Genomic DNA, 121,573 nt, shown 5'->3' on the forward strand with positions numbered 1-121,573 from the left:
GGGATTTAAGTGACTAGCAGGATTTTCACACACAACCATCTCTAGGGTTTACAGAGAAAATATCCAGTGAGCAGCAGTTGTGGGGACAAAAATGTCTTGTTGATGTGAGAGGTCAGAGGAGAATGAGCAGACTGGTTGGAGATGATAGAAAGACAACAGTAACTCAAATAACCACTCGTTACATCCAAGGAATGCAGAATACCATCTCTGAACACACAACATGTTGAACCTTGAAGAAGATGGGCTACAGCAGCAGAAGACCACACCGGGTGTCACTCATGTCAGCTAAGAACAGGAAACTGAAACTACAAAATTGGACAATAGAAGACTGGAAAAACATCGCCTGGTCTGACGATTTTTGATTTCTGGCAAAAGGGGGTCCAACCTTTTACTAGTTAGGTGTACCTAATAAAGTGGTTGGTGAGTGTATATATTTTGTGTAATGTGTTTGGACTGAACATTGGCCATTGGCAATCTTTGTCAGGGTTCAAGTTCTCAAGTGTAATGGTGACATTTACTAAGTTTATCTAGTAAGGTGGGCAACTTATTTAAGAAAACACACAAATAACATAATAAGTTTTATCATTTCTAAAACATATAGGGATCAGTATGAGTTTTTTTTGTACACTGAGGACAATACTTAATAAGTATTGTATTTACTATTAATCCTTATTAATTATTTTATTGCAAGTAGACAATAACTTTGTCCATGTGTCTTCCTTATCCCATTCCTCATCCATTTTACCACAACAGACAATGTTGAGGTGCCTACACGAGAAGGTAAAAGAAAATAAATCCTTTCTCGTCATTTATAAATTGCACATGAGTTTCTTCATTATGCGTTTTGCCAAGTGTTGTGGCTGTTGGTAACTGTTGCTATGCATATAGGCCCGGTGCCCGGTGATGTATCAAAGACGCTTGGCAAAAAAGTTGATCACTGCAGCGTCCGGCGCTCAGGGAGCAGAACACTGTAGAGAACAGAGCGGCATCCAGATGGTCGACAGACTTGGACTACCCAGAGTGCTTTGAGAGATTGATTTGCCCTGCGCGGTATCAGTGAGCGCAGCCCAACAGGCGAGGGGGCTACGGCAAGGGATGACATAAATACAGACACAGAACGTATACTCCCTGTCCCGAGGTGCTGGCACGGAATATAAGTCTTGCCGAGGTTCAGTAATTAGAGCGAGGATGTGCTTTCTCCTCCTCGTGACCCCTGAGCATGAGTGAGTGTGTAAGTGTGTGAGAAACGGAGACAGAGGATCCCTATCTCTCTCTACAGGACAGGAGATCAAACAGACTGTGTGAAATATAGAGCAGCAATAATTAGCAGCTGTTACAGCATCAAACCTCTCTATCGCTACCTCTCCCTCTTCAACACACACATACGCTACTGATCTGTTCTTTTCCCAGAGTTTAATTTAGAGATACTCAAATGTGCTGCAACTTCTCAGTCCTCCAATACTGATAATCAGCGAGATGATACAGAATCAGCCCACTCCAGTTTTTTCCTGCATCTCCTCTCCAGTTCATAAAAATTCAAATCACTCCCACAGAGAGAAGGGAGACTGCATCGAAATAGCCTCTCGCTCGCACATAAAAACAAAAAGGCAGTTTGAAATCTGAACAATACACATTATTTTAAACAAATGCTATATACGCACGAGAAGGGCCGGCCTCCGTTTTATCGCGGCGCGCCATTAAAATCTCCCTCGCACGCGGTTATCTACACAGGGGTCACGTGGAAATTAGTAATCACAATATCACTGTACTTTCTGTCAGTGACTGATTAAACCATTACCTAAGCCCTGAGATTCGCCTCGCCCCCCCCCCCCCCGGTGTGCTCATGTTTTGCCGCCGCGTGCAACGCACACGCCGGAGCGCGGGTTGATTTATGATCGAGAGGAAGCAGTTTCCTCAGTCAATCGCTCCTGAGAATTAATGAGGAATAAAAACTAAAGCTGGCACTCAGTCAAATACACCAGCAGTCACAGGGAGCTCACTGCTGGTGCAGGATCGCTTCCATTGGCACCACATTAGATTGCGAGATTGTGGGCAGGCTGCAGATTGCAATGAGCAGAAAAAAAAAGAAAAAAAAAACTACTGAAGCGATCCATCGACCCGAACTGCGATGTTGTATAAATGAGACACTTCCACTTCTTATGTTCTCTTTCTTTCCTTTTTTGTGGTGGTGGTGGTGGTTGGGGGGGGGGTTCGCCTTCTACCCTTCCCTTTGATTCAACCAGGTCAGTGGGGCTGCGTTCAGCTCCCCTGGCTCTTCCCTGACAGATGAAAAAGCAGCATTACACTTTGTCCTCTCAGCTCCTCTCCTTCAGAGTCCACATCTTTTACATGTTTGAACGCCGCTGCACTGCGCAGACCTTCACCGCACAATGTGCTTTGCGGCGTTATCGTCGCTCGGAGAGAGCCCATCCCATACCTTTGCTCGCACGGTGACATTCATTAAAAGTTTCCCTGAGTGGTGGGAGAGTCTGACATGCAGTACCACACTGTTCCACTCCAATTTACCTCTTTCTACTGGATCTCCGTTGGTGTAGGTGTTACACTAACGGCACAGATAATATCCCATTCAGCCACCGTGTGACATCCAGAAGTTACAAGTAGGAATAAAAGTTAAAAAAAAATAATTGAGGTGCTCAAGATTTGAACGCACCAAAAAAAGAATAGAAGCTACCGAGCTTTCCAATGTATTCTGTTTTTTATCGTGAATTTGATGCATAACCTTGTTAACTTTTGTGAGCTTTTTAGCTCCCGTACAGACACAGTTCAAAGAGTAATCTGTCACCCGTGATGCGTCAGGAGACACTGCTCTTGCTGCAGGCTGTTTGGAGGTTTCACATCAAAACGATATATCACTGTGTATAATTCGAAAACTAAAAAAAGAAGCACCTTTATGCACCGCCAGTCTCTCTTATTTATTTTTTAAATTTTATTCTGCTCGCATACCGATTGCTCGGCTCTCTTGTTGGGGTAAGACTTATTTGTGTAGGACTTGCATTATGTAGAAATAACTATGTGAATTCTGGTTTACAATGGATTTGGGGGATTAGAGGAGGTAGTGGGCTCGGTGATACTCTTAAACTTGGCACAGTCCCCCAAGGACATGACGGTGTCAGCACATTGCTTACACTCGTCGGCACGCACACACACAGACACATATAGGAGGTGTAATAGGGTATAATTTAGGGGGCTGCAACAGTGAGACGTGATGCTCGGCCGTAAGACAGCGTGGCTAATTCCCCGGTTATGTTATCTCTAAGAGACAGATGTTCCCACCAAAGATTACTAAGCGCGCGCGCACACACAAAGACAAAAAAAAAACAAAAAAACAAAAACAAAAAAACAGTGCACACAAACTGTGAGCATGCAGAGATGCATGAAGACATTCAATCTTCAGACAACTGAAGCAGCGGGGTGGTTTAAAATAGCCTTATTGACCAAAAACACAGATCAATGGCGAAGACGACTTTTATGGGAGTTAATTATGAGATGTAATGGGTTTCGGCCCAATGCGCTAAAGAGGAAAAACAAGTTTTCACAAAAAAAAGTTTCCCTCAACTGCAACAAAAACAACAACAAAAAAATCTTTTTCAAACAACCAAATGAATCCATTAATGGACGTTGACCTTTTGCCACAACGATCAGAAGAAAAACATTTTCCAGTAGTGCCCACTCAAGACAAATCATATTATCTTTTAATGATGATACTGAGCATCCTAAACTCTTATTATTAGTCAGTATTAACCCTTTCCAGAGCTCCTATCCAGGTCAGAGCCAATGCATCCTTTAGAAATCCATTCAATGCAGGGAACGGTTTCACAGCAGGAGATAAAGGTCTCTCGGTGTCACGGCTTCTCACAGCAGCTGTCGTTAAAGCCCCCGGGTCAGACAGCCATCGCTCCCCCGATATCGTTAATTCACGCTTTGAATGCGCAGCCACAGCCTAAAGAACCCGACACAGATGAGTGACGCACGGATCCCGCCAATCCTCAAGCCGGGGGGACTCGATTTTGTTTGTCGATGTTCTTTGTCACGCTCGCCTAAATTTCTGACACCTTTCTAGGCTCCCGGAATACCCGTAAAACCCTCTCCCGTGCCCAAACAGGGCGTCCGTGACTCAACCCCCCCCCCTCCAAAAAAACAGTCTCTTTGTGGGGTTGAACAAATTGCTTTTACACCTCAAAGCAAATTTGAGTGCTTAGGCGTGACTTCAAGGAGACAATTTACACAAATGAACATGCGAATGCGCGTACAAACAGTGGGGCAGCCACTCAAACTCCTTTCTCCTCTGAGCGCTGATCTCCCTCCTCCTGTTTCCGTTTAACTGGTTTCAGCTTTAAGTCTCCAGATTCTGATAATTTCCCCCTTAATCCCTTCAGAGGAGCACCACGCTTAACTCTCTAATTAAGTCAATGATACACACATGCACCAACAAAAAGGATAAACACGCGCACACACATCTCGGCAGAAATCTGCCGCCCTCTCTCTGACTGGTGCACGGACAACTGGTGGTTGCTGTGTAGAGGTAAGTGTGTGTGTGTGTGTGTGTGTGCGTGCGCCTACCGAGTGTCTGCGTGAGTGTATTTCAATGATTAAGTCCCAATCAGGAGGTTGTTATGACAACACATGCATTTTTAAGCTGTTAATCCAGGATTATTCTACCCTCCGCTCATCTCATTACTGTCGATTATTAAAAAACATACAGGCACGCATGCACGCACGCGCTCACAAATACTAATTACAGTCTGGTTTCCCTGGAGACTGAACACACGCTGCTAGGGCCTCCAAAGATAGCTTGAGATAGATGCAGGTAAAAAAGACACATTTGAGTAATGTATGACTCCTCCCCAGGCAGTAACTATGCATGTAAAATGATTGTCGCTATGTTTATGTTATTTATACACACAAATGCGAAAGATCGTGCCCCGAGGATCCCGAGCATGGGCGATACATTAGTACCACTGCGATTATTGCTGTATTTTTAGCCTCTTGCCATTGTGGCCTTTCGGAGAGCGGCTCCCAAGGGAATGCGAGCAAACGGCGAGTGTCCTTTACCGGTGATTGAATGTGTGTCCTTGTGTAGAAACCGCACTCCCCTCTCACACCCGGTGGAAATACTCCCGCGGTGCCGAGGCTGATGCACAGGTGAGAGAATGGCCAAGGATTTTGAGATCACCCGAGGCTTTGTGTCCACTCTGGCCCGCTCACGCTGGGTCAGCTCAGAATAACCAGAAAAGGGCTGACCGCCAGTGTTCACTCACCCCTGGAGTCATTAATCACACAGCACTGCAGATGGGCCGCACGGACACACAGGCGTAACACGCAGAAGCATCAAAAAACACGCACGCACACTCCGGTCCTTTTTAATTACAAAAGGCAAATGCTAGATGACAGAATCGCTCCAGGTTATATTTCCTGAAGGCCTGTACTGGTACATTAGCATGCGCGAAACATCACCGACGTGAATTTCTGGGCAAAGCCCAGTCCACAAATAACAACGCATCATATCACATTAAACTATGATAATCTACTGCACACACACACTCACAAAGTATCATATCTGTAACTTCCCTCCTGAGCTGTATTTTATGCTCCTTAAACACAAACAGGCACAATCAGATCACGGTATCTGAACCCCTGTATTCCCAAACAGGCCTCTCAGCTTGCAGCTAGGTCGCTATCAGGACCAGGATCTCAGATAATATTCCCATTTACCGGTTATGAAATTCTTCAAAGGGGCCGCGCAGCAGCGGCTGCCTGTGGTGTGTTGTGTTTGTTAACAGGCATGGCGCATGGAGAAATCCTCCGCGGTGGCTATGTGTTACGGAACGTGCGTCGCACGCGGCGCTCCCCGTATAAAACGCACCTGGGGAGAGATATTAAAAAAAAAAATGCACCGAAATATGTCAGCGTTTCAGAAAATGATTTCGTTATTTGTATTTAAAATGACGCCATTTAAGCCTCTACAATATCCATGTTTATTTGGGTGATTTTGAGAAGTGCGGAGCGGCCGACAGCTCAGATGTATTAACTCTCTCTTCACCTGCACTCAATGGTAAAACGCATATAGAAGAGAAGCGTGAAAAGCATCTATCCGTTCTTGTGCCGACGCCGTCGCACAAACCGGCGCCATTACGCTACAAAAACCCCATCTGAGCATTTTAAAAGGGTGCAATTGGAAACTGGGTTTAAAAAGTCAGTTGCCCGTTCCCTCCTCTCTGAAAGGCTTTACGCGAGTCACTTCAGAAAAGTGCAGCGGAGAGAGAAATGCATTCTGCGAAAGTTAATGTCAGATTCTTGCTATTGTGTCCTGTCATATTGAATAAAATGGAGATATGAAAAAGGGTGGGGAATAAACGGAATAGCAAAGAAAAACTTAAACTCTGAATATGAGCATTACATGAGCGGATAGATATTAAGAGAGGAAAACACTACTTGTGCCACTGCTGCTGTACAGAGTAATAGATAAAATAATTAACGTCCTTCCTTTGTACCTTTTTGCTTGTGTGTGCATGTTTCATGTATATTTGCTTGTGGAAACCAGGCGTGGGCGTGCGCAGGAGGTAAAAGCACTCAAAGGTGTTTTGCTTTCACTGCTGGTGGGAAGCAAAGCTCTAAACCTAATTTCTTTCATTCATCAACATCTGTCGGGGAGATTAAGGCAAACATTACTATGCACTTATGTCACCAAAAGCATTAAACAACTGAGTGTAAGAGACGGAGTTGACGGCAGCTTTTAATGCCACTCTTTTTTTTTTTTGTTTTTTTTTTGCACATCACAGAAATTCAAAAGGCAGTTGTCGACAAGCAGGTGTGAAAGGAGAACCTTTAAAAAAAGGCACTTTAGAGAGTGCACAATAACTACAGAGAGGTGCGATGAGAGGAAGCGAAATCAGAGTACAAACAAGGCGGTGTGGTCAGTGTTCCATGGGTGCCTCCGCATCACCCCCCTCCTCCTCCTCCTCGTCACTACAGGGTTCATAGTCTTCATCCAGGGCCGGCTCTCCCTCCTCCGCCTCCATCTCTCCTCCCAGCTCGCCCAACAGCTGCTCCACGTGCTCCAACATCGGCTGGTCATCGCATCGCAGCTTACCGTACAGCTGGGTAGGACGAAAAAGAGGGAAAAAAAAAAAAAAAAGGTGTATGACACAAGTGCGTAAATTGGCTAGTTGCGAGATTTCAAATATAAAGTAGGTTACAGAAGGGAAACGCTGAGAGCGAATGTGGAGTGCAAAATTACACTGCAGAGGCAATTCAAGAAATAAGATATGGTGAGTGCAAAGCTCTCGACGGAGGCTCTCCTCTTTGCGTCGCTGGAGTTAACAGCGCATCACCACAGCGTCCACAAGCAACCGCTGGGAGCCGAGCGGCCCCGAGGTTTCGCGTCTCTAAGTGCTGCTTAGGCCGACTGAAATATCCAGCAGCATCTGCATTGTGTCAGCGAGGCAGTCGCGCCCCGTAAAACGCTGGTAAACAGCTTTTTGTCTCTCATTTGGCAAATCAGCACATTTAATACGCGGTCCGGGCCGAGCGGCAGACAAAAAGATCATTTATCTTCCTCTTGCCGTCGCGACGTGCAACGCGGGGAGATGAAACGCGTGCACGTTGCAACGCGGTTTGCACGTAATCACGAGTTATCTCAGCGAGATACGCCGTGAAAGAGCGTGTTAAGAAAAGTCCTGCTCCGGAAGCAGCCAGCGTATTTATCTTTGTAACATACTCTTGCTTGTGTGCAATTACCCAACTCAAAGTGTTGCTGGGTGATAAAACTGCGCGTGCTACCGCGGAGGACGGCAAACACAACGCTGCGTCTCTCAGTGGGAATCCAGTGTGCGGAGATTTATGTTAATGCTTTGCATTTGTTAGAAGAAGAAGAAAAAAAAGCTTTATCATTGAAGGATATTATTATAGTTAGCACACACAGAGTCGCTTAAGCTCACGGACACCAAGCGATCGAATGCCATCATTCTTACTAAAAGTGTAACAAGGCCACAAGAGTGAAGTAGAGTGTGTGCGACTGCTTTGCCCCAGGACCAGTCTCTAAGCAACAGCAGGTCCTGACAGGAGACATGCAGTCCTATGGGAACTCATTTGGAGCGTTAGAATGTGTAGTGTGCGTGCATGCGCGTGTGTGTGTGTGTGTGTGCGTGTATATATTTAAGTGGCTGCTGTCTCTGCAGGTTGGAGCTCCAGGGAGGTGGAGCGTGACCCAAGTCCAGGCACAAGGGTCTGATATGGGGTGAGTGTTGACCCTCTCAGTCTCCTAGGAAAACCACTGACGCACTCACACTCACACTCACACTCACACACACACACACACACACACACACACACAAACATGAGGCTGATTTTCATTCTACCTGTGTCACTCTGAAATGCCCGGAGATGTTTATCCACATCAAACGCTCAGAATAACAGTTGGCTTTGCTTTACAATAGGCTCGGCTCAATAACGAAAATAGCTGCACATTACAGCCTTGGGTAAAAGGTAGAAGGTGCATTTATAAGAGAAATAACGTAACTGATACCCTGAACGTGTGCAGCCGCACTCTGTGTTCTCCAATACTGTGCACTATTTGGAAATTATATTCGTAGGTGGAGATATTTACTACGAATCAATAGCCCATTGTGTCTGCCGGGCAGGGTGTGATTATTCATTGTGATACTTTCAGCCAGGTAAACAAACACAACCTATTCTTTCCAAATTCTGCAATAAGCGCTGCTGAGATCAGCACTGCCTTTGCAAAAAAAAAAAGAAAAGTAAGTTAAAGTAAAAAGAAATAAAAAAGAACACAGGTATTTCTCATTTACAACAGCATATGGCCTCTCTTCTCATTTTCACGGACCAGGGAGCCGCCTGGAGAGAGAGCGGGAGTGTGTTTTGTGATCGTATAACTTTTTCATGGTCCACTTTTCTCTACTTTCGAGCACTAAGTCACAGCCCAAAGCACATTTGACCACCACCGTAGCAACTCGCGTGCACAACTTATTATGCACTTGCACGCGAACACGGAGGTGCATCATGGACACGTCTTCTCAAAGTCTCCTCATCATTTTTTTTTTGTTTGTTTCTAAACCCATGCTCGTGACTGAAATATTTCAACATCACATATTTGCATTCAGGATCTTCTACACTCATCCAAGACCCGGACATTTGTGGTTCTGGATGTATCTCGACAGCTATTAATTGATTTGAAAGTTAATACAGACGTCCAGCGTCTCTAGAGATTGCATTCTATCGATATATGATCTTCTGGCAACCACAGGTCGGGTTAATTTACTCAGTGACATATCACGACTCAGATTCTCCATACGTGGTCACCAGAAGATGATTTATAATGACTTGGTGGTCTCTGACAATCCATCAGCTTCATCTCATTAGTATGTCACTGACATCACTGTCATTTACTTCCAAACACATAAACACACACATACACATGAACATCCATTACAATGAAGCGCTTCCAAACTAATTCCCAGACCGCTGATGGTCAGGGCCAAGTCTGTGTATTCTGCAGTTTTGCAGCAGAATTTTAAATCTGGTATCTGTTGTGACATTCCTGTGCTGGCACACCAGAAATGATGTTTTTTTTTCTGTATTAACCAGCAATGATTGTTTGCCAGAGCTGAAGAGGAAATGTTTACGTCCATCCCCAATTACGGTGGCTCCCGCTGCCAGGAATACCTACAATCACAGAAAAAAAAACCCCGAACCCGGATGTCAAATATGTGGGAAATCATTTAAACAGACCCAGTATGGGTTAAAAAAGAAAAAGAAAAAGACAGCCCACCACTGTGGCATAGCTGCTATGTTTCAGTATTTGAACTATTATGGTTTGTTTTTGGTGTTTGTTTCTTCGTGGCCATAACTACAAAACAACATAGATTTCCACTGGGTTTAAGAGAGCTTTTTGATGAACAGTATCATAAGCTGGAATGGCTTTATAGCAATTATAAATGTATAAATCATATAAAAATATCATGACTCTATCGGTTCATTAAAGTATATATGGGTTATTTCCTGTTCATTATTTAGGGCTCAACCAAAAGATTCATGCTGCCTGGAAAATAATCATTCAAAGAAATAATCTATAGAATCACTTGTTGCCATCCTTGACTGAGAGACCAGTACATACAGGCATATATCCTACGCATGTGTCGACACAGGCTGTGTTATTAGTGAAGGGGGAAGACAAACATGCTGGTATATGAAAGAAAAAGTATCACTGAGCTGCAATGTTCTGAACATTTAATGGAATTAAATGGCGCAAATCATCATCTCACTCAAAGAGAAGAAACTCGACTTCATGGCGCTGACAGCAACAGCCCCGACCCTCACTAATAGAATCGAACGCCCAAAGGAACTTAATACAAAAGAGAATCATGTCCACTTCAGGTTCATAATGGTGCTTCTGTAGCTGAATGAGGCCTCACACCACTCATGGTCGTTGCATTGCAACCTTGCAGAGACTTTCTTAATGTTTTGAAGTTCTGCAGATATATATATATAGATATATATATATATCACTAAAAAAGCAGAAAGAAAAGAAATTGTACCAGTTGTCACCAGAACTGCCATACGCTTCTGACGCTTCTTCAGAAAGAATAGATGATCTGCACTGTAAATGAATTATTGTCAAGACAAAAGTGTAATAAGAGGCACTAATGTACCCTTTATGCAAGCAAGCTTTTTTCCCTTCATTTTATGTTAGGAACCACTTTGTACAACTCAAATGGCGAAAAAAAAAAGACTGAATGCTGATTATGCCGCTAAAGCCTAATCATTCCATCATTGTTCACCTTCTGTTCCGCACCTATGCTTAACTGCTGCTTCACCCCTTTCATTTCATAATACCGTCATTCTTCTAGCTTGTCTCCTGACCGTTTTCCCCCTGCGCACTTTCCTTTTCTTTCCATCTTGCACGACGACCTTCTCATCAACGAGACAGATGCATCTTTTCGCTCTCGTCCACGCTTTGTGCTCGCACGCATGCGCGCCCGCCACCTCCGTCCCGTTCCGGGGCCGACCGCGGCCGCGACTCTTCGTTCGGTCGGAGAGGAATAATTAAATTTGGATCAACAACTGTCATAGCAGCGTAAACACGCTCGCTCGCGAGGGTGCGACAGTGGCTGAGATAAGAGCTTCCTGAGCGTGGACAGGATATGTCGCTGGGAGTCTCAGGAGGACTGACCGCAAATGCAGACACACACACACACACACACACACACACACACATATATATACACACAACTTAACACCTCTAGCCACATCCTTGTAGGGAAAGGCATTAAAATTACATGACAATCACACCTCGGACCAACCCTCCCCACAACCCGTCCTCACAGGATACCTTTTCAGCCACTTCAAATTGTAAAGCTTTTGACCTCCGTTTGCCCTAGCTGTCTTGCTGCTTCTGCACACACACACACACACACACACACACACATATATACAACGTTGTCCTCTGTGCATACACTGCAGATCCTTCCTCAGTCGCAACCTATCTGGCTGAGACTCAAATTCCATTTCACGTCCGGTTTACTATTGATTTTACCCTCGCCACTATTCACCAGCTACACCCCCCTGCACCCACACACACCTCGCATCCAATCTGTTCCCCTCCCAGCCTCCCCTTTCATTCTCCCACTCCCGCTCACCCTCCTGCTCCTCTCCTACACGCCTCCCGTGAGCTCTCGACCCATCCATTCTTCCCCATCATTCGCTTTTAGAGCAGCTCGGCCCGGCTCGGCTGGGCTCGGCGCGGCGCGCGCCACCGTGCATGGGAATTGACCAGAGAGGGGATGAATAATGAAGACGTTCCCTGGCAAATAATTAGACGTGCGAGTTGGCAGCGCGCGCGTGCGACTATAATTAAATATGTGCATCCGCAAAGGTAAACCGTCTTACGCCACAGGCTCGTGCGCGCGCACACTTTTAGCAAAGTCATAAAGTATGCAGAGAAGTGGACTGGTGCCAAATCAAGCCGCTGGGCTCCAAGGCCTCATTTCCATGTTGGAGCCCATTTTAACAAGAAGACTGACTCGTCGTTAATAATTAACGCTCAGAAACAAAGCTCCGATATAAACAAGGGAAAACCTCAACCACATCATGTATAGATGCATGTGCATGTGGAAAAGCCACGCTGGGAAATTAAACACACCACAAGGGGGTCTGTTTTGTTTTTTTATTCCCCCCCCCCTCCACATTCCACCTCACCTTTTCAAGGTCTTTGTGTATTTACTTTACACATTAGTCTGCGCCTGTTGCTTCCCGTACTCTACAAAGAAACTGCTACGCTGTTTACTTGTCACGCTCTGACAGCTCGCCCACTTCTTTTACCAGTCTTTCACCTTTTTAGTCCTTTGCATTCTTTCTTTCTTCTTTCCCATGCATAAACGGCTAAGTACTTAATTCACCCCATTTGTTTCCTTTGTTTTTGTCACCACAACGCTGGCAGCTCATTTCTATATGCACACGGCTCCCTTATTTTCCCCCTCACAGTTTCTCCTATTTTCCTATTTTCCAGCAGGCTCCACCGCGCTCATGTCTCAAAAGTGGACGTCCCCAGTGGATGCTACCTAGACGGGCCCGTCTCTGCACTGACGGCCAGAGAGACAGACATCAATATATTATACTGCCACTAAGCAGCCTTTACTCATCTCCAAAAGAACACAATGGTGTCAGAGAAAAGGAGAGATGGTGTGCGAGAATGTGCGAAGGAGAGGAAAGTAAAGGGAAGAAAGAAAATCGGAGGTGCTGCCTCTTCGGTCCTGTCTGATTTACAAGCCTATTGGATTTTAGACTTACATGAATCACTGCTCCATAGAAGCACTGCTCCCTGACAGGATGACAGAATGAATGAGACGCTTCACTCCGAGTGTACGTGTGTGTGTGTGTACTCGAAGGGAAAATGGAAAGAGTGTTTAAATATTATTACACAGACATTTCTGTGGCAACAAAGAAGTTTAGTAAAGATCATGTCATATTCAGAGTACAGTATGTACATCTTCCCTGAAAAATAAAATGTTCTGAGGAGAAAAAACAAGTTTAATGCCTGCGCGGCAATTATAATGACATTCAAAGAAAAGAAAATATACTCAAAGTATTAAAACTAAAAGTTATTTGAACCCAGTAAGTATCAAACCATTTTATATTGTATTACTAGAACATAAATAGATTATTTATCATTCCTAAATACATAAATTCTCAGTATTTAACCTTTACTAGTCAAGGAGGCCTGAAACTAATAATATTTTACTATGGAGCAATCTACCAAATATTTTCTCCATTAATGTTTTTATTTAATGGAGTTTCAAGTGGTATCACAGAATGTCGATCAGACTGATCAATGAGAAACTGCAGAAAAGATCATGTAGATGCTTGTTGTCATGACGTTCCGGAAAAAAAAAAGCCTCCATCTTCTTCAGGTGGCGTCCGCAGGTGTGCGGATCTTTTCTACAGTTTCTCATTGTCATATCTTTCATGATTGAGAACACTGTGCATAACTCTTTTTGGATATACGCGTCTTTCCACACTTCTGAACAGACTAATCAACTAACTGGAAAAGGTAAAGACATGAAATGTTCAAAATGTTGGTATATATAAAAAAAAGATTAGAAAAAAAAATAAATAAATAAGTGACTTAATGTGAACTATGAAATAACTTGGAACCATAGTTACTAGAACCGTCGACCTAAATTACCTTCTTGGCGTTAGTCAGGTACGATCTGGCCGCCTCCTTCAGTGCATTCCACTCCTCCTTCTCCTCTTCCGTCACTTCTCTGCCCTCTCTTTCTTGCTGCTCCTTTGCTTTTTCCCACTGGAGGTAACACACCCAGCCGGAGAGATACCACACCTGGGAGCCGCCCGGAAAAAGGATTGCAGGTTTAGGTGCAAAGGTACAGACGGAGAGAAACAAATTTGTGAAGAACATCTGCATGAAATCCCACATTTGTCTCAACATTTGTCTGTCAACATTGATTGAATGGGAAAAGGTCACGTGCACACAGAGCAGCCTCACAATAACACCAGACATGTGACTTGTGAGTTGAACATCTTATTTTAATATTAACTATATTAATCTATAATATAATAAAATGAAAATCAACTCCCTCAGGCAAATATTTTCTTTGCATTTCAAATCATACAGTCCTCAAAGTTTGTGTTGTGGATAATATTAACCACACACACAGACACAGACAAAGAGCCCTAACAGTGCAGACTGAAAGTAATGCAGCATGTACTGCATTCTCATAACGCTTTTTACACCTTCCAACTTAAACACTCCAAAACTGTGGCGTCTTCTTTGCAGCTGCAGAGGCAGCTTCAGAAGACACATATGCACACTCCCTCAAATTTGTGCAATATTCATTCACTGAGTCGGGCTTTTGATTATTTAAACACACAGCTTAAGATCCATCAACGTGGCAAAAGACTGGCAATTTGCTCAAAAATACTGCCTCATTTATAAAACACATCACAACAGCTGGCGAGGGCTGAGCCGACAGAGAATATGCAGCTCAGTCGGGGAGAACAATATAATTCCTTGAATAATATAAAACCATTATCTTATGTCATTCCAGTAGATTGGCCGTCTCCCGTTATGACAAAGTCAAACAATGTGATTTAATTTGTCGTGCAAAGCGGCCTTCCTTCTAGTTGCGCTGCATTCATCTTCCTCTTTTGCAAATATACGATTCTTAGCGGGATTCTGAAGCCTGATGTACGAGAATCACTCGATACAAGAGAGCATCACGCAAGGTTAAGTGTGAAGAGCCTCTTAACTGACAGGTTGATTTAACTTGATGTCTTATGAAGAGTATGTTCAAATGAAAAGAAAAAAAAAGAAAAAGAAAGATAACCCTGCGCCGTACTTTGGAATAATCCCACTGCTCCACAGAGTTCAAACAGAGCAGGTGTGTTTATTTTTAACCGGTATTTACTGCGCTGGAACACGCCACAATCGGCTCGTTACATTTCTTTTCCGGAATCACACAACCCCCACACCCCCCTTCGCACATTCGCACGTATCGAGCTGTACTTCGTCCTCCACCTCGCAACACAATCAAGTTCATCTACGGGTGAACTCGGAGGTGTGTGCGCGCCCCTCATCCGAGGCCAAAGATCGCCCACCCGCCGTTCTTCGCAACCAAGAAACGAATATCAGCTTTATTCATTATTCAGCGAGGGCAGAGGCAGCACGGACCTGCACCTCTGCCAAATCAACCATTTAGCTAACAAACACATCAAGGCATGCCACACTGAATTCGGAATTGCCGCTCAGCATGCTGAGTGGGAGGCTACCCCCTGCAGCCATACTTATCAGAACAACGGCAGCGCTGGGTGAATGTAGTAATGTTGCAGAACCCGCAGTACGGCGTTCCTTATCACTGAAACATTTTCCCTGAAAACACGACGCGTTCTTCTCTCTATACATGTGTACGTTCAAGAACAAAAAAGGGAAAAATGGGTCAGTGAAATTCGACGGTTTCACCCCGTGAAATGACAACCATTGTGTGACGTTGAGGCAGCTAGCACGAGGGTAGAAAAACCTCCACAGATGGCTCGCTGTGAAATACGTGTGTATGTGGTGAGGGCTGTTCCAGCGTCAAAATTAAAACATGAGAAAGTTCGCTAATTAAGAACTTCAGAGAATCCACTTTAGCCTTCTACCACCCCAGACAGAAGCACACATAATAAAATAAACGCTGCGTCTGTCAATCAAAATCACTGGGACTATTGTAATTTCAAAGTGAAGGCGCATCTTAGTTCCCATATGGCGCCGCTGAAGGAAGAACAAAAGCATCATGAATCAATGGAAGAGCTTTGAAACAAGATTTGCAAGGAACTAGCTCGGCTGTTTGTGCAGTCTCCGCGTTATATAAGTTCGCTTCCAACTTCCGAGATACGCAAGAACAAGCAGACGGAGGCGAGAGCCAACCACTTATCTGCTGCACTTAGGCGAGGAAATAAGAGAGAATGTAAGACAAAGACGGCGGGGCAAGGGAGGGAGCGAGGGAGAGACCGGCTGAATGTGTCCATCAGAAATTTCTGACATCATAAACATGACTCATGGAATGTAGCCGCGATGTGATCGGGCAAAACTCTTCCTGACCGCTGGAGCCGGTGACTGCATGCATATGTGACTGGCTGGAGGCTCACTCAAATTGAGTGTCACAGCTGTGCGTCTCTGAAGTGAGTTTAAAAGTTCAGCCCCCCGATGACTGCTCTCAATCTGTCAGCTAAGGGGGGGGGTGGGTGTGTTTGTGTGTGTGTGTGTGGGAGGCTGAGCCTGAGGGGGAGTGGGGCAGAGGAAAAGAGAGGTACACCGCCGCGCTCTTCTATCTGACATCCAGTGTCACACCTTCACTTTCTATGGTACTGACAGTGGGGAAGTGGAACACGCTGACACTGCATAGCTCCCGCTAAAGAACAGAAAACACATGCCATTTACACCGCCACCCGATCCACGCACGAGCGTCTGAGCGTCGAGAGAAAGCAGAGCAAATGCATGGCTATGCAAACAGAAGGAGCTAAGAGCACAGGTTCTCCTTCCCATTGGGGTGATGAGAGATTCGCCTACAAGCTGGTCTGATCCGGCACTGGCTACTGTATCATAATAAGACCGCCTGCAAGGGGACTCATAAGCAGACATCACTTAATCCTGTGGCAACACCCGGATACACAATTCTCCTAGATTCTTCCCAGAACAACATTTTTTAAGAACCGGGATGGACCCGCCCGATGATCGGATTGAACAGCTGTTTTTAGCTTCGCTTCATTCAGCCTGACACCGTGTTCGCGGTTCAAATTTTTGATGAAAGTATTTGGTTTTTCCGCGACGAAGCTGCAGCCCGCCAAGAGCTGTGAATCTCTCACGATGCGTAATACGTCGATTTAGGAGTTGTTATCTCTGTAAGCTGACTCACAGCTACATCAGTCTCATCCGCGCACCATTTTTCTGTGTATCATTTTCACGGATGCGCGCGATTAGCAACAAGAAGTCAATCATCCGTTTCTCCGATCGGTTGATGGTTCCTGCTGCCGACGACACCCGCAAACACACGGTAACAGATGAATTTGCAAAACATTTTGGCGCTTGGCAACGGTGCCGAGAATGAAATACAAAAGCAGCTGGTCAACAACTTCATTAGCCTGGAACCCACGAAAAGAATTGTGGAGGAAAGTTTGTCTGGAGTCCCCGGCTAATATCTGCAATCAAATCGCAGTGATGAACATCGCCTGAGGTGAATTTATTTATAACACGCCAACTCTGGTTGTAGGACTATGCAGTTGTGTGTAGGCGTATATTCTTTTCCACTGTATTGGTTGAAACTATATGCACTATAATGAAATAGAAACTGCCTGTTAGGGTTAGGGCCACTAAAAAAAAGGAAAGTATTCTTATATTTGATCAAATTGTCTTGTATTAAGAAAAAAAAATCTGGCAATGGGCTAAGCTTAAAATAAGCACAAAGTTCTTGTTTCTGAAGAAAATAGAAGACTTCTTGATTTCATCTTGAAATTCCTTTTTGTTGCGGTGCACAACTTTATTTGCTTACCTGGACAACTTCATCGTCCTCTTCCAGAAGACCCTCCAAGACATCTACTGCCATCTAAGAAGGTGATATGAAAAAGAACGCAAAAGAACTTTGAAACCATTTTATAACACAGTAATCCATGATTCATCAGCACACATTCACAATCTCTCCTCAGCTCTGCCGAGAGACAAACAAACACGCACGGACGAACATCTTGTTGCTGCTCGGCGTTGCGTATCTTCCAGGAAACTCAATCAATCAGAGTGATCAGAGGGTCTGATAAGCATCGGAGAGGTCAGCATTCCCCGCGCCACATCGTCGATACAAACAAGGCGACGGACGCGGCCCGTCGATAGACACACTCACCAGTGCTTATCGCACAGTCAATAGTCACCGTAGCAGTCGTCCGCGACGGACCTTTTAATCCATCTACTGACATTAACAGTCGATATATTTTTTGTGTCATTGCTCCACTCCATAGGAAGCATTATAAAGCTAAAGATCAGCATGGCCCAGTGTCTATTTCCCCCTACCTCACGAGCATTTGTCTGATTTCCACCCTGCAGTGTGCTGGAGAGGCGTCTCGAGGTCTCAAAGGAGTTTAATGTTAGGTGACCTTTGTCACAGTGCGGTCTGGGTCAGTTTCTGTGGGAAGTTTCCATTACAGAAATCAGACCTTGACTAAAGTAGGCTGTGTGTTTGTTTTCCTCCATCCCTCTCCTTATGGAACCTGTGGTGTGTGTGTGTGTGTGTGTGTGTGTATGTGTGAGTGTGAGGCCCCAGGTGATGATATATTGATTTTTGTCAACTTCAGGTTGGAGGCGACTGTTAGCCAATCACCCGTGGTGAAGGGCAAAAATAAAAGACCCTCGCACGGCCGTGCACACACGCACACACCGCCGTACCGTCTCGCAGTACGACAAAGCTACACACCAAAGTGAGCACAACAAGCAGGACTTGTTTCTTGTTAAGGCAGTCTTATTAGCTGGAGAGCATCCTAATTTTTTTTTTTTCCTCCCCCCCACCCCTCCCGCTCTTTTGAGGTTCTCTCCTCTTTTCATTAAGCCCACGTGGTTCCGGTGGCAATAAAGAGGTCCGCCGCCTTCACAGAACGGAGGAGAGGCGGGTTAATTGAGAGTATCTCGTTAAGACTGTGCAAATGTGCGTGTCAGGGAGGCAGCTGATTGATTGCTGGAGCAATTATCAGCTGAAAAACCTATTGTCTTTAATTAATTAATGACTGATTAAAAATACACAAACAAAAACACCTAATCCCAACTGATGATGAATGGATTCATGCCCAGCGTCTGAATTATCTACTTGACTTTCATTGCATCACACCCGTGTGACAAGACACACACACACGCGCGCAAACACACAAAGTCATTTGAGCCAAGCATGAGATATAAATGATAAGAGTAAAAATCTGTCTGGGTATTAAACAACTGATAGGACAGGCAGTTTGGGGCAACAGAAATAGAACAAGAGATATCTGGGAGCAAGGATAAGTGAGCAATGATAACCATTATATCATCCCCAACTGCACTCCTTCCTAACTACACTGGTCAGCCCAGGGGCGAGTGATTAAAGATTCAGAGATTCTTAACCGGCTCCACGCTCTAAACAACAACAAGATTAATATTTCCATGGAGATAAGGGGGGAAGAGGGGACACTACGAAGGAGGAAGTGAGAAAACTGGAAGGAGGTTATTAAAAAAAAAAAGAATATCTTATTAAATGCAGCAAATGTGGTCCTTGAACAACCACCGCGCACCGCAAAGACACGCGCACATCTACACACGACAAAGACCCGACATACACATTGTCCTCTTTACTTCAAGACCTGTTAAAGGGGGGGGAAAGGAAGAAAGAAAGAAAGAAAGAAAGAAAGCGGCACTCTCGGGAGGAACTCATTTATAATATCTATTGTGTGCGTGTGCGCTTTGTGTCGGTGTGCGCGTGCAGTCGTCAGGCAATTTTGTTTAACAGAATCATTTTACTGGAGCACACGGCTGAGACAGGAGAGAGACAAATCACTTTACAAGCGAGGGCAAGCCGTATCTCTCGCACACATACGCGCACAAACGGGGCCGGCTACACTTAAGTAAATAAATCCCGGGGTTGTCACTGCTAACTGTACTCGCAAGTAATATTGAGAAGTACAAGCTGCGCATCGTGAGCTAAATTTAAGAACAGAAACGTTTAATAAATAACACGGAGGCAAACGGGAGTGGCAGTGACAAGGTGCGTAACTGTCCATTAGCTGCAGTCAGTCCGTCTGCCTTTCTGTCTGTCTGTCTGTCTTCTGTGCAGCAAGTGAATCAGTGATGATGTTAATGCGCGTGTGAAGGATGTGTTTGTGCGATACTGAGAAACTGTGATCTGTGAAGACTGCACTGTTACTACAAGACACGTGTATTTTTATCACGTCAGTATAAACAATAAAGAACCCAACACAAGAAGAACCTTCTTTACTAAATAATCCTGTATTTTCTTTATTCGACACACTGAAAGACTTACAAACTCAAGATGATCCTTTAGTCAGGATATTCTATTAGTTGTTATATGAAAAAAAGAAGAAGAAACAAGGAGCAAACCTTCACATGGGATCAGAAAGAACCATTGAGGAGTGTGTTTGATAAACGACTTTATCATCCGATCAATTAATCATCCCAGAACTCGTTTAGTCTATGAAATACCAGGGGAAAATAAAGCTAAACCTTCCATCGCAACATGCCTACGGCAATCAAATTGTCTCGAGAAAATATCCGATTTACAAATACTTGCGCACACAAAAAGAGGACAACAGGGGGAACCAATTAATGTTGATTGATGAAGGGCTAAAAAAAATTAATCAGTTATGTAAACTCTTGCCAATTTATTTTCTGTCCATTACGGCAACTAAACTATTAATTAAGCCGCCGTTTCAGCACCACGGAGAGTGTCTCAAAAATAATTAAAATATCGCGCTACTGGACAATGACAGCTTCGCAGTTATCTCACTTATGGCGCTTTCACGCACCCCTCATGTGCTCTTACACCATTTCCATTTAGGAAATGACAGCCAAAAAGAGTTTTGTTTAAATGGCTCGCAGAGTCTCGCAGAAACAGGAAAATGAAGAGAGGAGCAGCAGTCGAATTTTTATTTTTTTTTTAAAACCACAGAGTAAAATCACATAATGTAACATCAGCTCTGGGTTGCGGTTTCCATGTTTCCACTTCCAGCTGGAAGATTTTCTCCAAAAACCTTTTTTAAAGTCATGGATTGGACACATGCTGAATTGTAACCACCATATACTTGAATTATTTACAACATGCACACCTTGCTGCTTTGGTTTTATCACGAGTGCTGCACAGGACGCCCACCGGCACCGTTTTTGATGACCGCTCCTATTACCGTCAAAAGGAACTGATTCGCTTTAATGAAAAATAACCTTAAAAACCTCCGAGGATAAAGGGCAGAGGTGTTATTTTCACAGAACAAAGGTCATATAATGTGAGAAGTTCTGACTGCTCGTGTGCCTCTGGGGAGAGCATCTCATTTTTGTTTTTGTGATGGGATTTGTCACCGTCGCATTCGATGCGGTCACGTTATTTTACTACAGCGATATTTTGGCAAAAGTGTCCTGTCGCTTCACTTCAATTTAAACTCTAACCACAGAAATGACAGGACGAACAAGGCTGGGCTGCACTAATTAGATAAAGAGCCCGAGACAGAAAACTGCTCTTTGGCAGAGAAGATGGTCGTAGCCCCAGCGCCCCTGTGATATTCTAAAAATTATTTACCAGAAATACATGTATACTCTGTCCAGCTACAGAAAAAAAAATAAAATAAAATTGCTTTAATATTTTTCCTTGGCAAATATATTGATCTGAATTTCCTAGCCTTCGCGCAGACCAAACAAAATATTCAACAGGGAGAGCTCAGATAAATGGTTACATTCTTGAAACCTGCTCTGAAGGTAGCCTTTAATCTGATTCACACTACAGATTGGAAGCACACAACTTTACACAGAGTTTAGAGCTCTGAATAGATCTTTAGCCCCCAGGGAGAAATAGTAAGTGCAGAAGTGTGTGTGTGTGTGTGTGTGTATGTGTGGTGGAGGAATTAAAGAGAGGAGAAGATGTTCCTATCAAATCTAAATCCAGTCCCAGTGTGGTAGAGACATACAGATAATCGTTGCTCCTACTCTACTTCCACCCTTAAACTCAATTGCCATCAGAAACTTTCAGGTGGCTAAAAGCAAATATGACCAAACTGTGTGAGTGTGTGTAGGTGTGTGTGTGTGTGCACACGCGCATACTTGCACACATAGCAAAATATCGTTGTTATAAAGCACCGAGAACGGGGTGCAGTGTTTGCTTCGGGCTCGATGACACCTACAGGAGGATGAAGACAAACGACACGTCAAAAACTGTGGACCGAGACGTTGTCATTTTACGGATACACCTGACAGCCCATCTCCCGCACACAAGCACCCAAAGATATAACTGCAGCTGAGCCATTTGGGTGTGAGAGAGGAGGAGGGGGGGAAAAAAAAAAAAAAAAAAAAAAAAAAAAAGGACACCGTTCTCATTTCCTGTCGGTAATAACTATAAACCACTCAACGAGAGTGACTAAAAATTAATCTTTGGATCACAACAGAGAAAAGCTGGACTGCTGTTGGTGTGGCAGTAATCACAGAAAATGATTGGAGAGTTGATGGCTGTTAGGGGGTTTTAGCATCTGAAGGCACTAAGCCACTGAAATCAAGGCCATCAATGCTGGGAACTGATGAGTGATTTAGTAGACAAGTGCGTGGTTTCAAAGACGTGACTGCAATTCAGCGGAAACACAGCATCCTTTCTGTCTTTATTTAATAATTTCTTCTCTCCACGCCTCCTCCCCCGTGTGCCCCCTTTACCCCTATCCCTCTCAGTAAATACCACTCTTCAATTATTGACACTAAACTCTGGAGGGGATAAAGACCAGGCATGGCCTTACCACCCTCGGTGCTATTCACTAGAAAGCAAAGCACACAAACACACGTGTGTGTGCACGCACACGCACACACACACACACACACACACACACACACACACACACACACACACACACACATATACAAATGTCAGGCGGGCCTCCCGCCATGAAACATACACAGACTGACAACAACAGAATGTGCGACCACAACACACGACAAACACTTTACCTCGTATTCCTCCGACTCGATGAGCAGCTTGGCTGTGGTGATGCGAGACTCATATGGGGGGATGTCATTCTGGGGAGGAAAAAAAAAAAAGTGTGAGGGGGGGGGGGACACACCTCTGCAGCGAGTGTTTACATAAGCATCCACAAACATAGTTCATCTTTTGTCTGATAATAACACGATCCAATTTCAAGGTACAAAACGTTCGCCGGCTGTGCGGCTGTTAATCACAGTTTCACACTGAGCTCAGATCAACCTGCTCCTGGAGATAAGAGTCATAGCAGCGGTGTCGCTGCTCTTTGTGTATCAAATATTACACTGACCCGTGTACAAAATCCTTTTTCGGTATTTGAATGTAAACTCCGGCACATTTAAATGATATTTATTAAGCCTTCACATTACAGCCAGTTTCTGTTTCTTTGTCAAAACCTTCATAGTAATTATCCCTGGTGCTGCCTTTCATATGTGCTCTCTCCTTCTCGCACAAAAGCATTTATGTTCGTGAGGCATTTGTTCTATCTTTTATTTTATTTTATTTTTCTTATTGGTGTCCTTATGTTGCTGCGCAGTGCAAAGCACACTGTGAAAATCCTGTTAGTTGAAAGGGCTTTATAAATAAACTGGAATCTTATTGGCAGTAGTTCCAGTGAGAAAAATGCCAACCACAGCTCACACTCACCTGCACGTCTTCGTCTGTGGCGGGAGAAGCAGCGCTCTGTTTCTGTGTCGGCAGCCACATTCCTACGCTTTTCAACAGGTACTCTTTCCCTTCCTGCGGACAGAAAAATTCACATGCGTTCGAAGAGGCGAAATCTGTCATTATTATCTACGCAAACAGAAACTATAGGAAAATTAAGTCCCATGTAAATCAATCCCTGCAGATTGATGCTGTTGTTTATTGTTACAGATTGTTTTTCTGACCTTTGGATTGATTTGAGAAGAATTTCATTATTGCTGTGTTTGAAATTATTACCTGGAGTATCAAAAGCTAAAAACAATATGGGAAGATGTGAAGTGTGACTGGAGCCAGGCTGACCCCTACAGCTCACAGCTGGTATTACAGGTCAAATGAAGCTTCACATTTTCTTCTAGTCTTTAATCAGTTTGGTGATGTGAGCGCACAAAGAGTCACTTTTACAGATAGTTGTACGCCTATTTGATCAAGTTTCAAGATATGCACTGCTTAATCTTTTATATGTACTATATACTGAAGGTGAACTGAATGCCATTGTGGTGTTGACAGCAAAAGCAAAAACCAACAATGCACCGACTACTGTGGATAATCCACAGACATCAGTGAGCAGTTCTAACCATATTATATTTTTAAGCATAGAAAAATTATAAACATAGTTAAAAACTGTGCAAATAAGGCCTTTCTGTGAATGTCGCCTGCTATTAAAACTACATTAGTAAAGAACTACCTCCCAAATGTACAAAATGTAAAAAAAAAAATATACATGTATATATATTATTTAAAAGTTCTTCTAAACTCATTGCAAAATGCTACGTACTGCATAATTCCTCTGATATATTTTCCAAGTTGAGTCCAATATGCTAATCCCTCGTTTTATCAGATGTATATTTGACCTCAATGATCTGGCCTGTAATTAACATTCCTATCAGCCTGACCTGTCTCTGTGTGTGTGTGCGTGTTAATGTAAGTGTCCATCTGCTGATTAATGACATACAATTCAATTTGCTCAGAATAATTAACTCAGCAGATTCCTGCTTTAATGTGGTGATAACTCATCCTCTGTGTGTGTGTGTGTGTGTGTGTGTGTGTGTGTGTGTGTGTGTGTGTGGGTGTGTGTGTGTGTGTGTGCGTGTGTGTGCGTGCTGACCTGGTTTCTCTCGGTACTGAAAAGGTAACTGGCCATAAGCTGTAGAGCCTCCGGGTTGTCATGGTGATACTGTAATGCTTTTTCGATGAACTCTCTGCACTTGTCTGCGGCTCCCTCCTCCATGCTACATGCGCACAGAGAAACGACAAGTCTCAGCTCATTACCAAAGATGCGACATGTAGTGGGGTTATAAATGTCAAGAGTTTAGCTGTTGGTGGTCTCATACCAGAGGTCTGTTAAGTAAATCTCAGCGATGGAGCAGTAGGCTACACTAACATCCTTCGTGGTGGGCTGGACAGCGTCCTCATCTGGTAGGGCGGCAGCTCCGGCCTGAGCCTGCATGAGGAGAACAGGGTCGTTTTCTCAAGTCCATATTTAAACTAGCATAAATCTAAACTTTAAGATTGGGTAAGAATGGCACTAGTGGAAAATCAAAGAGGCAGGTGATCAAATTTACGATGGCATTAATTCAATATATTTGATTGAGCTGCTGGTATTTTACACGGTGACTCACTGTAATACTGTCATGACATACTGAGAGACTTAAATAGAGCATTGCTAGTGCCATTAGTGACATGTGCTCTTCCTGCTATGATAGAATACCTGCTGTGAAAAAGACCTGAACATATTCTGTCAATTATGCAGAAGAGCCAACACATTTCCTTCTTAATATACATTTGTGATAAGAACAATAAACAGGTCGCCAAATTAAATGTTTGTTCTACTTCTTATTGACACTAAAAGCCATAATGTAAAAGAAAAAAAAAATCCAAACCTAAACATGTGAAACTTTAACAACCTATCGTGATGGCATTTCTTCTTTGCCTTAGTATTTACTTAATGCTTGTACACCATACAGCGATATCAATTGTGGTTTGTTTTTAATATTACAGTTTTATTGCATGTGTACAACACTATTATTCCCCCATATGCAAAACATAACAGATAGATAGATAGATAGATAGATAGTCATAAATTATCCAATAGCACCCTCTTGTGAAGATAAACGACATTCACTAGCATTAAGACTTAGTTTTGAGCATAGTCTATGTGTTTACTCACCGCTGTTGTGTCTTGTTTCTCCAATGTGGAAAGTAGGATTTGTGTTCCTTTAGTGTAGTAGTCTACAGCCTCCTGGCCTGTGTGGATTTGTCCCAGGTACATGTACTTACTGTGGCCTACATCTGGGCTCAGTTCCACTGCACGCAGAAAAGCTTAGAGAGACTTAGTCAAGGATGTCAACAACAAAAAAAAAATACTCCACTGCTGCAGAACACAATCAGTGTATCACAACAGTGTGTTCACTCAAATGACTGAAATACTGGCACGCACTCAACGAGAAAGAAAAATGCAGAAAGGATATTCCTTTAGCTTTCTGTAGGTCTCCCAGTTCAGAGCAGATGTGTCCCAGCATGTCAAGAGCTTGCAGGTTGGTGGGCTCCACGTCCAGGGCTCGTTGACAGAAAAGGCCAGCCATGTCAAAGTCAAAGCTGTCCATGCATTCTTCTGTCTGTACAACAAATCACCACACAATATAAGACAACTTTAGAAGAATCCCACATAGTATTTAAAAAAAAAATCTGAGGACATGACATATCCAGATCGTGGCTATGTTATCAATTTGTCACCTTCGCCAGGAGTTGTAGTACTGAGTACTTCTCAGCCGACTTCTTCTTGGCTTTTTCGTGCATTCTTACTTTCATCCTTTCTTGAGGTGACAGGCAAACAAATCCTCCATCACCTAAGATGACACGACAAGTACACAGGTAACATAAGTTTCTGTCACCATCAAAACCAAAACAGGATAAGTTAAGTTTAAGTATTTCTTGTCCAAGAAACCGAAGTTTAATACTGTACAGAAGTAGCTAAATGTCATCTACTGAACAACTTGCCATTGCCTGGACGGTTGTCTTTCCTCTTCGGTTTGTTTTTCTTTTTGCCTTTAGCCTGGCCTCCCATGGTGATGAAAAACACGTGTTATTTTTCCACAATGTAGGGCTTTAAAACGGGCTTTTTATAAAGCATGCATCTAAGACACGCGTGGAAAGCAAGTTTGTAAGCTAAAGCATAACGTGCGCATGTGCACGCGGTGACAACACGGCTGCTACGGAGAGAGCGAGTGGACATAATACCCACGCTTCAAATCAACGGTTCATTTGAATTCATAATATATGGGGTGGGTTCAGGTCCTTTTAATTATGTCGTTAACAATAGAGAAATCATAAATATACAGAATTAAATGTGTACATATCCTAGACAAAGGTTACTGATGAGGGCTTGTGTTGAATTCAACGGGTGCTCTGTGTGATTGACAGATCTGTCGACCAATGAGATTACGAGTTGGAGCCGTTGCTCTTGGCGCATCCGGATTTGAACCAATGAGGAGAGACGTCAAATCTACGCACGGTTTTTACAATTCTGTTGTAAATAAACGAATGACAGACGCGACTGACGGTGAAATTGCCACCAAAATATAATCAATACGGAATTCTGTTACTCGACTGTGTGATAAGGTAATTGAAGTTTATCGATATCAGCGTACGGGAAGACTACAAATTCATACAAGAATCACAGGCGCCGTTGTAGTGTGCCGATAATTGAATGACAAAGCAATGAAAGAGTAGCTGCTAGTAGTAATGCTAATGCTAACTGCTGATATTGCTAAGTCAACTTAGATCTTAAAATGTACAACCAGCACAGTGATTTCTTGAGAGTTTGACAAGGTAACAACGCCACCTCCAAAACAGCCAATTGTTAACTTGTTGCCATTGATTTTGTTGCTAGCCCTTCGCTGTAATTGTGTTATGTTAGCACAGCTGTTAGCCTTTTAGCTTGCTGGAGAACGAGAAACATTACTGAATTAATAGCACTTGACTGGTGAAGTTAAGTTAAAACTAGATGATTTTGAGTCGCGTTACAGTCACGTTAGAAACGCGGTGAAGTTAAGTGAAGAAGTTTGTAAATGTTTATTAATAAGTGTTTTTCTCATATATAGACATTGACTTCAGCGTGTGCTTCTGCACCATCTCTTTAGGCTGGTGTGGGTTGATGTCCTTCCTACCCGCCTGTTTGCTTTTAGCCACCAGAGTAGGACTGTGTCGTGCCACACAGGTAGCTTGTGGCCAATGCCACAGGCTCCACCCGCCGAGAGAAGTGGACTGTCTAGATCAAGAAGAACCAGCAAGTTGGCCTCAACAGACCTGTCGTGTCCCCACGTGGCTGTTGGACTGAAGAGGGAGTGCCTGTGGATTTGCCAACATTGGAGCTAACATGTCGGAGCTGAATAAGGAGGTGGTGGATTTGGTTTGGGGGAGACCTTCTGGTGGAGGAGTGTCTGCCTCCATCTTCCGCAGATGGACCCAAGGTATGATGCTTTCATGCACCATGCTGATAGTTGCTTTACCGGGTGTTAATTCAAACATTTTCATGAGTTAAATCCTCCTTTATAGTTGCATGTGAGAGAAACGGCAAACCTGAATACAGTTTGTTTCTCCCTCTTCAAGTGGGACCTAAATTTAGTCTTTGCCGATTGTTATGAACGCGCATGGAATTTTTAAATGTGTCCAAGGTGGAAGAATCCAAAACATTGTGATTTCTGTTAATGTGAACTGATTTAAGATCGCCTGCTGATGACAGCTTTTTTGTTTTCCGTGTTCATCATAGGATTTGTATTTAGTGAGAACGAGCACACAGCGTTGGAGCAGTTTGAAGGAGGGCCATGTGCCGTAATTGCACCTGTCCAGGTATGGTGTTGTCCCATCGTCTTCGCAATGTTATAACGACATGCACTATTTTCTCTGTTGCCTAAATAATGGTTGATGATAAAATATGTGAAGGCTTTATCCAAGTCTGTGATGGCTATCTCTGTTAGCATGTTGCACCATTGGGTTTATTTATATTTTGCTTTTTTTTTTTTTAATCTTTGCAGGCTTTCCTCTTAAAGAACATTATCTTTAATAGAGAAAGTCCAGACTGGAGGCAGTTGTCAGGTAGGTTATCCAGAGAAACATTGCTTTAGTTGTTACAAAAAAGTCTAGTTGTATCTTTTGTTATATTATGCATGTGTTGTGTTTGCATTTTTTTAGAGGAGGAGCAGAAAACAGCCCTGTGTTCAACACTAAGTGAGATCCTTGAGTCTGCCTGCTCCAGCCCCTCTACAGGGTTTTGTCTGGTGACCTGGGCCAAGGGACAGACCCCAAACACTAGCACACATGCTAACACACAAACACAGTCACAGTCCCAAACACAGGACATGCCAGAGCCGGAGAGTAGCCAGCCACAACAGGAACAGCAACCCAGTGAGTTCTGCATTGCTTATATTCCCACCTATGGTGCATGTTTTTGATAACGGTGCATAGACAGTAATGCTTACTCATTCACTGAAGCTTTAATCTGAAAGATATGAATTTTAGTCACTAACTATTTGATAGTGTGAAGTTTTGCTGTGTCGTGATAACCCGATATTTATGCGTTTTCTTGTACCTAGCTGCTTTGGCTGCTGAGGACCTTGGCTTTGGGCGATTTCATAGTGTTCTTCAGTAAGTGACATTAAAAAAAGTAACACCATGCGTAGTTCATGTTATCCTCACCTCATATAATCTTGGGTTTAACTTAAGTAATGCTCTTGGTGTCCTGGAGGGATTAAGACCTCGTAAATCCTGGTTTTACAATAGCCAGCATGCAGTATTGGAACAGAGAAGTACATATATCTCAGACGATAGCATCATCAGAGGAGGGAGGAGGTGAGCTGTTTGATTCATCTCGTCTGCGTTTACTGGCTTTCGCATCGAATTAGCTATTCCAGTCTTCTCACAATTTGCTTAGTCAGCACTTTCACGATTGCCTATTAAAAAAATCTACCTCTCACTACGTCTCTTACACACAGTGTCTGTCACACACACAAACTAAATGAATGCAGGGCTGCGTTCGCCAGAGCAATATTGAAATTTCCTCACAGTGCACTGGCAGCTGAGACCACAGTCAGCAAAACGCGCTGCTGACTCACGGTGAAGAAGTGCATCTCAAGTATGATAGACGGCTCCACTTTCAAGCTTTCCAAGTTAGAGCATAAGAAGGAACTGGTTCCAAATGGAGAAGATCAGATTTTTCTTTGTCCTCTCATGCATTTAATTGATTTCTTCCCCATATTGGAAAGGCATCTGGGCATGACGAACACAGCTAAAGCATTAGTCATCTTGACTGTGACCCTCTAAAAACCCAGGAATCCGTCTTTTGAGTGCTTCATAAATCATTCTGATGTTTGTTTCCCTCCTGCAGTAAGCGAACTGTCATGTCAGTGTCTGATCTCAGAGAGGAGGTGCTGTCTCTCTACCACACCTGGAGGGGGTGCTGTGGAGTTTTGCTTTTCCTTTATTCTGTCATCCTAACCAAGGTAAAGAAAACAAAGATGGATAGAAATATTAAAGTTATCTAAGGTTATTACGCAGTTTCAATGACGTAACTATCAACAAATTATAGTTTCTGTTATAAAGATTTAATCAAAGTTTATTATTATTTAAGTGTTTTTTTTCTGGGTGTTGCAATTATGTTTAAACAGGAAATAAATATTGCCTTCTGGTCGTCTCTGTACAGGGCATAGAGAACATAAGGAATGAAATCCAGGACACGATGGAGCCTCTCATAGATCCTGTTCATGGCCACGGAAGGTATAAACAGGAATCTTTACAGGTTAAATTCATGCACATAGCGCTTTACTAGCTTGGTGATACTCAAGTTGCTTGCGAGCAGTGGCAGACCCTGACCCGCCGAACCTGCAGCCACCTACCGCCAAGCCACAACAACTCATATGTCCCCGAACTCCCATCACTTTAACGAAAGGAAATATAAATTATTGCAAGAATTTATTTGTGTTGTAAAATGTAAAGAAGTCCTTTGTATTCTTAATGTCACAGTGTCTGTGTTTTGCAGTCAGAGCCTGGTGAACCTCCTCGTCACTGGCCACGCTGTCTCAAATGTTTGGGATGGAGACAGGGAGTGCTCTGGCATGAGTAAGACTTTATGAAATTATGGCATGCACATGCTGAAATTCACACAACAGACACTTGCAGACATATCAGGCGTGCAGAAATCATTTGTGGTCCCATCTTTAAACCATATTCACCAGAGGGTCATAACTCTCAAATACCACAGCGTTGCACAAAAACTTAATTAAAAAAAAATGAATGCCAGTTTGAGATCAATGACATTCTGATTTTGTCGCTCCTTTTGTCCTTGTCTCGTAGAACTGCATGGAATCCATAAACAGGCGTCCGTCGGCTTCCTCACGCTTATGGAGTCCCTGCGCTACTGCAAGGTACGGACACATATAAATTCCCAGAACGTAACTGGAAGGTATAAACAAATTTCTCACTTGTTGATGATGCTAAGCCGTTTGAGAATTGTTATGTTTTGACTATAAATAGAGATGGACAAATGTATAAACTGTGAGCACTGGTGATACAAATAAACATGCAAGTGACCACTGTTGGCCCTGAGATGTGGGACATTTCCAATTTGTGAAACACGAACGAGTGCTCCCGTGTGAAAATATGTGTTTGGAAGGAACAGTCTGAACGGATTAACTTCAAGCCCCCGTGTCTCTCTCTGACTATTATTTTTGATTTTCTGTCACACGCACACTGAAAGACATTTGTTAAAAATAGATCAACACACATATTTAAAAATGCGACACGTTTCAGTCTGCCTGAAAAACAGGAAACCTGCTTATTTGTTTACCATTGCCAACACAAGCAAGCCTCTAAAAAGTTCATGTTCAGATATAAACTTTGAAAATAGACAAAGTAAGTCGCTGTAATCAGTTAATAGCACGTAGACGGTTATCAAAATAACTAGAGGACTCTTGTGAGTGAGTTAAGAGAACATTTGTTTGCTGCTTATGTGATCAGCATGAGAACATCTCAGTGAAAAACAGTTTTAAGTTGACACTGATAATATACAGTGTATTTCATTGCATGTTTTATTTGTTGAAGGTTGAAAGAAGCGATTGGCTGCTTCTGTTTAAATGCCAACATGCTCCGAGGGAAAGACAGATGTTGAACCTAAAACAATTACAGATTTGTGGGGGAAATGACTGAAAATAGACACTCATTTGTTATGTATTTCTTTCCTCTGTGTGTGTGTGTGTGTGTGTGTGTGTGTGTGTGTGTGTGTGTGTGTGTGTGTGTGTGTGTGTGTGTGTTTGTGTCAGGTTGGGACATTCCTCAAGTCTCCAAAGTTCCCTATTTGGATTCTTGGCAGTGAGACTCACCTCTCTGTATTTTTCACCAAGGCAAGTTCAATACACACATCCCTAATACAGCCAACACATATTTCACACATGGAGTGTAACACAAGCCAGTCTCCTCGGCATGTTAGAAAAACCAAAATATGGAACGCGCTTAACAGATTTAATATAGTCCAGGTCCGATATCAATGTGGGGGAAAAAAGAGATGAGGGGAGGGAAAATGAGAGCAGAGATAGTCATATATGGTTAGTGCTCTTTCTTGGCTTTTCACCTATCCAGCAGAAGGAGTGGGGGGGGGCTCTCAAAGGAACTTAGCAAATGCATGCAAAAACAGTGCTCTCTGTTCCCATACACACACACACAAACAACTATTTTACTTTCTCATCCCATCTGCAATCAACTAAAGAATGTGTAGTTCATGAGGAATGGCCGTGATGTAAACTGCTGAATCTGAACTCCAGAGAGATCTTCTGTCTTCTGGCTAACGTCACTCTAGGGTTAATTTTAACAATATGGATCGCAAACTAACCTGGACTAAAAGTTCATAATGCTGTGTGAAGTTGTTCCAAACTCTAATAAGACACAGAAACAACTCTAATGAAGCTCACAGTTCATCGGAATCGGAGTTTCCAGACAAATTAGATTGATAACAGACTTAATAGGAACAAATCGGTATGAGAGTTATTGAACAAGGTGGTGGCGAAGAGTTAAAAGGAAGAATCTAGAAAAAAAAAAAACAGAAAAACACAAGTCCGATTTATGTGCCCTTCAACAACGAGATCCAGGGTACAGTCCCAGTATTCCTAGAACAGGAACTTACTCACACACACATGCACAGTGTGAAGCCACAAGGTATAGGATGCATGTTCTAACTGAGGTCAAACCTGCTGCGTGAACTGTGGGGAATTATGACTCGTCAGATAACCGTGTCATTATGTGTGTGTGTGTGTGTGCGTGCACCTGTGTACACACTAACGCGGACTGCTCTCGGTCGGACGTGTTTATCATTTTTATCAGCGAACATGTAACATGATAAGCCGCTGAAGCTTCTCTGGTAAAGCTGCCAGCACAGTTGTAGCAAATCGATTTGCCCTGCTGTTGTGAAAATGGTAACGGAGAGGGAGAAAAAGTCCCCGGCAATCACCACGCCCTTTACATAGCATTGATTAAAAGCTCGCTTACATGAATAAAGCCCGAGCCTGCTGGGCGAGTGGATCGTATGTTGGCTCAGTGATGACCCAGAGTCGTCATGCGTGCGCTGATGACTTACCGATTTTGTACAACTCCCCCAGCGCTTGTGACATGTTCACATATACACACGTACTCACAGTCTGATTCTGACACACGTTCGAGAACACACGAAACCTAATCCTGATTAGCATGTGCTGTGTTGTGTGTGTGTGCGTGCGTGTGTGTCTTCACGTGGATGTCTTCCTGTAGGGAAAGTGGTTCCAAAGTTCTCATCTGGATGCATTTTTTCCAATTGGAGATGGGGAACGCACTTGAACATGCACTTGCATGCACACGCACCTATCAGCCACAACATTAAAACTACCGACCTGCGAAGTAAATAACATTGATGATCTTATAACGATGTGTTGCCAGGATCCAGGTTTTTTTTGTTTGTGTGGATGTTGCTTTGATACGTACGACCACCTGAACATTTTTTGTAAAATAACCGGAACTTCATGTCAAAGGCAATTGATGCCATATGTTCTCCAGATCCGGGCGTCCGGCCATCGAAGTTTGGCCCTTTTCTAACACGTCAACTTTAAGAACAAAATGTTTACTTGCTGCCTAATACATCCCACCCGCTGATAACACAACAATCAGAGTTACTCACTTGACCAGTGATTATGACCTGTCAGTCATAATGTTATGGTTCATTGGTGTATACCGACGTACATGACACATGCTACACTGTGCCAGAAGCGTTGGTTCAATCATTTTTGAGTGAAGCTAAAAAGGGCAGAATGGGGCACGGGTCCCTTCCTGGTAGACCTCACTCATTGTGTCCTTGTCCAACCTAAAATGGAATCAGTGTTCAGAGGTAATCTGAAGCACACGTTTTGGGCTTTGTGATACAAAAATACACGCTGCCTGGTTATGTAGCTTTTAGCTCCAATATAGAACTATTCCCACAACAGCAGAAAACCTGATCCCTCCCTCTGATGTGTCGGTGGCTCCTTCTTTCTGCCACTGGGGACGGGTGTGTTTTCCCCCGAGTGGCTGTCAGTGTGTGACTATGGCTTTCAGACCATCAGCTTAATAGCATTAGTGTTTTTATCTAATCTACCTGCACAAAGGCCATCCTGCCATTTTTGATCCCTGCCCACAATACCCCCCACAGTCGGCCCTCTGTTGTATTAATGTGTGTGCGCATGTGAGAAACGGGCAGAGTGCGTATAATGGCATGTAATGGGATCTGTTTTTGGACAAGAGTTTCTGAGACGCCAGAAGAAAGAGAGAAAGGAAGACAGACAGACAGAGACAGAAGAGGGACGGGTGATGGATGAGACATATCATCCAATATGTTAAATAATAAAAAAAAAGGATTCTTCCTTCCTTCCTTCCTCTTCTTTGAAGTATCCACTGTACTGTACTGAACCGAAGGATTCCCAGCGCACCTCAGCCAAACTCTTCAGGTTATTGGTCCCTCATGGGAAGCAAAGAGGAGGAAAGGAAGTAAAGAGGAAGGATGCACTCTTAAGAGCAGTGGTCACTCAGGAAAGGAGGTTGGGGGGGGGGAGGGTGGTCCTCCGTGACATTTCACATCATTCTTTACGCCGGCCTCACTGAGTGATGGGGTTCACAGGCTGTGTCTGAGCTTCTCCAGGGAGTTACATATGTGTGTGTGTGTGTGTGTGTGTGTGTGTGTGTGTACAGTAGTCGTGCTCCGGGTCAGTGATTTACTGGCAGAAAGAGCAGCCGCTGTGGCGCTCTGTGTCCCTTTAGACTCCCATCTTCTGTCTGCACACACAGTCTTTCGTGGACTGGTACAGATCATAATATCAGAAAGTGTGGTAAGATATTCAAAGCTCAACGTATCCTGAGCCCCAGTTAATTAACATATTATGCACATATGTGAATACTCCGCTGTGACGCATTAGATGCAATACAAAACAAATAAAACCTCCTAAGAGCAAACTCCCCTCGGCAGAATGTCTAATTTGATTATATCGTCTTATCGACGCGCTGCTGAGACAATAAACGGGAAACCCGAGAGATGGTGAATATTTAAAAACGGCAACCAAAACTTAGGAATTTGTTCCGAGAAACAGGATTTATTTCTGTGTTTTTCACAAGATCAGTGTTCGGAGGCCACACACAAGCACAAAATAACAAAGCGGTGTACATTAACAGTCATTAATAATCTGTGACAGGTCAGACCAAAGGGCATTGTCACAGGATAAAAGGCTGTCTTTTTTCAGTGCGTGTGTGTGTGTGCGCGCGCGCGCACATTAGTCTTCCGGTTCCCCCGGGTGTTGCTCTCTGTTATGAGACCCGTCATTGTGCCATATAACATTTCGCTGGTGTCGCCTCTCTTTTCTATTGAGACGCACTTTTGCTCATCCAAGACAGCTCCATAAATCACCACTTTGTCCTCTCTGTCACGGCCGGAACACATACGCACAACGTACAGTAAGAAGCCGTGCTCGCTCATTATCCGGCGAGAGAGATTGGTTTTCCATTGTCTCCCGTACGTGTGATCGCTTGGGATTTACGCTAGTTACGGCGAACAAAAGCAAACACATTCGTTCTGCGTGCCACCCCCCTCGCGCACAGACTCTCTCCTCCGCCTGTCATGTAGCGAGGCGGCCGGTACCTGCTAGCAACAAGGCAGGAGACGCTGTCCGAGACCTCCGCTTTGTTCTTTTGAAACCGATCCCTCCAGACGCACTCTGCGGCCACTCAAAGCCTCTCAGCAAACACAATAGCCACTGGGTGGACTGGAAGGAAGAAAAAAAAAAGAGTAACTCTAGTAAAGTGCTGTGCCTACCTGTCTTACCTGAAGTAGCTGCCTACGTGTAGAGATAAAGGCTGAAAGGCGAAAGGAGGAATCCAACAAAAGGTTAACATCGGAGGGGAGGAAATACTCCAGAGCTGGAGTACCTGCTAAGTACAGGAAAAGGTCGGTAAATGCGGGTAAATTGGGTGAAAGGAAGAATGAAAGGGGGGAAAAAGGCAAAAGAATCGCAGAGAATAAAGGGGAAGGTTAGCGCAGCGGTGGGTAGACCTTCCTGGCAGTGATGAAGAGGTTTACATGAGTATCAGCCAAGCTTTGTACTTTATCTATCATAGCACTGGTGTAGTCTGATGATAAGAGAGAGTAGTAGACCAGTGTACGTGGTATTTTGTAGCACCAGTCATGATCTGTTGCGTTGTTGGACAGACGCACACTCTCCTGTTTGCTCATTCATTCACAAGCCCTCTCGGCCATTTGAAAAAGTCTGGCAGAGACGCGTTTCATTTCAACGCATTCTGACTTTGTCCAGAGCAAATGTTCCACGTCTCGTTGTGTGTTCAATCCCTCGGGATGGCGTGTGTTGTTCTTGCTTTGTTCCTGTAGGAGAGCTTGTTGTTGCTCCGTTTCTAAGGTCAAGGGTTTGTACAACGAGGTCAGGCCGCAGGGTCGGAATGCGTTCCTTGATTTAATAAGCGCGCTTACACAGATCTCGCACCGGTGGGGCCGATAACCGTCTCTCACACGGACGGACACGCATACGCACACACGCCGTACGGCACCGTGTTTGCGTAAGGAACCATGAGGCGCACAGACACACACTTCCCTGCAGAGTGCGTTAGCTCTGTGACATGTTTTCCAACTCAGCAGCATCTTCCCCAGGCCTCTAATAAAACACAGATCAAAGACGACGGAGCAGACCTGTAATCACACACACACACACAGTGATGTAATTTCTGCTGTTTGCATGTGTGTCTCCATGCATGTTCACCGTCTTACGTTCTCTTCTATTCTTTGCCTGGTGAATAGCCATGATAATGTGTTGTGTTTACTCTGCTGATGACCCAATTCCTAGTGTTTGTCTGCTGGTAAAGTGTTGACACACGGCTCCTCTGACATTGGGGTCACCTGGTGATTTACTGGGAATGTGCCCATCTGCCCTGTAAGATGATAAACTATTTTAACTTTGCTTTGGAGTTTATGAGGCTTATCGGACTTCTATCTGCAGCCTAAGATGAATTGAGTCTCTCATCACTCGGGAAAGTGACTCATATTTTCTTAGTTAAGGTATAAGGCATAATTACCGTCTATCAAAACAGTTCACGTTTCATGACACTGACTTGCAGTCAACCACCGGAGAACTTTTTTAGCACTTTATTCCTCCGAGATCTCTGGTCCGGCCTCATAAGTGAAACGCAGACACATCCAGCTAATGACAAATCTGCTGTCAGATTTATGGAGCCCGTAATGTTAACACATCAGGCCTCTGCGTCGTCGGAGCCGTGTGCGATCGCGCGGTCGCTGCCGCGCGACTGTTTTTCTTTGCATCTGAAGAGCCTGCAGCTGGGAGTCATCTCCTCTTGATGTGTCCCCCCCCCCACCCTCTGAGTAAGCCCCGAGTACAGTAATAAGTGGGCCGTGAAACCCAAGCAGCCCGTGTGGATCTGAGGCTCAAGCTTTAATAAAGGGCAGCTAAAGGAGATGAGCAGGGTTCATTTGCTCTCCGAAAACATTATGTGTTTGTCCAGCGATTCGCTGTCATAAATACACACTCCCTTTCTCACTCTTCTGGAAGACCAGTGCAAACCCCCTGACTCCTACTCGTGTTTGTGTGTTTTAACGAGAAGCTGATTTCATCTTGCCTTACTTTTGGAGAATATTCCTTCTTTCTCCGAGTTTTGTGCCTGTTCTCAAACTTTTTTTTAGATGGCAGCTTTGACACTCGCCCTTGCGCTCTCCATTGTTGATTTCTTTCAGTGTTGGCTCTTCTGCTGTTATACTTACTATAAGCTCTGGACAAGTTATGTTTAGAGATACTGAATGATGTTTAAGAACACTTTAAGAAAAGACGGGGCTTGAGAAGACATTCCTGTCCAATGAGATCCGTCATCGGAGTCTGGGTTTAAGGATATTAAAGTAAGTCCAGTATTCTTAAAACAAACTTGTCATCCAACCCCGCCTGAAGGTAAAACGGTTTGTTCTTGTTCCAGACTGGCTGATTTCTCTCTGGCTTTTCACTGCCTGCATTAGGCGAGCTATTCACCTATTTTATTTTTGGAAAGTTACAAACGGTGCGAGTCCCACGCCCGAGATCCACAGTGTGAGGAAATGGTTCAGTTTCTGATGATCTGACTAACGTTTAGTCTGAAGCGTGTTCAGGCCCTCGTTGTGGAGAGAGTAATCGTTTTATCCGCTCGCTGAGGGCCCGTCATAACAGGCTTCGCCTACTTGTACATTGATATACACACCTCCTCGTCTCATTTCTGCTCTCCCTGCCAGCGCCGCTCTCCCTCTCTCGACTTCACCGGCAAACAAACACTGTAGAGCTCGTCGTAAATCACCGGCTTTACATGTAAAACTTGATTTCCTGATTGTGCGTTTGGAGTGAAAACAAGCCGTCTAACTTTATCACCACATCAGTTAATAACCTGAACGCGCTCTGGTGATTGCACAACCCCCTTAGATTACACGCAGTCACACACAAATACAATGTATATGATCAGTGCATTACACACTCACGCCGTTATGTGGCACTGTATATATTGCTTTAGTGTAGTTTGTTGGTGAGTAGATGATGATCTGGTATCGTTGCTCTCAGCTGTTCCAGTATTTCAGCATCGATGAAGCTACATTCTCCACTAATGAGTTTTCTTCCATCTTGTAGCAAATCTCTATGTGATCACTTTGTATGAAACCTCTTGACTTGACTTTTGTCTCCTCCCTGTGCCTTTTTTAATGCTTTCTGTGTTTCTCCTTTCTGTCCGTCTCTCTACAGGAGATGTCAGTGGTAGGTCCAGAGTCTCCATCAGAACAGGCAAGAAGGGTCTTCCAGTCGTTTGATCCCGAAGGTAATGAACACCAAATGTTTGCGTTACAGTCACCGTGCACGCGGTGTCTTCCGGTCGTCGCTTCGCTGTACATGTGGTTCTGTCACGCATTCATTTGCTTTATTTGCTCATTAACGGCTTTATGAAAATCCCGGTGCACGGATGCAATTTAATTAATCCAGACTTAACCACTCCATCACAGCTACACATACAAACGGATGAAACAGTATCCCGGCCCCGCTGTCTTTCTTTTATCCCTTCTTCCGCGCCGCAGATGCATTTATAACCTCCACTGCCCTCCTCGCCTCTTCTTTGTTGTTCTCGTCTACGTTATTTTCTTCTGCCGGGGGTACCGAGGGTCTGCCTCTCTCCTCTCATCTCCACTGTTGTTGTTTAGGTTAGTGAGATCAGCTCCTCTAACAGCTGAGTCAACCGTCCTGCTTCTTCCCTCTCTCTCTCTCTCTCTCTTCCACATTCTCCTTAAGCTCCTTTCTTGCCGCTTCCAATTTATTGAGGTAAAAGGTGGCGGGAAGGACACAAAGAGATTAAGGAATGAAATTCTGGCGTCTGCAGTTTTCGTTTGTGCAGCCCTGGGATTACAGTGCGAGATGTTTGTGTGTTCGTAAAGAAAGAAAGAGCCCTCAAATTAAACATTTAGTCTTAACATCTGCTCTGTAATGGTTTCTCCTCCTCCCTTTGTGTGAGAGAGCACGAAGGAAACGATGTCAGGAGTCAGTCTCGAGACGTTGTGCAACAGCGTTCAGCCGGGGACCCGAGGAAATCGCCAGTTGTAACGCTTCACATGTATTTGTTTTTACTGTAAAGCTAAGTGTGCTGTTGTCTACCGCCATGAACGGCATCAGTCACTGTACGGCCCCGCGCTGATTTGTTTGGGATTCTTTTTTGTGTGTGTGGCGAAACGTGACGTTACGTCGAGATAAATCTTACCAGCTGAGAGCGGTCTCGTTCGCTCCGACAATTTTGACAAACAAATATGTAAACACAGCAGTCGTCTGTTTTTATCCTTGATCTTTATTTGTCTCTTCCTGTTGAACAGAATACCCCTCTGCTTGTTGTCATATCCATCTGCCAGGACACTCTGCATACCATATGTTGCTTTCTCACACACACACGCACCACGAGCGCGTTCTGTTGCTAACAGTAGGTGCACCCACGCACTTGAAAGGACAATATACTGTACACGACACACATCCATGCAGAGCGCGGTGGAGTGCCGCATGAAAGAGCCATAAATCCGTCTGTCACATGAAGAGTCAGCACAGCTTCCTGTGTTGTGGAACAAGGGCGCCAGACGCGTTCGCATGCACTGTAGTGACTCACATCGCACACACACACACACACTCGGAAACCCTCTGCCTCAGCGTGTTCTTTAAGCATTCGTTTGCGATCCTCGCTCTGTTGCGTTTGTGTGAGGGTGCCCTCGCTGCTCACTGTCACACTATCAGTTGTCACTCTGAGAGAATAACATCTGGCTTTGAATAGATGAAATTGAGTTGCTTGTTCGCTCTCAAGCGCAGTGCTTGTCAGTTAATCTTCCTCACAACCCACTGGGGGTTTATGTGTGTATCAAAACAAGAGACCACACAGGCTCGCGTGCTTAAATGACAAACCAGAAAATGCCCCACCAGACACAACGAGGCAAAAACACATGTTAGTGTTTAAAGGTTCTCCTCTCAGGTAAAGCAATCATCACGACCCTGGAATGTAGGTCAGAGAGAAACGACAAGGTGTGTGTGTGTTTAAGTTGTGTCAGATGCGTTCAGCGCCCAGGGACTGAGATTTAAATAGTTCTTGTGCTGTGTGTGTGTGTGGGTGTAGGTGAAGGCTGCCCCTGCTTTTTCAATTAAAGTCTGTATTTTATGTTTTGTCTAGGGTCAGTCTTCCTTTATGTCTTTCTTTCTCTTTCTCTCTCTCTCTAGATAATGGCTTCATTCCAGAATCTCTGCTGGAGGATGTGATGAAAGCCCTTGACCTTGTCTCAGAGCCTGAGTAGTAAGTGCTTGCATGCTCAAGGGTTTGTGTTTGTGTGTGTGCAAGCTTATGTGTGTATATGTGTGTGTGTGGTGGCACCTGTAGGGCTTCTAAAGTTCTAACTCCCAAAGTCACGGCCAGGCCAGGTCAGCAGCCTTCTGCTCATGTTTCACTACCAGGCGACTATAAAGTAAGAGCAGAGAGAGCTCACTATAAAAGCTGGGGAAGAATGAAGGAGGGAAAGAAACAGAGGCTTAGAGGGAGATCATTAACGGCAGGAAGAAAGACTGAGAAATCGAGGAAACGCTTTAAGGTGCCGCTTCAAACAGAAGCACGTCCTCCCCTGCCCTAATTCTGCAGCCGTGGGCCTCGCCAAGTAACTGGACCACTGATCTGGTCCACAGGCCCACAGATGGCCAATACATCACAAAATAAAACCCACTGCAAACCGAGGAGGAGGCTCCTAGTGCTGACAGGATTCCTTTGTTGGGATTTTAAAGAAGTAACTAAATGATTGAATGGTAGCATCCAGAAATACTGGGCTCTGAGTGAGAACTGTCTTTAAGGTGTCTGTAGTGCACTTCTGTATATCCTAAGACCTTTGACAGTCGACCAATCTTGTGGACACCGCTCTCAGACAAAATGGAAGGTTTTCCAGTATTTCTAAAACGGATATAATCAAGTGAACAGCACAGGCTACAATATTTTTTATAACGTGAATTAAGAGCCTAGGGTGTCACAGCGTTACTTTCCAATTCAAGATATTCAGTCTAATGTCAGTCAGAGACTCTTTCACTCAGAGACAGATTTCCAATAAAAACTAAACATAAAAATGAACAAGAAATATTTACAGATCTCTTAATACCAAGCCAGCTAATCATCATTCAGTGTGTTTACATGCACAGCTTAATCGAGCTATGTAGTCCTTGTCCCAGTTTACATGCAGCGGAGAAAATCAAATAACAGACGGGAACATGTTCTCCTTCTCCACACTAGGTGGCGATATGTGTCTTTTCAGCAGATTAATATCATGTTAATACAGCCGCTTTCCCGTTGACCTATTACATCATATAATAAACAAGAGTCGTTCATGCAGCAGACTGGCTTTTCAAACAATAATAAATTTTTTTAAATCTCGTACGTAATGTGCACGCTACTGCTGGTGCAGATAAGATGCGCGCTATCACTCAGACGGTTCTTCTACCAGCTCCATTTACTTTCTTCTTCTTCTGCTGCGACCGGCTTTCTTGGATGTTTTAATCTGGGGCCACACGCCAGCGCAGCAGTTATGGAGCATACGCACGTGCATTATCCTGTTAGTTGTCCAATTAAAGCATATACATGGTGGAGAAAACCGAATTCCGATCGCATTATCTAGGTGTCTTAATCGGATAAAGAGAACTCAGATTTTAGTCAGAGTAACGTGTTTACATGCACTTAAGTTGTCCAGTTATAGTCCGATTAAGGCAGTAATCTGTTTTTTTCACGCGCATGTAAACATACTTATTGTCTGATTCTTCTGGATGTGGATGAGTGTGGACAATGAAGGAGGATGATGTGTTAGTAACGATACATGTGCAACAGCAAAGTGTCCAGACAAACATCAGCGTTTAAACCCAAACAGCCAGATGAACTGTACGACTAGAGCATGCTGAGGGCAGGCAGTCCACATGCTCTGTAATCTCATGTCTTCTCTATTCTTAAATGATGTGGTCATGCAGTATGTTCAGAACAAGCCCACCACAAACGACTTAGCTCCCCTGATTGCCATTAACACACAAGGCACGAACCCTTGTTACTAATAACGAGGTATTTTATTGATTCCTGTGGTGAGTGTTGCTCGGTGACGCAGGGTCAGTGTCCACTATTTGCAAAAATGAGCGGATGATGAAATAATCGCTCTCTCTGTGTCTGAGTATAACCCTCGCTTCTCTCCTCTCTGCCTTAAAAGGGCAATCGGACCAGATTGTTTTTTTGTTTTTTTTATCATGGTGGAATAATAATAACTCTGATCTAACACGTAGGAATGTCTGGAAAGAGGTATATTTAGTTGTACCACAGTATTCCTGAAAACATGCGCACACACTCTAAAAAACGCCTCATACGTCTACTCCAAAAGCTGAGGTGTTGGTGAATTTGCCTCTGTTTTGTTGTTTTGTGTTGTGTCGTTTGTTCCTTTTTTAACTTTTTTTTTTTTTTTTAATCTGTTTTGTTTTGATGACCTTCTATCACTGTCTCTGCGTCTCCTCAGTGTCAGTCTGGTGAAGAGTAAACTGGATCCAGAGAGCCTGGGTATAATTCTTCTGGGTCCGTTCCTGTTGGAGTTTTTCCCTGATCAGGTGTGTGCACAGAGGTCACGTTACACTTCAAAGGTGAACCAGAGTTACATGGACCAGATTTTTTTTTTTTTAACCTAATTAAATTCATTCTGATTACAAAGTCCAGCATAAATTCGCACACAGACACTAAATAAATAGACAAAAGATGTTGTGTTTACATGACCCCAAAAAATCTGAATATTTTCACATGAGAAAAAATAGTTTGCCTGCTGTGGAACATAAAATATGTTGGAAATATAACAGAATACTTTCTTCCACTCTTTACTGACAACATGGCCTGACGTAGTCAGACTCGGTGCTTATAGGTCCGCTAACGGGAGGATTGAGATTTCCTTATGTGGCCTGGTTCACACATATGTAGACAGAAATATCACTACATGTAGCTGAATAGACCTAGAACCAATCAGAGGCATTTTATTCTAAACAAATTCAGCTATTACGATATCACTGTCCATCGCCACATTAAGCCCGCCCACACTATTTGATTGGTCCGTCAGATCTGATCGCTGGGACATAGTTGACCCTTTGGAGGCGCTGCCCATATCGATTCGGTTGTTGTTTTGCTACCGACATCATCGTGTCTCCTGATGTTTACCCCACGTGAGGCAAACTTGCGCAGAAGGAATGTATTTATTCCAACTAGAGAGGCTCTAAGGCGTCGGTGTGTTCATATTAGATGTGAATTCCTTCCGACTGGGCCAGTATCTTCCAGTTGATGTGGTTACATCAGATTGGGCTCTTAAATATTAGTGGGAAACCGGCGTCCATGTAAAAAAAAAACTGTAACTGTATGACAAACGCCTTCCACCCGAAATGTAAAAGGAGCGAAACACACGGGTCGCAGTACTGTCTATTTCCCTAGTGTGTATTCAGTGTTGTTAAAGCAAATCAAAGGTTTTTTATGCCAGAAACATTCCTGCGGTGTCTCATGCGAAATGTATGAGCGCGCGTGTTTACCATCACCGTGACGTGCTACGGTAGCGAGCGGTACGACGAGCAGTAGGACGCCTTCGTGAGGCAGGGCGAGCGAGGCAAGAGAGATGGAGAGGAACTGTGTTAAAGTGATCAGGGCTTTAGGGACTCACCGGAGGAATGGCTTTGAGCCGCAAAGAAATTATACTACCATTAGCCAACTGGACACACACACTCAGACACACGTGGGACTGGGGGTAAGGGTTAGGGTTTCATATATAGGCATATAAACGCGAGGAGCTGGACACGCTCACAGACAGCACACGCTATTAGCTTTCAGCACCTTCAAGCCAAAGTCATGGGAAGTGTTTCGTCTCACTGTCATTAGTCGAACATTTTTGTAGTGTCGGCTGTTTTGCAGTTGTTGTTGTCTGGCTTCACACATAGCAACGCTCCTGAGTTAAACACGTACGATTTAACATGTGGCTTTGTTAGGAAGCAGAGATGTGACTTACTTTAAAGGTTCACAAATGCTCTGCCTCTGGGTCATCCCCTCCATTTCTGCAAGCGCAGTTTGCACAGAGACTCTTCAGCAGCACAGCATGTGTTTCACTCTGGTCCGTGCCTGTGTTTCAGGATTCAGGAATCCCAGACTCATTTCCCGTCTACCACTACAATGGTCTGAAGCAGTCCAACCACAAAGAGAGGGTAAGACACTCTTTTACGTTGAGCTTTTTCATCATAACTAATGGCAGTGGTTCATTTTTATATTCTCTGTCTCTCTCTCAATTACCTCTTCTTTTCCTGTCATCAGTCATACGCACTCAAATGCACACGCACACACGCACACAGCTGGAAGCAGCCGGCCACTCCAGGATAAACAGTAGCTATTGAGAGCCTAATAGCCTGTCCATCCATCCGAAAAGCCTGGCTTAGCCTCCTGTTTCTCCGAGTCATTTCGATACGGAGGCCACTGTCAGCAGCCTCGCTGTGATAAATGGTCAAAGGCGGGCCTATTAACCAGGCTTACTTTGATTAATGATTGTCAGCGGCTGTCAATGGTGGCTCTGCACAAAACTGGTACTCAGGAATATCAAATTTGTCATCCGTCGACTCTGTAGTCGCGTCTGGAAAACAGTTTGTTTCCATGCCGCTACCTGAAATTGTAGGAATGGCACCACATGTGTGCCCACACAAAGCGCACGTCTACACACGCACACACACACATGTGCATGTGGCAGCAAGACGCCTATAAGGTTATGATGGCAATTCCATTCCCACAGCTCCAGATGGACATAACAGCTGGTCCGTGTGCGTGTGCTTGTCGGAATCGGCTGTATTCTTGCATCCGTTCCCCTGCATCTCGCCCGTGACCCCTTCAGGGGGAAGCGTCTGAAATATATTACGTGTTTTTGTATCGACTGCTTAGTCACGTTTGTGTGTGTGTGTGTGTGTGTTTGTGTTCTCAGGTAGAGTATGTGGAAGGGACGGCTCTGGTGCTAGGATTCGAGGACCCCATGGTCCGGACTGACGACACTCCGGTGAAGCGCTGCCTACAGACCAAGTGGCCCTACATCGAGCTGTTGTGGACCACGGATCGCTCTCCGTCGTTGAACTAGCACTGACGCAGCCCGTGTGGGTCTGTGTACGTGGGTGGACCACTGCTGCCCCACCTCACGCCCCTCTTCAGCCTCCCTTGCACTCCTCAGCAAGGCCGCAAAGACTGAGACACACACGCAACGCAAACACATGAGAACAAAAAAAATATGTATACAGGAAGTGCGCATGTTCGTGGACTAAACATTCAGGCCTGAGATCCATTCTTTCGTCGTCACTCACACATTCCACACAAATGCAAAACTCACCTCTAAATTCATGCTAATGTCTGTTCACCGTGGCTTGTAAATGACACGCGGGATGTTTATGATGTGATTATTTAAAGAGACAAAAATGAGTGACTGTTGATGTAAACAGCTCTGTTGCGGCCTGACACCTCTGCTACAGTTGTGTAGCAGACAGTTAGGAGGTGTTTAGAGAGCTAACTAGTTTGGTTCAACAAGAGTCTGTCATCAAATAACTGAACCACATGTAGAGCCAGTTAACTGTGAGACACAACTGTTAATCCAGCTACAGGACTGTTCGAGGGAAAAAACCTACCAAAGCCTTCCACATGTGACTGCACATACACACAACGCAAACACCCACACACACACACACACACACACACAAACACACACACTGTCACTCCCACTGTTAAGAGTTTACAACGTAAAGGGACCAATCCAGGCACAGGGATCTGGAGATCTGAGGATATGAGCAGGATGTTTTCAGGGTTTTAAGATGAAGCTGGTTTAGGTGCTCTGTGTGTGCGCGCTTCGTGCGCCACGCTAGGATGTTGGCCAAGTTCTCATGTATTTATTCACCCTCAAAGGTTCTGGAATAAACACTTTTTGTTCAGACGCTGTGTGGTGGTTTGGTCACTATGAAACCCGCCTCCTCTTTTGTCATAATTATCAGGTCTTGACCCAACGTGAACCAGCCTCAGGTTTCAGACGGCCGCGGTCTGTCTGCGGACTCCCCATTAAATCACATGCAAACTTATGCTTCGCGTCCCAGGAGAGAATCTAAATCAGTGATATATTAAATCATCAAGACGCTGATGGTGACATAAGTACCGCTCTGTAAACAGAAAGTGATGCCTGAAACCGTCTGCACTTCCACCTCCTGTCAGCATTTTTATAAGGCAGCGAACAACACAGTGGCACCTTTTACAGCTCAGTGTGTTGCAATGTGAACAATAATACGTTCAGGTAATTAGTTCTGACTTATCAGGACAAATGCTGGTGTTCTTATTTCTGTGCGTGCAAGCTCAGATAATGCTTGTTCCTGTACACAACTGTGTGGTAATGGCTGTGTGTCTAACGGATTTGTCTAATGGAGAAAGGATATGGACGTAATTCGGCAACAACGCTCCGCTTAACAGTCTCAATGTGAGTTTGTTAAGAGGGAGGGGAAAGTGGGACGCAGTGGTTAAGATGCACACTGCCACTGTTCTCATGCAGTAATCAATCCAGAATGAGCTGCTGTAAATCTCTGATCAGAACACATCGGGCAGGCTGACAGGGCGTAACCTGAACAGCGTGCGAACGAACGTCTGTATTCCTGGAAACGGGACATCGGTGAGGATTTTATTGGATGTAGGATGGGGGAGAAAATGGTTGCAGATGAAAGTCTGCAAACTCTGAAACCGAGCTGCATTAAAACACCTGGCGCGCAGCATTGTAACACAGTCACCTTAACAGTGAAACAAATGAAGTACAGGGGATAAGTTTGGTGCCTCCTCACTCCATCATCCTCACCATCTTTCTTGCTTTCAGACAACTGAAAGGAAAACATCTGTGTCTGCTCCTGTGTACTCGTACTCTGTAGGCGTTTTGTTTCTTCTCTGTCTCTGCGTTCATGTTAGATTTAGGCTGAAACAGATGAGACAGAACAGACCCTCTCCACCGCCGCACAAAAATGTGCGCCTTTGCAAATAACATAGGACAACAAATGAGGATGTACGAGATGAAACTGGAGAGAGGGAAGGTAAAGTTTGTGAACCCGAGAAACGTCTCCACCCGGAAGGTCATGGTAGGATATTTTTTTCCTCTTCTTCCCCATGCACTCTTTACCAAACTTTCTCAGCTGCTTTTCATCTGCTCTCTTGACGCCACAAACTGCTCCACTGCACTTTTACTGCGCCGTTTCCCTCCGTACAGAGTCTAATTCATCACTGAGGTGCCCATAAAGCTTGATTTAATTAAAACAAACTCCCCACGCGATAAACAGCAGATTGGGACTTGCTCAAGTAGGTGCAATAACCATCCCTCTCTCTTTTCTCTTTTCTCTTTTCTTTTTATTCCAATGGCGCGCACAAAACCATGTAAGGTGTGGGGAAAGTTCAGAAGACAGAGAAAAAAAAAGCAGACTGGTCTGGACCTGTCACCTCTTTAGAAAGGCTTTTCGATTCAGGATATTATTTTCAGCAGGAGGGTTTAAAAGGAAATCGCTTGGTGTTGACTGAAATGTCGAGCGGACTAACCTACCCAAAGTTTGCACAGGAGCTTAAGAGATTTCTGCTGTAAGCCGACATAATAATTACTGACATAATTGCAAGTGATTATTCTCAACGGAAGGGAACGCGGCCCTGTTTAAGAGGACGGCTGGCCCTGTAAAAAAAAAAAAAAAAAAAAAAAAAGGTGTTTTCATATGCTACCAACGCTTGCATTTGTAAACTCCTGGTGCGCCTGATCCGACCCGGTGATCAAAGACGCGCGCTTCACTTCAATGTTGTTTGTTGTTTGGCATTGCCACCGGGGAAATTGCCCTGTGCCTTAAAAAGGAGCGGTGACGCACCAGCCTCGAATACGCGCGCTCTGATGTGGTTTGTGCCTCCTAATGTGTGAGTGTGTGCGCAGGGGGTAAAGTTTTGTGCAGAGGGCGGGGGCGCGGCTGTGCAGTCTTGTAGCCGAAGCTCTGGGCAGACCTGGTGGTTTCAGGGTGTTGGACTCAGGAGGCAGTTCTGGGGGAGCGCAGCGGAACGCACGCAGGGATAGAGGCGCAGGCAGTTGGCGGGACAAACGCAAGCGTGCCTCACCTGCACAGAGGGAACTCTCTCGGCATCTCTCACATATACTCTCTCAAAGACCTTCTCTCCCCCGCATTTTTTGTTATTTTTTTTTTTAGTTTAGGAATAGTGCGCTGCTTGCTGCTCTTTATAATGGAGCGCGCATGGAACTGTGTCTCCTCTGCTGGGATGTTCATTCTGGGGGTGCTGTCTGTGCTATGGCCGGCGCTGCACGGAGTTGGGAGTTTTAACCTTTACGCAGAGCATCCTACGGTTTACAGAGGACCCGATGGAAGTTATTTCGGTTATTCTCTGGACTTTTACCAAGCTACGACCGACAGCAACACGTGAGTACCAACTTCATGTCTAAAGCTGTCGCACCAGGTTCCAGCAGAAGTTCTGATCTAAGAGATCATTTTTTTCTAGCATAGAATAGAATAGAATAGAATAGAATAGAATAGAGGGGCAAAATACTGCACAAATTACAAATGGCTCAGATTGGTTTTGCACAGGTCAAAATAAGAAACTCTAAAGCAGAAAAAAAAAAAAATGATCCAAGCTACAAAGTTTGCATTGTACACTACCCTGGATGCCTTGCATGTGCCTTTGTTTTTCCTTTTGCCCATCAGGATCAGTGTGTTGGTGGGGGCACCCAAAGCGAACACCTCCCAGCCCGGCATCATGGAGGCTGGAGCCGTCTATTACTGCCCCTGGCCTGGACACTTTGACAGCTGCAGACAGATACCATTTGACAACTCCAGTGAGTTACCTAAATGCCCTCTTAAAAAAAAAAAAAAAAAAAAAAAAAAAAAAAAGAGAGAAAGAAAAAGCTTTCTCATACCCCCCGCCCAAAAAAATGTGATAGACCTTCTGGGGGCCCCACTGAGTGTAATTACGTTCCTGAGACTACTGCAAAGGATTGTTTCAAGACGTTGAAATGATGAGCGGTTTCAGAGAGACACATTTTCATTGTGTAGTGGGTTGTTCTGTGGCGGAAAAGCACAAATGTAACGAGCGTTATTTCACTGAGATGAATTAGTTTGAAGCCTAAGGTGTCTCCAGATGCTACTGAAGTTGGGACCAGGTTTCGTAACCGGCTTGTCTGGTATGTGCGTCCGTATGAGTTGGCACATGTGTTTGTTGCATGAAAACGAGAGATAAGGCATATGGGCCTCATCAGCTCCATCGCACCAAAAAAAAAAAAAGGTGGCTGGCGGGCTTCGCTGGTGCATGCCTACGTCATGTTGGTTGTGGTTTTCAATATATTATCATCAGTGGTAACTGTCCAATCAGGCTTTGTTTGTGCATCTAATGTCTTGATGCACTGATGCACACTTTCCTATGTGGGCAGTGTGTGCGCGAGAGGTGGAGCAAGAGAGAACAAGTGAGAAAATGAGAGAGAAGGAGAAAGAGAGAGAGAGAGGGAAAGGGAGGAGGGGGGTAAACTGTATGCACATGGGAATTTTGTTCCCTTTCGGAAGAAAGGGGGATTGGGTTAGGTCTGCTTTTTATTAGATCTTGAAAATGTATCCCTGTCTCCTTTTCCCTCCCCTTGTCTCACACTAGGTCTCCATCAGTCTGTCCCTCCCTCCCTCTCTCTATCCCTCTCTCTCTCTCTCTCTTTTCACGATTACCTTTAACCTTAGTGAGGACCCCAGACAGAGAGCTAATGAAGGGACTGACCTGTTACTTTGATGGTTCCTGCTGCTAGAGAGCTCTGTTGTTTCTCTGTCTGAGAAAATTGTAAAAGCTTCAACAAATCTGTGATGCCGGCACCAATAGTCATATTGGAAATGAATGAATATGACTGGTTGTTTTCAGTCAGCTGCCTTCTGATTAACAGTGAGCGGCGTATTTGTAAATGAAACAGCTGAGAGCTACTTCGGCGTTCGCTCTGAGCTAAAGCACGGCTCCACAGAGATAAGGCTGCAGGGAGTTCTTTAAGTTAGTTACAGTTCTTTTTCACAGAGGTTTTAGTTTTAGTGTGAAGTGCCTGGGGGTTCATTTCAGGTTTGAGGTCAAGAGGAATAAACACAGTGGAACAAATGTGTGTGAAGTCATGCGCACGTCTGCGTCCATTCACTACGAGGAGTCCACATCCACGAGGCTGATTGATGACGGTGGCCACGGTGGATGTTTCTAAAGTTACAGCAGATCCATTTTCACAGGTAGAAACCAGACACACGCTCAGGCGCACTGTACAAAATATCAGCCCGAGCGGTGAACATCTGTGTGTGCTGCACTGGCTAATGTCCACGCATCGGTTTCACATGTGCCTGATTATGTGTTTGTACCTGCGAGCGCACGCGCGTGTGTGTGTGTGTGTGCACACCCCTTCAGTGACAATACGCAGATGTGTCACATCATGCCAGCAGGGCGAGGGGGATGGGAGAGGGATTGATACTTTATCACAGATTAGTGATAGATGGCCGGTCTGTGTGGTGGGTGGAGAAATCTGACAAGAAAAGCGGAATACACTTCTTTAGTGTCTGATCTTTGCTACTGATGCATTTATATGTATAAATATATATATATAAATAAAAGTTCTATAGAACAGCACAAATAGACATCTGGAAGCCACACAGGAAACCTCAGGAAATGTCACTTGGTTTCATTGTATGTTTTAAATTATTTTTCATTCTCTGCACTCATGAACTATTTCCCAGTCTGCAGTGGTATTAAATAAACTGCCTTTCTGCAACAATCCTTATTTGTTACACTTAGAGAGTCTTAATTAAGTATCAGCGTTTCTTTGTATAAAAGTGCACATATGTTCAAACAGAAATTCAATCTTTCATCCTTGTAAATAAATTGTTGAAAGAAGTAATCTGATCACAAATAGGTGAAAAATATGAATCCGTAATCTCCTTGAACTCCCTCGGAGAACATGAAAGGGACTAATAAATGCAAAAAATACAATAAAAACATTAATAGACACGACGTTTAGTGTACACCTGCTTCATCCACTGTATTCCTGTAATTTTATGCGAGCCTCTGTGTGTGTGCATGTGCTAAAGGAAGGTGTTTAATGAGGTGGGGTCGGCGCGGCTCTAAAGAGACCCAGCTGGTCTTTAATAACGCTGGAAAATATCAACAACAGAGCAAAGACAAACACATACACAGGCTTGCACCAAATCCAAAATGTTATTGTGATTCGACTGGGAAATACTAATGAAGTGCGTTTACGAGCTTGTCCGTGTATCTGCGCAGGCTCACTTGGAGTCGAGCGAGTCTCTTAAGTGTTGTTGCTTTTTATGGGAAAGACTTTGACTGGAGAAAAAGGCCTCCACATCCCGACAAATGTCTTTTTATTTCTGGGGGGCAAATGGTGCTTTTTAAGTGTGTTATAAGCCTGTTAAAGACGTTTTTACTTGCTTATCAAGGGCAAATGCTTTCCCCGTTCACAGGCAGAGCAACAGGCCTTGGATCTACATCCCTGAGGCCCATATCAGCTTTTACTGCCACCAGCATAAAATGTCTCTTCAACTGTTTTCTTTGCGTCTTTTCCACTTCCTGTCTCCTTCTTTCTCTATCTCTAAAGATAACAGAATGATTAAGGTAAATGGCACCAGAGAGCCTCTGGAGTTTAAATCTCATCAGTGGTTTGGCGCATCGGTTAGGACGCACAAAGGAAAAGTAGTGGTGAGTGATGTCAAGCAACATGCGCGCTGCACAGATTCTGTCCCCATTACCGTAGGTGTACCGTGAAGTCTAGTTTCTAAAAAAGAGTTTTATTCGTTGTGCAGGCATGTGCTCCTCTGTACCACTGGCGGACAGTGAAGATAAGTGGAGAGAAGGACCCCGTGGGGACCTGTTATGTGGCCGTCCAGAACTTCAGCGCCTACGCAGAGTACTCACCCTGCAGGACGAGTGAGTCACTCTGCAATGTCTCCGTGGCCCCGTGCTGCCTTCCACCCTCTCTTTGTCTGTCTGCTGTCAGCATGAACAAATCTGTTTTTTTTTTGTTTTGTTTTTTTGTGTGTGTCTTAATGCAACTTTCACCGTGTGATATATTATGACATAGATTAAATAATGTGCTTTTATATATATATACACCGATCAGCCACAACATTATGACCACGGGAGAAGTGAATAACATCGACCGTCTGCTGGGAAGCTTTTGGTCCTGATATTCGTATGGATGTTACATAGACGTCCCCCACCCTAAAGCAATGACACAGGCACACGCACTAAAGGTTTTAGGAACAACTCAAAAACCATGTAAAACAGCACAAGATGTTGACCTGGCCTCCAAATTCACCAGTACCAGAACTGATCAAGTATCTGTGGGATGCGCTTGAACAAGCCTGATCCAAAGGCCCCCCCCCCCCCCCCCCCCCCCAACCCATAGGACCCAGAGGCCCCCCACTAATACCGAAGGACACCCTCCGAACGCCCCAGTCCATTCTCTTTTGAGTCAGAATTGTTTTGGAGGCGAAAGGAAGACCTACATAATATTAGGAAAAGTGGTCATAATGTTTTCTCATCACTAGTAACATCTTAACAGATTCGGTTCTATTATCCAGGCTTTGACTTAAATGTCTAACACTTGCAATGAAATTCACAAAGAAATCACAGTTTCTCGTCTTGGTAGTGATGTAGAGGCAGAGATCTCAAAGACAGACATTTAAAAACTTGGACAACCAAAACAAAAGCTGTCTGCCCAGCGTCGATTGGGAATTGCGCTTCCTCAGTACCTCTTCTTGCCTGATGTTTCACAGGTTGCCACAGCAACCTGAAAAATAATCAGTCTCCCTGACAGTTTATCAGTCCCGTTCTCCAGTCCTCTTCTTTCTGTCATCACTTCTGTAAATGGAATTTATGGGACTCCCCCTCCGCTCCCCTGTACGTCTCCAGCCTTTTTCCTTCTCTCCCACCTTCTTCCTGCGACCTATCTCACCCTGCACGGCGAGAGGTGTTTGTTTACAAGGCACCAGTAGAATATGATAAGGAGAAATGAAAGCTATCGGGTGGCACATCATAAACAGCAGGATAAAAGACTGGCCTCTGTACTTACGTTCCCTCTAGTCGCTGGCTGAACACAGTTACAGATCTGCGTTTTGTTTATGTCAGCGACTAATCAAGGCAAGAATAATCACGCTGTGAAGTTCGACCGCTCTCAAGAGGGAAATAATTCTGCATAGTTCTCAGGGCAGGGGAAGTATTTCTACGTCATGTGCTCGAGTCGGATTCTTCTGCCTCCAGCAGCTTTTTCGCTTCATCTTGACGTGAATCCTGTAACTCCAACTAAGAACGCCCGCGTTGTTTGTGTGTGCACTTGCGTAGCTATGCATCGTTAAGTTTCACCTCGGGGTGCCACCGGAACGCAGAACGATTTATGATGTGCAAATACGTTTTGTGCACAGTCAGATGAGGCAGTTTAAACAAAAAATGTCTCCCTTGTCCAAATTTATGTCAGCTGTTGGTGCTTTTCCAGTTCAGTGGTTTCATCTTATAGAAGTAATACAACTTTCCAGACTGTTAGACGTTCAGATGAATGCGCTGCATGTGTCATTTAAGGCAAATCACCCTTTTTTTTTTTTTATTCCACATAAACATGCCTGCAACTCGACACACAATGCAGTCCTGGTTCTTGAAACTAATATGAGGAGCAGGCTACAGAGGTCTCACTAGATCCGCTTTGATTTCTACAATCAAAGGCTTTATATAAAGGCTTGATATAGTGATGCGGTCTCAAAATGGGAACAAACGCGGAAGTGGCAACAGCATTTATGCTCGTCAGATTCTGGCTCCAGAAAAATCTCTGGCTTCTGTAGAAATCAGTTCAACAACTGTCAACTTCTCTCATGAAATACTAAGACTATATGTTTTCCCACGATTCAGTAGCTAAATTCACCTCCTCCGATCAGTGGTCCTTTTAACCCTCACGCGGTATTTCAATTACCGTGACTCACAATGGTTTGCACTATTTACAAAATTCAAAGAGTCGTTGGACACGGGGAAGTTATGCTTTTGTCTGGAATACCCTCGTAACATCTCAAGGGTATAGCTAACTTTCTCCAAACAACTCTCCTTTCCTGGGGTGGGGCGTTTTCCTGGTGTTCAGCCACACTTTAAATTTTGTCCAATGGTTAGTTACGGTAATTCGAACAGCGCAAGTTTCTTTTAATGTGGATGTTTAGATCTTAAAGGGTCAGTAATAATAATCCCATATTTAAGCCGATTTTAGGCCACAAAAAGAGGCACGTGTGGGGATGTGCCTTGATTGACATGGACATTGGCCTGGAATGGTTTGTCAAGATGCCCTCAGGTTCTCATTCAGAAGCTCCTAAACATGGTGAAATGATCCATTCACATTCACATCACTTCTGGTTTCCCAAAGCAACACGATGGTGACGGCCAGATGCCAAACTTGTGGCTTCACAACAATGATCCACAAACCAATGAAGGACGTCACAATAGCAATGTCAGTCTTTTACACACAGTCTGTGCCTAAAACCCACCAACTTCTTCACCCCCATGTGACTCAGGTTACATAATTTGAGAAAGTTTATCAGATTTCCTGTCGTTCCTCCTAGAGCCCACAAGGCAGGTTCCAGTGTCTAAAAGACATGCTTCAGTCTTTTTTATGCGTTGCTTTCAGATGATCCAGACCCAGAGGGACAGGGATTCTGCCAGGCTGGTTTCAGTGTGGATTTCACCAAGGTAAAGAGTTCAGCAGCACTCAAGTGTTTATTCCAGGTCGGCCTCCTGCACGCAGTTTGTCCCTTCTCAAAATGCACCAAGAGAGGCTTCAAGCGCACGACTGCCAGCGAAGGTTTATGGACGCTGGGAAGATGAGACAGCATTCGTCCCTGGAGTAGCCTCCACTCATCGCTCCTTAACACAAAAGACCGAGCGCACGCACATTCTTTCTTCGTATAGTCAATATGAACCTTGACCTCTGTCTGATGGTCCAACTTTACCCTCCTGTACAGGAAGCTGTCATTCTCTGCGGGACGTCGACAGGCGTGACAGCAGGAATCATGTGTGCACATCCATACAGCTCCGCTCATTATATGCCCCTTTAGTCACACAAACATTTCCTGACGAATGTCCACCACATGACTAACCCCAGTCAACTCTGTTTATTCCAGGAAGGACGGCTGGTAGTAGGAGGACCTGGAAGCTTTTACTGGCAAGGTAAACCGAAGCGGCCGTGTGTTAACCTGTGCTTGGTGTCTCTCTTTGCAGTGATTTCATAACTGGGAAGGCGTTCAAGTGAGGGAAAAGGACGCAGATGAGTTTAGCAGTCAGGACCGCCCACGTGCACACATGTGCACAATGACACAATTCAGAGGGTCTTACCTAGGAGAGGATGGAAAGAAATAAGCCGCTTTCTCTGCCTCTTTCATTCTCCCTTTTTCCCTCCCTCCCTCGCTACTTAAGGCCTCTCGCTGCATGTAGCAGTGGAACAGGAAGTGGGTGTTTGGGCTCTGTAATGAGCTGATCGGGGGGGTAATGGAGTGTGGAAGAGCTGCCCCTCTGCTCTGCGACAAAGCTCAGAGGGGCTTGGAAAAACTCCGAGAAGAGGGGAAGAACCTCGGGGGCAGACAAGCATGGTTGAGGAGGACGAAGGCATGCGCCGATAGAGACGGAAAGCAGGGAGGACAGCGGGAGTGATAGCGAATTGCCGCGGAGACGACAGAAACATGTTGCACATGGGGGGGGAAGAAAGATGAGAAGTGAGGGAGCGTGATGGATCTCCCGCTTGATAAAAGCAGGGCTGAGGTCAGCGGGCGCCCTGGATATTCAGGGTTAAGCAGAGGGATGAAGTGTCTTAATAGGTGCGGACGCAGCCAGAGCGAAGCCGCTGAAGTGTAGCGCTACTCCCACAAGCTCCAGGTGTGCGCCAGTGTTCTCCACATCTGGATAGGTTGCGCAGCTGTGCGCGAGGAGACACGCACTCGGCCCCTCTTTCCTTTCTCTCCGTTTGTTTGTTGCGGCAGGAGACCGCGCGCTTTAACGAGAGTTTAAAAAGAAATCAGAGGAAGGATGCGATGCAAGTTTTCAAGTGATGAACGCTGAATGTTGGCTGCCACTGATTGTAACATATGGTTAAATAATGAATGTTGCCTGCATACAAGACCACACTAGACATTGCAGACAGCCTAATGGACTGCTCCCTCTCCCGTGCCCTCAGCCTGGCAAGTCAGGCTGCCTCCAGTTAAAACACTTCCTCCAAATGTTTATAAAAGCACTCAGCCTGTATTTTATGGCCTCTAATATGCAACAATTATCCTCAGCCTTCAGTCCGATGCTTCATAAGAAAAAAAAAACGTTTCTATATACAGTCTTGTTATCACTCAGTGTAAAGAGCGCTTCAAATCAGCAGAAGTGACTTATAAATCCGTGTTAACAGTTTGCGATACGGCGTCTCATTTATCAGACAGGGGCTTCATAATGAGCTGATACAGTGATATGAGATAAACCCAGCGGTGCAGGGAGAGAGAGAGAGCGGGAGATTGAGGAGGGTGGGAGAGGAGCTGCAGGGAGGGTTAAGAGGGCACGTTTTCCTCCCCGTCAGTACACACACATACGCACACACGCACATTAAGGAGGAGGATTTATGGCGGGCTGAGGGCGGCCGCAGATAAAATCATTTGTTTGCTTGACCTCTTGTTCAACGGCAGAGGCAGAGTGTTGTTTGTGTACGCGCACCCGTAATTCAGAATCCTCCCGGTGGATTTGACATGGTTTTATTGAGCCTTTTCATAGGGACGTTGGAGTGTTTGTTCAGCTATTCCTCGGGCCAATTATGCGTTTTAGCATCCCCTGTTAGCGCCGCAAATCCGCCCCGTGGAGAAGACGGTGCAGCTCCAGCAGATATCTACAGCAAGGGGGGGGTCCAGATGTGCTCCCAGCTTAAACAGCCTCAATGAACAGATGTGACTCTCGCACTCGGATTGTTTGTTTTTTTCTCCATGCATTTATCTGTGTGTGTGAAGGTCAGGTGATGACAGCGGGGATAGCGGAGATACTAAATGGCTACTCCTTAAAGGCGGTGCTGAGACAAATTCCAGGAGAGAAGCACACGAGAGCTGCTGAAGACAAGCACGATGACAGCTACCTCGGTAACGCGCATTCACACGCACGCGCACCCGCGCACACGCTATAAGCTAAATAACGTTCTGATTATCTAATTAAATCATCACGTGACTCTTGCAGCATATGCGAACCTCTGAGTTAACTCCAACCACATGTCATCATGTGCGACTGATTTCTCCTTAGGTTACTCTGTGGCGGTGGGAGAGTTTACAGGAGACTCCGAACAAGGTGAGAAAGCCAACAGTTCATTACAAACCAGCCACGTGCAGCACCAGAGGAATCCCCTCGCTAACTACATCGAGGTCGCTGTCTTGCCTGTTCGGATGCTGGGAACGCCGTGAGCGAACAGGGGGCGAGCAGCTGTGGTGAGAGTGCTGGGGTCTGAACTCAGGAGCAATAACGAGAACTGTCTCCGTCCGTCTGGGTCACGACCCCGAGGGGGACAGGCCTTCAGGAACCCCTGATAAAGGGGATTTCCTGCCCTCTGTTTTGACTGATTACAATGATTGCTGGCAGACTCTTCAAACCTCTTCAGGTCTCCAGACTGAAGTCCAGAGTATCATCTGGACGTGAAATATTAGGTGTGTAGAGACGCAGGCACGCACGCACCATTGTTTAATAAAAGACGTGCAGGTGGAGACGAGGGCTTTTGAGTTCATCTTTGGTGAGCCCCTCAAGTATGTAATATTTAGGCCAAAGCAAATTCTTAAAAGTTGGGATTACTACATGTGTAGGAATCTGCCCCACAAATCAATCTTAACATCGCTTTGTCCGCAGTTCAAAGAAAACACACGAGCAATCTCAGAAAAAAAGAGCATTTTTTTTGTCTTTATTAAAGAACAGAGAAACACAATGTGTTCAACCACAGTCTTACCACATTATTTTGTTGACCAGTTTTTAGGCTTCCTCTTCAAACCGTTCACCACACAGTCTGTCATAGTCTTCTCCCCAATGTCACTTCACTAGTTACCACTTAGTGGCATCTTTACGGGACAGCGTTTACACACAGCCATACCAACCCTGCAAGGGCCCTGAACCCCCTCAGGCACAACACATGTCAGAGGGTCTTAAAGTCAGCCTAAAGAGGCTACACATGTCTGCTGATGTGCTGTGTTGTGGTGCAAAGCTTGTTGTGGTCTTGTTTCCTAAACGCTCCTCAGACTGGAGAACTGGTCGTAACTGAGAGTTCTGAGTAAAGATGGAGGGGAATTACTGGTTTATAAGCTTGTGGTTGAGCCTGATGGGTAGAGTCAGAGGGCAGGAAGCGGGTACTGTGTCTTCTCTCTCTGGGTGGGACCCTCAGATCGTCCCCATGAGTTCACAGCACCGCACTCATCAATCAATACGCGTGCAGATCCCGAGCACCCAATCACTCACTGCGTTCTCAGCAACACTTAGCTGTGGGCTTGGCTGGAGGGGAGGGGGGAGGTTTGGGCCTCTTCTGTGCATCTTTCTCACACTAATTTGAGTCTTTCTTTGTTTTCGTGTTTTCTAGAGCTGATAGCTGGAGTCCCAAGAGGAGCGCAGAACTTTGGATATGTGAGTATGAACACACATTAAACAGAGGACAAATTGAAATGAAATGAGAGAAACATGTGGAGAAGCATATAAAATGACGTTTCACAGTGCATGACTGGCGTACGCTTAAAAAACTGCAATGAGAAGGAGGGGATCACCAGACCTCAAACCAAATGAAAACCTATGGGGAATTTTGGAGGGACATGTCAGACACTATGCACCACCGTCAGCGAACGTCATCAGTGATGTTCATTAGTTTGAATAGTTTGCATCCAGGTGTTTTGGACACTAGTGGCAGTACCTTAGTGCCTTGTTTAGACTTAGACTTGGACTTCAAAGATCCATAAGGAAAATTAATTGGTCAAAGTGGCTTAATTGTCACAAAAAGATGAGCTGTTCTACAGCTGGATGGTGTAAAAGCAGTTCTGTAGTGTTCACTCTGGCAGCAGAGCTGAGTCAGTCTGCCGGGGAATGAGCTCCTCTGACCCTCTAATGTTTGGTGTAGTGGGTGGGATTGATTGTCCATGATGAAGAGCAGTTTATCCAGTGTCCTCCTGTCCCTCACTGAGACAAGCGATATTATATGTTTTTTTAATTTAATTTGTCTCCTACCCTGGCATCCTTTGCCAAGTTGCACCTTTGCATGTTCACCTATCATTAATGGTTTGCTCAGACCACCAGTGAACTGGCTACATCTTCAGTGGAAACCGGTGATATCGAATTAAAGTTTAGTTTGCCTCAGCGTTTTATCTGAGGCCATTGTAGCTGGCCACGCTCGACCGTTTTATAAGTTTGAACATTGTAAAAGAAGCACAGGGGGATCTTTAACTTTATCGCATGCACACTATAAATCTAGATATTACTTCTTTCAATGTGTCATGTAGGAATACGGCTTTTACTGTACGCATAAATGTGTGCGTCTGAGAGGCCACAGCGTTACTGCGTGTGCGTCAGCGACGCCATCATCTATGTGCGAACTTTCATGAAGTTCGTGTCCCCAGGGCTGACTGTGTCAATCCGCCCTAATGACACGCAGCTTCCGCAGCATGTGGAGGGCGGTGACCCCACCTAACCCCACTAACCTTTCTCCACACACACACGACCCCTGTCTCTAACCTGTTGTGTAACCGCAGGAGTCACGCACACAGATATATGTACAGCGGCACTATGTTTTATGTCTGGACGTAGTAGCTGGTACATGAGTGCTCCTTCCTGTACAGACAGTGCGCCGTGAGAGGCTCAGAGGAGCGGCTGTCGCTCACAGTAGGTGGAGCGTTACGAGGGACGCAGATAAACCGTAACAGAGGCCTGATGCTGGAGTACTTGTCTGGCCTGATCAAGTTTTGTCTGTGACCAATATGACAACTCTCAAGCTATTGGTTCAATATTTATGCGTCCCTCATCTGTCGTAAGTCTACCCCCCTTTAATATGTCTTGGAGACATCTTTGATTGGGTCAACTCGTATCCTCCTGCACATGTGTGTGCGTATGTCCATGTGTGTGTGAGTGTGTGTGTGTAGCCCCCGGCTGCCTCCATGTGGTTGTTATTTTAGGTCTTATGAAGGAATTCTCGACCTCCCCCCTCCGCCTCTCCATGCATCCAGGGTTAGAACGGGGGGGGGATGAGGGGAAAATGGTAAAGGCACAAAGAGGATGGTTGGTGGGGGACTTCAGGGGAAAAGAAAGGGGTTTGAGTTGAATAAAAGCTTCTGTTTTTTATGCGGTTTTCGGACTTTTTTCCCCTGCATTCTTCTTGTGCCTGTTTGACAGACCGCTTGGCCATGTTTACTCCTGGTGTGATTCAAGGACAAAGCCTAGTGCGTTATTAGTTATGTGGTATCGTGTCTCATAGTCTGTTTGCTTGGTTTAGGTGGCGATGATTAACTCCACCAATCTGACCTTCATCCAGAACTTCACAGGGGAACAGGTAGGAGGATCAACACATCCCAGTTACATTCGGTCTCATTGCACGGATGCAGCAGCTGAGATGGATTTTGTGATTACATGAAACTCATGTTTTTTTTTTTGTTTTTTTAAATGCTACGGTCTTTGCTGTAATATCCTGCCCTGTCCGTCCTTCAGATGGCCTCCTATTTTGGCTACTCAGTGGCTGTCACCGACTTGAATGGAGATGGGTAAGTAGAAAACTTCCGCGCCACTTCCGACACTTCCTCCATCTTATTCTGTCACTATTATTATTATTAAAACCACGCCGTATCTACCCAGGACGGACGACGTGCTGGTTGGAGCGCCCCTCTACATGGAGAGAGAGATGGAGAGCAAACCCAGGGAGGTGGGAAGGGTGTACCTGTACCTGCAGACGGCTCCCCTCGCATTTTCCAAACCCGTCGCCCTCACTGGCACTCACACCTTTGGACGCTTCGGCACAGCGATAGCGCCGCTGGGAGACGTCAACCAGGACGGATACAATGGTATGCCGAGACAGACACAGTGAACTTTAAAAAATAAATAAAATAAAATAAAATAAATAATAATAATAATAATAATAATAAATTAAAGAAAGATGCATATATTCAAGCTACAAATATTCAACGAATGGAAATATGTTTAGAGGTTTCGAAACATGTGTTCCTAAAAGTAATATATTCTGTTCCCAAGCATCTGTACCTCCTTTATCCACGGACATGTCTTCCCATATGGTGTTGATGTATTCAGGGGAACCTGATAACAGACAAATCCTTTTCTGTTTTTGGACTGTTATGTCTCTGCCTGAGGAAATCCTACCAGAGGCTCCTTGCTCAAGGAAACTCAAAGCTCTTCAGCCAATCAGGAAGTGCGACGATGAAAGGTTGTCCGTGTGAACTTGTTCCTTCCTGTGATGATCGCGTTAAAGCCGTGTGTGTGTGTGTGTGTATGAGTGTGTGTGTGTATGTGTGTGTGTGTGTGTGTGTGAGTATTGGGAGTTATTTTTACCTCACCAGATGTGCCCTGAGATAAAATCATCTGGGAGTTTCTGTGCTGCAGCCCGGAGTTCATTCCTCTTCGATGTGTTTGTTTTATCCTCACATTGATTGGACAAAGGCGCACACACATGAAAGCATGCAGTCTGGAGGCCAAATGCTGCACCAATCCAAGACCTTTTGACTGATGCCTTAAAAATGAATGAAAGGATGCCCATCTGGGTCTTGTATAACATCAGTCCCGCTGATTTATCTTTTATTTATTCATGGATACTGCGTGTTAATGTGTGTAACACCCCTTTAAGCCCATTAACCATTAGATCAATAACCATTGGATCAATACTGAAGCTCTCTCTGCCTGGAAAGATGAATCACATCTGCTGTCAGTCAGCGCGTGACGGTCTCAGAGGTACAGTGATGGAGATGGAGCCTCTCTGCCTGGCGGTGGTGACACGGAGACGAAATGCTTCCTGAGAGCTCATCCAATGAGTGCACGTCCATGTCTGTGCGCGATTTCATTATTCAGGATTATAGGACAGAGTAAGCATGAGAGCGCTGTGATCAGGGCTTTCAGCAATTTTTCTTCACTTATGTCAAACTGCCGGGTTTGAGTATACCTATGACCTTGTAATCAGTGACAGATCCCTTTTTCTTCTGTGTGATGACATCGAGCCTCTTCCTCCTCCTCCCGCAGCAGAAACCTCACCACTCCACGTCAAAAAATTCCTCTTAAAAACCCAACCGTACCCATTCCCTCTCATTATTATGCCTGTGTTGAGTTTCAGCTGTCAGAACCTTGCAGTTTGGCTAATTAAATTTGCCATGTTGCTCTCTTTGTGTTTAATTAGGCCACCAATTCTCACAGAGTGTCAGTCTGTTTGTGTCTGTGAGTAGCAGTCTCCTATAGCTTTGTTCCCAGTGATCACAGTGGGTGTTCCGCCGGCGTGTTTGTGGATGTCTGCATTGTGTGGGACGCTGTTGAGCAATGCCCATGACTGACTTTCACATTATTTTTTTCTGCATTCTTTTTTTTTTTTTTTTTACGCAGCTATTCGGTATATATACCCCATATAGACATACAGACTCGCAGACACATGTGCGCAAACACAGGCTCACATATATACACTTATATACACACACACATGGTTGCATTTATCCTCTCTACCCCACAATCTGCTTCATGTGGAACTAGTTGTTTAGGCTGAGAGAGAAGGGGTCCAGAGACAAACAGGATGTCTAGAGGTGTTTGGACAGTTACAGTACTGATAGGTACGTTTAATGCAGGGAAGTAGAATACAAAGACACTAAGGGTTACAGCTATACATTCCTAAATCTGTGACGAAATGGCAAAATTCCGACTTTTCATACCAGGACAGGTGCAGAGAATTTGTTTTCTTACATGTTCTGCTGCATTTCACAAAGGAACAAAGGTACGCTTATTGGCTTAAGTTTAAATAAGATGATCGATGCTACCAACCAGCAGCTACCTTATGTAAGCACGGAGAAGGGAAATGAAGGAAAACAACAAGCATGTCTCCACCCAAAAGAGCTGTCACTAAAGATCATTAATTGACTAATTGCCAGGTCTCTAACTTGTTTATATTGTATCCAAGAAATCGTTCTGCACGTAACCCCTGCAATGTGTTGTTTTTACACCGAATTGATACATATTTTGTTAAAATAAAACCTGCTTTCCTTTATTTCTGTTCCCTACTCTTGTCATTTCCAATTTGGCCATTGTTGCACATCCAGAGCACACCAAGTAACCGAATGTTAGGGTAATTGCCTGAACAGTACACGGGCAGAACAGGAAATATAGAGCTGAGACAAGATTTGAAAATAAGTAAATCAAATTTGAAGAAAGTAAGTAAATGGCCATCTTGTCCTGGTCCCTCGGTTTGTAAAGGTCAAGCTCTTTTCCTTCTCTCTTCACTCTTCTTTGTACCTGTATGTTTTCCTCTGCCTCTGCCTCAGAGGGGCCTTAACCCTGCTGATGTCTAAACCATGCGTGGGCCTGTCGTCCTTTAGACGTGGCGGTGGGCTGTCCGTTCGGAGGCGAGGAGCGCGGAGGCCGAGTATTGATCTTTAATGGCAACCGAGACGTAGCCGTGCGAGGTCTGACGCTGAGCCAGGAGCTGAGAGCAGCCAGGACCCCCAGCGGTGGTTTGCCTGGATATGGATTCACTCTGAGAGGAGGCCAAGACCTGGACAACAATCAGTATCCCGGTAAACACTCGACAAATCAGCCTCTCTCTCCCCAACTCCCCATGTTATAATCAAAATTCCTTCTCAGACTTTTGCATTCTTTCGCTTGCTGCTCCTCTCGTTACAGCCTCCCTCCCCTTCATTCTTGACCTCCTCATTTCACCATTATCCCGTACACTCCTCCGCTACCATCTCCATGTTCTCCCGCACCGCTCTCCTCCTCTTTTCTGGTAAAGTCATCAGGGGGGGAGGGGGGGTATGGGGATGTTTGCCACGAACTGCTGCGGCATTCATTCTTCTGGGATTTACAGTTCTTAAGAAGGAGAGAAAACATAAGGATAGAAAGAAAGAAGTTTAATAAAACATTATCCTCGTGTTGGGCCTGTCAGACATTCAAAACTCTGCCTATATCCCTTAAACTGTAAGCAGACGAAGCGCTGAGTCAGATTTCATGCAGCTACTCCCGGCTTTTTATGGCACCTACCTACTTTACTGGACACTTTTCACCTTCTTACTTCTCTAAAGCTATACTAGAATAACAAAGCCTACTGATAAAGGGATAATTTTTGAAAGTATTTATATGCATCAGTTTTTAATCTACAATAAAGGGCCTTGAAACAAAGCAGGTCTGTAAAACCAGCCTTTTACTACCTCATTTTCTCCCTAATTTGGAGCCATTGTGCTCTTACTGTTTCTACTGCTCCATCCGTCCGCAGATGAGGCTGAAAACGAGAATTTGTTTGGCTTTACCTTTTTCTTCCCTTTGCCCCCACTCCGTTCCCCCTTCTTCTCCTTTTCATTCTGCTGTAATAACAGATTTCTTCATTCCACAAACAGGATATCAAGGAAGTACACACACATGAACACACACACACACACAAGTTTGCATGTGCAGCTTTTGATCAGTTTCACTGGCGGAGAGTGTGTGTGTGTGTGTGTGTGTTGAGCGTGTGCCAGGCTCCAGGTCACATTTAGACCCACTGCAAATCGGAGATCAGAATTAAAAACATTGCACGGTAAATACACAGTCGCTGGATTACAGGTTAAAACTGGCGGAGGCCCTCCGAGGAGGGAGGAAGCGGGGTAGAAACTCATGGGTGGCGGAGTTTTCAGCCAACACACGCATAAACCGTATAAACACGCGCGCTCGCCGACCTGCAGCGCCCGTGTCGTCTGTCATTAGGGAGCCGCGTTACGGAAGCTCAGTTTGCGCGCATGGTGTGTCGTTTGCAGGCCTGTAAAGTCACACTGTTCAAAGGAGCCGAGGACGTTTGATCAGCGTTATGAGGGGACTGCACCGGCGTCTGGGAGGCCTGCTAGAGCCACCATATGCTCCCATCAGCGTTAAATGTCATTAGTCAGGAAGGATGGCGACGAGGGTCCACTTTTAGCTTTAATGGACTTTACCTCGAAAAACAAAAGGACAGAGCTTAATTAAACTGCAGGCCTGTTTGGTCCTTGGACACAGAAACAACGCCGATTTGATAATTCATACATAGCGAATGGGGCCGGTTGTGCATCGGCAGGGTCAGATTCCATTTGAGGTTCAGCCGGTGGGTTAAAGGTCAAAAACTGACAGTGGTTTACCTGCCAATCACCGGCTCGCTGAAAGAGTTACAGACAGAGACGTGCTGGGGTTCGTGATTTGCATGTGTGTGTGTGTGTGTGTGTGTGGTGGTGAAGGGATCATCAGGTCGGTCATTTGGTTGTTAAGTAGGCGTGAAATACGTTACTGGTCTCTGCGTCTGTTTGCACTTTCAGTCTAAGTTCCATATTATATAGGATGAACTTTTGTCATATTTCTATTTAAAACAATAAGACTGGAGGAAGACGTTCACCAAGTAGCTACCTTTCCAGACAATTTCCCCAGTTTCCTACTGTGAGAAGACTACTTTTCAAATATGTACAATCGCTGCTAAATTAATAAGTAGTCCACCCACGAATGAAGAAATCCTCACTTTCTCTCTTAAAACTGCTTCTTTCTCCACTGAGCGCCGCTGACCTTTGGCTTTTCATCATCAAGGCCAGTCCCCCCGCAGACAAACAGGCAGTCAGGGCAGGCAGCCAGTGACAGCTTGACAGTCTGTCTAAACTCTGGATTGAGAGGTTGTGTTTTCACAGCCCAGCACGGTCCGCATCAAAAAAAAAAAGGCAGCTCAGTTACTGAGACCCTACCTGCATCCAGAAATGCCATCAGAGAGTGGAGTGCGTGAATGCTGGTGGTTCAGCGCGTCTCCGTACGCGCACACACACACGCGGCAACCTCATACAAGTGGCGGTGGGGCGAGCTTTCGCGTGTGTGTGAGGAAATGGGATTGACGTGGAAAGGAAAGTGGGCTGTTATTTGATTTAGTCCTTAATGCGGCCACGTGAGCGCTCTGTCTGACACTTAACCCCAAAGGCGCCCTATCCTCAAATCAGCCTCATGTCGCGCAACATTTTTGAGCGAACTCGAGCGTAGGGATAACGAGCGCAGACAGCCCCTCTATCGAACACACATACTCATAGCAGGAGTGGAGTTACAGTTTCCAGGTTACATAACTCCAACAGTGGGACGGAGAAGAATTTGGACAAAGAGGTGGTCCCTCTCAGTCTCCCTCTGCTAAAACACACCTAGCTTCTGATTGATTTCACAGATTGTGGTTTAAAGGCCAAGTGCGTGATCCTCTGCCCTTTCTATCAGCCTCCCCCCACCCACATCTCCTTCTGGTTTCTTTTCCACTCTGTCTTTTTTTTTACGTACCTCTCCGACTGCACACAGTCCAGATCTTCTCATCGCAGGTTTTTGATGCAGTCATCACATGTGCACACACGCCCAGAGGAAACACACACTCTCAAAGTGACCCAGCGCACCCCCTGGGGAAAGGGGGACGGGGCCTAAATGTTTAATGTTGTGGTTTCAGGGGGGACTCGGCGACTGCAGCCAGAGGCAGAAACAGATGTGGCTCTCTCAGATTCAATTAGTCCCTTTGTTTTTAAATGCACAGGAGAGGAAAGACACAGCAAATGACAAGCAAAGTCTGCAAGGGGAGGCTTTCACTTGCTCACATCCATGTTGGCAGCATACAACAATCAAAGCGGATTTTAATCCTATAAATGATCAGTTGACTAATGAGTACTGAGTATTTTATGTTTTTGTCACCATCATAAGAGATTTAACTAATAGCGCTCAGTTGTTTCTTACTCTGTAGCACTGGGTTGTTCTGTTGTTCTCCGGATCACACTGCTCCTGGCATCTGGCAGTAGTGGCTTGCATCCATTAAGTGCCTCTCTTCAGTTTCACATTGTTTTAATCAGCGCTAGTATGTGTGCTTATGAGCGTAAATGTGTGTGTGTGTGTGTCTGTGTGTGTGAATGTGGCTTCCATCGGTATGTGTCCCCTGACCGCATCCATTAAATACCAGCTCTATTTTAAACCTTGCGAGCCCCATTAAAAGTGTGTGTTCATCACAAATCCCATGCAAACAAATAAAAAATAAAAAAAATCTCATATAGATGAAATCTGGTGCTGCTTACAATTAAGAGCCGTTCCTACGCTGGCTGTTGGGAAATGTTGTTTAGCGTAATGTGATTGCAGCGATGTGAACCTCCTAATGGTGCTGGAATGCGGCGTAGGGTCCCTGTCTCCCAGCAAACTCACACACACGGTCACACGTCGGCATCAGCGTGGTCTGTTTATGAATTTAGTCTTAAAAGGGTCATGTGTGAAGACTAAAGGAAGGATGGTGACATCTTCATGTCAGTGCTATATCACAGACTGTGTGTGTGTGTTTGTGTGTGTATTAAATGTGAGAAGTCTGTTTGATGAAGATTGCTGGAGACCTTGAAATCAGTCCCATCTGTGGCATTCTTTGAAGCTCTCTATTTCCCGTCTCCTCTCTCTCTGTCTTCTCTCTCTCTCTCTCTTTCTCTCCAGATCTGATTGTGGGGGCGTTCGGCTCAGGCGAGGTGTCTGCGTACAGGTAAGAACGTGCAAAGCATCCCGTCTCATGTTAAGTATTTTTTTTTCTTTATTCTCCAAAGCTGCTGAGCCGTTCATTTGTGTTTCATCTGTGTGTGTTTGAACAGGTCTCGAGCTGTAGTGTCTGTGGAGGCCTCAATGGTCCTGACTCCCAGAATCCTGAATCCCGATGACCGACAGTGTCACCTGCCTCAGACAGACATCATGGTCACCTGGTAAAAACAGCATCGCTTATCCCAGTTTATTGCCATGTAACATTAATATTCTCTCTGTTCTGTATGAACCAGAACTCCTGAATGATTGAAAGACGCGTTCATTTCCCAATGGGATGGTTCCTCTTTATCTGTGTGAACACACCAATCAGCCACAACATTAAAACCACTGATGGGTGAAATAAATGACATTGAGCATCTTGTGACAATACAATGTTCTGATGTTAAACTTTCAGACCTGGCATTCATGTAGATGTTACTTAGACATGAATGAGCCACCTAGACCCACCTAGACCAGACGGGACACCCCCACCCCATAGCAATGACACTTGATGACAGCAGCCATCCCCAGCAGGATGCAGCCTGACACAAACACACACTCAAAAACAGTTTAGGAACAAGTCAAAAACCATGAAAACAGCTCAAGATGTTGACCAGGCCTCCAGATTCACTAGATCCAGAACTGATCAAGTGTCTGTGGGATGCATTGGAACAAGACTGAACAGGACAGTTTTGGCAGCACAACAGAGACTTACACAATATTAGGATGGCGGTCATAATGTTATGCCTGATTGGGGTACGCCGTATGTTTTGAAATCAAAATTTGTTCATGGCACACACTTCCTACCCCGATTTGGATGAGTTCGAAAATATACATCTAGATTTGAGTTTTGGAAACTCCAAAAAGAGATTTTAATCTCCACCAGCTTCTCCACAAGGTTGAATAAACATAATAATAATCATAAAAAGATTAGAGATTAATGGCGATTATCAACAAACGAGTCTACGTTAGAAAGAAAACCGAATGCTGACTTTGGAACCCGGCTAGCAATTAAACAAGGGCAAACTGATTTTATTTAATTTTTTTTTTCTTTTGTACGTTGTGTCAAGCTCTTCCTCCGCAAATTTTTTCCAGCTGTTTGTAGTTGTGCCACTTCCGTTTCACACCACGGTCCCGGACAATGGCGTCCATCAACCTCACACTCAAAGATAAAGCTGAGAATGGCAGCTTTGAATGTTTATTTAATTTAGTCACTTTTCCAGTGTTAATACTCATGTTAAGTCATAATCAATTGGTAGTTAGAAACGTGGACCTCGTGTTTGCGTGCGTGCAGGTGAATTAAAGCTAAACGGTTTAAACTCTTAAACAAACACGGGACTAATGAGGCCCTCTGCAGCGCTGAACCCCAGATCTGTACCAGAAATTGCGCTGCTTATGCCGTATCATAAAACGGTATGCAGTAAAAAGTATACGCTTTCACAAATCACGCTGACAGATGTGACAAATATTTCACCCCTGTGCTCTAGATATCAAGCCAAAGTCTGTTTTTCTGTGTCTCCGGTGTATTAATGTAGCAGCACACCAGAAAGCATGCTGGTATGACCTGGAGATTCAGATTTATGGAACTCTGCAATTAATTTGAAACTGCATAATGCTATTTTGATTATATTATTATTCCTGAGGGTAGCAGGCTGGCTTTGAACGGACTGGGGGTGAGTTTAGTTGAGGGGAACCAGAGCAAAGGCTCCCGCTGCTTCGCCACAGTCCACTGTTGGTCCAAACTTACTGGGGTTAAAGCTGTTGTACGACTGTTTGGATGACAGAAGTGCACTCGGCCGGTTGCCATCGTGGCGTCTGCGTGGTGGTGTGTGAGTCTTGGCAGGGAGAGGAGAGGAGAAGGGACCGGGGTTTGGGAGGGATTGACTGTGGAATTTTGTCGAGACCGCACTCAACCTATTTAAATAAACCGCCGTAAAAAGTTTGGTCTGAGGTATGAAGCCAAAGAGGATGCACGCAGCAGACACATGCAGCGAGGGAAACGGCAGCAGAAAACTGAAATGTGTCTGGAGCTCTTATCCTTCAAAGACTGAACGATTTCTGTTGTTTCCCGGCACTAAGAGAGGTGCATAATTACGGACAGCCCCAGTGTCTGAGTCACATAGTTAGGCATCTGACTTCCTGATAAATAATTACCCCGCGGTCTTTGACCCTGGAGGTGGTCTAACAACACTGGCTGTTGTTCTGGATGTGTTTCCAGCATCCTCAAAGCTTCTTCAAACCCTCCGATAAAAAAAAAAAAAAAAGATCAAAAGAAAAAGCACCCACATAAATATGAAATATTTCCTAATATATTTGACATTTGGAAGCAAAAATCTATGTTAATGTTTATTCGTCTGTCTGATGAAAATGGTACAAACATTTTTTTTTTCATGTCTAGTTAGGAATCGTAATCTCTCATAACCTCAGCCGGCTTTTTCACAGAAACGCCTTCAGAATTCTTATCATACATACACTACGTGTCAAAAGTTTGGACACACCTTGCCATTCAATTCAATGAGAAGGTGTGTCCAAACTTGTGACTTTTGACTTGTGAATGTTTTTGCTCCCGCACAGAAAGTGGTTCCTCGTTGTGATGAGGGGATTATGGGTTGGCAGAGCGGGTTGAAAGGAGCCGGAAGGAGAGCGAATATTGGGCTTCACGACAGAAATACAACTCCAATCTGTGGGCTTTACAAGGAGGCAACCGTCTGACTACGTGTTTGACAAGTCAGCTTAAGGAGCTGGAATAGCTTATTTCGGGTTTAAACAACCTTTCCTGAAGATTAGTGGGTTTATTTTGTCAGAAAATTCGAACCTCAGCTCTGGGATTTGAATGCGGCGCATGGCATGCACGAGCGCACGCTGAGATGGAACAGTGAAAGGAAGCTGGTTTTGCTGTCCAGCCACCACGGAAGTCAGGAGCGTTTATAATCGTGCCAAACGGCCACAGTCACGGCCAAAGTTATAAAAAGAGGGGAAGAAGCCGTTCAAACACACCAACCCCCGGTTTTGAAGTCATAAAGGCGTCAGTCGATGGAGGTGGGGGGAAAGGGGGTGGAGGGGCTTACAAAGCTATCTGAACATCTGACAGGCACTTCTGATGTAGCAGTAGACGATTTCTTTTACAACTTAAGCGACCTCGCTGGTTGTGCGGGTCGAGGCTGATGAGGGAGGCCTGTCAGGCAGCTTGCGGGGTGGTGGAGCGCAGATGCATTTTGAGGAGAATAACATACAGTAATGACTAACCAAGAGCTTTTGCTGGATAACTGGGGGGTCAGCTCTCTGCTGCATGCACTTATGTCTGACACACAGTGCTTATTAGAGCCTCGCACCCTTCAAAAAGCACGAAACGCACACTTACTGTACATACATGCAACACATATTAAACAAGCAGGAAACCATCTGGGGAGGTCAAAGTGATGAGGGGGATTTTTTAAAATAGAAACCTGTACTTTATCACGTACATAAACTCACATCTGCGCCGCACACATTCCGAACGAAGGAGAACTAGCTCATCGCGATTGTGTCATCTGATGGTGGGTGGGTCGGGGGGCTGGGGCTAATTATTAGCACTAGCATTCGCAGCGTCTGCGTTCGGGTCGTTATACTTTGTGAACTGCAACCAAATAAACAGTAATCACATGAAGTCATTTACTTCATGCCTCATATTGCTGAGTCTCCAGTGCTGAAGTGGGAGCGGCGCGTCCCTTAGCTTCCCCCAGATTAGGGGATATTATAAGTGCAGGCCTCCCTGTGTGAGAGTCGCTTTCCTGTTCGTGATTAAGGAGGTGATAACACACACACAAAAACAAACTGACATATAGGGTAATACACATAATCGAGGAAATGCGGGACTGCTTCCCAGTCTCCCATGTCTGTGTGTCTAATGGTGGGGCCTCTGCGGTAATCCCCACCGCCCCCCCTGGAGTGCAGGAAGGAAGAAATGCCTTGTTTACGGGCGGTTTATCCACGTAAGTTGTTGTACAGTTCATTCATACAAATGTCAAGGAAAAGTGTGGCCAAAACATCTGTGGTGAGAAACACCTGACTTTTGGTGTGCGCTCGCCGCAAGGCTCGTTATTTATACAAATAGGTGCAGCCTGCATCAGCTTACCAGACACCACAAATGCCTCTTTATACGAGGCTGCAAAAAGTCGAAAGAAAGTTGTGCTAAAGTGTGTCAACCGTACGCAACATGTGTGATCCCACCTTCACCCCATCGCTAGTCACTCCTAATTGCTGATATTCTTTTCTTCCAGCCTAAAAGTGGAGGTGTGTGCAGAAGTGAGCGGTGTGGGGATCCCCAGCTCTGTAGGTAAGCAGCTGTGCACAGTCCGGTGGAAAGCGAAGAGGGCGGGAGATTCCTCAGAGTCACTTCTGTCGTATTTCTCATTAGAGTTTCCTGCCAAAAAACTGCTGCTCTGCTGCACCAATTAGAATACAGAACAAAGGCAGTAGGGAGGGTGGACACAAGAACAGAGGAAACCTAAGACATAGCTGGTGGAGGTGTACGGTTTTTCCACTGCTTAATGATTCTCCGAAGAGTAAAACGCCCACAAATGGCTCCTTCCTACATAACTAATGAAAAGTCTCGTACACACCAGACAGGACCTTGAGGATTTAATGATTAGGTTCCTTTCTCCATCCATCTCAGTGTCCACTTTATTATCTTTTGTCCAGACCTTAGAGCCGAACTGCACCTGGATTGGTTGAAAGGCACCAGAGGTGGAGTTAAGAGAGTTCTCTTCTTGGACACCCAGCAGCCTCAACACACGGGGCTCCTCAGGCTGGGCCACGGCCGGCTGCGCAGATGCCTGAACTACATGATTTATCTGAAGGTGATTCTTGTAGAGGAATCGGCTTCATTAAGCCGTTTAGCTTACAGTTTAAACACGAGCAAAGTTGACTGATGGCATTTTTTTTCTCTCTCTCTCCGTCTGTTAAATCTTCCCAGGAGGACGATGAGTTCAGGGACAAACTGACTCCCATCGCGCTGGCTCTGAACTACAGCTTGGCTCCAGCTACTCGTGAACAAAGCCTCCCACCTGTCCTCAACCACTACAGCAGCACCTTCCTCCAAGAGCATGTGGGTACAAACAGTATGCTGTGCTAAATACACCAATCAGCCACAACATTATGTGTAGGTCTCCCTTCTGTTTCTAGGGATTTTGGATTTTTTTAGTTTTTAGTTGTTCCTAAACTGTTTCTGTGTGTCTGTGTCAGACTGCATTCTGCTGGAGATGGCTGCTGCCATCAAGAAGTGTCATTGCTATGGGGTGGGGGTGTCTGGGTTGGTCTAGGTGGGTGGTACATGTCTAAGTAAGATCCGCACTAATGCCAGGTCCAAAAGTTTCCCAGGACATCACTGAGTTGTCGCAAGATGGCCAGTGTCCTGACAGCACCTGTCGTTGGTCATAATGTTGTGGCTGATTGATGTACACACATCAAATGGTACGTTTACATATGTCGCGTTTCAAAGTGGGCTCCCTCCTCCAAGAAGTTCTTCTTTACCTGTTTAACAGACTGTAATGCACGTCCTGCCAAATTTGTGGTTAAGCCATTGGGCCATAAAAATAAAACTGACCGAACCTGACTATGCTGAACAAATACACATATACTGCCAAGTCTGAAACCTTAGAGCGACTTGATGTTATATTTCATTCTCTCATTCTTTGAATGCTTACTTATTCAAAAAAAAAAGAAAAGAAAAGAAAAAGTAGTCTAGCTCGCCAGACCCTCATCAATATCAAGCTCAACTTTGCCTTTTCCCGGTATTAGACCGCTCTGCTAACCTTTGCTGCTCAAACAGTTAAAATCCATAATTAAATCAAGTGTCCATTTCACAGTATATGTAAATAATATAAAAGTGAACGCTCTGCTGCACACCAAAACCCAGCTCTGGACCAACTTCAGGCTCGGTATTTATTTGTCAAACAAGCAAGCCTGATGAAAAATATGCACGCTTGTGATTACTCGTCCACTTGCAGAATGTGTTCAAATAAATACTCAGAGAGTTTTTCCAGAGCTTTAATGTGCAGCAAACCTTGTCTTGTTCCTGATTCCAGTTCTGAATTGAGTTCAAAGTTATAAATCACGAGAAGTCATAAAAGAAAGAAGACTAAATTATGTATGGTTTTTAATTAAAAAGTATTTTCTTAATTAGCCCCGCTGTCGTTAACATTCCAGCTGAACTCTGTGAGTGCTGGAGGTTGCATGTCTCAGTTAAAACACAGATGAGGATCATTATGGCGGCCGCAGAGAGGGAGGACAATTAAGCTGACTCCAACAAAAGAGCTCCGAGACACGGACAGTGTAACTTTACCTTGTATGTGTCTGTACATATACAACACCTGCATCGCTGTTTTTCACGGTGACGTCTTGCGAGCCTTAAACATTTCCTCATGACAAACCTGTGCCCCCCCTGTGTCTTCCTCTCAGGCCTACATTCTCCTGGACTGTGGTGACGACAACATTTGCATCCCCGACCTCCAGCTCTCCGCAAGCATGTAAGACCGGCCGCGCCCTCTGACCTCGACCTGTAAACACAACATTTCACACGGCCGAGCCCACGAGAGGCTCACGCACACACGTCTAAGTCGAAGGAAGCGTGTCTGTTATTCCTCACACAATGAGAGAAGTTTACGCCGAAGTCACTCGCATTATACTCCCATTTACCATGAGGCCTGCCTGCGTGCGTGATTGTGTTTGTGTGCATTTGTGTAAGTGAATTAGCATACACTCTGTAGTGTTTCCAGCTGCGCAGTATCGCCGCGGCGGCATTATATACAAACATCCTGTCACCTTCTACCAACACACACACACACAAACTGCCGGGGTGGCCGCTGGGGTCGGCCTGTTGCATTCCTCCAAGCTAAGTGGATTGCTCATGGATTGTCCGCTGTTGTCATCTTTTGAAATAAACCGCGCAGGGACCGCTCAGAGCTGCTGATCGGCGACGACAACCAGGTCATGCTGACCATCACTGCTTTGAACCGGGGGGAGGGAGCCTACGAGACCGAGCTCTACACGCTGATCCCCCCGGAGGCCGACTACATCGGGGTGGAGCGCCGGGTGGAGGTGAGCGCGCGCACACTTGACACACTTGACACACACACGCCCTTGCGTGCAGATTCATCTGAAGTCAGTTATCTTGGTTGGATGCTGAAAATAGCCCGAGAAAAATGAGGCGGTTATCTTATCGTGATGGAAGCCAAGGAAGGAAACAAGGAAGTGAGCTATTTGAGGCGGCAGCGTCAGCGCGACATCACATCCTGTCGTGTCTTTGTGGCGTGTGTTTGTTCGGCATGATTAAAGTGAGGGCATGCTTTGCTGGCAAAGGCCCAAAAGCCCCAATTATGATTTACAAGCTGCATTAGTGACCACGGAAATGGATAGGGTCAACTTGTGTGTGTGTGTGTCTGTCTGTGTGTGCGTGTGCGTGCTCTAATGAGTGTGTAATGGGGCTGTTTGATTGATGACATTGTTTCTGTCAGAGCATTCATCACCCTCCCCTCTCACTCTTTTCCTCCCTTCCCCCTTTGATGGTGTAACACTTTCCTCCCTTGCTCCCTTCTATCACCACTCATCTCCTATTTGTTACATTCATTCTTTCACTATCCCCCCCTTTGTCTCTTTTTTTTCCCCCCTCTTTCTGTATTTCATCTTTTCTTCCCCCTTTCAGTCTCTCTCTCAGTTGAACTGTGAATACAAGATGATCAACGAGTCCAGGATGGTGGTGTGTGACCTCGGGAACCCGATGGTGGCCGAGACAGAGGTGAGTCGTCACCCCCGAAAAGAGCAATTGCACACTTCTCAGTCAAACATCCCTTTGAAACATACGCGGCGCGTAGACACGACTGTTACTCCTCAGGGCTAATTCGCATGGATTGATGGTTCCCAATGATTACTGATCGCCACCTTGACCCTCATTCCACACTCTCTGACTCCCAGGGCTGTGCTTCACGCTTAATTCATTGCATGCGTGTGTTATAATAATCCATTTAGCTCTCGCACGGCTGACACAAGCAGGAAGCCGAGGCTTTGTAAAGTAAAGATTGGTCCCTTCCTACATGAAATTCTACCGTCCTTGTGAACATGCAAGTGTCAGAAAGCATGTGTGAATTAACTTTTTTTTTTTTTGCGAAAGGTGTCAAGGTCGGCAGAGGGGTGCGTTTGCGCTCCCGAGGTGACAGAGCAATCTGATAAATCATTTATGTGGTCATGTTACACTGTTGGGGGAGGAGAGTATAATAAGGAGTGTGAAAGGGACGAGGCATGTGCGTGTGTGTGTTTGTGTGTGTCTGTGGGCTCCCCAGCTGTCCAGATGTTTCCCATATTTAACTCTCCCCTTGCCCTGTTGGATGCTCAGGAATCCATGAGCTTATGCAGAACATACCTCCACGTACCCCATACGGATTGTGGTTATATCGCGCAATTAAATAGTTTCATCCCTGGGGTTCATTCCTTGTGCCACATGACACAGCTGTAGGTTCTCACTGGACTAAGTGATCAGGGTAGGAGGCGCGTTTCTTTCTCTTTTAGCCTTAACGTTAAATCAATTAATCAATCAATCACACGCGTCCCATTGTGAAGATATGGTTATGTTTTATTATTGTGCTGAAATTACTGATTCCAAGCAAAATATAACTGACTAGATCATAAGGCTTAAACGGGGGTCCACGACCCCTAGGGGGTCCGCAGAGGTACTGCAGGGGGGTTGCAACATTGGTTGATTAGACATTTTTCATATATATACATTTTTTTTAATTTTGCCCGATACAGAAGCTGTCTCAACAGCTCACCGTTTCACACAGAGCGCCACACTAGCCAAGACCTGTCAATCTAACCCTTCTGTACGCAGTAGGCCCCGCCCTATCACTGCTGAGCCAATCACAAGGCCGTATATTACACGCTGACTCAGAGAGGCTGAGAGTCTATTCATACATGTGAAATCCGAGATGCACGCTGCAATATTAGCAGAAGAGAAGCTAACAATTTGGCCCATGTGGAACAGTGGAAGCTAACAATTTGGCCCATGTGGCCAAAATGGATCGCTTTGTTTTGTTTTCTACAAATGTCAATTATATATATATATATATATATGCACACACCAGTTTGGTATGTTTATGTCAGGTATGTTTATGTTTACGACAGTTGCCCAGCCACCCTACTGTTGTTTCAAGTAAAAAAAAAAAAAAAAAAAAAAAAGAGGATATTTGAACCTTTGAATTATTTGAATAGCTTAATATTTAATATGAAATGATAACAACAATGTATATTTATAAATGGCACTAGGCAAAGTTTAATTTAGCAGGTAGGGGCTCCCTACTTAATCTCTACTTAATCAGTTTGGGGGTCCTTGGTCTGAAAAACGCTGAAGGACCCTGGACTAGATTAATATTTTTATAGACACATCACATGCATATCAGGTCCAAGGCGACTGGAAAGCATAATGAAAGAATGCACACAGACTCGAGACCCCAAAATGATTTAACGCTCACTAGGACCACAATTTAATTGATGCAACAAAAAAAAAAGAAGTTTATTTGCAAAAACCAAGAAAAGAGGGATGAAGAGATGAGAGCGGTCAAAGTTAGTGACTTCAACTCCTTCTCTGGTTTATGTAGTGAAAGAGGGAAGAGGATGCAAAGAAAAAAGAGGGTTGAGGACAAGCTGGGGTAGAGAGATTGGGCACATCAACTGTATATAGGTTAGTGCAGGAAACATATTTGTGTGAAGTCTGAGTGTATGTTACGTAATGTATGATTCAATCGGCTTCAACATGAACAACATATGTCTCATTTCACCAATATTATTATATATAGATCATAAATGGTAAAATGTTCTCGCTCATATTGGAGCATTGTGCATCAGCTCCTACATTATTTAAGCCTTCTGAGTCCAACATGTCAGAAACTCTGAGCCCTGCTGCTGGCTCCGTCAAAGTTTGTAGATTCGTCTTTAAGAAGCGGTCAGTTGAAGTTTTATTCATTCCACGCCTGACAGAAAATAACTTCCCAAGCGGCTGCTTCAGTGTAAACAACTCTTCTCACTATTGTTCCAAGGCATCATTGCGACTCTAAATTATGGCTAAACACACTGAGGTGAAGCTCTACGGCTGCCAAGGCGAGCGACAGCCAAACACAGAAGCACGGGATTTGGATTTGGTCATATTGTGGCCAAATCTAAATTGTTTGAGGACGCAGACGGACGGCGGGGAACACGACGGCACTGGAAGGGCTTTGAGAGAGTTGGATGTTTTGACAGTTTCTCCTCTATGAGAAAATGTGCACTCAGTGCTGTGAACAACAGAAATCCACACACAGAGACAGATCTCTATGAAGGAGTATCATGATTTTGGTTGATTAGACATTTTTATATATTTTTTTTTTAATTTTCCCCCCACAAATTTAAATGTCTTTAAATACACATTAACATGAATCTAATATATTTTAGTAAAGGGATAAGGGAGAATATTAAATGCAAAATGATTATAATAATTTATATTTATAAATAGCACTAGTTTAATATAGAACATATAGAGTAGGTACGGGGTCCCTACTTAAACTCTCCATCAGTTTGGAGGCCCTCGGCGTCAAAAACATCCTATAGAGACATTTTAAAATGCTAGTTGCGTTGTCTCAGACTTCTCCTCCGTCAGCCTCTTACTCCTCCTCCTCCTCCTCCCCCCTCTCGACTTCAGCGACAACTTCTCTCTGAACGAGTCACACTCATTTGGTGCCTGTCTCTTTAGATCTCCCCGGCCTGGCACTTGTCTTCCAGTCTCTCTAATGTGTCCCATAAAGATGGCCTGGCTTTGTAGTCCTGCCCGCCGCCCTCAACACCCACCCACCCACCCACAGGCCTGCCTCTTGAAGTGTTACTGCATGCTGTCATTTCCCGGTCTGTGTTTGACCTGCTGTTCAGGAGAGCTCATACGCACATGGACACATGTGCGCACACACTGTCATGCGGTTTCGAGGCGCGCACACTGTCATGCGGCCTATGATGAACTAAACCCTCCATGTGTTTCGGGTTAGCTCGGAGGATGGGGGATTTAAACTGAGGAGAAACAAGAAACTTAACTGTAGCTTTTAAGTGTGCGTCTGTTGTCTGGATTTTGTCAGCTTTAACATTCTCGCCGCTATCGACACACACATTCCTAATAGTCAATGAAATAGCTGCGAAGGGTTTGGTTAACAAGGGCTTTACTGGCTATTAGTGGACGCTTTATGACGCCGTGTGTGTTTCTGATGTACAGATGCATCCTAAATCTGACCATGTGTCCTCTCTGTCATCTTCTTTTTTTTTTTTTTTTTTTTCCCCATTCTCACAATAGGCCAAATAATTCTCTGTCTCTTTTTGCATTTTCTCCACACTCCCGCTCAGCTGTCTGTCGGTTTGAGGTTTTCCGTCCAAAGGCTGGAAGATGCTGGACCAAAGATCAGCTTTGAGCTACAGATCCACAGGTGACACACCCACTTACACTCACGCATACCCTGCAGCCAATCTCTCTTTTTCCCACACACACACAAAGAGCTGTTTGTCTTTTTCTGAGCCATGTAAGTGCGTTCTACGTCTGTTCCGATCCCGTCACTGTCTGTGGTTTAATGGAACCGGCCACAGAGACAGAAAAGAGACGCGCAGGCCCGGAGGAGCTGCAGACAGGAAACAAGCTCTACACAAAATGCCCACTGTTTGCTTCATTGCATTCATTTCAGTGTGTCACATCACTACACACAGATGCTCAAAGCCCCCGACTCCCGCCCCCTGCTTGGGGAGCTCTGCTCGGAGTCAACTGAAAACAACTAGTTAGTTGTTAGTTAGTTAGTTCAGGTTTCTTTCACGTGTTTTCTCAGCATGTAGATCACAGTTTGTGTTTTGTTTAAATCTCTCTGCAGCTCCAACAAAGACAACCCCAACAGCAACCTGGTCAGTTTGAATCTGTCCATCGCGGCCAAGGCCCAGCTCGATTTACGCGGGTGAGTCGAGCATCTTTCCAGGTCACCTCCTCTCCTCTCGGAAACAGCGACGAACTCTGTTCTGCCGTGTCTGCATCTCCAAAGATACATCGATCTGATTTCAGTCTAAATGTTTTGCCGTGTGCAGGATATTACGGTTTCTCTTGAAACGTTTCAACTCGTGCACCCTGTTTATATACAAATGAAAGAAAAAAAACGAAGAAGGAAAAAGAAGCAGAATATTTAATCATGTGCACATGCAGGGATATTTGCGAGCCCCCGACATGTTCATGGATGCCCATATGCAGCGCTCTTCAAAGCCTGGAGCCTGACATGGCATTGTTTGGGTGTGGTCAGTTGAACACACAAACACAGGAGGACATGTTTTAGTGTTTGTACTGTGTGACTGTCCCGCTCCAGCTGCGTCCATCGGACATCTGAAATCTCGCACTTTACCTTTTGAATCATGGTTGTCACGCTACATGGAGGCGGTGTTTGCTTAGAGCGGATGAAACCGTGTCCACCTCGAATCTGAAAATTCACCAAAGTTGACATAGTTTATTTGGGCTCGGGGCGCGGCTCTTTGTTCAACTATCTCAATTACATGTCCATTCGGCTTACAAACATTACGCCTCCAGTCGGCCATGTAAACATTTCTGCCCAGTTAGGTCACCCTCGGCTGGTCACACTACACTTCACTATGAGATCAGGACATTTTCCATAGCGGGGTCATTTCCGCTGATGCTGTTATTTACAGAATCTTCAGTAGAAAATCAGCGTTTTTGCAGTAGAGAAATGTACTACTGCTTTATAGAGTTAATAATATTCTGTTAGAAACACCTCTCAGCACATCTCTTACTCCGTTGTCTGACCGTTTTGACGTTTGACATTCGCTTCAGTAAAAGTAGCATTACTGTAAAACTAAAGACTGAGTACTGGTTTCCACAGCATGTAATCCACAGCAGTCATACAAGCGTATTATACACCGATCAGTGAAGTGAATAACATTGAGCGTCTCGTTACAGTTCAGTGTTCTGTCGGGAAACTTTTGAACATTGCATTCATGTGGATGTTATTTAGACATGTACCAACAACCGAGACCAGACCAGGCACCCCCACCCCATAGCAATGACACTCCTTGATGGCAGCAGCCGTACCCAGAAGGATGTAGTCAGACGCAGACACACACACACACACAAAAACGGTTTAGGAACAACTCAGAAAAAAAGAAAAACAGGACATGGTGTTGACCTAAACTACACTAACTGAAGCTTATGTGAGTCCGAGTTACTGAAATCCCGAAGAAGCAAAATAATAGGGACACTAGATGTACATTTGTTACATAGGCAGCAAAGCCTACATGGGACGTCCAAACAGAGCTGCTGCTAAAAAGGAAACTCACTGTTACACATGTAGTGCTTATTAGGTCAAGTTGATTTACAAAACATCCAAGTCTATTCATATGTAAGAGCATCACCTAAGCTCATCCATCTCCCTCCCTCTCTCCAGGGTGTCTCATCCCTCTCAGGTGGTGCTGCCATTCCCACACTGGGAACCCAAAGAGAAGCCCGTCAAAGAGGACGACGTTGGACCACAAGTAACACACATCTATGAGGTAAATGTCCATCCTTACGCTGAAACGTAGCTGGACAGCCTACTCCGCTGTAAGGCTGAAGCACAAAGGTGACTCTAGCTGCTCGGCTGTTTGCCTTTATGGTTTTCTTTGGTCAGAAAACAGGTCTTAAGATGAAAAGAGCTGAAAAATAATAGGTGTTGAGAGTTGTAAATTAGGCCTAAGCGAGGTTCGGGGGGGCTCTGCAGGGTGAAGTAAACAGCAACACACCACAGTAAAACCAGTAGCTCTATAAAGAGTTGAGCCGTCCCTGATCAAAGGTCTCCAGCTCAAGACTAATTACTGGTGCGAAGGAAGGAAAGACCAAGAAGGAAGGAAAACAGAGAGGGGCACTGGGAGCAAGGTGAGGAGGAAGGTTCTATCGGCGTTTCACAAATAGGGACGCAGTGTAATATGTAATAATCACAGAGAGGAAAAACAAGGTCAAACAAAGGCACAGACTGTATGGAAGGAGGGAGGATGGCAGACTGGCTGGCGACAGTTTACAATAGGGGTGAGTTCGCGCGCGGGTCCGTGCGCGGTACATATGATTTCTTTTAGCTTTAAATGGACGACAGCTTCATTGAACCGGAGTGCAGCAGTGTCTGGCCTGTCCTGCAGCTGATAATGATTTTCATTTGCGGTGCTTTTCCCAACGGGCAGCTGCTTCTAGTTAGAGACGACAGAGTTTTTCTTTTTTTTCCCTCTCTTTTTTCTTTTTTTTGCTCTTGCAGAATTCCTGCCCCGCAGCACCAGGATCATGTCCTGTTTGGATGACTTGCTTCAGCGTTAATGACCACGCATGATGTGTGTGTGTGTGTGAGAGTATGTGTGAGAGGAAGAAAGAGAGAGAAAATACAGGTCAGGGTAAGAAGAAGAAGAAGAAGAAGAAGAAGAAGAAGAAGAAGAAGAAGAAGAAAAGTGGATTTGTTGAATTGATGGTTCATTTCAGCTCATAATTCAGTCGTCCTGATTTTGACGTGGACTGACGAAACCCGTGGCGCTGCAGGTTTTGCTCAATCCGCGGTGATGAACGCTGTATTAGTGTTATCTTCATGAAAACACAGGTGGCCCATGTCATCATCCCACAGTTATGATAACCTGATTACAGCCTCGGCCACATGAGACCCGCTAATAAGACTAAAATACTGACAACTCTCTGCTCCCTCTCTCCCTTCCTCTTCCTCCTCCTCCTCCTCCAGCTCCACAACTTTGGTCCCAGCAGTATTCGGGAGGCCGAGCTGGAGGTCGGCTGGCCTTCTCGTTTCCGTGACGAGAACCTGCTGTACGCCATGGAGATTCAAACTGACGGACCAATTAGCTGCCGGACAAACACCAGCCTTAACCCGCACGGCCTTCAGGTAGAGATACTCGAACACGTACACACTCAGCCTCAAGACCCCAAACGTGGACACTCCACTCCCCGTATAGTGGAAATAAATATGTCAACTTGTTATTTGTAAACGACTTTCTCCAAACGGTTGGCATGCCGTCAAACTCCCAGACCTGCTGCAGTTTCTGTCTTTTATTTATAACATTGCTAGCAGCTTATTCATCCATCACTTTCGCCATTATTTATACCCGCTTATTTAAAACTAATTGTACCCACACTCTTGGCCGGTCGGCCCAAACCGTGGAGGATGTAGTATCGGGCTTATTGGGTTGAAATGGGAGTTGGAATAGTTTCCGATATTTATGATATCATCTGTAGAGTAATTTAAAGAGAAAACACGTAGAAAAATGTGGAGCTGTAATCATCTCTGGAAGCCAGAGGAGACTGGATTGATCACCGCTGCTTTCCCTGACAGTGAGGAGTTTTTTTTTTCTTCAAGATGTGCAAACAGTTTTATGTAATTTTCTCCAGATTCCTTTTATTTAACCGCTGTCTCAAAAATTGCTCAGGCAGTTAATTAATCAGTTAGTCAAACTGCTAAATTAAGTGATTGCTGGAATTAGCGTGATGAGCGGCAATGAGGAAGAAAAGGAGACAACTGCTTTTGCTACGAATCGGCAACTCACGTCCTGCCCAGCCTCCTAGCGTTGTTTTCTCTTTTTTTGTGTGTGTGTGTATTTAAATTAAAATATTCAGTCAAGCTGTTCTCACTGGCCTATGACTGGAGCCCAACTCCCAGTGGAGAACTAGCCCGAATCTCTCTGTTATCTGAGAGCCGAGACTTGAGGACGTTCAGGATGTTTGCCCTCGCTGGTTATCCATCTGCCTTTTGTTCCCGTCAGCTCGATTGTATGACTAAGAAATTAAATCTCTTCAGATTCTTTTCTTTCTTTATTTATTTTTTTCTGCAACAGTTTTTTTTTTATTTTTTTTTTTTATCAGATTTCTTAAACGCTTGTTTCCCCAGCTGGAGCTTTTTGGTTTATTTTATTACAGCTCTTAAAACATCTTAGATTACAAGGATTCTCAGCGTTTGCGTCCACCACGTCCTCCTTCTCTGGCTGCGTCACCTGCCCTCAATAAAACGATATCTGAGAATCAGTTCAGTCTGTCAAAGGCCAGAAAGTTCAGTTCTGATTCAAGTAAAACCGAAGACTCTTCCAGGCCGTCGTTACATCGCTACTAATCAGTCTTTTAGGCAGAGATTCATCATTTCCTGTTCTATGATCCCCTCTTGTACTTTCTCCTCTCAGGTCTCGAGTCTCCAGGACACGCCGGAGTTATTAGGCTTCTTGAAGAACACCAGCGCTCCTCCTTCTCCTCGCCGTCACAAACGATCTGTCGGCAACGCGCAGAGCTACAGCAGCAAAATCCTGGTGAGCCACGTTTGCATGTACACACTCTTACACGTTAAGCAGACGGGCCGAGCTAAGTGTTCATTAGTGACTCACGGGCGTCCGTCTTATCTAATCCGCCCACTACTCGTGCAGAACTGCACCAACATCTCCTGCCTGCGGATCACGTGCGTGGTTGGGAGGCTGGACCGCGGCCAGAGCGCCGTGGTCAAGGTCCGATCGAGACTATGGGCGCATACTTTCCTGCAGGTCAGTGACTTTACTTTCCCCTCTTTGTTTGGTCATTATTCACTTTTGATTTACTTTCTTTTAGAAGTAAGTTGTTTTTTTAACCTGATACTGCGTCTAATAAGTGTGTTTTGTCTTAAAGCGGCGTAACGACCCCTACCTTCTCAACTCTACCGTGTCCTTCATGGTCACATCCATGCCTTATCGCGTCCAACCCCCCGCCCTGCCTCAACACAGGACCTCTGTAAGTTCAGAGGAATGAAAGTTTGTGTCTGGTTCCAAGAACTAAAAACTTAAATTCACCAATGTCTTTTATCCGCAGATGGGCACTCTGGTGTTGTGGGGGACTCCTGATGTGTCATTTGCCGTCCCACTCTGGGTCATCATCCTGGCTATACTGCTGGGGCTGCTGGTGCTCGCCATGCTGACGTTAGCCATGTGGAAGGTACGCTCACGCATTTCTAATCCTCTGCTTTCCTTGTGTTGGTTTGATCGTCCGCTAACACCAGTGTCTCGTTGCGATCCCCTCAGTGCGGTTTCTTCGACCGGGCCCGGCCACCGGCTGACGACGACATCTCCGACCAGGAGCAGCTCACGTCCGAACACGCCGGGGACGCCTAAGACGACGCGCGACGGCGAGACTTTGGTTTGGGAGGGATGTGCACCTTCTGAGTAATTTAAATCAGGTCTGAGATCTGCATTAGTTGGAACCTACATTCTTTGGCTGGAGGTCTGTTAAAGAAACTGGCCTGAAAAGAACAGACTGAAGACTGCAGCGCCGCACAAACTGGGACGAAAGGACGGGATTCAAACCAGACTGAGTGGGACCAGGACCAGCACACTTAACAGGCGCAATCACACACACATGTCCGTTGTTTATCCGTCGCAATGTGAACTGAGGACAGAGCGGACTTTGTTGTGAAGACGATGCTTTAAATGTGTTGCTTTTTGTGCGTGCGTCAGTTGTAAATGAGGCACAAAGAGACTTGAGATGGATGCGCAAATGCTTCTGTCGGAGTGTGTCTGCGAGCGCGTGTGTGTACATGTGTGTGTGTGTGCAGGTGCTGTGCATACGTACGTGTTTATTAGGCGCCACTTACGTCATCCCCTAACCAGTTATTGATTTGTTATTTGAACTGAATCACTGTTTTATTCAAACTGCTCTGTACACAGTTCACATACACACTAGATGCAGCCACACGGACGAACGAAACGGCACAAAGTTGAAGTGTATATTTATGAATGTATGTGCAATATTGTGTGATACTGAAGCTTGTTTACACTGGCATTATTTTAATAGAGCTTAATGTTTCCATTGTTTATGTATATACTGTGCGTGATTATTAGATATTGATATTTCTGAACAACAAAGCATTTCTTTTGACTGATGTAAGTCACATAGCGTTTTAAAAAATGAACAAAGTGAGGAGACAAATAACAAAAAAAAATAACTTATTATTGTTTTATAGTGAATTTTACCTTTGATGAAACAAACCGACCAACTTATCTTCACCGCTGAGGCCCTGCACTGCTAGTTAAAGGTTTATATATACATATGTCTGTCCCTCTGGATGTGTTTTCTGACATAGCGGAAAATAAGGCTTCACAAAGTAGCTGCAAAGATGAGTCAAGACCAAATGAAAAATACGACACTCTGTAGGTGAACAGGAATGTTTGTCAGCCAGTTATCTGTTATTAATGCGTCACGCACGGGCAGCCAGAACAAAGTGATCATCATCATCAGTATGCTGGCTTTGAAGCAACATTTTAATGTTGTATGTGTGAGGTGTTTTGTATCGAGTGTGAAGTTTCATCCGAATAAAGTGTTGTTTGATTACTGATGGTCTTTAGGTGACTGGTCCTACGCAGTGTCCTGGCTGGCATGGAGGCAACAGTCGAACTGTTTGCGTTCTGCTAAATATTTACTCATAGACACATTTTTGTCCCTTTTCCAAAGTAAACGGGAATAAATAGAATAATGTTAACTTCCTAACTCTTTAAACTTTCAGTTAAATTTAGTACGAACAGTAATGTTAGCAAACACAACATCCTCCTCTGAGTATGTAATAATTTCTCTCCAGTCCTGTCCTGACGTCTCAGGCTGTGGACTGCTGGCTCCTCTTCAGAAGAAGACCTCTCGCCCCCTCTCATGGTGCTGTGTTGTAATGATCCCAAATGTCTATGACTGCAGCAGTAAAAACCTGACGGAGATGGCTGTAAGCGAAGCAAAGCAGTGCCTCCGTGTGGCCTTAACTCGAAGGACACTCTGTTGCGGCGCATGTAGAGTCAGCCTGACTTGTCTTTTCAGCCTCAAATCGATGCAGACACTTGTCTAGATAAGACGGACAGGTTTTTATGCAACCGTATAATAACAGATAACAGACAAAAGATGTACTGCCATTTCTGTGGAGATTGGTTTCATTGATCCAGAGCAGTGTAGCGGCAGAAAATGTATCGCAATTACTATAAATCGTTGATGTCACCGAGAGTGGCACAAAGTAATCTGTGCACTGAACTTGAATGGCCCTTACACAAAATGCTTATATCCTCTTATACGCTGATCAGGCATAACATTACAACCTCCCTTGTGCCTCAGTTGTGACTAATCAGAGAATGGACATGGGTCTTCTGAGGATGTCCTGTGGTGTCTGGTAACAGGATGTTATTAGCGGGGACCTTTAGGTGAATGGGTGAATAGGTGAGGGGAGGGGTGTCTATGGATCATCCCACAGATACCTGATCAATTTGGGATCTAGTGAATTTGGAGGCCAGGTCAACACCTCGTGCAGTTTTTCATGTGTTTTGAGTTGTTCCAAACCATTTTTTGTGTCTCTGTCAGGCTGCTGGGTATGTTTGTAACTTCTCCTGTCAGGGGTTTTAATATTATGGCTGATAAAACAAGATTTTGCAAATGATTAAAAAGTATTCTTGAACTGAAAGGGTTTCCATTTGACAACAAAAACTAAACACTGTAGTATTATTGTATAACACAGCTATATTCTAGCTACAAAAAGCCCAGGGGTATTGGGATATTTGGTAGCAAAGAGCTATCACAGTATCCAAAGGGTTTCTGTTCAGCGTTGGCATGACTGGTATTCAGAATATGAAAGCTTGGTGCTGGAAACATCAAAGCAGGAGAGCGGAGGTGAAAATATTATCAGGCACATCTCAAGCGGAAACTCTCACAGCTGGCACGCCACGTATTCACATAAAATACCACCAAGTCACGAACACGGCAAGACAAACATGATAAAAGACATGAACACGGAAGGAGACACCACTGCCCTTTTCTTTAGACTCTTTTATTTCTTTGAATATATTTGATCAAATGTAAAATTGAACATTTGGAGTAAAGATTTAACAGTTTCTGACTAGCAAATCTCCACACCATCAAAGTAAAGGAACATTATTGATACTTACTACATACTGTACGCATAGGACATACTGTATCTTAGCTGAGATTTAACCAAACTGACTCAAATTACAAAATAGGTTGGGCTTTTTAAAGTCTTTAACTCCCGTAGCTTCCTGGATTTTTTTTTTTTTTTTTTTTTTTCATTTATTTTTATTTTTTAGAGCTGGTGCAAAAGAAAATATCTTAGGTGAAGCAACATCTTGTATTTCGGTCAAATAAATGATGTAGGTACTTTTGAAATTAAACATGACTTCCAAGGTCTGTACATGGGGATCAGTGTTCATCCTCTCCACCTGCGACAAGGTCATACCAACATTATAATGGAAGACTTTGGCTATTTACAAATCGCTGAGACGTTGCACAGGTTGTGTACAATTTCTCTCAGACATGCTGTACATTTCTTCTGTGTATTAGTTACACTAACAACTCCCCCCCACCCCCAAACACACACCCACATATCAAAGTGCAATTCCATGGATCACCACAACGCGGCACTTATATGCCATATTCAACATCGTACAGAAAGGCTGTGAAAATTACATATTATAGGCCCAGCTTAAGCATGTGTGTGAGAAAAAGGGGGGACGTGTTATTAACACTAAGTATTTCTAACGGTGTTATATTGTTGTCTGACTTAAAGCCCTTACACACCTGTGATACCCGTGCTCCTCTCTTACAGGTGTTTCCACAGATTTCCCCTCTTTAGACCTCTTCTCAAGACTGTGGGGGCATGCTAATGGCCACTGTTGTCATTTTAACGGAGACGCTGAATTCGCTGCATGCACAGTTGAGCAGAGAGCTAATTGGCGGGATAACTCTGTGGGTCTGTGGAACGGGACCTGCAATATATATATTTTTTTTTATCATTGTCAACAAACGCCATGAAAAGACCAAAACAAACAAGGAATCATTACAAAGTGTTGTCTGTGCGGTCAAAGCCTTGCGTATGTGCTGCGTTACTGTGCAACTTGAAACTGGTTAAAAAATATATAAATGTGCCACATTGTACTTGCAAAAGATGAAGTTGATGTTGTTATCATCATGAACATGGGGCCGTAGTGTTTTGATTTTTTAAACCCCTGAGACCTGAGCTTTTATTTGTTATTAATTTCTCCAAGAACCTAAAAATTATAAAAACTAAACATCATCTTTGAGCAGGACGTTTAATCCCAATGTCCTCAAACGGGTACGTGCTAATTAGCGACAATGTAGCATCTTACTACTGATAGAGTTTGTTAAATATGCATGTCATATCAAACTAGAGAAGTTAATAAGGATAAATAGATAAGTTTCAACCATAAAAATAAAATAAAGATGTCGCTGAAATACACGCTTATCATTTTTTTTCTCCAACTAGTGTGTTGATCTTTTGCTACCAAGAAATGGCAGATAAAGAAATCCACTTATGAGGACAATGGGTCTTAATGAAGTAGAATAACCTACCAGAAACCTAAAACCTAATGTCCCCATATGAGGACGCAGGGTCTCAGGAGGTTAAGTATCACTTTCTGATGCGCACTACAACACCAAAAGTATCAATCCACAGCTGGAAATAGTCCCTGCTGGGCAGCATTTTGTGATGTATATTGAATTCTTGACTATATAAGAAATTTATTTTGCCTTTAGAAAAAAAATAAAACTACGTATTTGAGCCCACATTATTGATAACAGTACGAATAAATAAATCTGAGGAGGTCGAATGATTTTTCAGTTTTGCTCTGTTCATGGGATTTGCTGACAATAAAAGAAATGTAGATTAACACCAGCCACTTCATGGATTTGTCTGCGTCATGAATAATATGATTTTGGGTCTGTACCTATAAAATAATTAGTTAAGTACAAACATGAGCCAGGCCAGGAGAGCGAGAAAGTCCGGCTCCAAAGACAAAAACAGCTGCTGTACGTTTGCAACGGTGAAGGATATAAGACCACATAGTTTCGGAGGAGAACAGTCAAGGGCAGTGTGCTGTTTTGTGTTTTTTTTTTTTGTTTGTTTTTGTTTTTTTGTTGCCATTGTTGTTGGGGTTTTTTTTTTGTTTTTTTTTTAGTTTTTAGTTTTTAGTTTTTTTTTAGCCTGAGCAGTCAAACACAAACAGAACAGTCTGGTCACTGGGTTTACAATAAACACCTTTCAGGAGTTTAATGGCTATCGTGAGAAACTGCAGTCCATATTCACACGTACTGTAACATAACAGCGTGCAAGTCAAACGGTTACTGATGAAGAGGCCAAATTATGGTGATGTTCCCAAAGAGCTGAAGCACATTCATGAACATTTGATCAATACCAGAACAAAAACAATAGCAGGACCACTTGATATCGGTGCATTAATGGAATGATCGAAGAAGGAGGCGCTGTGGCACATACAGTACATAGGCTACATGAGGGTTAGAATACACAACTGTACACTTTCTAGGATATACTTTGCTGTACATGATCGACTCTGGCTGGCTAGTTAACTTTACAACACTCGCTTTCATTCTCTGAATAGTAGCTCTATAAATCATCAAAAATAAAGTTTGCCCGATGTGTGTTTACATTCCCTGCCCCGGTAGTATATAATGTTTTTCTGTCAGTGATAAACCTGTAGGACAAGAGATGAGAAACAGTCATTTATTCTCATAATATCTAGAGGAAAAAAAGGGAGGGGAGGGGAGGGGGGGTTACACCACCACCACCGCCGCCGCCGCCGCCACACTCCAGTTGGACGCTTCATCAAAGTGCTGCTGTTCAGGACGCACGCACACACATGACTGTGGACATGCACATACAATCTCAGGCCTACGCACACACACACACACACACACACACACACTGCATACACTGTGAGATACACACTGTTCCTGAGTATGAACTATAGGATATTTCTTTACTCTAAGAAAGAAATGACATGTACACTGATCCATCAGAAAGAAAGAGTTTGCTGCTCTACCCAAAACAGCCGTACTCTCTGATATAACCGGTATGGACTTAAAAAACAAAAAAACAAAAGGCATACCGTCATTGAGGTTTTCATGGTAAAAACCCTAAAAACCGTGTGCTGCTGTGAACTTGGTACATACTGTAATATGTAAGGCCATAGTTTCTGTAAAGAAAAAGCAAGGTCACTGCACTGCAACGAGAGGGGCGGCTTTTTGTGCCAAAACCCTGCGGAGAATTACTACCTGACAGCAGCTCCTCTGGGCTCTACGGAGCTCTTTAGCATCCTTCAGCTTAATATTGTGGTTTTTATGGCCCGCAACGTGCTCTTGCTGCTCTTATCTGGGTTAATTTCAGTTTCCAGCAGGCAGCAGAAGAAAGTCAAATGGACTACACGTGGCCGTCACCGAGCAGCACACAAGCAGGTTGGCAACTAGCTGGTGAAGACGACGCAGAATTTAAAAAGAGCCAGATATCACGAGCCGCTATGAGGATAATAAACCCGACCTGCATTTAAGAGGCTGCCTGAAATAATGCTAGTGTCTGACAAAAACACTAATTAATGCAGCTGGCCGAGTTCGCTGGATATATTTTGTATTGCAGTATAAAGGGCAGAATCCACACCAGCATCGGCTAAAATCTCATCGAGTGTTTTTTTTTTAATAGAAATATCTAGATTTTACTCTTTTCGTACGGATCTGAAATGTCGAACACAGCAGTCATAGATTGAAAACAAATCGTAAAAATCTGTGAAACATGCAGATGTCAGAGGGAGGTATGAGACTAAAGCTCAATGTAACAAGGTGAAGACAGCTTGAGGAACTTCACCAGAGGTGTCACCCACATATTCCATATATTGCAAAAGCACTGGTATAAATTCTCACTATACTCATTAGTGGTGTAGCGAGCAGGACATGCACGACTTCATGAGGACAAATGAAGTGGTTTACATTCGGGCCTTTTCAGTCTTGATTTGGTGCTGCTTTCACAGCCACCGGCGTCACACAGAAACACACACACACACACACACACACACACCCACACACACACACACACACACACACACACACACACACACACACACACACACACACCTTCACCCTGGGCTCTGTTTGACAGCCACATTCAAACACATAGTGACACAGAGGGACAAGGCCGCCAAAAGTAGCGCACGGATTTACAATGGTTTTGAAAGTGAAAAATAATATAAAATATAGAAAAACCTCATCAGATGCACAAGAAAGCAGGAATCACAGCCATGATGGTTGAGCAACGCCGACTTCCTGCCACCGCTCACGTCACGACAAATCAAACGAACAGTGAAGAGAGAGTCAGAATATAGTTGCCCACTTGCCACACACTGACATCGGGGTCTGTGCTTGCTCACGGAGTAAAAGAAACGGTTGACTTTTTATCTGCATCCACCAGTGGTGAGGCCCACAACGAAGGAGAACCAGCTCACGATATGTAACACGCAACGTCTCTGCCCAGCCTTGGGTGTCCGACCGCCATTCATACTCAACATTCGCGATGCATTCATTTTCGCTTTCGACACTGATTGCACTGATCTTGTGTGTGTGTTACCACTTATGAAGGTGCTCTGCTGTACTTCGTAGATATCAGACTCGTGTGAAAGAAAACAAGACGTGTAAATACTGTGTAAACGCCGTCTATGTTACAGAAGTCTGAACAGAGAGAGAAAAGTAGGGGGTAAACACAAAGCAAACCACAGATATTTAAAATTCCTTCAAGTTCTCTCAACAGTCTACTCTCTTGTTCAAGCATCTTTCACTGCCTGCGCTAGAATGGCCTTCTATGCTGATTTTGACCTCCTGAGGAATGAAGGAGGGTTTGGGCAGAGTCACTGGAGGTTCCTCCTCAGCTCTTTCAGTCTGGTCGCGCTCGGGAGCTGACCAGCGTCTCTTACGAGCTGTGGGTCTCTCGGGATCACCACACTGATGTTTAGAGGGGGCAGACACGTCCGTTTTCACTGATTCCTGCCTTGTGTCCGCCAGGATCGGTCCGGCTCTGTAGATCCCATCTGCCTGTCCTGGAGCTAGTCCCAAACCCGCTGGTAGCTCTGCTCCTTTTCCTGGTCCAGAGAGCTGCTGCCTGTCCAGCCTGTCTGTGTTAGAAGCCTTCATGAGGAGACCGCCGTTACTTCCCGCAGCGCTGGGACTCAGACTGTTCCTTACGTTGGGGTCAACGTTGAGGCAGGAGTCGGAGAGGTGACCACTTTTCAGCTTGGTCCCCAAAGCGTGGCTGTCTGTTAGCGAACCGTTCCTCAAGCTGCGGAGCGTCAGCGACACGCACACGTCGCCCACGCACAGCTTCGCGCAGGACAGCTCGAACAGCTGCGTGGTCCGGTCGGGGCAGCACGACGACCAGCCCTGGCCAAACACGAAGAAAGGGTACTCCACCAGCACTTCAACGCACACCTGGAAAGGAGCACATGCACAACAGCGGCACGGTTAAGTTTTCTGCTAAACAAAAAACTGACGACACTGTATATAAAAGACACGCAAACTTTCAACAAGCTGCAAATGTATTGGATGAAATTTAAAAAAAAAAAAAAACATTTTGGCCAACAAATTGCAAGATACAGTACAGATATGTGCAGCATACGTTTAAAGTCATTTTTAACCATTTAATTGGAATTGTAACCACACAGTTGATCTTTTTAGAAGTAGTAGTAGACAATAAGTCATTCAATTTGTAACATACACAAATTTGCCCACGTGTGGACACATTATATTTACAAATATCTAAGCCGTGACTTTTATTTGAGGTATAGCACTTTTGAACGGGTCACCATAGGTTGCTGTGTACAACACACAGCATTTATATTGTATGAATCTGTATTGCTTGGATATTTTAATGTCAAAATACTCAGTTTGCAGTTCACATTATTGCTATGGATTAAAAATAAATTATATTTAATTGATTAATCGTATTTGTTAGCGTGGAAGTCAAAGGGTTCTTTCTTCTTCTTCAAAGTTCTTTAGGTATTTAGGTCGCTTTTTCTACATTTTTGCATTTTAGGCACAAAAGTAAGTGCTCCTCTAGAATTACGAGTTAATTTCAAAGCCAAATTTAAGTCCATCCATTCAGAAGTGTTTCCAATTAGTGTAATGACACTCAGGTGTCATTCGGTGCCCCGTTTTTAAAATTTAAAAAAACAAACAAAACAGGGGTTTTTCACAATCTGATCTTTACAGCACATGTTTGTTGAAGTGTTTGAGGGCGCAGGCCTCAGAAAAGGAGTTGTTGTTGCTCATTGGGCTGGAAAAGGTTACAAAACCATCTCTAAAGAGTTTTGAATCCACAGTCAGACAGACTGTGAACAAACGGGGAAGATTTAAGACAACTGTTACCCTCCACAGGAGTGGTCAGCCAACAAAGTTCACTCCAAAAGCAAGATGGATAATAGTCCAAGAGGTCACAAAGGAACCCAGAGTAACTTCTCAGAAACTAAAGACCTCTCTCACATTGGCTAATGTTCATGTTCATGAATCCACCATCACTGAACAACCATGGTGTGGACGGCAGAGTGGCAAAAACAAAGCCACAGCTCTCGATAAAGAACATTTCTGTCTGTCTGCAGTTTATTAAACACCGAGTCACAAGCCAGAAGGCTTCTGGAAAAATGTTTTGTGGACAGATGAGACCAAAGTGGTATTGTTTTGTTTAAATGAGGTGTCATGTTTGGTGACGAAACAACACCGCATTCTAGCATCAGAGCCTAATCCCATCCATGAAATACGGGGGTGCTGATGTCCTTGTTTGAGCCTGATTCGCTGCATCTGGGCTAGGACGGTTTGCCATCATTGATGGACCAATGAATTCTGAATTATGCCAGCAAATTCTAAAAGAAAATGCCAGGACATCTGTCTGTAAGCTGAATCTTAAGAGAAATTGGGTCATGCAGCAGGACGACGACCCACACAAGTCATTCTACGAAAGAATGATTAAAGAAGAACAAAATAAATGTTTTGGAACGGCCAAGTCAAAGTCCTGACCTTAATCCAACAGAAGTGTTGTGGAAGGACCTGAATCAAGCAGTTCATGTGAGGAGGAAACCAACCAACATCACTGAAATGAAGCGGTTCTGTACTGAGGAACGGGCTAAAATCTCTATAGGCAACGGATCAGCAGTTACCAGAAACATTCTCCTCAACAGTGTTTAAGAAATGTTCTCATGGTCCTTTAGAAACAGTACAGATTTCTGCAGCAAACTGATTCATTGTATGTGGACATGTTTATATTAACACTAGGGGGAGACAAAGACTTGAAATTCTATGTTAATTAAAACCAAATTAATGACATAAAAAATGAATCAGCACTATTTTACCTGCGCTTTGAGCTCTCCCACAGAAAACTGTATGACCACAGCATTCGGATTTTGTCCACTGTCAATACGCTCCACGGTGCTGGAGTCAATCTTCAACTCGCTGCTGATCTCAGCGCTCTGGATGAAATCCTCCGTCTTGAGGTCCTCCACTCGCTTCAACTCCCCATCGGCCAGCTGGATAATGGAGCCTCGCATGAAGAATGGAGGAAGGGCCACGGGGGAAGAAGAGGAGGAAATGGGGGGGGAGGCTTGGATGGTGGGAGTGGCAGGGGCGGGAACAGCGGCGGGAGTTGGGGAGGGGGCCGCCACCACTGCGGGAACCGGGTTCGAGGGCAGCACTGGCAACGCTGGAGCCTGTGCAATGGCGGGTGGCTGTTGACTTCCATCTGACCCAAGCGCTTCACACTTAGAGAGGGCTGTGGCCAGATAGGCATGAGGCATGGCTGTGGATATTTGCGGTGCAGTGGTGGCTGTCAGGGCAGTGACGGTGCGAGTGGCTTCCATTTCTGTGCAGTTGTTGGCACCACTGACCGGGATGAGGAGGGACTGGCCACTCGGGATTACCAGGTGCTGGGGCAGCGCGGCATGGTAGCTGACTGCATGTTGGTTTGCACTGGTGATATAGCCGATGATGGGTGGCTGTGTGGAGGAGTACAGGCTGGCTGGCAGCTCCTCTTGGGGTAGAGTGGTCTGGATGACTGTGTTAGGAGCAACAGACTTCGCCACGTCTGAGGAGGGAAGGGAGGAGAAAGAAGAAGACCTAGACACTGGTTTCCCCAAACAAATGCCTCCTTTCTCAGTCTGGACAAAGGAGATCTTATTTGAGCCGTGTTCGTGTTCAGTTCCGTGGTTGGGCTGGGCCACGAGCACCAAAGACGTCTGGAGCCCTGCAGGGTTTTGGCCATAATCTGCAGGTAGAAGGATATGTCTGGCCTCATAGCTCTGGACCTGCTGATGGTTTGCAGACTGACCACAGGCTCTTGCCTGTTTGACCACCTCCAAATCCCCATTCAGCACTCCCTTAGCATGCCCCTCTGGTTTCTTTCCAGCTGAACCATCTGCATACTGAACCACAAGCTGTGAAGGAGCAAGGGTAAGCGTCTGGGGGAGGACGGCCGTGTGGGGATGGAGCTGGAGGTGGGCGGTGGGTGAGGTGACAGTGTTTCCGCTGACAGTCAGGGGTGTTCTGCTGTCCAGATGGATATACTGACTGGTGAGTTGGGGAGAGCTCGGCAGAGACACAGGGTTCAGTTCTGTGGGAGGGAGGCCTATGTGAAACTGCTGCTCTCCTTTGGCGTTAGGAGATATAAGGGCAGTGGTGTAACCATCCAGGTGGGGACGCTGTCCTACCATGGCAGAGCTGTTCGGTGCAGGACTGGTATTTGTTGAGAGGATGTGAGAGGAGATGTACCCAGCATAGGGCCCAGAGCTGATGAACTGAACGTTGGGTCCCAGCTGTGTAAACTGGATAGTGCCGGCTTGATGGGGAAGGGCTGTAGGGTAAACAGTAGGAAGAGAGGCCAAGGGAACTGCAGATATAGGAGTGGCTGAAGAAGGAACAGAAGTGGAAGGGGAGGCGGAGGACGTGGAGGAGGCCGGACATCTTGGACTCTCAGCATCCCTAGACTTGCAGCGTTCACTGGCTACACTGGCCAGCCATGCTAGGTTTTCTGTGTGGGGACTATCGGCAGCCACTGCAGCGGGAGGTGTTGCAGTGGCTACGACCACAGTCCTCTGCTCCAGAGCCAGGATCTCACGCTTTTTAGGTGGCAGGCATCCATTACTCCGCTCTTGGTTGGCTTTCATTGTGCCACTGTGGTAATAATATTCCCTTGTACTTCTTCTAAGATCCTCTGAGGCTACTTTCTCACCTCCAGTCAGTGGTTATGTCTTGTCTCTTTGTGTTCACTGGTGGTCAGATCCAGAGTTGACAGAGTCACTCCACCCCACATGATGAACTCCATTGACTTCATGAGGAATCATTTCTGACCAATCCACCTCTTCCGCGATGGCGACAGGAATCTGAAGGCAGAGAAAAGACAGACACTGACTTAATATCAACGAGAAGTTCCATTTGTGTGTTGTAAAGATTTCTTCACCACTTGAGTAACATGCGCAAACTTTTCTTATTTAAATTCAACTCTTATTAGCCTCATTAGTCTAACTGCTCTGCAGAGCCCGCTCAGTAAGCACAGCCTCTGTTTATTAACCACATTCTCAAAATGTTCCTGCAGGGCTGCAAATGCAAAACAGCAAAACATTTCACTCTTAGTAAAATATCTCTGCTTTCTTGTGCCTCTGAAGGTGCTGTTTTTTTGTTTTGCCACTAGGTGGTACCGGGTGTAAGCACTGCGTCGGATTTATGTTTGTCTAATGCTCTTGAATGCAACATGTAGTTCTTTATGTGTTCCTTCCTAGAAGAATGAACTCTAAAGATGATCATCTACATGACTAATCCGCCAAAACGCAATCTGCCTTTCCATGAGTAATGGTGTATGACACACGGGAAAGTGCAATGTTTGCTTAATGTGGCAAAAGCTTATTTCGTGTTTTCTAACACCAGACAGGAGTTTCCTGAACTGTAGTGTTTGTGTGTACATGTCAAAACATATGTTTGTTGCTGTTGGCTTTTATCCAGCTCCGCGGCCTGATGTAGCAGAGGGTACTGAGTCAGTGGGGCTACTGTAAATGCAACATCCACCTCCAGAAAGGAACTCTGGATCAGTGGGCACTTAAAGAGAGAACAATAAGGCTGGAATGAACCATGAAGAACCAGGCACTTTAACAAAAGCTCTCTGCTATACCCTATTTGAATAGTGTTTCAAAGTTCAAGGGAGTACAGGATGCACAACAAACAATGAATGAGTAGGCCCTCTCAAGAGTCTGGTTTAGCGAGAGGAAAAATGAAGGCTGTGCGAAATGAGAAGTGAAACAGGTTCTGTATTCACAGCCAGAAATGCAGAGATCACTGGAAACGGTGGTATGATGTGTCGAAGCTCGCTCAGCGAGGCTTACTGTGTCAACAAGAAGCAGCAGCTACATTAGAAAACGGGCTGTAAATATTCACATGTTGTAGGTTCTCTGCACTCACAGGGAAACACAAACACCGTTTGGCCGTATCCGCGCATTCAAACGACATTAGCGCGCAGCCTTTCGCTTCACATGAGCTCATTTTTTTCACCGTTTCCTTTTCAGAGTGACTCCTGAAAGCATATCTGCGGGTCAATGCTCAGGACTCTGAGTTGTTCATTAGCCAGAGGCATAACTGAAAGGACTGTATGACGCCCCCTTACATTCGATTCAGGGGAGCCGCGTTATTTGACAATACTAAAGTGTACTTTCATATCACACCAGAGGTTCACCACAGCAAGCAACCATAGACATGTTACATAAAGGGAGAAGGCAAGGGGAAAAAATAAAACAGAAGGCGACCTTGGTTATTTTCTATTTAGACACGAGTACCTCTAATAATGGCTTTAGCAAGGTCACTGCATTCAAAAGCAGCGAAAACCTACGTGCAGTCTTTCCGACCACATAGCCTGGTGGATCCAGCAGATTTAACAAAGGAGGAGAGCGGCAGAGATGCTGAAACTGAAACAGGAAAGTGAGGGGGAGGAGAGGGAGACAGGCAATGTGAGATGACAGAACTATGCAGGAGGAGGAAAGGGAGCAAAGGGGACAGTGAAGATTAAGACTGGGGAAAGGAGGAGAGAGGATGGGGAAAGGGGAGAAGGCAGAGCGCTGCTTCTCCTGACCCACATTGAGCAGCGCCTGCAGCATCAGAGCGCCATTACCCCCACCTCGCCGAGAGATCCCCAATCAGCAACACAGCCGCTGCTACAGTCTGAACTACGCTGTGCAGCATCGCTCAGTGGCAACAACCCCACCTCAGCAACACCGTGTCAACACTGTAATGACATCACATCTGAGGCACAAGGACCTCCTATCAGTACAGCAGCGCTGGAAGACAAAGCCAGCATGCTTTGATTTTCGAATGCCACCATTAGTTTCCGCAGACTACACGCGAAACAGGAAGGTGTCTCTCCTCGCCGGCGCTCTCTCTCTGTGCTCACAGTCACACACACACAGCTCAGCAGCCAAACGCCTCTCTCGATTTTCCAGCGTCAGCCTATTATTAGAAGCCTGACACCAACAAACATAAGGTCTGCGTGATACTATGGAGAACAAAGACGAGCTTTCAAGACACGACTGTCGCACCGAGTCACACAGCATGGGAGACCTGAGTCAGTCCCACTGGCCCGGGATTGACACCTCTCCAAAACATGCGCGGGGAGGGTGCGGTGGGGTGGTGGTGGGGTGGTGGTGGGGGGGGGGGTCGCTCTCTGTTTGGCTCATCACACTGATGCTTTTCAGCTCAGACGGAGTGATGCAGCCAGCCTCATATGAGATCCTCTCTCATACTCCCACACACACACACACACACAAAAAAAAGCTACACAAACAGAAATAGGTTGGTGTAGATGAGGTGATTTCATTCAGCCCTCTCTCTGCCATCTCCAGGTGAGATGCCCCCCAGCAGAGTTACATCTCCTCTCTTTTATGCAGCAGTTGCCACCTCCTCCAGTCCCCCTCCTCTGCTTCCTCCGCAAGAGCCTTCTCTCACACTCCCAGACCCTCTGTTTACTCCTCGCATTGATCCGTGGCATCATTGCAATAACATTTCTCTGCAGCAGGATTATGCAGAGGAGCACTGGGGGACGACCAAATTATTTAGTGGCCACAGGTGTAGCTTCTATGCAAAATGTTTATTTAAAAAGCAACGACCCCTGGGTTATAAACCTGTTGTCGAGACTGCTATACATCCTGCTCGACCAGTCATAGATGCTCAGCGAATACCATGTACAGCAAACGGCTATATATAGAAAACAAAAACATCATTATCAATCTGAGCTCTGGCATGAAACAGAGGGGGAGGTACCGTGGAAGAGAATATGTACGTACGTTCCTTGTGTGATTCTCTGCATATAAATGGCACCTCACCTCAAACGACATTACGAGCATAGCTGCCTTAACCACGGGCAGATCAATACAGTGCCCCGCACTTCCCCACATCCAAAAGAGCCATTTTACCGTCTGTGGAACGAACGGTGCCGGTGCCTGCGCCTTTAAGAGGCGGACCGACCGTGTGGCAGACTAAAGCAGACAGTAAGAACAGGCAGCGGGGTTCAGGCTGTTTGTCTTCACAATGACTCCAGAGTTCTGCATCACTGGTCGACACGCGCTGATCGCACCACATACAAGCAGAGCCCCGGACGCTGGCCGTCCCCTCAGCCAGAGCGCCACTGCACACAAACAGGGTCAAACGCCGCTCTGTCCCACAACTGTGACTCAGGACAGACCAGGGGACCGATGCTTTGACTGTAGCCTCTGGGGGCTTTAGGGTGACGGTGAGAGCGCATGAGTGTAGTAGCAGGGCAGAAAATACTACTATGCCACAAATCAAGAAGAAAAGAGCCCCCCCTCCTCCCCTCCCCGCCCCCCTTCCCTTCCCACCCCCTCCTCTGGTTAAAGTACTAAGAATAGCTCACCAGTCTCTCCACAGCCACTGCTTGCAGAGCATGTCCAAGGATTCTTCCTGCCTGTCAGTGTGTGAGTGTGTGTCTGTGTCTGTGTGTTGGAGACGTGTTTCCTAGGACTCCTCTTCTTCCTTTGTGCCGCTCTCCTCTCCTGGAGCCTCTGCTGCTGCTGTGGCTGCTCCTCCTCGTCTCCGTGGATCCCGGCTCGGAGGCTCTGCTGCTCCTGCAGTGGGCTGACGGTAAAGGAAGTCCCCCACTGCTGGAGCTCACACCAGGACCTGCGTGCAAGGCTGCTCCAACGTGTGTTATGCAAGGCCACCAGACCGCCAGCTCCCTCTCTGCCTGGTTGCTTCTCTCTCTCTCTCTCTCTCCCTCTCTTGCTCAGTGTGTGTTTCTGCCTCTCTCCCTTTTCCTCTCTATCCTCCCTCCCTCCCTCCCTCCTCTTTCTTTCTCTCTCTCAGTACTCCACTGACACGGCTCCTCCCCCAGCCAGCCTCATCAGCCGCATCAGGTATTCATTCAAAAAAACACACTCTACTTGGCTCGGCGCCCAGACTACGCTCACACAGAGAGAGGAGGAGGAGGAGGAGGAGGGGGATGGAGGAGCAGCAGACAGAGGGGGAGGGAGGGAGGGAGGGAGTAGAGAGAGAGAGATTGAGAGGGTTTGCTGAGAAACACTACATACTACATGAATGTGAACGACTGTGCTATATTCACGCTGGCACATACGTGCACTGACACATATGCGCGCACACAAATAAGGGATTAAACGGCACAGTGTGTTCGCTGTGTTAATGCTTGTTCTTTTTTTTTCATATGCATTTTCTCCGCAGAGACAAATCTCCTCCTAATCTGCCCTGTGAGCTGCCCTACAATTACATTCTCAGCCTCTGTTCAGCTGCAAAATGACTCGAAGTAACCCGCCATAGGTCTCCCCAGAGATATTTCCCTCAGTGCAGGCGGGCAGCGCTGATAAACACCCCCCCTCCCACCACCACCACCCTGCCGCTTGGCACTGGGGCCCTCCTCACCCAGAGGCCTCCTCCTTATATCCCGTGCAGCTCATAGCAGAGAGAGCTGAGCTTCAGGCCGGCCAACTATCTTCTCCTCTGCAGGTGAGACAAGCAGGGCGTCCCCCTTTTTATTAGACCGCAGCCTGGGGTAAACACAAAGAAACACAACAAATCACATAATGCTACAACAGGCCTGTTACATTCACAAAGATGTAATGAAAACAGCCAGATGCAATTTTATGTTTTTTTTTTCACACAGATAACTGCATGTAGATAAGTAACAAAAAAAGGAATATATAGTGAATGATTTCTTCATTGCCCCACCCTCCTGGCTCTCTGTAGTACCCAAGTAATCTGTGTATGCGTGTTTTGCACAGACTACTAAAACGTTGCTGTAAGCTATAGGAAGCTGGAAAACAAAGGCACAAATGACCACAGCATCAAGCCCACACATCCAGACTCACATGCTGAATCCGAGTTTTCCCAGCTGTTGAATCTGAGGGAGAAAAAAAAAAAGAAAAGAAAGGAAAAAAAAAAAAACGTGGGCTCTGCCTTGCCAAGTAGCTGCAGCCTCATCTTCCTTCCCTCTGACTCTGATTTCCACAAGGAAGTTGCCAAGCCAACATAAACCAGAGTAACCACCCTAAACCCGCAGAGAGGGGCACGGAAAGTGAAACGACAGAGCCCCGCTGTGAAGCACAGGGGTATCTTACGAGAGACTGTGGTTTGTCTTGCCCGCAACAGAAATCTCAGCGTAAATTCATGGTCGGAATTAATGTTAGCCGTGAGCCGAAATAAGCCCTCCTCTGAGAATTCCCAAATCCAGTTTGAGTTGCAAAAAATGTTCACTGCGTGGAGACAGAGCTGTCAAATCGGTGTTTGGTGTTTGTAGCTCGATCAAAGACCTCCCTCTGCATTTGTGTGCGGGGAAAGTCTCCAGCTCAGATCAGGACTATTGAGTGTGTGTTGACAGCTTCACAGATACTATTGAATACTAGTGGATGCTGCCTATTGTGGTCCAACCTGACAGTGGGGTTTTGCTGGCCTAGTTTCGCGTATTCTATTATTTTGAACTCACACACACTCGCACAACTGCAGACTGTGTTACATTCCTCGGCGTGGTGCATACTTAATGAGAGGGAGTGCTCTAAACCATAACAAGATCTTTGTCATGTAGCTGCTGAAAACTGCTGATCCTCCAAGCAGCACTAGTGCAGCCGTGGTACTTGTAGAAGTGTGAGTAAGAAAGGCATAAGAGTACTAGCGGTAGCAGCGCTTAACTGTCTAAGCAAATAAAATGTTTCCATCACGCTCACATTCCTCCATCTTTAAACAAACAGATGTCGCAACACACTTCCTCTCTGACTCACACACGGTAGCTTTCAGTAAAAAAAAAAATAAAATGAAATAAAAATCATCATGAAAACTGAAGCAGGCACCAGCTGCTGCAGGTAATAACATTGTGTGACCTCCACTACAAAGCTAAGCACAAGTCGCACTTTAAGTTTGAGGGGAAGTCTGCCCGTCTCCTCCGCAGCCTCACACAAATCTGAAGAGATGAATCATGTTACCTTGAAAACCGGTGGGTGTCAAGCAAATGATTATCCAAGCATCATTACTCCCATTCTGCACCACAGCCTCACGTGCACTTACTCACTGGGGCCAAGTGAGTCCTCTGATGTCGGAGACATGTCCAGACATGCAACTCTGACACACACACAAGGACAAGGAAGCCCGTATGATGCAAAAGGGCACACATGGGAAATAGAAGAGAGCTTCCCATGTGGTGAGATCTTTTGCAGTGACAATTCAGTCATCGTTTCTTTTTTCGAAACCTGGAACATTTGATTACAAGCTTTGAGAAAAAAACATGTTTGAGTGGAGAAAATAGTCGAATGGTTAAGAATGACATTTAAAGTACAAACATGCACTTTGCACCATTCTTGGATAAAAAAAAAATGCAGTTCCTTTTCAGCATGACTTTGTAAAAAAATCTGTGACTTAGTTCTAAAAGCTGGTACCATTATATACCGATCAGGCATAACATTATGACCACAATCCTAATTGTGTAGGTCTCCCTTGTGCTTCCAAATCAGTTGTGACTCATCAGAGAATGGACGTGGGTCTTCTGAGGGTGTCCTGTGGTGTTTGGCAACCGGATGCTGTTAGTTGGGGCCTTTGGGTCCTGTGGGTTGAGGGGTCTAGGTGGGCGGTACATGTCTGAGTAAGTCAGCGTTATTCACGTCTCCTGTCAGTGGTTCTAATGTTATGCTTGATCGGTGTATGTGTATCCAACTTTTCGTAGTCCCTCTGTCACACCCTTACACCAAGTGAATCAACAAGTGAATACATGCATCCGACGTGACTGTCAGTGGAGCATTGACGTCATATTTAAAACTGAAAGCTCAGCATTTTTCAGCAGTCTTTTTTTTTAAAATCCTGATTCTGTGACGCTTCGTATCATTACCAGAAAAATAAATGCCCCCAACACTGTGAAAGGACAACCGTCTTATTGACCTGGCATAATTAGTTATTTATTTGAATTGAAAACTATTTAAAGTTGACGCATAAAACGAGCAACTTTATGGTGCCTTTAGATGAGTCTTGGAATAAACCATGTTCCTCTTTTGGGGGGGGTCGGGTGGGGACACTGAAGTTAACTTTAAACTTGCTGATAAACCCAGCTTGGCTCTCCACGTGGGAACCCCAAATACTAGTCCGCTAGTCCCCCCCACTACTACGCCCAAGTGAACAACAACAATAAAGATGGAAGAAACGACGTCTTGGAGCAAAGTCAGACAGCCTCGGTGAAAGGCTGCGCGTCGAGAGAATGGGAAGCGTGAGTGCGGGCGGTGGGATTAGCGAGGGCATTTGGTATCGGAGCGGGAGGTAAATAACCGCGGCCTGGTGAGAGCGGACCTGTCTGCGCCGTGGCGCGCTCCAGTTTGGAAGGAGCAACATGCATACTCCACGCGATGTGGGGAGAATGTGAAAGCGCTTGCTGCCATGGCAACAAGGCAGCTCCATGGTCTCCAGTCCCCATTAAGAAAGATGGGTGGCAACGTGGCTGTAGCTCAATGGTGGTGTAGCATGACACGCTGAAAGAGCCTATTGAGAGCCACTGAATCAGGCAGTTAATGAAAAGAGCAAAGGGGACAGCAGATCCACTGGGCAGGTGATACCGACCTCACCTCCGCTTCTGGATGCGTGCTCTTGTTAAAAGGAGTTGCGAGCGTTAAATCTGATCGGTTTTCACCGCTTTGATCGGCGGATACGGAGCGCCGTGGGCCACTGCGAGAGATTATCACATAATTCCAGGTTTAATTACTATAGAGCAGTTGTTGCGAGCTGACGGGAGTTCGGAGTGACCTTGAGCGGAGTCCTTGACTGTCTACAGATGAAACAAACGACGCGGAAGGGAGAGATTGAAGAGCCGACAAATGTTCTCTTTGAAAAAAATAAATATATATATATATATATATATCAGCTCAAGAAAACTCCATGCAGCTTATTTTAAAGTTATCAATGCACTGCATGCCCACATGAAATGATGTAATCTGTTTCTTTCAGCACCACGATGACTGTGCTACTTTAAATCAAAAAGGGCCAAGTAAGGAAATGTTTTGTTACATTTCTCTACAAAACATTTAAGGGTGCAATATGATTCATAGTTGTGGCGTTGGACACTTTGTGTGGAGGAGTAGATCAACAACCATTCAATCAACCTGTTACATCAGAATGATTATAATTAACATCTTTAGCTTGCGCAGACATCAGATCCCCCCCCTCTTATGAATGAATGAAACACTTTGTATTTATGTTGCTAAGGATAACAGATTCCTCTGGCACCACGGACAGACAACGTATTCACAGTCGCACGGTCGCGGTTTTACTGTAGGACACCATTAAACTGAATTCTTTTACTGTGTTCTGTGTAGATACTGTGCATGTGGTGAAAGCCAGAATCAGCAGAACAAAACAGATTTCATCCTGAGTCCAAGTGCCAAGACTCTTTTCATTCAGCCGAAAATAGCAAGCCACTGCTTACGCACATTTCCAGAACATAGTTTAGGCAACTAAAGGATTGGGTGGGAGTGATTTGTGGAGGAGGAATACAGCCACTGAAGGGACTCAGTAGGGCTCGTTCAGGCACATGAACTAAATGAATCAGAAAGACACCAAATAGTGTCAGAAAAAAAGGAGAGTGCAGTCTGGAGCCAGGAAACAAAGTTACAGTTGGCTTTTAATCATAGTTTCCAAAGATGCTCACAGGAGACTGGTTGCGTGGTTTTGTTTGGTAAGACAGGAAAGGCAAATGAGCAAAAACTTCCTTGATGACATTATCTGCTGACATGAAAAAGTCAAGAACAGAGGGCAGCTTACGACATGGGTGCATTTTTCTCAAGTAAAAGTGACACATTTAGATGTTAAAGAGAGGAACTGTACCATTACTGAGATGACCTCACTGACCTCAGTGATGGGCGGCCCACTCCTCCCACCCACTGTAGTGGAGCTTCAATACAACATGCGTCCGACAGAGGGCAGTCGACTGGCTCCTGTATTTCAGAGTTGCTGCTAATCTCCAGCATTAGGTTTGCTTTTTACCCCTATCCTTCATTCCCAAAACATACTTCCAATAAACAATAAACAGAGGAGCGTCCAGCTTGGATACTGTGTCCTTCACAGCGCAATAAATAAATCACGATATATTGGATTTAAAATTGTGTTTCACACACATTTACTTTATAAATGTGTGAAAGCTGGCACTGACAGACAATATAATAACCCTACCAGAGCAACAAACAATACCCGGAAAAGCACCAATCAATAACTTGCTGAAGAAAACAATCAGTTTCTATTTAAGCCATAATAACTAATGTGTGTGTGTTATTTAATTTATGGCTGATTATTGATTGTTGTCACATACTACATGAACTACAAATACTTGCTTTTACACATGTTTGAATGAATGTGTTGGTTTAATAAATAAAATGTGAAGAAAACATATTTAAAGCCCTGAGATAGCCCCACCGTGACCTTCTAGTGTAGGTCTTCAACAGGGGGTCCGGCCTCTTTGGTTGATTATACATTTTATGTATTTTATGTGTGTGTATATATATATATATATATATTTATCCCCCCTCCCCCAGGCTATTAAATACACATTAACCCGAATCCAACATATTTAGTTAAGGGATAAGTGACAGCTTAATATTGAATGCAATGTGATAATAATAATGTATATTTATGAATAACACTAGGCCGAGTTTAATATATAACACATTTAGTAGGTAGGTGGTCCCTGCTTAATGTCTCCGTCAGTTTGGGGGTCCTTGGCCTGAAGACCCCTGCTCCCTGTTATAGAAAATGAACAAATGAACAAAACACGTTTAAATGTGGGAGAGTTAAAGCTGCAGAGTCTCTGCTGCGATGCTAGTCTAATTAACCTTGAGCAGGACTCGCTGCTGTTCGTCTCCATTATGACTATATTTAGCTACCGGTTTATTTATGTCCTGTAACGAATTAAATTACTCGATGTTAGTGCATCATTTTTTATTTATTTATTTTGTTCTGTTTATCTCTGCTTTCTAAATTGCTGCGGATAATTCACCTGTTGCCAGAGGTCCAGAGAGGTGCTGAAGGGGAACACAGGCACCGTCTCACATGACGCGACAGAGACTACAGCGATCATGTCAGATATAGTCTACGTGGACGAGAGGTTTTAAGAATGACACTCGGGGGCAGAACTGTTTTCTGCCTTTTTAGTTTCCCATTAAACGCGCATCAAGTTTTCATCTGCTCCTGCTCTTTCCTAAACCAACAAATTGAACGAAGGACAGAACGAGCTGAATTTCTCTGCAGCAACTCACGCAGCATCCGCGGTTGTCTTGACAACTCAAGCTACTCGCCGCCTTAAGGACAAATCTACTGTAGACAGTGAAACATACCCAGAAACCTGCTGTTATGTCATAGTAAGAATAGTGTAAATGCTGTATGGCTCCACTTCAGCGCGCGCGCACAATCACATTTTCTCTCTTTGTGCTTTTACATCACTCATCCTGAGCTTGTACTCTCCTGATTGCCACGTCTATTTTTATAGCGGGAGAACGAACCCCTGCATCGGTGATGCACTATTCTGGAAAATTAGTTTATTCATATCACACCCACAATTATTCATACACTATGGAAGAGAAAACGAATGCATTCATAATTTGCTGCTGATGTAAAGAGGCTATAGAAATAAATATAACTAATTTGAATTGGGGAAAATTCTGAGGCTTGGGAAAGGACTTTTTAATAGATCCTCCTCTTGACTTGGATATTAAAACAATGTATCAGCGTTGTATCAGCATAAAGATTTGTACCCTGAAGAAGTCATTTTTACAATATCTGACAAATGTCGTGAAGGCATTCATAGAGTCGTGCATCCCAAACATTGATGCTGCTCCATCCATTTAAAGTCACTCGGGAAGCAGGTACAGGTGGCACCTGTGTGCAGACTGATATAAAAATATAAATGTAGGTTTATAAAATAAATATATATTCAGATGTTTTGCTGAAAAAGTATAACTTTTTTGTTTTTTTGTTTAATCCTCCCATCTCATTAAAAAAAAAAAAAAAAAAAAAGATGCATGTTTGAAGAGCAGCCACATACAGGCCCTTGCACAATGTCCCTCGAATAACAAAAATTGTGCATGTGCGTGCGTGCATATTCATGGCATGTATATGAATGCCACCTCGTGACACCTCTGCTGCTAAACCTTCCCGACCATCTCTGGCCCCAGTCAACAGGTCTCCTCTTCATCAGCCCCTTTCCACTCAGCCAGGACCCAGCCAGCCTGTAATTACTGACTCCACTTGAGAGGAATACCAGCAGGCACAGACACAGAGGGAGGAAACGGCAACGGCAACAGCGACAACAGAGCAGCGTTCCAGCCCACAGCACCTTTCCGCGACTTCAAAAACACCTGGAGCCCAGTGCTGCCGCTGACGTTTGTGTGAAGAGCACCAGCCACCTGCCTCTCTGGAAACTCTAACGAGCAAATAATGGCTTCGCAGACACAAACTTTGCATCGCATGTAATATTTTAGTCCAGTCGAGGACAGACTGTTTACCTTAGCCCTCTGGCCTGTGCAGGGCCCCGTTCAGACACTAACCCCCTGACTCCCTCGTTAAAGGAGCCAGAGAGGGTGGCAGGAACTCAGGCTGGACATCAACCCGATACCGTATGGCATGCCATGTGGCAGCGAGGAAGTAGATTTTTCAAGCATGGCAGCAAACAACAGAAAATTCAGCAATGTGATTTACACAATATTGTTGCATACATCTACTCTCCATTGTGTCCAGTCACATTCTGGGAAAATCATGATTATATGGATAGCTTCTAAAAACATGACGTTTGTTTTTACTGTCAGCTGTAGCAGGAATTCCTTCTGCCATTCGTGCAACATTCACATTTATAGACAGTGATTCTCAGCGTGGTTTATACATGAATGTCGGTAGGTTTTTAAACAATAACCGACTTTGTTGTTCATTCGCTGCAACTGCCGAGCGAGCTAAGTAGTTTCGCTCAAAAGTTTATCATGAATAATAGAAATAGCTTCTCTAAAAAGATCCGTCCTGCAGATTCACTTCTGGTGATACAAAAATAGATTATAAACATGCCTCGGCTCCAAATGGAGCTGCATTCACCCATCAGTATACACTGCTGTAAGAGTGGTGGGTAGTGTCTGCCCACACTTTCTGGTCCTCGGCTGAGCCCTCCATGACTGAGCTTCAGTATATTATTCCATTGCCTATGGCATGATGCATGGCAGCCACACTTGGGGGGGGGGGGGTGCGCTACCATCTGTGGCTGTCAGCTGAAGATGCCACTTAGTGGGCCTAACACAATCACCATGTCAACACTTGCCAATAATTGGAGCTTCCACAGTCACCTCTGAGTGTGTGTGACACACCAGAAAACTCTGGGAGAATTGTCTGAACGGCAAGTTGTTTTTGGATGCAGACTGAGTCATGAGCAGAATGAATGACTGGATGTTTGTAATGGTGAATGATGAACAAATACAATTTAGTTTAAGGTTTTTACATGCTCGTTGCTGCGCTGTCTACGGGATGCGTCAACGCAGGCAGAAGCCACGTCTGCATGACCAATGAAGAGACACTAGGTGGCACCAGATTCCTGCAACTGAGGAAAACATCTAAAGTTGTCCTCACACCACCTAAATAAAAAATGCAGAAAATGCATTCGTGGATACTATGATGTTACAGCGGTCGTATATTATTTTGCATTATTATATTATTGGGGAAAAGACTACCATGTTTCCTTCATTGTAGACTTTGAGGGGGAAATAACTCGGCTAGAGCATCTTTGTGTGAATTGGAACTGTAGTAGACCTTTCCAAAAATAGATCTGCTTATTTAGTATCTTGACCACTGTAGTGTGTAGAGTACAATCAAGCAGAGTACGTTGGTTGAGATTTGGTGAAGGCTACAAGTCATGAGTCATGTATTATTTCCGCTCTTCAGTGACCACTTGTAACTCTTACTTTTAAGGATGTGTGTGTAATGTTCACTTGTAATATCACTCGATGCAACAGTGATATTACATCGACGGTCTGAGGCATTTCAGATAACAAAACACAATGACACCATTTAATTAGTATCAAAATAGTGTAAGAATTATTAAATAGCAGACAAACAGGTCAAATATAGATATTTGAGACATGCAGGGAATTATTCCAAAAAAAAAACCCTAACATAAATTGCTCCTGTAAAGGAGGTGCAGTTGTGATAAGTTCTTCTTTGCCGTTCATTTTAAATGTACTTTAAATCCGACTATTTCAGGCTGAGAATAAGCCGATGTCACGCCCACTAAATAATCTTGGCATAGAACTTTCTTGACAAATATTTAATACAAAGAGATACTGAAGGTGTAATCTCATAAATGCATGATTAGCAACTTAAATACCGAGTGAGAGAAGACATTCACCCTTAATCTGGAGGTGAATACGAGGCAAATCTTGTGTTAATGAACATGTAGCATATGCCCTCACTTTCACGTGTTCGCAACGGAACAAATCCTGCATGTAGACGTACATACACGCAGAAATGCAGTGCTAGCTGTAGTGAACTGAAATAGTTCATACCAATGTGTTTCATACCCACTTTCCACCAACTCGTATCTCGCTGCCAGTTCAGAGTTGGCACATCTTACTAACCATCTAAGAAACTTTTTTTTTTTTCGCCTCACAGGCTACAGAGCCACAAATTATATCACGGTATGTGCCTGCACTTTATTGGCTGCCATTTAGTCACTGGTTTCATTCTTGAAGCGTCCTCGAGTCTATTCTGAACTTGAGGACCACAGTGCAAAGTTTCAGTTGGTGAAGTTGATCACAAAAACTCCACCACAAAGCGGACACAAGTGGGTCTTAATTCCACGCTAGCAGAGACTTTGCGCTGCATTCAAACCTGTTTAGATTGCCAAGTGTCCGTTCTTTGGTGACGAACCACGAAGAACTGGTTCAGGGTCAGGCACCGACTTAGAACAGTCAACTGCCCTGGTGGAAAAGGGGTATCAAACTCTTCCCGTTTTCTGACAATACTTAGAAAGAACTGAGTTTGAGTTCTTACAGCGTATTCAAAAAAAGATGATTCAGTGCCTGCTCAAAGTTTTTGTAAGACTACGATGCATGCGCTTCAGCGTCATCTGAGTCTCGATCGCTTGACAACAATCGTGCCAGCTACCATATCATACACAGTCCTGTTGTGCTGAAAGAAGAGAAGTGTGATGAAGGCTGGGAAGAAGAAGGCAATCGAGAAGTTCTTGTTTAAGGCTCGGACAGTTGACCTGCAAAAGGAAACAGGAACGTAAGTTTAAGGACATGATGTGAAGGCTGAGGCTACGTCTGCCACAAATCTCGTGATACACATAATAAAGTACTCACGCAGACAGAGACACATTGGTGGCCGGCACTACGAGAACCCTGTTGGGCTGGACCAGAACAGATGAGTCACATGTAACAACTCGGAGTCCAATGAGAAACTTCCCTGGAGTGGCTCCTCCTGCTCCCCAAATACATACGATCTAAATGGAGAAAGGCGTAGGAAGCGTCACTGCGTGGCGTCTCCTTTCATAGCTGAACGCTCTCACATTACGACAGAGTATCGGGAAACTTTTATACGAGCAATCACCTCATAAAAACACACTAACATCCGGTACACAAGGGCGACAAGCATCATTTTCTGCAGCTCCTCCATGGAGGTGTCTTCATCTATTTCCTCCACTATGAAATGCATGGCGAACTTGGAAACATCTCTGGAAAATAACAAAGGAAAAATATGTGAATCCAAAGCATTGCTTTGTCTGATTACACAGTAGTTTTGTTTTATTAAAAACCGCTTCTTGAAAAAAAAAAAAAAAAACTAAACAGACTCACTTGATTCCACTGAGGTGCATAATACTGATGATTATTGTTGCTTTGATGAAAAACAATATGAAGAAATCCACCATCTCTGCCATTAGTCTTTGGAGAGGTGAAGGAATACTATACTCTCGACCTGGTGCAAGAAAAAAAACAACATTTAAATGGCTTAAAGGTTCAATCAGCAACGACAGCATTTGTTGACGTTGTGTGATGAGACCTGGGTTTACCCCGAAGGTGTTCATGGGCCATAGCTATCATGACAAACGATGATAAGCTGGTTGTTTGCAGTAGTAAATCTACTGTCTAAGGGCATGTGTTCGTCCCAAATTATTTAGAGACTTTGTTTAATGAATGGTGTAGTGTCATTTTGCACTCCAGCACATGCCACAAACATGAAGCATTCACAGAGTTTTCCACAAAGCTACATTTGGCTTTATGTGTTCATCGTGTCGTTGTCTGTAAATGGACATTTTGACCAGATGAATACTGTTGAACTAATATTTGAGACGGACCAGCAGCAGTTACCTGGCCTCTGGGCATTTCCGTTCTCCTGCGGCGGCTGAGCGGCCACAGCTGCCCCGCCGCTGCCTTCACCTGCCCGGCTGCTCGGGGAGGTGACGGCGGGCGGATAAGACGACAGCGGAAGGCCAAACGGACTGTTATACCAGTCCTGGGAGTTAAATTCAAGAGCGGTCGACGTCCCGTTTGGCGGTTGTAAATAATAAGGGCAAGACATCGTTGACGCTGCCAGCCAGCTCTGCCAGCTGACATATCCACTGTAGTACTGCCACATCCATGCCTGCAGCTTCTCGCAGTATTCCGCCGTGGCGCGACTTTCAGACACGCCTTTCTTGCCTTCCGCATGGTTTTCGTTGCCTGTTCTTTGAGTAGCATCGTCAACGAGTGGCTTAGCTTGGTTGGGAAAAGGCGTATTCTTTCCTTTATCGACTTCCATATTTGTGTTTTCTTTGTCAGCCATGTTTGTTGGCGTTGCGTCCTTTGCGTCACGCACAACGTAATGTCGGGGACAGTTCAACTTCACGAAGACAACGAAAGCGTGAATTAACGATTGTCACCCCCCAAACTACCGTATATGGTTATACTGATTTATAATTTTTTATTAGTTTGTCATTTTGACAGACGCACTCGGATGAACTAACACTTAATAACACGTCATTGCCTTATCAAAAATGTGAAACCCCCCTTTTATCGGGATACACTGGTACAGTCCAGTCATTGCCTTCTATTGCCACCAGGGGGAAGCATTTCTGCAGGGATGCGGATGATCCAGCTTCATATTAACAGATTATTTAGCTCTAATTAGTTGACTTTGAGAGCCTAGTTTGAATAAAAATCCGTGTTGCAACATGCTGCTGACAGCACCTCTTTCAAATATTTGAAGGAAATGTAATACAGATTAAACGATTTTATTTACTATGACAAAAAAATGCAAAATTTGCTGGATTCTGTCAACATTAAGGAGCTGTTCAGCCAATTATTAGAATGCTTGAATTTACCAACTGATGGTGTGACTGTTTTTCTAAAATAGCCTGCTTAATTCCTAACCCCAAATTTCCTCATTAAATTTAATCCAGAACAATGGGGTATTCAGAAATTGTTCAATTGGCTGAGAAGATTTTCCTAGTGTGTATTGCACTTTTTGAAAATTAAAGACAATCATACCTCTCTCCATGTCCCCAATGCATAGGTTGTGTGCGCACAGCATGAGCTCATCTAACAAGGCACTGAAGACAACGAATCAGCTCGTCACTCGTTGGATTTCATTGTTGCCCAACGGCCTGTAAATCCTTAGGATGAGGCTCAAACTAATTCCAATTAAAGCCATTATGCATGCTTACTCAACACCACGTCTGTGCATCCAAGACAAGAGGATTGACGCAATCAGCGGTCATTACGTTAACGAAGGCTTTAAAATTGGCAGCTGGCCATGTTCTTTTAAAGTCATGTTATATCAGAGAGACCAATAAGACATTAGCAATGAAACAGGGCCTGTAGTTCAACTTTGCTGCTGGCTTTAGCACATTTACCAAATACTGCCTTTGACAGCTTTGTTTGAAAGGCAAACAGTTGCAACAAGTGCATTCTCTTTTAAAGAGAAAGTCTTAAGACCAAGATCTACTATCAAGATCCTATTTGATGCCACATTTGTGCACATAACAGGACAATGCAATGTTCATAAATTACACAGACTGCACAGTTCAGACTTTTATTGGCATGTTTGGCAAAAAAGCTCAGTGCATTCAGGGTGTGATGGTGATGGAGTTAAAGGCCCAACTTAAAGTTACGCCTGCTTCTCATAGGTCCTCACTGCAACAACATCATCCATGTAACATTTCTGTAGACAGAAATCAAGTGTTGCAGTCAAGTTTTAAGTGTACACATATATAACCTCTTAGAGTGCATGAGGCCATATTGAATCAAAACTGTTGCCCAGTTACTCACAGCCATTAGTTTTCCGTCTTGGATCTCTCGTTCCAGCGTTGTCGCCTTTCCATCCCACGCCTGTTTCTGCACGAGTTTGCCATTCTCAAAAGTGATGGTGGTCTGAGGAAAGAAAAATCACAACTAGTCAGGAAAACAGCAGAACACACGCCAAGACAGAAAACGAGGCCTGATGACAAGTGGACCCACCTTGGTGTTGCGGCCGTCTGCAGTCGTCTCATCAAACTCCTCGCCCAACTTGAAATTGACCTCTGTGGTCTTGAAAGTACTCTCAGACTTCATTGAAATGACACCACCATCTCCCACGCTGATCACTAGGTTAGGCTTCACCATGTTGCCCATTTGCCTCGTGGCGAAGCCCACACCTTTCAACACAAAGGAGGGAGGGAGGTTAAATTCAGATGTTGGGACTCATTTCGTAAAATCCTACTGGCTCGAGTTTAATAATTAGCCTTGGCTAATATTCTGAAATACAGCAGCCCAGTTCACAATAATCTCAAATAAAAGGAGCTCACCGATCGCCTTCATGTAGTCATCGAAGTTCTCGCTGGCAGCCAGAGTCCAGGTCCCAGCAAACTGCTCAACCATGATGGAGAAAATGAAGCTCTGTCTGCTGCACAAAACAAAAGATGTTTCAGGATCTCCTGTCGTTCGGTAGTGAAGCGCGGGGAGACTGATGTGCTGCGCAAATCACCTATTTGAAGCCCGGTTCACCACGCGCGTGATCCGCGCCCACCAATCACACAGCAAGGTGACGCCGTTGCCGTGGCAACGAGTGGATTAGAGGGGCGTGGTTTGTAAAAATCAGCTGCCGTCTGATTAGAGATGGGATTTATGGCTTTTTGAAGGGAGCAGGATCTTGAGGATCCGTTTCCGTTCAAAAGACTGGCTCCTTATTATAATATATATTATATATATATTTTTCAACAAGTGTAAACCGTTTCTATCCACAAGGTGGGTCCATATTAGATTAGATTAGATTGGACATATACTTTATTTATTCCAAGGGATAATCACTATTTTGAATTTTCCCTCGCCTGCAATATTTGTGGCACAATAAAAACTACTTTATAGTACTTTGTATACATAAACACATATACATAAACGGTGACAAAAACAATGTAAACCACCCAAGAACATTTTAACAATAGAGAAATAAATATAAAAAGGGTGGCTTTGTGACTTAGTGGGGAAAAATGTTGCACTCATTTGAGACTATTCCGTATGTGACTGCATGTGCAGGCAATTTTTTCTTCTTTTTTTTTCATTATCTATTTACTTATTTATTTCACCTTTATTGGACATTGTTAAAAGCATGTAACCTCTTTGGGGGGCTATGACATGCAAACAAAACAAACAGATAGCTTAAAAATCTAAATCTAATTTCTATTAAGGTATACTTTTTGCTTTCTTGTATTTGCAGTTTACCCTCTAAGATACTTGAAATAAAACAGTTAATGATAGATTTAAAAATGTTGTTTTGTGCCTCTTCCCTCAAACTGTAGCGTAGTGTCCAGTTTAGCTGAATACATTCACCTGTATCTGACTCTACTGTGATATTGATTTCAACCAGGAGATGGCGCCACGCGAAAAGCAGTTCAAATGCATGTTTTTTTTCTTTTTACTAAACTCCACAAAGAACATGTTGATATTGATTTTCATGCACATTTCCTATTGTATGCTATAAATAGACTTTTCCATATAAGCTATAACGTAGAGCCTATATTTATTTACAAAACATTTCTAAAGTGCCTACAAGGTTAAAAACAAATGATTGACAAACAGCAGGTTCACCACGCAGACAATAAGAATAAGTAAGAGAATGTAAAACAATATAAGAAATAAATATATAACAATATGTTCCGAGTTGTTGTTCTACAGTGACAGTGAATATGGTTTACTGTGTAGCGGAGGGAAATTATTGCACGTGGTGAGAATATATAAGGAAATACGTACAAGTATACAAGTATATGAAAAGTATATGTATATAAGTATATAAGTATATGAAAATAATAAAGTGAAGAAATATACTATAGCATGTGTGCTCCTGTTGCATTTTAAAAATCTAAAATGACAACTGAATCCATTTCAGATTGAGTGTTGCTTTAATGATGAATTTATTCAGTTCAGCTTTAAACCCATTCTATCAAGGTCAATACGAGTCGGGTGCAAGTCATATTTATTTTCATCATGTGTTCTGTTTAAGGAACTTCTCGAGGAGCTCACAGTGTAGAAGTTGAAGACAGAAATGATCGGAGATGGTCAGAATGAATCAGATGAGTTGGAGGTGTCCCCTGGTGGATTCATAACAGAAGAAAATTGATGCTGAAATGGTCTAAATATCTGCAACAAGAAACAAGCCACTGAGGCTTTTACTTTGCCTGAGTAGATAAATAAAGAGTAGATATAATAATATCAGTACATGAGTCATGAACCTTACAGAGTGTATGCATTATGAAATCAACAACTGCATTATCAGAAATAGCAAAGCTCCTCTAAAGAAGCTTCTGGACGTCTGATCATTTAGTCCTAGTTTGAGTTTTGATGCTCATGTTTATTAATATTAATCACACTCTCTATGACACCCCTTCCCCCCTGTGGGTTCACGCTGTCATCAGGGCAGAGCTGCGGTTGATGTATTATGGAAAGGTAGCCATCACTGCGAAACCAGAGAAACTGGAATCAATGTATGCCAAATGGAAAGACCTTAATGAGCCTCTCATATGGCAGCAATATTTGATTTTGTGGTTCGAGCGCATTAATTATTCACCGACAGCCAGTAACGATGCGCTAGTCAAAGGGGCCTGGCTATATCATGGAATGTTGTTTACCAATCCGGTAAGCCGATTACTTGTTGTTCTGTCGGCCGCGGTTTCTCCGCGTACAGGTGCCATCCAGCAGGCGCGGAGCCCATCTAATGAACATGAACTCTCGCTGGCATCCACAGAGAAGTCCCTTCCTTCTGGTTTTCATCAACACTTCAGCCCCCATTGATGGGAGAACAGTGGCCGCGAACAAAAGCTGTATATACTGTACAAACACAGCTCTGAGCGGCAGCACACTGACTCATTCTTCAGTGTGTGTGAGAACGGAGGGGGACCCCTTTCAGCTCCTTTGTGCTGGTGTCTGTCAACAGTGTAGTTGGAGGCAGAGACCATTGTGGCGGCCAGTGTTTCGTATTGACACAGGGCCTCGTTCAACTTGTTCCCAGGGTCCAACCTGAGGATTCATGAATAATGGAGAGAGGATCCTCAGGGCCAAGGAGGAGTTTGCCAGTCTGACTGAGCTCTTTATAAACCCAAACTACAACTTTATAAGCCAGCAGGTAAAACTGGGGTCACAGTCGACCATGCTGAGGTTGAACTTGGTCTGACACTGTGGGAATCTAGCACAAAAACTTCACTTCTTAAGAAAGAAAGAAAAGAAAAAAAACACAAAACTGTTAAATCACATCCATTTCCAGATCATAGAAGTCTCTTCCCTTTCCACATCTTGTTTGATTGTATTGTACCCCCTCCCTCTAAGCCTGAACTGTCTTTTTTAGTCCGAGTAAAACTTTGCCCGAGGTACGGGATAAATTTCCTTCATGTGGAAATCTATGAAAGCCTCTAAGCACTCGCTTTCATCCATTGTGGTTGAGACGTGTCCATGATCTATTTGCTCTTTGACTCAACAAACAGAAAAACATTTCAGTATTTTGATGAACTCTCCGGCTGGGTTGTCCATGAATCCGAAATTTAGTTAAAGTTCATCGTGATTTTCTTCAGAAACATTTTTAATGCAAATATCTAATGCAAATGCAGAAGCATGCTAAAGTAAGATGTTAAATGCTTATTGCGGCTTATGAAAAGCAAATCTCTTATATATATATATATGTGTATATAAAAAAAATAAGAAAGAGAAGTTTTGCCAGTGAAGGATGTGCGCCACACCTTTGGCACCAACAGGGGGCATCGCTTCAGGTCAAATTCCCAGCAGGTCCAAACCATCTGCTCAAAGGCTCACACGACCTGAGCGATGTGCCCTCTCCTCTTTGCCTTTTTACACGGCTGCTTGGGGAACCAGGGGGTGGGCGCCGACCGTTCTGCACAGCCAGAAAGAGTCGCTGTGTGTGTGTGTGTGTGTGTGTGTGTGTGTGTGTGTGTGTGTGTGTTTGGCAGAGGTCAGGGAGGTGCCTCTTGCTTGTGTGCTTTGAGCTTTTTCATGCTTCCTGCTTTGATCTTCTCTCTCATCCCTTCATCCCACACGCTCCCTGCGCCTGGGGCTCCTGGTTTGCAGCACACCGACAGAGAGACTGGAAAGGGATTTAGGGTGGGGGGAGGGGGGGGGGGGGGATTGGGGGGTGCGGGGGGTGCTGCCTCTCACAGAGACGCTGCTTGTTCTGCCAATGCGGGGACAGATGACCACGGGGCACAGCCACTGGGTGCAGTGGGTGGAGGGTTCACCAGGAGCTAAAGTGATGCACACTGTACAGCTCTCTGCGCCTCTTTCATGCTCTCTTAGATCGCGCAACAGTGGGATGGAATTCTTGCATGAAAAACAACTGCCACAGTGCTTAGAGGGTGGCCTCCTGACCCCTTACAACATGGGAAAGTGCACCCCTCAGCTGGTAGTTATATAAAGCCTGCCAGAGTCATGAGAATCCCTGATAAATCACTCGACTTGAGGCCTCTCGTGTCTTTTCGCATCTCACATGAATTCATATCTATGGGTAAATGTAACGTGTGCCTTTTCCTCTTAAGATCTAAATAGCCCAGTTTGAACGGCACCACAGTCAACGTGCGAGTCAAAAAACACGCTTTTGTCACTCTCCTGCGCTCCCCCCTTCCCCAGAGCTCGATAATCCGCACATGACCCTTCGTTAAACACTCACTCACACACACACAATCACACGCGCGCACGAGCCGTCCCACCACACCTGCTGGTGTGAGACCGGGAAACGCACATGCGAAGGCACAGGGTGCAACCGCTAATTGAAGATTAATTGGGGGAGGGGGGCTTACCTTTGTTTAGACATGTGGGAAGTGTTAGGATGTGACAAGCAACTCAACCATCTCAGCAGATGACTGCACTTAATATTTCATGACAAACTTTGAAGGAAGGGACCGTGTTCAGCGAGTTCTTCCATTCAGACCAAGTAAACAAAACCCTTTCTTAAATGTATCAACATGTGTAACGGGCTGGATTACACTAGATGCATGCAGTAAGTGTAAAGTGGCATTTTCAACAGATGTGGCCAAATATTCAAATATATGATCAGTGATATAATATGATAAAGAAAGAAGCAAGAAATGCCTAAATGATCAATTACGTAGGGAAGGGGACAGAAAGAATTAGAATAATAGAAATAATGAAGGAACAAACGGTAAAACTTGCTGGGATTCTGATGCATGTTTGTGTGTGAGTAGGGGGGACAAAAAGAAAGAGTAGAGGGGTTGTGCTAACAGGCTTTCTGCAGATCACTGGCAGTTTGACTGCAGTGGAGAGTAATGGGGCTGGCAGGGCGGAATCAATTACTGGCCACAACAGATTTTCCCACAGGTCAGAGCTTGGGAAAGCAGTGCTTTACTGCAGAGCAGACAGCTGGCACAGAGCATCCACTGGGAAAGAAGCCGGCTCTCAGAAAAAAAAAAAACAAAAAAAAAACTGCTTCCTTTTTTTCAAACTCTCGACATGTGACATATATTAAATCGTCTCTCTTCTCTTTGTCAGTTCTGTCTAAAAAAATATCAGTCGCCGGTAACTGGGTTTTATTTCAAATGTGTTGAGCAAAACGTGCGTTCAAGAAAACCTTTGGTGTTTCGGGGATGACCTTCAGAGACGGACCGATGGTGGCGGTGTCTCTCTCTCTCTCTTGCTCTCACACACACACGGACAAAGAAGTCATAATTTCCTACAGCTCAGCTCGACAAATATTTCACGTGCCCTGTGTCCGTGCAGTCGTGTGATGCAAACCTGGAGATACACTCCAATTAGGGCCGCCACCTTAACACACAGAGACACGCACAAACTCCATTGATATGCAAACAATGTTTTTCCTGTGGCAACACAATGTGTGGCCTTAAAAGTAGCTCGCTGCGTGGCCCTCTTTCTCTGCGAGGACATCACGTGCTGTCTCCTGTTGCGCTTATTTGGGAACCGGTCTTGTGATCTGCCTTCCCTCTATTGTGAACCTGCATAAGTTAACTGGTAATGGGCAGCCTACTGGTAAAACCTTATGAACAATATAACTGCGATGCGCCTTTGTGCAGGAGTGTGCACCGTTGTGTGTGTGGGGGGGGAGAGAGGGTGAAATAAATTTCATTCATTTGCAGGTTCTTACAAGCCAGCGCATGAGGTCTGAGTCCTTTCTGAATGCTGTCCGTGCCCTGTAATTGACTCCATGTCCTGTAATTGGCAGCTAGTGCTGAGAACCTGGTGTCAGTATTATAACCTGAGGAGCTGTCTTAAGAAAAAAAAAAAAAAAACTCCTGCTAAACAAAGAAACGAGGAAGTTAACACATCCTCCCTGGCTTTAC

The 121,573-nt window shown here is 44.7% G+C and overlaps 6 protein-coding genes across 7 annotated transcripts; 2 read left to right on the forward strand and 4 right to left on the reverse strand.

Annotated features, from left to right (window-relative positions):
- Nucleotides 1-5,365: 5,365 nt before the first annotated feature.
- On the reverse strand, nt 5,366-26,684 carry si:dkey-12j5.1 (probable assembly chaperone of rpl4). The gene is made up of 11 exons (XM_047598463.1): nt 26,481-26,684; nt 26,217-26,329; nt 25,952-26,098; nt 25,651-25,803; nt 24,815-24,924; nt 24,589-24,712; nt 23,427-23,519; nt 22,751-22,819; nt 17,580-17,633; nt 13,721-13,873; nt 5,366-7,118 (listed from the first exon to the last, which is right to left on the reverse strand). The coding sequence occupies exons 1-11, from the start codon at nt 26,545-26,547 to the stop codon at nt 6,936-6,938; spliced, it is 1,266 nt and encodes a 421-aa protein (XP_047454419.1). The 5' UTR covers nt 26,548-26,684; the 3' UTR covers nt 5,366-6,935.
- Nucleotides 26,685-26,954: 270 nt separating this feature from the next.
- On the forward strand, nt 26,955-46,545 carry mindy3 (MINDY lysine 48 deubiquitinase 3). Of its 2 annotated transcripts, none has more exons than XM_047598461.1 (16): nt 26,955-27,101; nt 27,623-27,952; nt 28,252-28,331; nt 28,517-28,577; nt 28,674-28,886; nt 29,075-29,126; nt 29,866-29,980; nt 30,181-30,254; nt 30,517-30,596; nt 30,831-30,901; nt 31,796-31,876; nt 38,792-38,864; nt 40,784-40,856; nt 43,087-43,174; nt 44,723-44,794; nt 45,556-46,545. In XM_047598461.1, exons 2-16 carry the CDS (start codon nt 27,859-27,861, stop codon nt 45,703-45,705), a joined length of 1,377 nt encoding a protein of 458 aa, XP_047454417.1. In that variant the 5' UTR covers nt 26,955-27,101; nt 27,623-27,858; the 3' UTR covers nt 45,706-46,545. The 2 variants fall into 2 exon arrangements, with proteins under 2 accessions (XP_047454417.1, XP_047454418.1); XM_047598462.1 differs by having other exon boundaries at nt 26,959-27,101; nt 27,584-27,952.
- A 791-nt stretch (nt 46,546-47,336) lies between these two features.
- On the forward strand, nt 47,337-86,768 carry itga8 (integrin, alpha 8). Its single transcript, XM_047598055.1, has 30 exons — nt 47,337-49,042; nt 49,325-49,455; nt 52,237-52,337; nt 52,442-52,565; nt 55,300-55,361; nt 55,793-55,838; nt 57,644-57,769; nt 57,927-57,971; nt 59,239-59,282; nt 61,132-61,188; nt 61,344-61,396; nt 61,488-61,693; nt 64,211-64,408; nt 68,304-68,349; nt 68,456-68,563; nt 72,641-72,696; nt 73,062-73,219; nt 73,336-73,467; nt 74,820-74,887; nt 75,311-75,458; nt 76,063-76,155; nt 79,770-79,849; nt 80,282-80,362; nt 81,851-81,956; nt 83,156-83,314; nt 84,600-84,722; nt 84,837-84,950; nt 85,072-85,173; nt 85,252-85,374; nt 85,461-86,768. The coding sequence occupies exons 1-30, from the start codon at nt 48,849-48,851 to the stop codon at nt 85,548-85,550; spliced, it is 3,174 nt and encodes a 1,057-aa protein (XP_047454011.1). The 5' UTR covers nt 47,337-48,848; the 3' UTR covers nt 85,551-86,768.
- Nucleotides 86,769-88,462: 1,694 nt separating this feature from the next.
- LOC125015949 (ataxin-1-like) lies at nt 88,463-101,581 on the reverse strand. The gene is made up of 3 exons (XM_047598056.1): nt 101,162-101,581; nt 95,613-97,634; nt 88,463-93,699 (listed from the first exon to the last, which is right to left on the reverse strand). Exons 2-3 carry the CDS (start codon nt 97,416-97,418, stop codon nt 93,019-93,021), a joined length of 2,487 nt encoding a protein of 828 aa, XP_047454012.1. The 5' UTR covers nt 97,419-97,634; nt 101,162-101,581; the 3' UTR covers nt 88,463-93,018.
- Nucleotides 101,582-111,058: 9,477 nt separating this feature from the next.
- Nucleotides 111,059-113,612, reverse strand: LOC125016941 (protein FAM8A1-like). Its single transcript, XM_047599720.1, has 5 exons — nt 113,118-113,612; nt 112,605-112,725; nt 112,360-112,483; nt 112,113-112,252; nt 111,059-112,015 (listed from the first exon to the last, which is right to left on the reverse strand). Exons 1-5 carry the CDS (start codon nt 113,569-113,571, stop codon nt 111,871-111,873), a joined length of 984 nt encoding a protein of 327 aa, XP_047455676.1. The 5' UTR covers nt 113,572-113,612; the 3' UTR covers nt 111,059-111,870.
- Nucleotides 113,613-114,805: 1,193 nt separating this feature from the next.
- On the reverse strand, nt 114,806-115,741 carry fabp4b (fatty acid binding protein 4b). The gene is made up of 4 exons (XM_047599721.1): nt 115,571-115,741; nt 115,245-115,420; nt 115,056-115,157; nt 114,806-114,948 (listed from the first exon to the last, which is right to left on the reverse strand). Exons 1-4 carry the CDS (start codon nt 115,641-115,643, stop codon nt 114,895-114,897), a joined length of 405 nt encoding a protein of 134 aa, XP_047455677.1. The 5' UTR covers nt 115,644-115,741; the 3' UTR covers nt 114,806-114,894.
- Between the last annotated feature and the right edge of the window lie 5,832 nt (nt 115,742-121,573).

The sequence above is a fragment of the Mugil cephalus genome, chromosome 11, assembly GCF_022458985.1.
Source record: "Mugil cephalus isolate CIBA_MC_2020 chromosome 11, CIBA_Mcephalus_1.1, whole genome shotgun sequence".
In the NCBI taxonomy this organism is placed as follows: Eukaryota; Metazoa; Chordata; class Actinopteri; order Mugiliformes; family Mugilidae; genus Mugil; species Mugil cephalus.

Excerpts from the sequence above, each read along its gene's own strand:
- si:dkey-12j5.1 (XM_047598463.1), bottom strand. The coding sequence starts at position 26,547 with ATGGGAGGCCAGGCTAAAGGCAAAAAGAAAAACAAACCGAAGAGGAAA. Across the intron at positions 23,520-24,588 it reads TCAGTACCGAGAGAAACCAG|GAAGGGAAAGAGTACCTGTT; the intron begins GTCAGCACGCAC and ends TTCTGTCCGCAG. Across the intron at positions 22,820-23,426 it reads CCACAGACGAAGACGTGCAG|AATGACATCCCCCCATATGA; the intron begins GTGAGTGTGAGC and ends TTTCCTCCCCAG.
- mindy3 (XM_047598461.1), top strand. The coding sequence starts at position 27,859 with ATGTCGGAGCTGAATAAGGAGGTGGTGGATTTGGTTTGGGGGAGACCT. Across the intron at positions 28,578-28,673 it reads AGACTGGAGGCAGTTGTCAG|AGGAGGAGCAGAAAACAGCC; the intron begins GTAGGTTATCCA and ends GCATTTTTTTAG. Across the intron at positions 43,175-44,722 it reads TGGAGTTTTTCCCTGATCAG|GATTCAGGAATCCCAGACTC; the intron begins GTGTGTGCACAG and ends CCTGTGTTTCAG.
- itga8 (XM_047598055.1), top strand. The coding sequence starts at position 48,849 with ATGGAGCGCGCATGGAACTGTGTCTCCTCTGCTGGGATGTTCATTCTG. Across the intron at positions 57,972-59,238 it reads TACAGGAGACTCCGAACAAG|AGCTGATAGCTGGAGTCCCA; the intron begins GTGAGAAAGCCA and ends CGTGTTTTCTAG. Across the intron at positions 85,174-85,251 it reads TGCCTCAACACAGGACCTCT|ATGGGCACTCTGGTGTTGTG; the intron begins GTAAGTTCAGAG and ends TTTTATCCGCAG.
- LOC125015949 (XM_047598056.1), bottom strand. The coding sequence starts at position 97,418 with ATGAAAGCCAACCAAGAGCGGAGTAATGGATGCCTGCCACCTAAAAAG. Across the intron at positions 93,700-95,612 it reads TGGGAGAGCTCAAAGCGCAG|GTGTGCGTTGAAGTGCTGGT; the intron begins GTAAAATAGTGC and ends GCTCCTTTCCAG.
- LOC125016941 (XM_047599720.1), bottom strand. The coding sequence starts at position 113,571 with ATGGCTGACAAAGAAAACACAAATATGGAAGTCGATAAAGGAAAGAAT. Across the intron at positions 112,726-113,117 it reads CGGAAATGCCCAGAGGCCAG|GTCGAGAGTATAGTATTCCT; the intron begins GTAACTGCTGCT and ends TTCTTGCACCAG. Across the intron at positions 112,253-112,359 it reads TGTTAGTGTGTTTTTATGAG|ATCGTATGTATTTGGGGAGC; the intron begins GTGATTGCTCGT and ends TTCTCCATTTAG.
- fabp4b (XM_047599721.1), bottom strand. The coding sequence starts at position 115,643 with ATGGTTGAGCAGTTTGCTGGGACCTGGACTCTGGCTGCCAGCGAGAAC. Across the intron at positions 115,158-115,244 it reads CAGACGGCCGCAACACCAAG|ACCACCATCACTTTTGAGAA; the intron begins GTGGGTCCACTT and ends TTCTTTCCTCAG. Across the intron at positions 114,949-115,055 it reads AAGACGGAAAACTAATGGCT|AAATGTTACATGGATGATGT; the intron begins GTGAGTAACTGG and ends TTCTGTCTACAG.